Here is a 144,179-nt window from a genome sequence, read left to right as displayed (position 1 = left end):
AGTTACTATAGCTTTGAAACATGTTTTGAAATTGGATATTGTGATACTTCCATGTTTACTCTTTAGTCAAGATTTCTTTGACTATCAGGAACCTATTAGGATCCTTCCATATGAGTTTAGGAGTTTTTTTTTCTAGTTCTGTGCAGGACATCATTGACATATTAGTAGAGATTGTATTGAATATACAAATCATGTAGAATGGACATTTTACAGTATTAATTCCTTATGGTATTAATTCCTACATATTAAATTAATACGAGAAGTCTTTCTTTTTTTGTCTTCTTTTCTTTAATTTTGTTTTGTTATTCAGGCTGACCTTAAACTTGTGGTCTTCCTGCCCCAATAACTGAAGTTTCGGGCATGTACCACCATGTCTGGCTCATTGTGTTTTCTTTGAGTACAACTGATAATTATGTCATTATAATCAAGTTTTCTACCTATATTTTGTTCTGTTGATCTAAAGGAGGAGAGGCAATCTGAACCAACCTAGCTCACTATCTGTTTTTATACTGAAACACGGTCATGCTCATTTATTTATGTATCTGGCTGCCTTTGGACAATCACTGCACAACTGAATAACTGCAAGAGATCATCTATCACAAAAAGCCAAAAATGTTTTAGCTGAAAGTTTGTCAACTACTTACTCAAATTTTTTAAAATAAAATGGAGTCCCACTTCCACACTGCATGTGAGGCAGCTTCATGGATCAATTAAACACCTATAACTGCTCAACATTATTTTTAAAACAAACGTTTAAAGTCTCTGGAAATTTTATTAAGTATGATAGCAAGAAAAAAATATGTATTCAAGAAAATCCTTTAAATATTGCTTAAAAGGCATCTGTAATGTTTGAAATATAACTCTTCCCTCCTCGCTGCCTCTACTGAAGGGTAAAGAAATCTCCACTCTGGATGGATGTGACCAGGAAAATGAAGCTTTCTCTGGCCTCATTCAGTTCCCAGTTTAGAGATACAGTATCTCATCGTGATGAGCAGGAAACTCTCTTTCCCTTGGTTTTGAGTTGCAGAGGCTAAATTCTTCACAAATGTGGCCAAAAGATAGGCTTCCTTCTTCCACCTAGCTCCCATTCATAGTGCAGAGACTTTTCCCCAAGCATGGCAGGCCAAGAATACTGGGGTTCTGATTGTCTTTTCCAATCTTACTGATAGGGTGGAAGTTGCATTTGGGAGAATACAAACTGAGATCTAGACTCCACTTCCACCCTGTACTCTCATCCATATAACATGGATGCTACTCTAGCCAGCCTGGTATTTCCATCCCTGTATCTAGTTCATAGGCTCAGAGAGTTTGCCTAGGAGGAGAACAAAAACACATTGCTGTCGCAATACCTAGCTCTTTCCCTGCCTGATTGTGACTCCAGAGGCATTGCCATCAGATGTAAGACCCAACAAGGGAAGGTCTTTACCAGCCTAAACTACTGTGTAAAGACTGATAGAAGCATTTATTCCTTCAAATTCACAGACATTATCACACAGCTATACAAATCACTAAAAATCAGGCAAACATGATACCATCAGAGGGAATTGATAAAACTAATACCTGACACTTTAAAAAGAGACCTGTGAACCTCCTGAAAAATAAATTAAAAATCTCCAAATACCAAGGAACAGAGGGAAAAGGAACTATAAAGAGTCAGAAAGAATAACAAAATAACAAAGAGTTAGCTTTTATCTATCAATAGCTACCTAAAGTACAAATGGATTAAATTAATCAATCAAAAGACACAAAAAAGATGAATGGCTTTTTAAAAAAGTTTAAGTAATATCTGCCTTATGATAACCATGACATACATGACTGAAACTAAAGGAATGAAAAGATATTTTGTCTAAGTGATAATCAAGAGAGCAGGAGTGCCTCTGTATAGATTAGACAATATGCTTTCAGTCAAAATCTGTCATCAGAGATATAGACAGCCACTGTATAATGACAAATGGATCAGTTTATCAAAACATAACAATTATAAATCTACATGGAACTAACGTGAAGGGCCTAAATTTATGAAGTGAATAATAATACAACTAAAGGAGAAATAGCAATATAATAGTGGCAATTCTGTTCCCATATTTAACAATGGATAGCTCATTTAGACAAACATCAGAAGGAAACAATTGACCTGTATAACATAATAGACCAAATATACTAAATAGGTGTTGATCAAACATTTCATACAACATCAGCAGAACACATAGTCTTCTTAACTCCTAAGGAACATTTTCCTGAATAAACAATATGTGTTTTTATTAGTATTTTCACCTCCCTTTTCTCTCTTTCCTTCCTCATCTCCAAAAACTCTACCTCCCTGTTTTCTACCAAAGAACAGATCGTATGTTAAGCCATAAAACAAATACCAACAACATCATCTTTTCTGACCACAATAATGTAAAACAAGAAAATCAGTAACAAAAAGAAATCTGGAAAATTCAAATATGTACAGTTCAAACAACATATTCCTGAGCATCCAATGAATTGAAGAAATCAGAAGGAAAAGTTTTAAAAATCATGAGACAAATAAAAATGGAGATGTAACATACCAAAAATTATGAATTAACAATATGGTGGTAACAATATAGTACCACGCTGTTAAGCTAACGGTGTTGTGAACCATCAACCACTGAATCTCTTGAAAGTATAGGAATAACAACTGCCTGCTTATTGTTAGTAATAGCACCATTCACTATATAGACAGCTTTACGATGGGACAAGTATTCCAACAAACCCTGGTCCTAGTTCTACTGTATATAATCTTTATCTTTAAACAGGGCTAAGGGCATAATCTAGCTACTCAGCATTCTGTAGATGCATGAAAATAGAAAGAACCTCATACCAAAGCTGTCAGTGATGCTGAAGGAAGTATTAAAAACCAGGATTAAAATGATGAATCGATATTAAGTTTAAAAAATTTGTAGTCATCAAATCCAAAAGAGAGATTAGAAATAGATTTCCAAAAGATGAATATACAGAACGAGAGATCACCAAAATATGGTGATTTAGAAGCAGGACCTCAAATTCTCTGACATGCCAGGTGTAGTGGCATATGCCTGTAAGCACTCAAGAGGCTGAAGCAGGAGGATCATTGCAAGACCAGCCTGGGCTACAAAGTGAGCTCAAGGCCAGCCTGAACTGCATAGTGAGATTCAGTCTCAAAAGAAATATTCTTTGACATTCTTCTTACTAAATGGTGGTGTCTTTGTCCTCCTCTTTTGACTGTAATTATAATTTTGACTCTAATTATTGCTTCCACCAATAGAGGATAGTAGGAATGATATTATGGGATATCCAAGCCCAGGTCAGAGCAGTTTCTGTCATTCAATACTCAACAGTTTTAACACATTAAAAACCAGTTACTTTCACTCACTAAAAAACTAAATTTTACATATAACCTCAAGGAATTTTTTCAAGATCCAATGTATTTTCTCTGGGAAAAATACAGTGTAAAGTGTCAGGAAAGTCTTGTTCTGATGCAATGATGTGTGCCAGAATTGTTGTTCATCCAGTTTTAAAAACAGACTGTATAGTAAACATAGGTTTATCATAAATTTTTTGTCCCTCAAAGATGAGGGACTGCACTAATTTTTAGTATTTGTAAGGGTTACTTCTTTCTACTCATTAAGTAAAAATATCCAGTAACTTTTAAATAACAATTTGTGCTATATTTTTCATATTTGTATGATTTCTCTCCAGCAATTCTCTTACATACATTAAAAGTTACATATGAATAAAGGCTTTGCTGCTCTATATTATATTTTTCCAATGTAACTATTACACTGTTCCAAGGTTTATATTTTTTATAAAGTTCTTTTCAATCACTACAGAATATTTCCTATTGATATGAATTCTCTGATTTTGAATGAGGACTAAATATTGATTAAATACCTTGCCACATTATTGGCAATTATATGGTCTTACTCCAGTATGAATTCTCTAATACTGAGTAAAATATAGAAACTGGTTAAAGTCTTTGCCACATGCTTTACATCAATGGGATTTCTACATCATATGAATTTTGTGATGTTGCCTAAAACTTAAATACTGGATAAGCTTTGCCACGTTGTTTATATTTTTAGGATTTCTCTCTGGCATGAATTATCTTCTGTTTCCTATGATGTGAACTCTTGCTAAAGGTTTTGCATTCTTTACATTTTTAGGGTTTCTCCCTGTTTGAATTCTCTGGTGTTCAGTATATTTCAGATGAGATAGCTAAATGTATGGCTGCAGTCTCTTATGTCTTCAAATTCTGGGTATCTTTGCTGTGCTTCAAACATGTGATCAGGTAATGCTTAGAGACAGCTAGACCTGGGAGAAAAGTGTTTGTGCAGTTCTGTAACATGCTAGCCTTATACAACCTTCACTGAGTAGGATCTCATATACAAATTTCACTGAGTAGGAGTGGGCATTTCCACTCCTAATATTCACATCTCTGAATATTAACAGATCCTAATATGTACAAGCCCCTGAGTTCGATCCATAGCACATTTCCAGGGTCCAGGGTATCTGATGTCCTTCTTATGGGTTTCCTAGTACCAAGTGACAAGAAGACAGGCTGTGGTGCAGCCCTTTGGAACTCAAGACAAGACCAGGTTGGGAGACAGATCCTAGGATTGTGATCTCAGGAGACAGAAGTTCCAGTGAACTGTTGATATCTGCATTTTAAAACAGTTATATTTTAAATGGTTATACAAATATACAATATTCTTGAGTTTGTATATATTCTATGGTATATGGTTCTTCACAGAAAAAGTTTACTGATCTCTGATGTAGTTCTCTAATAGAACACAGATGGATAGAAGACAAGATTATAGCAGATGCCTGTCTTAATAACATTGCTTTTAGTTCTCCAGAAACAGAAATAAGAAACGGATAAGTATTGTTGAGACAGTTTTTAAACCAAGATGGTAGAGTGGTAAGCAACAGTGAAAGAGTCTCTCTGAGAGTCACTGCACAGATGCTGGAATATAGCAATGTGAGGAAGACAAGAAAGAAGGAGGTGGGTCCCCTGGACCCAGGGAGAATCTGAAATGTGAACTGAAGCCCAACTCAGTGTGTGAGAGGAGTGGGTCAAAACTGGGGGCACACAGTGATGGCTGGCAACCTCAGAGGCATCAATGAAGAGTTGCCACAGTGGAGGGCAGCAGCAATGTGAAGGACTGCACTAGCTGGTTGTGAATGCTGAGGACTCAGTACTCCTGTGCAAGAGAGTAATTGACCCAGAACCGTCTTGGAGTTCTGAACTCAGAACTCAGAGTTGCTGCTGGTTCCATCTAGTAGCCACCAGCTGGGCTCAGGCCCAGGAAGGTGTTTGAATGGCTGCAGGTCAAATGAGTCTGGTCTTGGCCAGAAAGTACAGGCTCACTGAGATTATCTGCTGCCCAAAAGCTACTGCTGGCTTTCTAGGACAGATCAACATGGACTGGAACTCTGTCTCCATACATTGTCCACCAGTGACAGCAGAGACAAATGTGAAAGTAGACTTTTTTCTTTTCCCCCCGCTCTCCCCATTTTGTTTTTGTTTTTTGTTGTTGTTGCTGTGGTAGTGGTGATGGTAGTTTTGTTTTCTTTCTTTTTTTTTCCCCTTCATTGTTTGAGCTTGTTTTTATATATGAGTGTGAACACTGTTTTTAGCCTTTTTGTGGTCATGGTTCTTTTTGTTCTTCTTTTTATCTCTTCCTTCTCTCTTTTCCTCCAGTCGTCTGCACCAGTTTCCTAAAGTTAGCATGACTCCTCCTTTGTCCTCCAACTTTCATTCTAATCTCTTCTTCTTCTCCCACTTCTCTAGTTTCTCCTTAACTCACTTTAAATTTTAACCCCTGAGGGTGAAATTGTCATATTAAGGACTTGTATGTTGCAAATAATTTTTTAGTTTATTTTAGACTTTGTTATATAACCAAAATCCATTTCATATGGTTAAAAGTGGCAAATTAATAGCTAAATTTGTCATTTTCTAGGCTGTGTTTGATGCTAATGGTACCACTACAACCAAAAGTAACATAATTGTTCTAAACAGCTGTTCTCCCTGCTATTCCATGACTGAGACTGACTAAGTGTCATAGAAAATACTGCAGGACTGTGCCAAAGAACCAGGGACTGGGTCAATCAGCCACCTCTCAGTTACAACAAATTGAGGAGATGGGGTCTTCCAACAGACTCAAAACCCAAAAACAATTTACAGCTGGAAGGGACTGAGAGAAGTAGTCATTGTCTAAGGGTTCTAAATACTAGCAATAAAGCAACTCAAGACAGACAAGTTTCACCTAGGAATTAAACTAAAAAAGGAAAAAAATGAGAAAACACTTAAACAAGATGCAACCCCTGATATCCAGTTCACCAAAGGCAAACCCAAGGTGCAGTGAAGTGGGGCAATCTGAAAGCCTTCTACCAGGCCTCTCTGAAGTGGTAATAACAAAGTAATTGAATAAGGCTCTGGGAAAAATCAAATCAGAAATACTTTCTCAACTGCAAAGATGGCATCCATAGTGAAGAACATGCTTAACGACTCTAGAGCAGATACAGACAAGAAAATAGACGAGTTTAAGAAAATTATGGAAGCTATGAATTCTCAGCATAGGAAGGAAGTGGAATTCATTAGGCAGATTCAAGCAGATATCCAGGAGAATAAAAATTTCATTGAAACTATTCATAGCAGATTAAGCCAATGTGAGAAGAGGATCTCAGATATAGAAGACAGGTTTGCAGTTAGCGATCACAAAAGAACGATTTTTTAAAAATAGCAAGGAACCATGAGTAATAAATCCATCAGCTGTTAGAAGAGGCAAAGAGGAATAATTTAGGATTGATTTGAGTCCATGACAAAGCAGGAGACAGCACAAATGATATTTAAAAACTTTGCAGAGATGCCATGGCAGAAAACTTCTCTGGTAGAGAAAAAGAATTTGACATACAGATAAACAAGGCATATAAACTCCAATTAGCAATGATCCAAAAAAACTACAAGCAGGCATGTTATAGTCAACATTCCAGAAGTTCAACACAAGAATAGAATCTTAAAAGCTGTTAGTGAAAAGAAGCAAATCACCTATAATGGAAAGCCAGTCAGAATCACAGCTCATTTCTCAGCACAACCTCTCAAGCCAAGGAGAGCTTGGAGTAAAGTATTTCAAGTTCTAAAGGAAAACACTCTTCTACCCAGACTGATGTATCCTACAAAACTATCTTTCAAAACTGATGGAGAAATAAGACACTTCCATGACAAAGAACATCTGAGGAAATTTATGACCACCAAACCAATTCCAAAATGTTTTGAAGGGCATTCTAGAAGGAGAAAACATGGACTACAACTCCATGAACCCCAATAGAAGGATTCTAGGCAAAGCCAACAAACAGAGAGAAGGGGGAAAAAAAGAGGGGGAGCCAACAACAGGAAAATAACATGACAAGAATAAGTCAATACATATCAGTTATAACCATCAATGTTAATGTTCTCAATTCACCAATCAAAAGACACAGACTGGCAGAATGGATCAAAAAGTAAGATCCAACAATATGCTGAATCCATATAAATTCATAGGCTGAAAATCAAAGGATGGAAAACAATAGTGCATGTAACAGGAGCCCAGAAAAAAGTAAGGGTAGGTATTTGCAGACCAAGTGAATTTCAAGCCAAGAGTGATTGAGAAAGATTAAGTTTACTACACCTTCATAAAGGGAACAATCCAAGAGGAAGAGATAGCAATCATAAATATATATACAACAAATACCAGTGCACCCAACTGTGTAAAATAAGTATTAATGGGCATGAAAGATAAAAAAGCACTAATACAATTGTATTGGGGGAATCTCAATACCGAGTGTCACACAAGAAGTCATGACTTACAGATGACTTTATTTGACAACAGTTTCATGGTGTAGGGTAGTAAGGCTGTTCATGAGCATTAAATCACTACATAGTTTGTAGTTTGCCTTTATAATTGTCCCTTCTAAAATAATCAGGTGTCCTTTAGAGCAACTTTCTTAAATTCTCAAATCTAATCAAGGACAAGATCTTAGTTCCCATGTTTTCCTCCTTATATTTTTCCCCCTGTGTCTTCTCTTACTTTTCTTTAAATTTTTCTTTCTACTTCTATTCCTTATCTTCCGACTTTTGATTCATCTACTTCATATTTATACATTTCTCCTTTTCTAATTTGTTTGATACAAATTAGAGGTTGCTTCAGACTGGAGCAGCAGTATATATATAGGGTCAAAGTCAGCCTCATGGAAATTAATTTTAATAGGATGCAAAGTTGATGAAAATCAAGGGAGAGTCTTGAACAATATAGTGGGGGGAAAATCCATTGATTTACCAATATATATGATACCTGAGGTGAAAGAAAGTTAAAAAGACCTATACCAAATATTCCTGGAAAACCACATCCCCCAGATACAGAACATTTACATTTGAATAACTTCTAAGTTATTCAAGCATTGTCAAAACCCACAATTAGACCAGGCACAGTAGTCTAATCCCTGCTACTAGGAAAGGTGAGGCAGAAGAATCACAAATTTGAGGTTAGCCTAGGCAACTTAGAAAGACTATCTGAAAATGAAATAGTAAAAAGGCCTGGGGATGTAACTTAGTGCTTCCTGGGGTCAATCCCCACTATTGAATAAAACTAAAGCAAACAAATCTGGTAAAGAAGAACAAGAAAACAATGCTTTCACAGCTTTAGGTTCCCTGCTGCTAACTTCCTATGATTGCGGAGATTTATACTAACTTTGGGACTGAAGGAATTTAAGAGACATTGTAATATAATCACACTATGTGATTATAACATGTCCCACATTTCCTTGCAGCTCAATGTAATTTGAGCTCTATTTGCGAAACAGTTGGCTGTGAATGCTGAAAGATTTGCACATCCAAATAGATGCATCTATTTTACAAAATACAACTATTCACTGCTCTTACATTATCCTACTTCAAGCAATCAGGTGAGAAGGTCTGACCAAAGAAGAAAAGTCCTAAATAGCCCTCCACATAATTAAATTTTGGATTTCACATCACAACTGAATAAAACAGCATTTTGCATGACAAAACAGTACGTGATCTTAAAAATTCTACTGTATCTGTTTAATGTTTCTAATGTAACTTTAGAATGCTTTTGAAACCTTCTTAGTGTGGTGTTAAGACTCCTACATGTGAGGAAGTTTAGATGTAAATGAAAAATTTGGCTTGCTAAACTGTAATTTTTTAAAAATACTATTATTTATATGAAGCCAGAATTTTGAGAATTAGGTTATAAATAAAGTAACTTCTTGTCCAAAGCTAAACATTTTTGATAATGAAACAAGCAAATCAATACTCTCACTATAGCAACAGAACAAATCTGTCTCAGTTCAACCAGAAAGAATAGTCTAATTATAAATTACTTTGTTTTTTGGCACCTGGAATCAAGCTCAGGATGTCATGCTTGCCAAGCAGGCGCTGTGCCACTGAGCCATATCCAGAGCCCTAAATCACATAATTTTGTGTGATCATAGTTGGGATTTCCCAAGTGGTAAAGAAGGGATGCCGGAAAATTTCTCTCTGTGTGTCTTCTTTCTCACATTTATCCCTCATTTCCCTGTGATTTTCTAATGTTTCTTCCAACATCCTCTTCCACTTATTTTTATCCACTAGAGTGTAAATTGAATTTAACATAAAAATAAGGCACTAAAAGAACTTTCACATACATTTGAACTTCAACTACTATCTATACTTGGCAATAAAACAAGTGTAGTTAGGCAGGAACTTCATAGTGCTAACAGTATAGCTGCTGGAGACACAGCGTTTATGTAGATGATGTTTGTGTATTTGCTATTTTCCTTGAGAAAGTCCAGCACTATTAAGAGGTTAGTTAGAAAGTGAATGGGATTTTATTCATAGTAGCTCATAAGCCAGTGTATTTCTTTTGAAGATATAAGGAACCGCAGTCACATGGTTTTTCATATCTCCCCCAACAAATGCAGAATAACCATGTTTTATTCACAACTTTGTGCCCATGCTGAATGTATGAGATGCACACACCATCCAGTCACAAGATATAATCATGACCTCATGAGGCTAAGGAAAGAAATAAGCCTACAATGGCTGGCCCAGTGCCCTGCGGTGTCTTCAAGCAAATGTCAGCAACAGAAAGGTCAGAGGAAGTGGAAATGGTAGGAGAAGACACACTTTCAATAGCTTTTCAAACTTCTTTTTAAAGTGGAAAAGAATACTATTTATCTACAATCTAAATACTACCTGTCCTCAAATTCCTGTGAAATGGAAATTTCAGAGTAACGCTGTCTTCAAGTAGTGTTTCCACATTTATTCCATTTGTATGGGAGTCACTGAAGGAAGAAAGAAGCACTGTTTTTAGAAATATTATAATATATAGTGATTGTATGCTGGTGGCCTGCTTATACTCCTAGTACTCTGGAAAGCTAAGGATGGCAAGTTTGAAAACAGCCTGGGAAACTCAACAATGTAGCAAGACCCTGTCTCAAACTACAAATGTAAAGAGATCTAGTGATATAATACAGTGCAAAGGCCTTGATTTTAATCCCCAGTACAAAAAAAAATCAACACTTACCTAGAACTTACTATAAATCAATTTTGGGAACAAAACCTCATTGTGAATACATGAAATCATGGGGAGTTCTTTCTCTGTGAATGTGGTTGCTGGGCATCTACCATCTGGATAGAGCTCTGACTTCTTTTATGGTTCAAACCTATGGGCCTTCTTGTAAATTTTTGCCATGATGGACAACAATTAATCATAATAATATGAGATTATATTAGGCTATCTAGGGCTTTTTGATATCTCAAAACTGATTTATTTGTATGAAAAATTGGCACAAAGATGACAAAGCTAAACATAATTGAAAAGGACACCTTACTTGGTACTATGAGGCCATTAACAGTAAAAATAACTCCACTGTTGCTTTATTTATTTATTTTGGTACCAGGAATCAAACTCACAACCTCGTGTTTGCCAAGAAGGCGCTTATGGCACTAAACTAAATCCCCAGCCCCTAACCCCCATTCTTTTAAAATTAGGTCTAATGAAGATAAAATACTATAACCATTGCATGTGTCTCTCAGACAAAGACTAAACTGCGTGCTCTTGCTAAAGATTTTCTAAATGTTAAGAAAAAATTTATTAAATTCATTCAAACTTTTGATCCCTTAACCATAGCTCATCAACTTCATTTCTCAGATTTATATCAATTAATCCACATAATTGTGGGAGATGTCATAACTGTGAATTAATCACAGAAGTGAATTTTTGTTCACTTAATTGAAGTGAATTTTTCTAAAGTGGGCATGAGAGATGAGATGGAGACTCAAAACAGACCCAGGTTTCAATAAACAAATTCTAATGCTATTTCCAAATGTCTTTGGCTAGTACAATATCCAACAGTGGATTCAGCAAACAGAAGAATCCATTAATGATTATTATTCCTTCTTTCAAAATTCTTGGATGAAACTACTAGCCTATTAATCAATCTGGGCTTCTTAGCCTGTCTTTAAGATCATTTAAGCTCTTTTAGTTAAATAATTTTCCTGGACTTGAACTAAAAGAAGCCTCATGAATTAATTAGTTGAACCACTGTCTCAACTGCTTGATCAAATATCTAAAGAAAAAGTTACTAAAATTACGGATTCTTAAATCTAGTGTGTTCAACTCACAAGGCTTTAAATAAAAAAGTGCACTTTTAAATCAAACTGCTCAAAAATGTGTTAATTGTCCTAACAGCCACCACAACAACAAAAAGACCTTGTCATTTTAAGAGGGACTTAAAATCTTATAGCAAATACCTCGGCAATAACAGAAGAACTTTAATAGTCTCACTGTTATGGTTTGAATGTCCCCCCAAAGCCTCTTGCATCCATAAGTAGGGCACTAATGTAGGGGCATGATAACCATCAGTGGATTTTGTAGCTGACTGGCTGTTAGGAGGTAGGATCTGCTCAGAAGAAGTAGGTCTGCTGGGCATGGTCTGGAAGGGTTTATTGCCCATCCCCTCCTCCCTTCACTCTCTTCCCGCTTCTCCTTCTTCACAACATGAGCAGCTTCTCCTCTACCAGGTCGCGGTGCTGTGCCATCCTGCTTTGGAGTCAGCCATCCATGAACTGTAAATGTGAGCCAAAATAAACACATCCTCCTTTAGGTTGTGGGAATCTGGTGTTTTGTCTAAGTGACGAGAAAGTAACTAAGAGACTCACCTTGCATCCTTCAATTAGGACCTTTAGTAGAGCTGCTCCAAGAAATTACAGGTGATTTTCCCAATGCTTACACAAGCTTTCTACAGAGAAAGGGTTAATAATTAGAAATGGAGCCAGGTGTGGTGACAAAGGACTGTAATCCCAGTTACTCAAGAAGCCGAGGCAGATGGATAGCAAGTTTGAATTCAGCATGGGTAACTTAGGCCCTGTCTCAAAATTTAAAAAATTTAAAAAGCAGGGTTGTAGCTTGGCACTCCCTGAATTTAATCCCCAGAGGCAAGGTTGGGGTGGTGGGTCCTGACTGACATAGGAGCAGTCTTGTCTGTTGTTAAATCTACTAGAACAAAAAGATATGAAGAAAAACCCAGGGATGATTTTGCCTACCTCTTAGGAAAAACTATTGCTGAAATAAGGATAGATTTCTGTGGTTTACTCCTAGATGTAGACATTTAAATTCTAAGGTTCCCTTATACTGGGAACAATGAATCATACTAAAATGATTTAATGAAGTGACCCTTACCACCTTTGGTGTTGCCTCCCTTCCGAGACCCTGTACCTCTAATGACTTTCAAAACCTCTGGTTTAAAACTAATTGGGAAAAATGACTGGGGGGATTTATTGGGCAACAGCTAATGGAATTTGATGATTCTGTGAACCTTGGCTGCCCCCAAATTGGATAGGCTACTATACTTTGAGTTTCTCTGGGAATAGAGGCACGTTTGACCTACCCTTGATATGGCTGCCACAAGCTTTGGCTTTAAATGATACAAGCATTAGATCAGCATTTCAGTGGTGTGACCATTTATTTTCTGTGTTCACCCCTCCTAAGGATCAAAAATGTGATTTTCCATGTAGAAGCACTAACTAAATCAATCCAATAAGTCTTGAATGACAGCCGGCCAAGCATTAACTTCGGTAAATGCTGAAATGTCCTTGACTAAAGGGAAAAAATCAGCTTACAAAACTGCATGGCATTGGAGCTGCAAATCATCACTAATATCATCTCTGCTATGGTTCAGTCAAACAGAATGTTGTGCCTCTATTACTGATCAATTGTCAAATATCATCCACCTAGTTAATCATACAAACAAACAAATGTCATAAGTGATCCTATACCTAGCAAAGAGACTAATTTATATATTTTTATTTTTTTATTTTAAAGAGGGTAGAATTAAACAGAACAAAATAGATCATAAGGGAACAATTTTAAGAAACACAGATTTCAAAGCAACACCATTGGAGATCTATCTTCACTGTCTATCATATTGTCGCTTGTTTTCTTCCAAATAGTTGTCCACATCTTCACACACAGTGAATACATACTGAACAATATAGTACTAAACTAATCAGAACAGGATGATGCAGACATTTTAGATCTTCAAGACCAGACAATAGGGAAGTCAACAATGGATGCTATAATGTCTCTCGTTCTCTTCAAAATAGCTGTCCATATCTTTACGTATGTTGAAATTAAACATAAGAGACTAGACTAATATCACTCTAAAAAGTGATTAATAGTATTGCTAGATTTTATATCATATGCTACAGAATTAGTACTGGGTATCTTAGTGTCTCTTCTTCTTCAAAGTATCTGTTCATTACATCCTGCATTATATAATCTGTTTCTGTATACTGTTTAGAAATTCTACACATGTGTGAATCTCTGTACGTATATCTGTCCTTTCTGTATTATACAGAAAAACAGATCAAAACAGGACAACCAAACAAATTCCTAGGAAAACATAAAATGAAAAAGACATATAAAACCACAATACGAGGTGATCTACAGTAGTTACTATGCTGTCTCTTGTTATTTTCAATAGAATTATCTACATCGTCAGGCATAATATAATTGAACATAGCATTATATAACAATTTTGATAAAAACACAACATTGGAGACATTGTAGGACTTCACAAGCAGTTAATAATCAAACTGGAATGGGTATCTTATTGCATCTTGTCACCTTCAGAGTAGTTGCCTCTACTCTTAAACTTGATACTTTCAAACATACCAAATCTGAATAAAATCAGTCAAGACAAAACAGCGTCTAACAAACCAGATTCAAAAAAGATCAGTCGGGGTTCCAAAAAATGGCGGCTTGATAGGGGGCTGAATGGAGAGCCTCTACGGGGTAAGCAGCTCAGATGCTAGAATTTGACAGCATGGAGAGGGCCAGATAATTGGAGAATGATTTTTATTAAATCCTGGAGGAAACCGAAGGGAAAAATAAAATTAGGAAGAGGAAGGAAGAGCGCAGGTGGAGGGCTGTAGCCTGACACGCTGACTGAGACCCGTCCTGCACTGTGCTGGGCGCACCCTGGAGTCAGAAGATCCAAAGTCATGCTGAAGCTGCAGCTGCCAATAACGGGAGTTGATGAGTACCAGGCCCTTGACGGGAAGACATGGCACAGTCTAGAGTGGAGCCAAGGGGGAGAGCTTTATTGGCTCTTGGTGAGTACTGGAATTTGGGTCCTGGGGCCCCCATGCAGCAGGAGGCCACGGAGAGGACCATGTGCCTGGGCACCAAAGCCAGGTGCTGTGCAGTTTTCTGAAGAGGCAGGATGCTGATCTAGATGCAGAAAAACCACATCAAGCTAGAATCTACCTTTGTGGAGGAAGGAAAAACGTGAGTGGAGGGCTGGAGCCCTATATGCACTCACTGAGACTGGTCCGTGCTGTATTGGGAATGCCGTGGAGTGAGGGGATTCAAGGTCAAGCTGAAGCCATGGCCTCCGATAATGGGAATTGTTGAGTCCTGAGACCTTGGCAGGAGGATGCGGCACAGTGTAGAGTGGAGTCAAGAGGAAAAACTGCATTGATTCCCAGTGAGTGCTGGGGATTGGGTCCCACAGCTGCTGTCACTGGCTGGAAGACATCTTGGAGTTGGGCAGAGCCCGGTGCTGTGGCGATGTCAGTCTGCTGCCCCTGGCATAGAGGGAACTGGTGGAATCTGGTGGGGTTGAGCTATGCCTCTGGTTGGGACCCAATAGTGAAGGACAAAAAGGGCACAACTCTGTCATGTCCACAAGGCATGACCTAAGTCGCTGAAGGAAATTGCGGGTTGATGGCTCAGAGGCTCAAGGCTAACCTATACCATCCCTGTGTCCCTGCATGTACCCCAGAAAACAGCAAATTGGGGAGGGCAGCAAAACTCCAGTCAGCACGGTTCAGAAAGACCCTAAACAATATGGAGAAGGCCAGAGACCCCCAGGACACACCTGTTTGAAAGAAACCAGAAACATGACAAGAGATAGAAATAAAAAAAAATGTCCAGCCACTGACCTGGGAAAATAAGCCCAGGAGAGGTAAATACAGAAGAGAACTAGGGCAGCAATCATGCAATATTAGACACAGCATCAACAGACATAAAGAAATACCTTCGTGATCTCATAGATGAATTTAAAAGTGTACTTCTGGTCCAAATGAGGCAAGATATAAAAAGATTAATTAAAGAAATGATAAGCCCCTCCCAAGAGAACACAGATGGAAGAACAGAGGAACTCAGAAAAAGAAGAGAAATCTTTGATGAAGAGTATAAACAAAATCTAGAATACATGAAACAGATCCAAAGAGATTACCAGGAAACTAAAAACTCCATTGAAAGCTGGCAAAATGCCTTGACAGAAACTAAAGTTAGCCTTTCAAAACTTGAAGAGAGATTTATGATATGTGGTCGTGAAAGAAAAGATCTCTTAAAAATAAAAAGGAACCAGGAAGAAACAATTCAAAGGCTAGAAGATGACAAGAGGATTTATAACTTAAGAATAAAAAATGTGAACAAAGAAGCAGGAGTAACTACAAATGAACTACAAAGCCTATTCACAGATATAATTAAGGAAAAATTCCTAAGCATAGGAAAAAGAAATGATATCCAGATAAATGAGGCATACAGAACTCCAGCCACCTACAACCAAAATAGATCTACACCCAGACATATAATTATCAAGATTCCAGAAATCCACCACAAGAACAGAGTATTAAAAGTGACCAGAAAAAAGAAGCAGATCACCTGCAAAGGACAAATCATCAAAATAACAACAGACTTATGAAAAACTCTCAAATCGAGAAGAGCCTGGGGGAAAGTCCAAGCCCTGAAAGAAAATAACTTCCAACCAAGACTGATGTACCCAGAAAAACTCTCTCTCAAAATTAATGGAGAAACAAGATATTTCCAAGATAAGGAGGAACTGTGGGAGTTCATGGCCACCAACCCAACCTTACAAAAAATACTGAAGGACATTTCAAAGAGAGAGAGGAAAAAATACTGAGATTCCAGTAACAGTGGCAGAGAGGCCTCAATGAACAGGGAAGACAGTGGAATGAAGGACTAAAGTGGACAAATAATAGCAGAAGAATAGAATAGCAGAGATGAGGCAGAGACGGTAAGCTATAATCTTTAATATAGATAGCCTTGATACACTAACAAAATAGAAACATAGGCAGAGTAGATTAGGAGGCAGGATCCAACGAGATGCTCTGAATAGGAAATACACTCAACCTGAAAGACGGTTAATAAACTGAGAGTGAAAGATGAGAAAACAATGCTATATGTGACAGGAAACCAAAGAGAAATAGGGACAACTCGTCCAGTAGCCACAGATAGGTTGGAAAGTTATGACATTTTTGTGCAGTGTAGAACTACACAGTTGGAAGGAAGGAAAACCGTTGTGGCTTTAGTAAGTAAAGGAGTACAGCTCAAGATTATTCTCAGGGGTAAAAAAGTTCAGCAACACTCAGATACATAACAGGATGACCCCCTAGTCTAAAAACTAAAGGAGCTAGGGGGACCCAAAATATACGAAGCATCCTGAGAAGGGGAAAGGTGAGGAATTGCCTAAAAAAGGAAGGCAGAGGACATTGTTAAAAGTGTATCAGGATTTAAAAGCCACATTAGTCTTATTGCTCTGTTTAGTTTGATTATATTTTGTTCTGGTCTGTCTACTCACATGAGATTTGAGGGCACAGACAGCTAACCCAAAAATAACAGGTTATGCCACGGTAACTATCCTTAATTTCCTATTAACTTACACTGAAACCCTGTATTACTTACATTGTCTTACTATGACTGATCTTATTTGAAGCTGGTTTGTTAGACCACTGTTTAGCCTTGACTGATTTTATTTGAATTTGGTATGCTTGATAGTATCAAGTCTAAGAGTAGTGGCAACTACTCTGAAGATGACAAGATGTAAAAGATATCCATTCCAGTTTTGATATTAACTGCTTTCAAGTTCTACAATGTCTTCAAAGTTGTGTTTTTATTAAAATAGCTGTGTAATGTTATGTTCAATTATTTTATGCCTGATGATGTGGACAATTCTATTGAAAATAACAAGAGAAAGCACAGTAACTACTGTAGATCACCTAGTATTGTGGTCCTATATGTCTTTTTCTTTTCATGTTTTTCTAGGAATTTATTTCGTTGTCTTGTTTTGATCTGTTTTTCCCTCTAAAATGTGAACAAATTCTAGCCTCTAATACAGAAAGAATAGATATACATGTAGAGATTCACACATGGGAAAAATTTCTAAACTATTTATGGGACAGATTATATAATACATGATGTAATGAACAGATACTCTGAAGAAGAAGAGACACTAAGAAACCCAGGTCTTCTGTAGCATTATGATATAAAATCTAGCAATATTATCATTCACTGTTCAGAGTAATATTAGTCTAGTCTCTTATGTTCAATTTCAGCATATTTAAAGATAAAGACAGCTACTTTGAAGAGAATGAGAGACATTATGGTACTCATTATTGACTTCCCCAGAATTAGGTCTTGAAGACCTAAATAGCCTTCATCATCCTGTAATGATTTGATTAGTTCTATAATGTTCAGAATATATTCAATGTGTGTGAAGATGGGGGCAAGTATTTGGAAGAAAACAAAAGACAAAAAGATAGACAGTGAAGATCTCCAGTGGACTTGCTTTGAAATCTGTGTTTCTTTAAATTGTTTCCTTATAACTGTTTTGTTCTGCTTTGACATGTTTAATCTTACCCTTTTTAAGATAAAAAACAAGTGTGTAGGACTGATAACCATATTACTAAGCTTTTGTTGGATCATTGAGCAGAACTGTTTATAGTGTCATTACTTAAATATCATTTTGTATGCTTTAATTTTGTAACTTGAACAACTGTTTCTAAGATGACAATATGTAACTTATCAACTAGTGATTTCTTACTGTTTATTTTTCTGAAATTCTGTATTATTTCTACCCTTTTTCTTTAAATAAAAAAAAGATCAGTCATAGTAAGACAATGTAAGTAATATTGGCCTTCAGTTTAAGTTAATAGGATATTACGGATAGTTACCGTAGTATAACCTGCTACTTTTGGAATAGCTGTCTGTGCCCTAAAATCTAGTATGAGTAGACAGACTGGAACAGAATAAAATCAAACTACACAGAATGATAAGACTAATGTGGTTTTTAAATCCTGATACACTATGTCTTCTGCCTTCCTTTTTTTAGACAATTCCTCCCCTTTCCCTTTCTCAGGGTGCTTTGTATATTTTGTTCTCACTAACTCCGTTATCTTTTAGATTAGAGGGGCAACCCATTATCTGTCTAACTGGTGTTGAACCTTTGCACCCCTGAGCTTGATCTTGAGCTGTATTCCTTTACCTACTGAAGCCTCAAGGTTTTCCTTCCTTATAGCTGAGTAGTTCTCCACTGCACAAAAGTGTCATGACTTAGTTGTCCCTATTTCTCTCTGATTCCCTGTCACATAGAGCATTGTTTTTTCATCTTTGACTTTCAGTTTATTAACCCTCTTTCAGGTTGAGTATATTTCCTATTCAGAGCATCTTGGTGGATCCTGCCTCCTAATCTATTCTGCCGTGTTTCTTTTTGTTAGTATATCAAGGCCATCTATATTAGAGATTATAGCCAGCCTTCTCTGCCTCATCTCTGCTATTCTATTTTTCTGTTATTATTTGTCCACTTTTATCCTTCATTCTACTGTCTGTCCTGTTCACTGAGGCCTTTCTGTCACTGTTGCTGGAATCCTAGTATTATTTCTATCTCTCTAGGATGTCCTTCAGCATTTTTTGTAGGGTTGGATTGGTGATCACGAACTCCCACAGTTCCTCTTTGTCATGGAAACATCTTTTTCTCCATTAATTTTGATAGAGAGTTTTTCAGGGTATATCAATCTGGGTTGGAGGTTATTTTCTTTCAGGGCTTGGACTACTTCACTCCAAGCTCTTCTTGATTTGATTGTGTTGAGAAGTCTGTCGTGATTTTGATAGATTTTCCTTTATAGGTAATCTGTTTCTTTCCCTTACCACTTTTAATATTCTGTTCTTGTGGTGAATTTCTGGGATCTTGATTATTGTATGTCTGAGTGTAGATCTGTTTTGGTTGTAGTTGGCTGGAGTTCTGTATACCTCATTTATCTGAATATCATTTCCTTTTCCTATGCTGGGAAGTTTTCCTTAATTATTTCTGTGAATAGCATTTGTAATTCATTTGTGTTTACTCTTGTTTCTTCATTCACATTTTTTATTATTAAGTTATAGATTCTCTTGTCATGTTCTAGCCTTTGTATTGTTACTTCCTGGTTCCTTGTTATCTTTAAGAGGTTTTTCCTTTTATGATCACACATTGCAAATCTCTCTTCAAATTTTGAAAGGCTAACTTTAGTTTTTGTCAAGGCATTTTTCCAACTTGCAATGAAATTTTTAATTTCCTGATAATCTTTTTGGATCTGTTTCATGTATTCTAGATTTTGTTTATATTCTTCACCAAAGGTTTCTCTTCTTTTTCTGTGTTCCTCCAATCTTTCCTTTGTGTCTTCTCGAGAGGGACTTAGCATTTGTTTTATTAATCTTTTTATATCTTGCCTCACTTGGCTTAGAAGTTCAGTTTTAAATTCATTTATGAGGTCACAAAAGTATTTCTTTATGTTCACTGATGCTGTGGCTGATATTGCATGTTTGCTGCCCTGGGTCTCTTCTGTATTTACCTCTCATTTGCTTATTTTCCCAGGGTCAGTGGCTGGAGGCTTTTTCTTATTTCTGTTGTCATGTTTCTGGTTTCTTTCAGACAGGTGTATGGTGGAGGTCTCAGGCTCTTTCCATATTGTTTATGGTTTTTCTGAAGCACACTGGCTAGAGGGTTGTTGCCTTCTCCAGTTTACTGTTATCTGAGGTGCACACAGGGATGATGTGGGCTGGCCTGTCTTCTCTGAGCCAGTCAACCGGCGAGTGCCTTCAGCACATCAGTCTGTGCTGTGTGGATGTCACAGGTTCAGGACAGTTTCATCCCTGGCTATTGGGTCCTGATCAGGGACGTGACCCAGGCCAAGCAGATCCCATGAGTCCTCTTTGGGCCAGGGGCTGCTGACTGACACCACTGCAAATCTGTGTTCAGGCCTGTCCTGCCCAACTCCAATATGTCCTCCAGCTGGCCACACCCACCACAGGACCCAATTTCCAGCACTCACCATGAATTAATGCAGCTCTCCACCTTGGCTCCACTCTATGCTGCGCCACATCCTCCCACCAAAGGCCCTGGACTCAGCAACTCCTGATTTTGGCGGCTGCGGCTTCAGTGCGACCATGAATCATCCGACTCCAAGGTGCACCCAGCACAGCGTGGGACTGGTTCCAGTGAGCGCATCTTGGTCTAGCCTTTCATCCATGTTTTTCCTTCCTTCCCTTCTTTTTCTTTTTCCTCAGCTTCTTCCTGGGTCGTGAGAATTCTTCTCCTTTTGTCTCGTCTTCTCCATGTTGTTAAATTCTAATGTCTGAGTTGTTTTTCTCAGAGAGGCTCTCTACCATGCTACCTATCAAGCCACCATCTTCAGAACTCCATAAAGGGACTTATTTAAAAGACTGATTTGGATCAGATGCTAGCTAGTTAAACTCCTTACTGATGCTACTGTTAATACTTGCAATTCTTTGTATTGTCTGTATTTTTCATAAGATCATGACAATATACACAGTGGTATCTCTGTTTGCAAACACATTTGTTTGTGCATGATTTGGTTTGCAAACAGAAGTGTTTGGAAAAATTTTGTTTTGTTTATGAACTCCACATGAGGTGATAAACCTGACTCTAAGCCATCTTCCCTGAGCAAACATAAATGTGGTCATCTTTTCCAGAATCATGGAATGAATTAAGTTTGTGAACTGAGATACCACTACAACTCATTGTTTAAATGTGTTTCATGACAAATAATGAGTGCACAATGACTACAAGAAAGAAATCATCTTTACTGGGAACCCTATAATGATAAGTGTCAAGTTACTGCCTAACCCCTGCTCTCTGATCACCTCCTTCTTGTTCAAATGTGGTCTTAACCTCTCCATATGTGGTTATCATTTTCTTTTTCCTATGGAACATGCTTTCCCGGGAATGAGCCTACCCAGCTTCAAGGAACTATTCCTACAAAAATCAACACACAGTCCAAAGACTGATCATTGATGCTTTTCATCAAAAATATCATAATCCAGGGTTAGTGACATACCTCAATAGGATAGCACGTGCCTAGCTTGCGCAAGGTCTTGATTCAATGCCCAGAACCTTGGGGGGAAAATCATGATCAAAAAGGGGATAATGAAAGTAAAACTTGATAAAATAACATTGAAAGAACTTCTCAAAAGAGAGTGATGAGGCTATTAGGGAAGCAGAACTTACACAGAATTCTAGGTGCTGCCTAGGAATGTGACCCTTGATAACCTCCACCTTCCAAACTCAGGCATCTAGAATGACTGGAACAACTAGACAATTACATTATGCCTGAGATGTAAGCATAGCAAGAGAGGTTATCCTATTTGGGGGTTGTTTGGACATTTCTGTTTTTATATACTCTTTCCCTTCTTTTCTATCAGTCATGTAACCCTTGTGCTTTCTTAGTATTTTTGTCCATGTAAGTTTCCACTTTTCCTGATTGTCTTGGAACACTGGTTCAGAACTAATCTGAGATCATGATTCCTGAACTGCAATTCCTAAGACCTAAAATAAAATAAATTTTAAGTATTTGTTTAAGTTTTGACAGGCTGATACTACTAATCAGTTCTTTAAATAATCAAAGTATGATAACTTCACAGTACACGGGCCTGCAGAGTCCTTTTGGAGAAATCTGCAGGCTAAGATGCTGTACAAAAGGACACTTTAAAATGTGAGGTGCTTCAACTCCATGGCTTGAGGCTCTAATCAGACCTGACTCTTCCAGCCCCAACCTCCTTGCCAGCAGAGGCACTACAGTCAGGGAGCTCAACTCAGCACCAAAGCTGTCATGGGCAAGCACAGGATGTCATAAAGGAGATAGGACAGGACAAGGAATTTCTCAGGTCCCAGGACATCTGGAAATGAGGAGACACCCAAAAATTTACACCAGACCTTCAAGGACTTTGCAAGACAGCCAGAGAACTTTGACCGCAAATGTTTATTAAAATCTTTCTACCTAGTGCCCCTGACTTCTTTCCATTCCTATAATAGAGGCACCCTTCTCTTTATGTCCCACAGAATGTCTTTTCACTTTTTACCTGCCTTCCCCCACATCAGCTCTCAGGGCTAGTATTTGCCTGGGCTCTTGACATTTGCTTATGAGCCCCTTTCCCATTTGGCATGATGATCTTGTTATTTTGTTTTCTCAGCTTTCTGAGCTCTCTGATGTCTTCATAGTATATTATAGTTTTGAAACTCTTTCAGTCCCTCCTCTGGCTGACTGGTTGCCTATAGCAAGTAACATACTCTGCATCCATCATGCATTACAGTCAAGCTAACTGATACATAATACTGACATACTGAAGATGATTTTCTTTTTGACTTGAACAAACTACCCTCTTCAGATTAGTGATGTGGCAGAGAAAGTTTCCAAAGTTACTACCTATATAATCAAGAAGTAAAAGTCAAAATCTCACCTTGAATTCTAAAATAGGGTCCTGAAATTCATAGCAGAGACAGTACTTTTGAAAGCAGAGAGATTTAAAAGCCAATAGTTGGGTAGTCTTTAAAAATATTTTTACATTCAGAAGCTTGGCTTTAAAAAGTAAGAGTCACATTCCAAATACAAAATTCAAACCATAATTATCTGCCCCTGGAAGAATATAGAATGATGTGAAGGCAATTTTTCTAACCAAAAGGAAGTAAAGTTTCTACCCCTTGGCCAAAGAAAGAATTGAATTCAGAATTCAATTGAAAAGAATTCAGAATTGAAAAAGACATGAAGAAACGTGGCCTCGGAGTTACAGCTTCTATTATTTACACTCTTTAAGGTAAGTGACCAGAAGGATATGGAAGAAAACAGTCATCCATTCTTCTGGGGCTGAGGGGGCCTTATCAACCCAGAGGAACCATCATCAAACTCCCAATAGTGTTGCCTGGAGAGATGGCAGAGTTTGTGGTGAGTTTTCATCTCCAGTAGGGCCTAAGGGTAGTTTCTCAGAGTCTAGCACACAACCATACAAATTTTCTATACTAAAGTATGGTAGTTTATAAAAAAAAATAAGGTTGTCATATCGATCATCAATTTCATTTCTAGGTGTTATTGAGGCTTGGAAAGCAGTACTTCTAAGTGAAAGTCCCTCTGAAACTCAACTGTTCCCTTTTTCCTCTTCTAAGGCAAGCCATAGACCAGAATTTCTCTTCCATAAGAAAATACACAGTAACTAGACTTTTTTTTTTCTCCAAAGCAATCCACAAACCATTAAAATATTATTCTAATCTTCCCTATTTTTCTATCTTGGAGCTGACCATAAATATTCTGATCTACTTTGTCTAATAGCAGATAAAAAGGCCATTTCAGGAGTACTGTTTCATAACCACAAGAAAAGTATATTAAACAGACAACCAGGAAGAATCTTGTTTATTTACTCAGTCTGTTAGCCTCTATCGTTCTATCTAATCATTTCTACCTGATTGTCTATCAAAGGTAAGCATAAAATTCATGCTTCCCTGGGTTTTTGGGCTCTCAATTCAAAGGCTTCTGTGTCCTACAAAACTATGATCAAATGAATTCATTATGCTTTTCTCTTGTTAACTTGTCTTTTGGTATATGACCCTAAAGTTTATAACCCCCAAAATTGAAAGTATGGTGATTTGTACACCTAAAATTATGGTAGGATTAGTCACAAAAACCAAAGATGGAAGCAACCACAATGTCCATCAGCAAAGAAATGGATAAACAAAAAGTTTTAATACCATATCAATGTATATTATTTAGTAATAAAGAAGAATAAAATCCTGATATATACTTTAACAGACAAGTCTAAAATACTATAAAATACGTGAAATAAGCCAGATGCAAAAGGACAAATTCTGTATAACTCCACTCCTATGAAATAATATCAGGGACCTGGCCAAGAGCCCTACTTGCCTGTATGAGGAGTATGGCAGAAGGATGAAATAAAAAGCAGAGACAAGTTTAGTAATGCATGACAGTGGAGCTGGAAGGTCATTGTCTCAGGATGGGAAAAGACAAACCACTCCAAGCTGGCCACTATTTATTGGGTGTATGCAATACTAAGAGGGGTTATAGATTGATTCAGAGGGCTTGGATGACTCAGAGGGCAGCAGTGACCTTATGCTGACAAGTTCTTATGCTGATCAGGACTGTGTCAGATGACTTAGAGGGTGGCAGTGACCTTATGCTGATGAGGGGCTTTATGTTGAAGAGGATGGTGGGGAGAGATTTCAGGTTAAGAAGGACTTTGTCTTTTCCCCAACAGGTAATTTTATTTTTTATTACTATTGGGTTCTCAAGGAACTAGTATGTCTTCAGCTGGTAAAATCTTGCCCTGGGTATCACTGGACAACTGAGACCTTAACTGTGACCTATGATTCATGGAATTACGTTCCCACATACCGTAGCCCCACATGGCAAGATTCTAGGCCCTGGACAAGGTCTAATTACAATTTAATTGTGAAAGGATTTTCCCCCAACAATTAATTATATCGAATGGTCCTCACCAGTTAGAGTAGTCAAATTCATTGAGATAGAAAGTAGATTAATGGTTACCAGAGGCTGCAGTCAAGGGAGAATGAGGAGTTAGTACTTAATAAGTATTTAGTTTGGGTTTCAGTTTGGGATGATAAGAAAAATGTTGTGAAGATGGATGCTGATGATGAATTTACAATGAATTGTACAATTAAAATGATTAAATGTAAAATTATGTAACATATTTAACCATAGCTTTAAAAATCCTTTGTTCCCCCTAAAAAGACAAAGGTAGCTGAAAACTGGATCAATAGACTGGGATGTCAAGACAAGAGAAGATAAAGAAGGACTTGTGAAGTTCTGGTGACTGATGAACCAAGCAAGGCAATACAACCCTCTCAGCATGGTTATAGTAGGGATAGGCAAACAATACAAAGGAAAAGTGAATTGTTACAGCAGGAGCCAATTAGCTGTTTTACTAACAACTGTGCATCACAGTCCTTTTTATCAAAGTCAGGATAGTAAATCACCCAGGTCCTTTGTTGGGCCTTGACATTTGAGAACACCTAGCAGGAATCTCCAATAACTGGCATCATAAGAAGGGGCTCTAATAACTGGTGCACAGTGTGGCATGAATTCAGAATGTTTTCACCTGTCTGGAGAATTTACTAGGAGTTTATAATGGTGCCAGGTCTTGCAGAACAAGTTTGGAGACATCTGATGTGAAACCATAAGCGATTCAACTAGGACAACAATGGTTGGTAAGAAATAACAGTCCTCCAGACTCATCAAGCCCCTGGAAGTGGGGGCACATGACTAGCCCAGGTGGCAGCCCCCAGGAACCTACCAAGGCTGCAACACGGGCACACACCACGGGCAGGTGAGACCAGTAGCGTGGAAAAGTGTGAAGCAGCAGTCAAAATACTGCTAGCAGCTGGTGAGTTAGGCATTGTGCTTCCGCACACAGACATGCAGAATAGAAGCAAGTGGGTGGGACCACCTTTTTTTTTTTTTTTTTTTTAAATCAAAGGGCTCAGGGAGAACTCCAACAACAGTAGACCAGTTCAGGCTCCACATCCAGAGGCCAAACTCAGCCCTTTTTCCAGCACAAATCCCACTGCAGACGTGGCTGGAGTACACAGCACATTTCTGGAATCTGACTTGGCCCTTCCATGTTATTAGAGGAATTTTTGGCCATGGATATTAGAGGAATTTTTTTAAGAGAATAAAGCCAAACAAAATAAAACAGACTAAAGCCAATCAAAACAAAATATGAAAATAATATAGGATTTCAAAACAAGATAATAGGAAATCAAAAATTACTACCATAATATATCTTGTTATCTTCAAAATAGCTGCCCATGCCATCAGATACAATCAAACCAAATAAAACAAAACAAAATAAGACCAATCAAAACAAACAATAAAATGATATACGGCTTTTAAAAAATAGAGAATTAACAATGGCTGCCACCTTCTCTTTTTTAGACATTTCCTCTCCTTTCATTTTTGACCCCCAAAATTGAGTGATCATCCTTTGTTCTCTGGACTTAATCCTACTATATTAGATCTCATTTATCTTGCTATGTTGCTCCCTATCTCTTTTAAACCCTGCCTCCTCCTGCAACAGGGTAAAATCACTCCACCAAGAAGAAAACCATTGCATACAAGATCCTGGTGTATGTTGGATTCTTTTATTTAACTGAAGAATTTGCCCCTATAGTTAAAGAGAATAGGTTAATAGTTACTGCAGTTTGTGAGTAGCCAGGTGAGCTCAAGACTATTATTATTGCTAACTGTACTACTTTAGACAAGGATGTCATACCTTATAATCAGTTTGGGGTTTTTTTTTGTTTTTTGTTTGTTTGTTTGTTTGTTTTGCCCTGTATGACAACACTGTGATTGTATGAGATAATAACCATTACCATAGTCCAGTACCAAAGGACTGGGTGCTGAGCCAAATAGATGGCAACTTCTCTTAATACATTGGGAAGATAGTTTCTTGGGATAGATACAAAGACCAACAACCACTTACATTTAGGAGATATTTCTGAAGAAGAGACATTTCCTAGAGAAGACGTGATACTAGTGATAAAGCTATCTACCATAAGAAATCTACAAGCATCAACACAGAAAACAAAATGCAATTTAAAAAATGGAAAACACAGAAGCAAAATACTACCCCAGATCCACAGCCCACCAAGAATGAGTCTAGAGGACAGTGAGACAGAGGAAATCAGAAGCCAATCACTGAAACTTTTTGAAATAATAACAACAAATGTAAAAAAAAAAAAAAACAGAAGGGGGTATAAAAATTTAAAAAAGAAAATAGTGGAGACTGTGAATGTCCAATATAAGAAAGAAATTAAATCCATGAAATAGATCCAAATATAAATCCAGGAGATTACAAACTATTGAAAGTATACACAACAGATAGAAAGAAGGTGTGCCATTTGATCATGATGTTGGCAAAATTTTCTTTTATGAAGCCTAAGGATACTGGGGAAGAAATATAATTTTTAGAAATTTTTATTAGTACATATTTGCCATGCATAATACTCACATTCATCATGGGGAATTTGTGCCTGTACATAATATACCTTTACTCTTTTTTTCCCCATTCTCCTCCCCTCCTTTCAACTCTTCTTCCTCTCCCCATTTATATAGCCTTGTTTCCATTTTTTCCTTCCATTCTTTGTTTTGTTACTTCCTTTTCTTTCTTTTTTCTTCTCCTTCACCCTCCCTTGATCCCCTTTCCATTCAAATATGTCTTCCTATGGAGGAGAAATGTAATTGAATACACTACCTGGCCCAACATTGGACAATATTTATATGGCTATACTAACAAAAATGTTATTAGCTTGCAACTTTTAGAATCAGGTTAAGGAAAAACCAGCAAAATTTTGGTTAAGTTGCAAGCACAATACTTATGTTAACAATTTGACAAAGTAAAACTAAAATATACATAGTGGAAGGGAATAAAAAGTACAAGAATTAATACAAATGGGAGTCAATAGGTACTGTCTCAAACTGATCAATCAAGAAAGAAGGTGTGAGGATATATATACACATGATGAAGATAGCCAATAGAAACTTTAAACTCTCAGGCTGTCTCTGGAGAACAGAACTTCAGATGAAGTAGGGGAGTAGTGCTTTTCATTGGAAGTGTGAGCATCTTATTAGCATAGCCATTAAGTTACTTTAACAAACTTAAAATTAAATGTAAATACATAGCAGCTGTACCACAAAATAATACTTACTCTTTAGGTCTGAGCTGCTCTTCTTTACAGGAAGAGCTCAAGCAGTCTGAATAAATTGTTCAGGGTATAAACCAGATCCATAAAATGTGTGCAGCTTGAGAGTTGCTATGTCTCTGAAGGGTTTCTGTAACCTTTTTTTTTTGGCATGAGCTTTGACACTGGAATGTTATTGGCTTTACTATTGTCAGTGACAATCACAGATTCTCATGCCGTGGTATTTAGATCCTTTCTATCTGAATTTCTGCTTGCCTGCTAGCCTGGCAGCAGCCACCAATCTTTAGGACTTACACTTAAATATAAAGAAGCCTAGTCAGAAAATGTGTCAGTGATGTGTAAAGATCTTGGCAAGGGTTACATTGTTCAGCTAGAACCCTTCTCTAACTTCTAAATAAAATTCCCCATAAAGAGTAAATGTATTTTGGAAGAAAACAGGAAGGGTAGGTGACTGAGGAAAGAGGGAGACCTGTTTATCTCTCTATAAACTTTGGTACCTTTCAAATCTGGGAAGGATTTTCTTTTTTATCCAAAAGCTCCATAGAAAACCACCTAATTTTAATTTCTAGATCTTAAGTTGATATGTTATTAATTTTAAAAGTCTTTCTCTGTAATGATTTCTAAGAACAGAAAGAGCACAAGTCCAAAGATCTTACTAAAAATTTTATAGAGGGGATATCCAATAAATATTTGCTAAGGTTGGTGTCATTGCTGTTGATAATTATTATGAGAGTGCCAATAATAAGATGAGCAAGAGTTATTTCATCATTCCACAAGCCAAAGCACTGAGTTTTGTGAAGAGTCAACACCCTGATTTTCCCAGGCTGGTATGTCAAAAAATACCACTGCCAACTGGCTTGGCACTATCTTTGACATGACTTCCACTTCATACAAAGAATCTCTTTCTACACCCACAATACATAATTCAGTCTCCCAAAATGGGTTTTCCAGGTACCCCATGATCAGATTTGGTAGCCCTGACTTAGTGATGGGTGCTGTGGTTGAGAATGACCCATGAAAGGAACTTAAATTTCAGAGAGTTATAAATATTCACTAGACAAGCAAAGCATCATATGTAGAAGATGTAACACTAAATGATGTTTTTATCTCTCCCATGCCAAACTCATCCACTGAAGCATTGTCTGACAATTGCAGATCTACATTTGGGGGTTTTAGGTTGTAGTTGCCACCTAGAATACCACTGAGACCATTGAATCACGCATCAGCTGTCTGAATGCAGCCCAGCCCAAGGCTGATTGTAGAATTCTACTGTACTTTGTAATATGACCTTTGACACAGGAAGTCTCCTTCTGCCCCTCTTCCCTCTGTCTTTCCTTCTCCCATCTCCCTTCACTCACCAGACCCCCTTTTTAGACTATGTGTGCTAGCTACTACTACAGTAAGATAACAAAGATCCTATGCTAACTTTTAATTAGGATACTATGAAAGATGTCAACATGAGGAGATAAGGTGAGTTTCTGTCAGTCCACCCATAGCAAGTAGAATGACAAAACTGAGCATAATTCCCATCAAATTTATACCTGTTTGAGTAATTCCATCTCCTAAATGATAGGCTTTGTAGGCAATAATAAAAATGGCAGGTGAGAAGGGTTCCCTTTTTCATCTGTGCTCTTTGAGGGAGGAGTGATAAGGCCACTTCTTAGTGTGGCTGTGTGAGTTGGGTCATGAAAGGGGTGCATCAGGGCAGACATCTAGCATGTACTTTGCATTGCTCTTTGAAGTTAGAGACTCTGAGAACAGGGCACCTTTTCTTCATCCCTAAAAGGTACTGTATGCTCTAAGAAGAAGGTCCGAGTTCTCAGACACTTCTCTGATGGGAAGGTTAGGAACCGGAGTGGGAACACACCATGGAGAATCATAGACTTTATAAGGCAAGTTAGAGGGTGGATGTGACCATCAGTGTCAGGTCCCCTGCTTTTAGAAAGAGGGTGCCAGGAATTTTCTGGGATATGCATTTGAAGATTCTGAAACATTTTCAACTTGAGATTCAGACTGCACAATGGATCTTCTGTTTTCTTCCCATTCTTCACATTAGTTCAATCAATTTTTATCTCCCAACTAAATATATACCCTAATTGTAAATATATGTTGTTCATCTTCATTGACATCACATACGAGAAACTTCTAGAGAACCTACAGAAAGATGCAACATTAGCAGTCTAAGGAAGTGAGGCACGGGAATGTTAATTTCCAAAAGCCACTCTTATCTCCTGAAAAACCATTACGGAAATAGTTCCAGGGTCCTGGCTTCAATCCTAATGCTATGCTTGATCTTAAAAAAAAAATCTTTATGTCTTTCTGGGCTTCATTCTCTTCATCTGTATAAGAGGATTTGGCCTGTCATATATTTGGCTTCCATGCATTGGAAGTGTATCAACTTGACAGCAAGCCCTGTTTTGCAACCCCACACAGTTTGCATCTTGGAGGAGAAGAAAGGTATGTTTGAGAGATCATGACTGAGCCACGAGGGCAAAGAACCTTGTGCTCCGCTCCCTATTATAATTGGCCTCGGCATGCCAAGCATTGCTGTACTTCACACATAGCTTCTCCTTTTGTTCATTAAGCCCTTGTGAAAGTGCCCTCCCTTCCTCCCACCTGTGCATGATTGTGCAGGATGCTACAGTAAAAACCAGGAGCTTTGAAGTCTCAGTTCCACTCCTTAGTCATGTGACTGATTCTCAGTTTCTTAATAATGCTTATGTCATACAGTTGCTGTGAGAATTGAATGTGATTCTGTATAAAAAGCATGAAGTACTTACTGGGCCTAGTTAATATGTTAATGTCCCTTGTCCTTTTTTCTCCTCCTAATCCCTCTCTTACCTATCCCATTTTTTGTTCTTTCTTATAGGCTCCCCCATCTCACTGTAGGCCAGTGTGTGTACATGTCAGTAAAAATTACTATGATTTCTCATCGTGGTAGAATAGATTGGCTGGCTAATGACATAGGTCATGTATGAGACATGTATACACTTGACTGGCTGTCACCTAAATAATATGATCCCTGACATTTTTTTATTATGAGTTTCTTCTATAACGATATCTCATTGGAATGATAAAAATACATATTTTCCTCTCTGAAGTGACAAATACCTCCAGTTACCTTGAACATGACAGTCCTGCATGTGTATGCATGTAACAGATTAACATCCAATGAGTCCACCGAAATGTCATTGAGAAGTCCCCTCAAGTCTCATGCTCAGTGTTCTCTGATAAGTTAATTGTCTCCAATATCCCCACTATGCTGTCTCCTCTCTAAAGAGTTCTCTTTTAGTAACTATATGCCGTTCACATCTTTATAAGACAAGCTAGTATCCTGTATTGTTAAGAGCAAGGTCTCCAAATTCAAGTAGCTCTGCTACTTACTAGCTTTATGTCCTCTGTTTCCTCCTCTCAAAAATTACCAGGTATCAAATGGTAATAAGTGTGTCGTTAAGATTAAGTGAGCTTATATATATATATATATATATATATGATACATAATTTCTCATAAGTGTCTAATACTATTCATAATAGTGATAGCTCCTCTTCATATGATAAGCAACATCCTAGAGCAAACTTTTGAGTGGCCCAGTTAATGATAGTAGAACAGGTGAGGTGGAAAGGAGTCAGTAATCTAAAATTTACACAACTCATTTCAGAGACTTAACAAGTCACTGGTCTCAGAAACTTTACCTTTCATTTTGATTAGAAGGAAATCATAGATAGCTGATGAAAGATTCAATTGTTCAGTGTGAAAGACAGTATTCTGCCTATTTATCTCCAGGCCCCTCTTCTTGCCAATTGGGACACTTGGTCAGAAAGCCTGTGAATTCCCCATAATCGGCCGTCTTTGCTTGTTGACTTGATGACCATGAACCAACCATTCCCTAGAACTTGTAGACCATGATCTTTAAATCTGTATGCTGTTAGAATGAGAATATGCAGCTTCCATCAGTGATCATCTCTTTTAGAACTTACAGTTTTCTTGAAGAAAAAGTTAAATCCTGGCCCTTGTGATTTGATGCTTAAACCGAAGCATAAAATTCAGAATAAAGTGGCTTTCACTTTAGAATAGCTTTAGATCACAGAGAGAAAAGGTTTCAACAGATTGAGATAATTTTGTATACTGGAGATAAAGGACAGAAACTTAAAGTCACTACTCCTTAATGCTTTTTATTTTCTTGGTGTCATAATAACAGGGTACATTTAGTGAGAAGAGCTAGGGTAAGACACAGAGGAATAAGAAGTCTCAAAAGTTTGAAATAACTGCGATAGGGAAATAGGAAGGAGAAATTACTAGAGATACACCTCATAAAAGACCAAGGTTTTTAAGCAAGGTCTAAAAAGTATACTTGTGTTTGGTGCTAAATATCTGAGTCCTTCGACAAGATTAAGAGAATCTGTTTGCAAGGATTCCTCTGCTTTTGGTTTGCTCTACCATGCCAAAAGACAAAAAGCAGGAATCAGGAGTTAGGATGCCTAAGGCTTTTTGGCAGTCAGAATGCGCAGTCACTGCTCGCTCCAGATCCATTTTAATTTGCAAGACCAGCTGAGGAAAGCTGTGGGTTTTACAAAGTCTGAAGTTATAAAGTTGTGTAACCTTATCAGAATCTAGGAGGGTTCCTGGCAGGCAGCATTCTATTAATGGCTGAAGTCATCTAAATTCTGAGGGATGCCCTTCAGTTTCTGAATTTAAGAACAGTAATTTTTAGAGGTGCAGAGAATGAAGAACAATGCATAAGAACTGGGAATAGAGACCTGGAGGAAATGACCCACGTATTTTATTCCACTTTTAAGGCTAACTTCCTTATTTCCCCTCACTATCGCCCCTGAGCCATCAAGTCATGAAAACTAACATCCTGTATATCTTCAGCCTCTTTCTTTCCTGACGTAACTGATACAGGCTTGCCTGAGAACATTGCCTCTCTCACTGCCTTTTCTGTATTCCATTTACCTCAAGACCGAGAAGTAAGGTTACTGTTCTTACATCCCAGTGCGTCCTGCAGACCACTGCTCCTATGCCCTAGACCACTGGGTTATGCTACAAATCCTTCCCTGTTGCTGACTCCCCTCTTACTGGTTCTTCCCCCACATTTCTCTCCAGCCTGATTCACTTTCATTTCTACAGTAACCAGAAGTAATCACAATGTCCACTTGGATGGTCTGACAACTCCTTGATCTTCTCAACTCTATCTTCTCTGGAACCTTGGTTACGTCCATCCTCAGACAAATTTTAGATCTTGTCAATTGCCTGAAATTACTCCACCTCCAGAGACTGAACTGTGTTTGCTTATTCTCTGGCTTCAGTCTTCTACTTTATTCCTTCGGGACTGGATATTTGTTCCTAACAAGATATTTCAGCCTTTTGGTTTTCAACTTTCTTCCAGTCTATTTAGCTCTCCCTTATTCAGATTAAATTCCTAGCTCTTAAAATCAATGCTATGTTCTTTTGCTCCCTTAACCTTTTATCTAAAGCGCTTGGAAAACCATTTGAGCCTTCCATACGGCATATCCTTGGTCATTCTCTCTCCTACTACCTCATGGCATTTATTTTAAATATTTCTATTCTCTTCAAATTCCTTCCTATGTCCCACTCCTCCTCCTCCTCCTCCTCCTCCTCCTCTCTTACTCCTCCTTGTCTTCTCTCTCCTTCTTCTTTTCTCTTCCTCCTCCTCATCTACCTTCTTCTAATTTCAATACTGGGGACTGAACCCAAGGAGCACTGAGCTACACACTCATCTCTTTTAAATTTTGAGATAGGTTCTTACTAAGTTGTCCAATCTGGCCTGAAACTGAGCAGCTTAGTAAGAACCTCCCAATAGCTAGGATTTCAAACATGTACCACCACACTAGGCCCCATCTTATCTTTTCTTATAAGATGGCCTCATTTGATACTTTACAGGAAAATAAAATTATTAGGGGTAATTTCCTTTAAGTGTCTGCCTCTCATCTGCATTATACAAACTAACTTGATCTGTTCAAATCCTTTCCCCCTTCCTCTGACCTAAAGTTAATCTAAAGCTAAAGTTAGTAGTACCCTGAATTTTATCCCTGGATATCTACTCATGACTCTAATTCCATTAGCTAAATTGCTGGTATTATTAATGTCTCCCTGTCTCCTTACATCTCAGAAGCTTTTGCCCAGCAAATCCCTATTTCCTACCTTCCCCATGCCCTGAAAATATCTCCTTGGGGCTCTCCTTCAGTAGGACTACTAGCAAAAAATTAATTAATTAATTAAAAAGTCAGAAAAGGAATGACTTTAAAGAATACAAATTAGAAATTAGGACTTTACTTTTACAAAAGCAATATTTGATAGACCATTTTGGTAGAAATATCAGCCAGGAGGTTTGACAATGCACATGTGTGTCTTTAAAAGAGAAATTAATCCTAGAGATTCAACATATTCAGAGTTCCAGTTTTTTTTTTTACTGTATTACATCACAGGTAGGTAATTAGACATTAACTATGATGTAGGTACCCCTGAGAATTTCTTTTCCTTGAGTAAGTTTGGGTAAAATAATACTTTTCTTCCAAAGGGATGTGATGTTGAAAATCAGATGTAACTTTGAGTTTCATCCCAACACCCAGATACAGAATACAACAACAACAAAAAAAACCTCTAGTTCTGTGACTATAGAGGGAAGAACCGTCACTCTGGATCTTTCTTAGGAATTTCTGTATTTTTATATAATTGAGGAAACCCTGGAGACAAGGTGTAGCTATATTTATTAAAAGAAAGGTTCTCCAAACTCATGTTAGAGAATGACTTTACTGTTTCCCTGGAATCAAAACAACTTCTACAGATTCTTCAACCTTCCCATTTGAGAATCACCTCCTAACAGAGTATATGCTACATTTTCAGTAGGAGCACACAGAAGCTGAGAAATGCTGGCGAACTCTTGGGTAGCTCTCTATTGCTCTTTGACTGAAATTACTTCAGAAAAGTTTATCGTATTCCAAATTTCTCCTACTAAAGTTGAACTTTATTTTGCTATTGGATATTTTCGAAGTATCTTATTTTTTAAATTACTATGGTCAATAAAAATTTTTAAAACACCTTGGCTATAAATATTAGCATAAAGCACACTTAACCATGCACCAAAAACTTGAAGATTTCCTTGAAGTTAACAAGATGACATTTTTCAGTGTTCTTGAATCTGCAGTGTAGTTTTGCCAATGACCATATGTCTTTTCTCTGAATTATGGGTCAGACAAAACTTCGAATAGATAAAAATTTATAAATAAAAAGTCAGACTAAAATTATAAACCTGAAAGAGGAAGCTATGTTAAAATCCATTCCTGTCACTTTCCCTTCCTCTTGTCTCTCCTCTCTTCTTTCTTTTCTTTACATAAACCTTTTCTGAGCCCCTCGATAAGTCAGGTCCAATGCTAAGTGTTAAGGAGATAGTGATGAACAAGGATTAATTTCTGCCTTTAATTCTATCTTGTACGGAAATGAGAGAATGTTTCTGCATCCAGGAATCCAACGAGACGTTTACATTCCTTAGCTCAACTGAGTTATAGGGAGATCTTTCTAGGGAGGTGGTGCTTAGGCTCATTCTTTGAAGGATGAGTTAGCCAAGTAGACAAGGAGGGGAACAGTGTACAAAGATAAGAAATCATCACTATCATAGGAGATGGAAAGCACGCAGTGAGACTGTGAGTGGGTGGCACAGCCAGAGAATAATGTGTGAATGTAGTTATAAGAGAATGTTGGTTACTTATTCTGATGATGCCATTTCAGTAAAATGAAATCAATTCTTACTTCTAGTGCTCTTCTGCAATAGAAACTTTAAAAAGCTGATGAGAATAAATTGCATCAACACCAAATTCAGGGTGAAAAGACTCAAAGGAAATTTCTCATCAGTTCAACTTTCCTACTAGTAGTTACTCTTGCCATTTGCTAAGTCAAGGGATACTAATTGGAATTTTCAAGGGAATTATTTCTCATATTATTCTCAGCTGATTCTCCTGGCAGTATTTCATTCTCATCAGAAGGAAATTAATATCATTTTTCATAAGATAGGAAAGCATGAAAAGTTCTATCATGTGGGTTCCAAACCTCAAACCACATCTTAACGGAATTCTAATTTGTATCTGATGTGGTCCATAAGCCCAGTTATTATGTTCCCAAGAAAGGTTCTCTAAAGAATTATTGTTAGCTCCGTTTTGTACTCAGGGTTAGCGAGTGATCAATCTTAAAATAAGGTCGCATGTCTTTTAGAAATGATATCACAGAAAGTCTCTCTGCATTGGTCTCTTTTGATCTCTCTTCCTCTCTCCTTTCTTTTGATCTTATTCTTTCCTCTTTGCCCATTTTTTGGTCCCCTCTATTTTTTTTTTTTTTGAACTTTATATCTTATGAGCACCAGTATCTCGGGCATTTTAAAATTTCTGCCAGTGGTTTCCTAACATATTTATTCCTTTAAAACAATGTTAAATAGTTCTCCAGGTTGTTCACTTTACAAGGAATGTTGTAACTTCCTTTTATGATTTCTCACATATTCCTAGAATTGAGAGTCGTGCCAAGAATGAGGAGATTATTGTTTCTGTGTCATTCAGCTGCAAGTGTCCTGTTGTGGATCTAGTCTGTCCCTGTCTGCTCTGTGTAGCAATTTTAATAGTAAGGGATACAAAACCATAGAAGAATTACCAAATCTGTAGGTTTCTCTAAGCAGAAAGAATAGTGAAGGTGACAGAGTCAGTTTTTAAATGATTTCAATAGGATGGAATGTTTTATGAAATAAAAAGATTAAATTTATATCAAGCAGATATACAATCTATTATGCTGGATTTAAAGAAAATTTGTAGAAATTCAAGTACTGAGTGAAATACGGTTGGTTTTTTGTTTCTTTTTGTTTTGCAGTACTAGGGACTGAAGTCAGAGAGTGTTGAGCTACATACATATGAGAGGTCCATTTAAAAATTTTTTTTTAACTTTTGAGACAGTTTTGCTAAAATGGTTAAATTTCCCAAGCTGATTTTGAACTTGTGATAGTCTTGCGTCAGCCTCTCAAGTAACTGGGTTTACAGGTGTGTGCTACAGTGTCCAGAAGATTGATGAGTTTTAATGGAGTACTAGCTTAATATAAACCTACAGCATTAAACAAATATGGAAAAGATTAGTGAGTTATTAGAACATGCATTAAATGTGGAATCTAAGCAGATGTGTCCAATCTATGGTCCGTAGGCTACTTGTTCTCTTTTTCCTTAATGCTATAATAACAAATGTAAAAAGATGAGTTCTGTTATTTGGATATATTAACCCTCTAATACATATTTATATGGTCCAAGACAATTCCTCTCCCCCCAGTGTGACCTAGATAAGCTGAAGGACTGGGCATATTTGTGTCAAAGAAGGAACTGCTATACTGTATATTCTGATGCCATGAATCTTCCCTGTGTAGCAGGACATGCCATTTCCACTGTGGCTGAACAGGTAAGGTAGATGAAGAGGAAATACCAACAGGAGGTAACAACTAGGAGAGGATCTGTAAGTCGTTTTGAATGAATGGAAAGAAAGCAGTAGGATGAGCCTAATAAATATCTTCATCCCATGGTCAGTGTGAGCCAGAGAAGAAATAAACAAGAATATAAAAGCAGTTTCAGATGACTTCCGTGTTAACCTTATCTGTGTTTTCTAACTTTCTTTTCCTACTGTGAGTTCTAAAATGAGACCAAATGTCTCCTTTTATTATCTTATCTCTAAATATACAGATTTGTCTCTTCATCTTGATTAGGATATAGACAAGACCAGCTTCACAGGTGCATGCTCTATGCTATTGAACAGGTCTCTGTGCTTTGCAGGATCCCCATGCTCAGTTTAATGTCTCCAAATTCTTTCTTTTAAAACTAATTTTCTTTAACTGACAAGGAGTATATACGTTTATGGTATAGAGCATGATAAGCCTATGTTTTGATAGACAGACATTGTGAAGAGGCTAAATCAAGTTAATTAACATATCAATTACCTCACATCCAGGGCTGCGGATGTAGCTCAGCAGAGCTGCATCTGCCTGGCAAGCACACAGCCCTGAGTTTGATTCCTGGTACCAAAAAAGAAAATAGAAAAGAAAAATCTCTCATCTATTTACAAGTATACAATAAATAAGCTCTATTTAACTATGGTCACCAAATTGTACAAGAGATATCTTGAACTTTCTTGAAATTCTTGACAATTTTTCAATAAAAGAACCTGGCATTTTCATTTTGCACTGGATCCTTCAAATTAGATACCCAGTGTTTGGTGTTAAAAATATCCTTTTTTTTTTTTTCTTGCACTATTTTGAGTTTTACACAAGAAGTTTTACTATGAAAATGAAGTAGCAAATAATGTTGGCTGCAGTATACCTGGCAAGATCACAGATGGATCCCAAAGTGAACTAGAGCCTGCCCCAAAATGCAGTTGGTCAACACAGTTAAGAAGGCTCATAGCTACTGGCTTCTTTCTACTTCCTTTTGAGCCGACCACAATGTGAAATTAAAATGTACACATGATTTAAGGTAGATTACAGTATGGCACTGAAACTAAACCGTAATATCTGTAACATAGGCTCCAAGCCAGGACTGTGCCCTCCGCCACTGTCTCTACCTCCATCGTCTCTTACCAGTTCGCTGTCTTTGACCTTCTCCTTCTATCTCCTTCCACACTGGCAGTCTCTGGGGCTCTGGTTCCTTTGATGTGACTCTATTTATATCTATTTTCTAGGCAACTGAAAAGGCCAGTTATACAAATTGATGAATGCTGGCTGTCTTACCTATTATCGGCCTCATGTAAGCTTGTCACAGTTAGCTAATTAGAGCATAAGACACACATGAATTTTCAATAAACAATAGACAAACTTTCATTATATTCCCTGTACTCTATTACACATAATTATACTTAAAAAGTGCTTATATACCTAAAATTCAAATGTAATTGAGTATTTAAAAAGTCTTCTTGGAAACCTAGCATTACTGGGACCCCACACGTCCAAAAAATGCCAGTCATTTTCTTGGCATCCATTGGCATCTTGTCTGTTTTCTCTGAGACTGGAATTGTCTCTTGGCTTCATCTGATGTTAAATCCCAGATTTCAGAGGTTTCTGCCACCTCCCTAGTTCCTTTTCCAAGAGAACAGAATTGACTAATAGATCTCAAGTTTATTGAACAATCATGTACCTTCCTCAAGTCACATTACCAATTCCTCCCATTTACTCAAATTGCTTTTCATAATTCTGCTTCCAAGCACATGCAGAGAAGTCAGTTACCAGAGTTTTGCAATAGAGCTACTGCCTGACTTTTTCACCTTATATTCATTGTAACCACCATGATGAATATAGTACCTAATGGAGTTTAATAAATATTTGTTGAATGATTGAACAGGTTAAAGAATAAATTCCCTACTGGCTATTTGCTGGGATCATTGGAATAGAGATTTGTGTTTTATTCCAGAAGAAGGGACTAGTGCCAATCACATTAACACTTAGGAAAGTCATTTTCAGCTCTCAGCTTGGGAGGTCAGTGGAGCTTTCTGCTTCTGGCAATCATCAGAAGGAGACTCAATTTCCACTTGGCAGGGAGCTGCTGCCATCGACTGAATTCTTGGACTAGAGACAGTGCGAATTAATTGTTAGTCTACTTCTGAGCTTAAGAGTCAGGAAAGTCAACACACTGTACACACACACACATGTGTACACACACACACGTGCTTTTTTTTTCCAGATTACACATTGTATATGTACCTGAATCCTGCCCTTAGGAGGCACAGGATACATAACATGAACATATTAATGATGTGTCAACTACTTTGTTCTCAGACTTTAGAGAGCACAGTCATCAAAGTAGTTCCTTTCAATAGAAGGTAAAAAACTTTTGATTTTTCAGTTTATCTTTTCTTTATGTGTTTGTGTGAGTGAGGTTTTTCTTGACCTTTACCAAAAGGAACATGGTGTAACAACTGAAACTGTGAGGTGGCTGACTAGGGTATTATGGGGGGAGGAAATGTAATAAGTGTTATTCCAAACCTCAGTTACTTATGGAAACCCCAAGGAAGTCCTTCAGTGTGAAAGACAATTATAGACATGATAAGCATGATAGGTCCTTTCGGTAATGCTGCAGTTCTTATATGGCTCACAATTCTTTAATGTTGAAAAATACATGAGGGAAAGGGCAATATATTTGTAGTGAGGTTATTGTGCCTATTTGAGCAAGAATGTGGTGTGCGGAGGAGTGTGGAGATGTATGGGGTGGAAGCAAAAGGCATGGTGTCCCTGGGGGTAGGATGGGGAATTCATGTGGCTCAGCATATAATATGTCAGCTATGAAGTCTGAGTAGAGCAGTGTTTTTGTGTGTCCACATGCATGAGCACATGCACATGTGAGTGTGCAGGAATGTGAGTATATACACACACAAATAAAGAGCAAATAGAAGAGAGATAAATAGAAAGCAGGCAGTTCATACACTTCCTCAAATTATATATGTTATTGTTTTATTTTAAAAGTATCTCAATATACATGCAAGTTTGTTTCATTTATACTAACAGTTTACCTTAGTTCATTGAAAAAAGCTTGTGTTATTATTGGTTTCTTTTTTTGTAAGACTCTTTAATTTATGGTTTGTACTGAGCAACTGCTTTGAAGATAATGGTAAACAATATAATAATTATCACTATGTTCTTATTTGGTTATGAAATTTGTTTTATATCTTCATAAAATAAAATAAACTGAAAATAAAATATCCAAGGCTACAAAAAGAAAAACATAAATATAAAAAGTGACTGGTGGAAGCCAAGTGAGTGATGTGAATAGGATGAAGGGGCCAAGTGTGTGCATGTGGTCAGCACTTATTACAATGGTGGAGTAGGTGTGGTGTGGGAACCTCGGTGTGCAATACAGAAAAGAAACAAGTACATGAATGTTCAGAGTGTAAGCATTTGTTTCTGTACATATGAATATGTGGGAGAAAAATTTGGTGGCAGCTAAGTGTAAGGTATAGATAAAGTGGTCAGGACAAAGTCTGTAAATGTATATCACAGGGTGTTTAGCAGGGTACAGTTTGGAGGTAATGTACAGGAGTTTGTACAGATGTATGAACAAGGAAGGTGTGCGTGTGTGTGCCTGTGTGTGTATGTGCGTGTCTGATAGGAAGGAGAGAAAAAGCAAGGGAAAGAGACAGCTTCGGGACATCTGTGCCTATTCACTGATAGAACACATTTTTGAAAAGCTATTTGCATATGAACAGATTATATGTTTATATTTAGAGGTATGAGAGAAAATGTGTGTGTGTGAGAATTTACAGGTACATTAGGGCAGTAAAAGTGTGGCAGAAGGAACTCTATTTTATTGGTGAGTGATGGGACAGTGTGTTTGTTTGGTAAATGTGTGTAGGTGATATGAGCCCCATGGTGACCCTACAAAAAGAACAGGCAAATTACCATTGTGTGCTTTTTCTGTCTGACCTGCTTATCCTGTTTCCATTGTCTTCAGGGTCCAGGAAGATGGACTGATTGTTAGTGAAGGAGAATTTTAGCACCCTCCCTGTGGATTAGTCATGTCTAGAAGACAAATGAGCAGTGAGGTTACAACACTATGCTCCTTCAGCTCTACCCTGGGCAGAAGAGCCCAGGGAAAAAGAAACCCCAAGGTGTTCCCATCCCTAGAACTTTGTGCCATTGTCCTCCCAGCTAGCTACACGACACACAGGCCTCACAGTTTGTGTTAATATTTCATTCATCTCTGTCATGGAAATGTGTGACCTATTGAATGTTGAATCGGGAAAGATCCTCAGAAATGCTCTAGTGAGTGGTTCTCATTCAGAATAACGGGGAAATGAGAGTAAACACTATAAAACCTAACAGCAGGGATTAAAGGGTGGTTTAGTTATCAGGGAGTTTTTTAAAATCCTCCTTAAATAACTTGGATGTCATTCTTTCTTCTGGTAATTGAGAAATACTGACCTGGCCCAGCTTCCTCTTATCTTAGTAAAGCAGAGCCTAAGACTAAAAAGATTAGGTATCCTAATCAGTGTAAAAGGGCATCATGGTCACCATGAATTTTGTCAATTTGAGATTTTATGAGTCATCCATTTAAGACAATAACCTTTTGTTGACACTTATTGTGACTTTGTTCAACCCAGATAGCATCTGAATTACATAGGTATTCTTATAAAGTTAATTAGATAATCATCTACTGCAATGTAATATGGGACACAGGAGAAATTATAATTATGCTGCTTGAGTGTCCAAAAACAATGAAAGACAAGCAATCATGGGTTTTGCAAGATACCTTGAAATACACATTCCAAATGGATAAAAACATCAGGTTGTATAGAAAATATCAAATGGTATAGAGAAAACATGTTTATGTGTCACGTGTGTTTGAAGAAGAGACTCTGGTCTTCCTAAATTACAAAGCTGAGTGTCTAAAGAGATATAGAGTAGGAAAGAAGATTTGTCACTGCCCTTCCCACACACTGACCGCTACCCAAGCAAGCAGAGGCCTGGCTGCCTGTGTGGTGTGACCATTTACCAACTTCAGACTGGCTCTACATTTATCTTCCTGTTGGCAAAGGGCCACAGAGGTGCAGAATAACCAGCTGACATGAAACCACTTGTTCAGAAACACAGAGGAATTTTTTCTTTGACTCAGTATTTTAAAATGTTTCCACTTAATTACCTTTCTCTTTCTTTCATCAGTTTTTTGGGGGAGGTAGTATTTTAAAATTCCTTTTTGTCTTTTTTTTTCTTTTTAGTTTCTTTTCTCTCTTTTCTCCCTTCAAGAGCATGTTTTTCTATGCTCTTTGTTTTTGCCCTGTTTGAGACAGTGTCTTGCTATGTAGTTCAGGCTGTCCTTGAACTTACAGCAACTCTTCTACCTCAGCCTCTTGAGTGCTGGGATTACCACACCCACCTTTTCTCTGCCTACTGTTATCTTTTATTTCCTATATGTTACCATCTGGTTTTTTTCTTTGTTTTTTCTTCCTTTCCTGTAATTGTTTCCTAATACTTTTGATTTTCTTTTACTCTTGAAGAGGAACCTCTATCTTTTCCCCCTCCCTATTCCTTCTCATATTCCACTGATTAAGTTTTCAAGGTTTATTCTCTTCATTCTCTGGTTCCCCACCTCTTCTCCTACTACTAGTGTAAGTATTAAGCTCTATGAGTCTCTAAATAACTAGTTAACATTATTCTATTATTGTCAAATATTACCCCTGGCTATATTACTGTTACTAATTTTATTCTTATGGTCAGAGTGACATAGTTGTTTCTATTAATTCATTTTCTTGGGATTCCAATGTCTGGATTACCTTGGGGTGACTAATACCGTGTCCCATAACTGGAGAACTGGTTACTGGTCCAAACATACTGTAACATTCCCTCCCAAGTGAACAGTGTTTGGATACTGGGACAGTGGCAAAGGGCAACACTTAGTCATGCCTAGAAGACCCCACTGAAAAGTAGACATTGACTAAAGAGGTCTCCACACCAGCAACAAAGTGTACCACTATAATCAGCCCACATGTCTCAGCACAAAAAACAAATAAACAAATATAAACATGAGAAGCAATGAAACAAAAGGCTTCCAAAAACTCCCAACTGTTCCAAAGCTGATGCCTGGGTCATTAAAGAGTGGGAAACTAAAGCTATATAGCCAAATGATTCAAAAATATAGCAGAGGAGATAATAAAACAGATCAATAAGGTCCTTGGAAAGCTCACAGAAAATTTAACAGATAATGGGCAAACAAACAAAATGATCAGTGAGTCTTCAGAAGATGCTACTAAAAATCTCAAAGAGCTACATAAAGTGATGAAAATATGAATAAGCAGCACAGAAAAGAATAGAGAGTCCATTAAAAAGTTCCAAATAGAAATTCAGAAGATTAAAATTCTATTGAATATATGGACAGCAAAAATGACCAATATGAAGATGGAATCTAAGAACCAGATGGCGGGCTTGTTATCAGTGACCAGTTGTGGTAAAGCCTTAAAAACAGTAAGAAAACATGACAAATGGATCCAAGAATCTCTAGATGATATAAAGAATAAGATTAATTGGAATTAGTAAAATATCAAAAGATAGTACAAATAACCTAAAAAGCTCTTTATCAAAATAATAACAGAAAACTTTCCAAATAAGGAAAAATAATTTAACATTTAGATAATTGAGGCATAGAACCCCAAACAGCCTAAGACACATCATAATCAAAATCCTAGAAATCCAATATAAAGACAGAATTTTAAATGTAGTTAGAGAAAAGCAACAAATTACTTATGAAGATAAGTCCATTAGACTCACAGCAGACTTCTAAACAAACTTTAAAGGTAAGGAGAGCTTGGAGAAAAGTTTCAGCCCTTAAGAGAAAACAATTTCCAACCCAGGCTCATATACTGCAAAACTATCTTTCAAAGTTAATTGAGAAATAAGACATTTCCATGAAAACAATCTAATGAAAAAATTTATAAGTACCAAATCAGGACTCAAAATGTCCCATGTGTATCCAGAAGGAGACAATGAAGCTAATAGTGATAAAATGTCTAATAGAATGAAGATAGCAAATAGGATGTGCAGTTAAGAGAATGGAAAAGCTAGAGAATCAGCAACAAAATATTGTGATGACAAGAGTAAGTGTGTTTCAGTAATAACAATGTGAATGTCTCAAGCTCCTAATGAAAAGACAAAGATTAGAAGAATTGATCAAGAAACAAAATCCACAATCAGGTATCGGGGTACATGCTTGAAATCCCAGCACTCAGGAGGCTGAGGCAGGAGGACCACTTCAAGTTTGAGGCCAACCTGGGTTACAAAATAAGTTAAAAGCCAGTCTGAACTGCATAGTGAAACCATGACAAAAAGAAAGAAAACTTAATGATATGCTGTATGCAAGACACATATTTAACCACCCCCAAAAAATCATAGATTGGAAATCAAAGGATAGAAAGCAATATTCCACACAACAGAACCCCTCCCCAAAAGTATTTTTACCTATCCTCTATTCAGACAAAGTGAATTTTGAGCTTAAATTGATCAAAAGAGGAAAGAAGGCCCCTACAGATGAGATAAAGGAACAATCTAACAGGAAGAGAAACAATTGTTAACATACAGGCACCAAACAACAGGACACTCAACTTAAACAAGTAATACTGGATATGAAAGGTCAGATAAACATCAACACAATTGTTGTGGGGACCTCAATAGAACACTAACACAGATATGTCAACAACAAAAAATCAGCCAAAAAAAAAAAAATCAGAGTTGAGCAAAACCTTTGACCAAATAGACTTAATAGATATCTACAGGGTGTTCCACCCCAACATGAACAGAACATATATTCTTCTCAGCAGAACAGGAAACTTTCTCCAAAATAGACCCCATATTGGTCAATAAAGCAAGTTTACATAAATACAAAAGAATTGAAATTATCCCATGCAAATTATCAAATCATAACACAATGAATCTAGAAATCAATGGCAAAAGATAATAAAGAAATTATGCAAATGCATGGAAATTAAGAAATACACTCTTAATGAGCTACAGAAGAAATCAAGAAATAAGATAGTTTCTAAAAATAAATGATAATACCAGAAATCATGAGACACAACGAAAGTAATCCTAAAACAGAAATTTATAGTTGTGAAAGCCCACATCACAAAAACAGAGTGAGCCCAAATAAATGATCTAAAAACACACCGCAAGGTTTTAGAAAAACAAGAATAATCCAACCCAATGCTAGTAGAAGGAAGGAAATTATAAAAATTGGAGCAGCAATCAATGAAATTTAAACCAAAAAATAAACAAAGGGTAAATGAATCAAAGAATTGGTTCTTGGAGAGAAGAAATAAAAAAGTCAAACATAACCAAGAAAAGCAGAGAAAAGACTCAAATCAATGCAATCACAAGTACAATGATTGCCAAAATAAAGAAGATTATTAACAACTACTTCACTAATCTGTATGGCAATAAATTGGAGAATTCAGAAGAAATGGATAGATTCCTAGACATATAAAAATTGCCAAAGCTGAGCAAAGAAAATTTTAAAACCCTGAATAGTCCAATAATAGGTAGTGAAACTGAAGCAATTAAAAAACACTACCAACTTAGAAAAACACAGATCTGGATACATTCAGTACTGAATTCTATAAAAACTTTAGAGAAGATCTAGCACCAGTAATTCTCAGGTTCTTTAATGAAATTGAGAGAGAAGAAGTTCTCATAAAGTCTTTCCCATAAGCTAACATTACCCTGATTCCAAAAGCAGTCAAAACTTCACCCAGCAAAGAGAACTATAGACTAATTGGTTTAAAGAATGTAGATGCAAAAATCATCAACACCATACTGACAAACAGAATGCAACAAACCAAAAAGATCATATATCATGACCAAGAAGGCTTCATCCCAGGGACTCAAGAATGATTCAACACACAAAAAAATCAATGGATGTACTATATCACATAAATGTAAGTAAAGGCAAAATCAAAAGGCCACTTCAGTTGCTACAGAAACATCCTTTAATGATAAAAACACTGAAAAAAATAGGTGTAGAAGGCCCTCATCTTAGTCTGTTCAGTCATTATGACAAATCTACTGCCAACATTATATTAAAAAGGGAAAAACAAAAAGCTTTCTCTAAAATCAGTAACAATAAGGATGTCCATTATCGCTACTCCTGTTCAACATAGTATTTTAAACATTAGCAAAAGCAAATAGGCAAAAAAAAGAAATAAGAGAAAATGGATAGGGAGGAAAAAGTTAAATATTTTCAGAAAATGTGATTCTTTACTCAGAGAACCCAAAAATGCCCCCAAAATTATGATTAAAAACCAAATTCAGCAATGTAGCTAGATACAAAGTCAATACACAAAAATCAACATTGTTCCTATACACAAATAATGAGCCCACTGAGAAAGAAACTAGGAAAAATACCATTCCAAATAGCACTAAGAAAAATTAAATAATTAGTTTAATCTAACCAAGAAAGTAAATGAAATTCACAATGAAAGCTACAGCAATCTGAAAAAAGAAATCAAAGAGAGTGTCAGAAAATATAAAGATATTTCCTATTCCTAGAAAAGCAGAATTAATGCAACTCCAATCAAAATACCAATAGCATTCCTCACAGAAATAAAGAAAACAACCCTGAAATTCATTTGAAACAAAAAAGATATAAACAGCAAAAGCAAATCTGGATAATAAGAACAAAGCAGGCAAAATCACAATACTGAGTTTGGAGCTATATTACAAAGCTACAGTGATGAAAACAACATGGTACTGGCACAGAAACAGACATGTGGATCAATGGAACAGAATGGAGGTTGCAGAAACAACCTTAAACACAACTATCAGATCTTTGACAAAGGAGCCAAAAACTTACCGTGAAGGAAAGCTACCTGCTTTAATATTTGGTGCTGGGAAAACTAGCTAGCTACATGAGGAAGACTAAATCTATAAGAGTATCTCTTACCATGTATTAAACTAAAATCAAAATGAATCAAAGAACTAAATGTTAAAATACAAATACTTAGCCTCCTGGAAGATACAGGGGATAAAACTCTAGAAGGCATAAGGGTAGGCAAGGTTTTCTGAACAGAATCCCAGTTGCAGAGGAAGCATTACTAAGAAGCATCAAATGGAACTTACTTAAATTCAAAAGTTCCTGCACAACAAAGGAAATAACAGAATGAGAAGAAAAAAATTTTGCCAGTTATTCTCTGACAGAAGACTAATATTTAGAGTATATAAAGAACTAAAAAAAATCATACCCCTCAACATAAGATCCAATAAAAATTGGGCAAATGAAATAAACAGACAATTCACAGAAATTACAAATGGCCAAATGATGAAGAAATGCTCAACATCACTGGCTATTAAGGAAATGGAAATTAAAACAACACTGAAATTTCATGTTATGCTAGAGAAAATGGCCATCAACAAGAAATTAAAAACAAAGGCTGGTAAATCTATGGGGCAAAGGAATCCTTTTACATTGTTAGAGGGAATGTAAACTAGTACAACCACTATGGAAATCAGTATGGAAATTCCTCAAAAGCAAAAACTAAAAATTCTGTTGGACCCCGCTATTCCCTTTCTAGGAATGTTCCTGAAAGGCTTAAGGACTTCGTATTAGTGATATGCATACTCATGTTTCTAGTAGCACAACTCAGCTAAATATTGGAAGTGACCTACATGGTCATCGACCAAGGAATGTGTGAAGAAAACGTGGTATTTACACGCAATGGAGAACTACTCTAAGGAAAAAGAAACGAGTCACTTGAGTCACTTGTAGGAAAAGGGATGCAACTTGAAACCTTAAAGTTAGTGGAAATAATCCAAAAATTAGAAGCCTAAATAGCACATGGTTTCTCTCATCCAAGAAACCCAAATTATAAATAAAGAGCAAAATGAAAGATAGGTAATAGGAATTAGAGAGGTAAATATTTCTCAAATGAGAAAAGGATCAAAAATGGAGCAAGGGGAAGGAAAATGGATGAGAAACGGAATTAAGAAATGTTATATACTAGTATCAATTGCACAGAAGGGATGCAAACATTGTGTACTATAAGTGTGTACTAACACAAATAAATAAATTTAAGAACACAGATAGATATCAGACAGTACGATAGAAAAGTAAACAGGATTTCTCCCACTGTCTTTGCCTCCCCAATTCAGTTTTCCCCTTTTCATTGGCTTATAGATCTAGCTAGAGGGTCAGAGAGAAGAATTTTTCTGAACCTTTTAAATTTATGTCATTTTCTCACTGATTTCTTTTATCCCAAGGTTTTCTTACAACTCAAAAAGTAAAATAGTGGGAATGAACTCATAATTTAGAAGTAAATCTTTCTTTAATTGTTGATTGCACCACTTGTGTGACTACTGGTGAGTGAAATAATTATTGATTCTCAGTTTATCCATTCGCAAACAGTGCAATACTGACTGCTACATAAAGTTATAAAAATTAAATGGCACCCATATGCGTAGTGTGGAGTCAGCAATAAGAAATACAGTGACACTTCCTCGTTCACCTGATTTTTTTTTTACTGTTACCTACTATGCTAAATATCATTTGTCTAGTAGAGTCATGAAAGGCAGAAAAAAAAAAACCCAAATTTGATTTTCTTCTAGAGCCCATGCCAAAGTGGCATACTTTCCTTAGGCATGGAACTTAAGGAGGTATCCAAAAATTTAGTAAGCAAGGTATATAATACTTTAAAATGAAAACTAATGCTGAAGGGTGGTGAACATGCTCCAAGATTAGTGGCAGTGTTGGCACAACTCTAACTAAAGCTAACTATAAGCTAAAAAGCCACTTAATTGTATACTTTGAGAGGAAGAATTTGTAGTATATGAATTATGTCCCACTAAAGCTGTTATTAAAAATTAAGTACAAAGAGCACGATCAACAAAATAGCAAAATGTTAATGAAAGTAAGGATCGGGTCAGAACCTACCCATATCTAAAGACACCAGACCACAGGCCTCGGGATCCCATACACCACTTAAGGAAAGGGTGAGAGGAAAGAAAAGCAGTCCCCACACAGCAAAGAGGAACAGCACATTTCCTCTGTCCTTTTTGTTGCTTTCATTTTTCTTTTCCAGACCACAAACACCAATTTTCCCCGAGTGCCTCTCTTAACATTCGCTCTGGGTCTCTTCCTTCCCCTTCCAGTTCACAGCAGAAGAGGAGAGAGGAGAGAGAAGCGGTTTACTAGCTAAGCTTGATCAGGATGAAAAAAACAAGACCATCACGTTTGCTTCAGGTCTATCTGTCATCAAGCAAAAGTTTGTAATAAGGTGATGAGAATGTTAAATTAACATCTGGCACCTACATCCCTAAAGGAGGAAACTTAGAATATAGCACCTAAGAACATATATTAATGTATCTGCTTGTGGCCAGGTTTTGGGGACTGTCTCAATGACCCTTCTCCTTGCTGAAACAAAATACCTGACACCCAGAGTAAAAGGAGGAAAGGTTTATTTAACTCACAGTTTGTGGAGGTTTCAATCCATCACCTGCCATCTCTAAGGCAGGGCAGAATGGTAGAGGGGCATCACAGAGGAGAATCAGTCCATGGCAGGCAGAAGACAGCAAGAAGAAGAAAGTGACCAGCAAGAGGCAACAAGTCTCTTTCTGTCCTTTATATCTTATCCAGGCTACACAGGGTGGGTAGCACTCACTCTCCTAATCCTGGTGCCTGGTACCCTTGACCCTAGCACTACATCATAAATCAATCTCAGTATCACACACTCTAGATCCCACCACCTCCAAAAAAAGCCCCACCTATGACTGCATGAGGCTTCGGGGGGACATCTAGATGCAAGCCATAACAGGGACCAACTTTGCTACCTTAGTTTAAAGTTTTTTATTTGGAGAAGACAGTAAAATGAAAAAACAATTGATTGTGAGGGGAAAGGAAAAAGATGGACCCCACAGAAGATATGAGACTGGGGTCTGCAGAAGGGAGAAGAGTCAGAAAATGGGGCAGGGGATTTTAGAATAGGAATTCCTGTATCTAATCATGGCCTACATATGTTGTTTAGTATGTTGTAGGTGATGTAATCTCCCTCATGTACCCCTGCCTTTAAATAAAGTCTATGTAGAGATGGAGGAACAAAATCACAGTTATAGATCATCCTGCTCAGAATGGAAAACCGAACAGAGGATACTGAAGAGACTGTGAGAAGTCAACACACACACACACACACACACACACACACACACACACCACCCAACACCTCTGGGCTCCTGCTGGCCGTGCACTGAGGAGAGTTGTCAGTTTTATCCAACTTGCAAGCAACAGAGAAATCACTTCTGAGATCCAGGTTAAAATTAGCTATGAATCCTGTTTTGAAGGTCCCTGTGGGCCCATAAAAGAAAAGGAGAGAAAATTCTGCCACTATATCCTGCTTTATATTTAAAAGAGCAATTAGGAGGGAAAGAATACATTGGATGATGCCAACTGTTGCTTTAACAGACTCAGTGCAAATACTCAGAGGCCTAATTCTCTGAGTTTCCTAACTGTTTATTCTTTGGCACATTTCAAATATGTCACACTCAAAAGGTTAGAATCTGTATCAAGTTCAGAATCTCAGCTAGATAGCCAAGTTTCTTATTTTTGATAACAGATATTCTGGTTTAAGAGCAGGTATTACAATGCTGCCTTACGTAAGCAATGCTTTTATTTCCATCAAATCTCATGTCAAAGGAAGTTTCCCATGAGAAATGTTCTACATGAACTAAGACATATTCTCTACCTTACAGAATACCACATAACTGTTTTCTGGATTATTTATCCTTGTTTGTGAACAATGAACCATTTTTCTCCCCAGAACTTTCTGACCGAGCCCTATATGGCTTTATTTTCAGCGAGTCTCAAAAAGGCTCACTCCAGCCCAAATCTGAAACTCCTAAAGTGAGTCTCCTAGTATAAGAATGATTTTTAAGCTCCCAAATTACTTTCATGTTCTGTCTCAGTTGAGAATTTCAGGAAATGAGTTATTAGGTGCATGTGTATTTTGAAAAAAAAAATTCTATCCCTTCCTATCAATTACCTATTTATTGAAATAAGATTTAGAGACTGTCTAATCTTATGGATTGGGTAATTTATTATGTAACACCCTTTTATGTCTTCCTTATCACTCATTAGAAATTAGCAGATAGGTCAATAAGAAAAGTGGTGCCCTGAAGCAGGATCACTATAGGAAAGATAAGGAAATAGGGACCTGCTACTTCCTGCATGATGTGGATGGGGAGGGATTGTTGGGAAAATTCTGGCTTAGGCATCAGGAATGGTGGCATGACACACACTGAAACAGGGAGCACAGGATGGAGCAAATTTGAAGTCATATTTAATAAAGGAGACAATATCCAGGAAGAATAAAAACTGGATATAGTCAAAGCAGACTGTGTACTCTCCCCAGCTCGTCTGATGAGATGCTCCTAATCTTAATCTGAGTCACCTGAATTTTACTGGCACTGGAAGAACAGGCCAGAGCCTGCCAGAGTGGTTCAGGGAAGCATCAAGGAGTCACAGTCATCTCGTGAGTAAGAATCTGTGGTTTGAAATCAAGGTCTGTGGGTGAAGAGATGGATTTAAAGCGATGGACTTTAAGTTTCCTAAATGTAGCTCAGCAGCTGGGCTTGTAACTCACCAGCACAGCGCCTGCCTGGCAAGTGAGTTTGATTCCCAGTACCCAAAAAATAAATACATAAATAAATAAACCATTCATCAACCGATGAATGGATTACAAAAGTGGGGTGCCTCCTCACAGTGGACGATCATGGGTGGGATGTGGTGGCACATATCTGTAATCCCAGAATTTGGGAGGCTGAGGCAGGAGGATCATTATGAGTTCAAGACCAGCCTAGGCTACAAAGTGAGCTCAAGGCCAGCCTGAATTGCATAGTAAGACCCTGACTCAAAAAGATTGAGAAAAAAAAAAGCCTCAAGCATGAGGCTTATGGCTGTCCACTGTTCTAGCACCTGGTTTTCGTTCTCCATGTACCTTGTAGTTCAAGATGGCAGCACAGCTTCAGGCATCTTGTCTTAATGGTGGGATAAAGAGAAGTTAAGGCATGAGAACCATAAATGGCACTTCGCTTTCTTTATAATGACCTTAATGAAGGTTGCACCAAATATTTCAGCTGACATTTCACTGTAAAGGAAACTGGAAAACATAATTCCAAATAGTAAGATTCCCCAGATAAAAACTGGATTCTATTTCTAAGGACAGAGGAAAGAATCTCTGTTGAAGGAGGTATTTAGTACTTTTCATTCATTCAACAAATTTTTATTAAGTACTATTCCTGACCCTAAGGGAAAGAGTGGGATCAAATCTTACCTTCATAGTGCTTGTATTCTAGTGAAGTAATAACATATAACATTTATCAAGTGATTACTATAAGGTACACATGTTTTAAGAATTTCACTTGGGTTAATTTATTTGAGATTTACAACAATCCTTTGGGATAGGTTAATCGTTATCTATATTATGTGGATAAAGGAAACTAAGGCAAAGAGACACTAATAACTTGCCCACACTGACATAAATCACAACTAGCAGAGCCAGGATTCAGATTCAGACAGACTGATCTAGAGTTCATGATTCTAACCTCTGTGCTATGTTGTTTCTCCTCAGTATCCCCATATGTTTCATTTACTGTTTTCTGAGCATAAACAATTGCTTGAATGTTCTAAAGGCTTAAATAATTGAGTGGTTCCTCCTCTTTTCTTTTAGTGGGGGCAGTAGAAAGAGGAAGACTTGATTTAGCTTAACAGGAGCTACAGTGAGTCAGAGAAAATTATTTGCGGGACCTGGCAAATTATTGGGCTCAGATGCCATAACTAAAGGAAGTCTCCTCTTCTATTTCAACAGCTGTGACTTGGCGTCAGTGGTGGTATCATAGTTGTGCAATCAGAAACCTGGACATCACCTCTCACTCCACTCACTCTGTCACCCCCACATGCAATCAGTCATTTGGGTTGACCCTTAGAATTCATGAGCTTATTTCCATCTTTATTGCTACTCCTCCAAATTCATGCCATTATTATTATCTCTTGTCTGTGTGATTCAGTAGCCACTCATATGAAAGTCCTGCCGCCAAGAAAACTCTTTAGGTCCATTCTTCACACTGTAGCCAGGTGATCTAAAATCCTCATCTGCTCTCATCACCTTAATGAAAATCCTTCAATGAGTCCATGCTGTCCTCAGAATAAAGTCCAAGCTCTTCATCTGGTGTACAGCCTTCCTTCCCAATGCAGGCTGAAAGACTGTAGCAAGTTCCCCCGGAAGCAGATTCAGGGATAGATTAACTTGTAAGAGATTTCATAGGGAGTCCTGTTGGGTGTTAGAACTGTGATGGGGAAGGGGAGGAAGAAATTAAACTGTGTTATATTATTAATAAAGGCCTCAGCTCCTTTTTGTCCCCATCTGAAACTGGGATAACTCATCAGAACTACCCAAAATAGGGTGAAAAGACTGGGTCTTTATACCCCTGTTTTGATCACCCTTTGGATATGGCTTGTCCTGATGACGGATGAGGACATTTATTTGTTCATAGCCTCTTAAGCTAACTCCTAGCCCTTTAGAGAACAGTAACCTAACCCAGCACTTTCGTGAACTGCACCCTGAGTATTCAGAATTTGTGCCTCATTTCCCCAGTCAGGGTTAAGGTGAGATTGACTGTAGTCAGGCTCATCCTCCCAATTCAACTGCCTTTCAAGTCCCATAATGGACTCCTGTCTTCCTTTCTAGGTTTGCATCTTCCAGGTTTTCGGATTTCCTCAGCCCTGTTGGGGTTTCCTTCCCCTCTCTTACCTCACCTCAGCAGTTACTACTTTAGGGAACCCCCCAGGGACTCAGGTATCTAAGGTCTGGTCACATTCCTTTCCTTCCCAACTGGTCAACCTCTTACACTGGAAAAATGGCTCTTACATTAACCCTTACTGGTGCCACACTGACAGAGAAGTTGTGTAGTAAAATTCTATGCCCTGAGTCCCCAAACTTTTCCCTTGTTTTTTAAAGCTAACTTTTAATTTTTTTCCTCTTTTTTTTTTCCTTTTGTACCAGGGATTGAACTCATGACCTTGCACTTGCCAAGTGACACTTGTGCAACTGAGCTACATCCCTGCCTTTTTTCCCCTTCTCAAGCCTCAATCTTTTTTCTATTCAGTTGGCACGTTTTAGATAGACATAGTGATGACATTCATCATAGGGAATCTGTTCCTATCTTATACATAGCTTGTTTTTTCTTCTTTCCCACTTCCCTCTCCTTCCTTCAACCCCCCTTCCCCTACTTATTTACAAAACCTTTGTTTCTATTTTTTCCTTCTATTCTTTTATCTTTTGTTCCTTCTTTCCTTTCCTCTTATCCTTTCCTTGTTCTCTTTCCCATTTGAACATTTTATTCTCATTTCTCAAAATCAAGTCTATATTTTGGCTCTTTTTATGCTTTCAGTTTCTCACACCAGAGAATTTGTAAATCATGACTTTCAAGATTACTGTCTCTGCTCAAAAAATTCAAATACTCCACCTCTGTCTCTGATGTGTATGTGTGCATTGTGTGTGTGTGTGTGTGTGTGTGTGTGTGTGTGTGTGTGTGTGTGTAAAAGTCTCTTCCTGTTCTTGGATAGTGGGGAGAATTGTCTGAGCTTAGGGAAAATAAAAATGCACATTGTTTAACTTCAAAATTTACCCTGCAACTGAATCCTGGTCTTAAATTCTGCTTTCAGGGACACTCAACAGAGGAAAGTATATTCTTCATTAAGCCCTGAGCTTTTCTCTGTGGTGTTGCCTTTATATGCTCAACAACAGGCCCATTGTGGTCTTCCACATAGTGGTCTCTACTGTCTATGCATCTCTTTAGATAGCTGAGATTCTGGACATGGGATTTTTTCTTGGAAATCACACTTGATATCAGCACTAGACACTCAAGGTAAGGGACATTTCTCTAAAGTACAGAAAACACTTTGAAAATTGGGTAATTTACTACAGTTCAGAGATTAGCCTATAACTGTTGACAAAATATGACTAATGGTTCAGGGATCTTGCAAGAGTCGTGCAATAATAAAAATGATTTATAACCAGCACACAAGCCTAAATCTGTTCTGAAGCTGCTTCTTTGTCTTCTGTTGTGCTAACTCCTTGCCTTGCTTATGAACTGCCTACATGGCTGGATAGTTCCTAAGCTACTTTTTCAGTCCTTTTTTTGTTGAATATTCAAAAATATTAAGAGTTCAGACTCACCAAGAATCACCTTTTTAGAAATACATAGCTAAATGATGGAAAGTTGGGGAATCTTTGGTTAAAAGTGATGTAAATCTGACCCATGCTAATTCAAAACAAAGAATTTATAAATTCACATAATAAAATGAAAAAGAGGAAAGTCATTTGTTTTAAGAGTCATTGGCTCTGTGGTAAGTGCCCAGCACACTCTGCCCAAATCTCAGACTGTTCCAGACCCCCCAGGCTTCCGGGTGCAGTGAAGTGGAGCAGCGGGTTAGAGACCACTACATCCGCCTCCCCATCCCGGCTGCACTTGGAGGTCTGCTGAGCTCCCGATGGGTGGGCGGGCCTACACTATCCCCTCCCCCCCCCCCCCCCCCCGAGCCCAGACACGCCTAGCCATCGGTGTGCGGAGGAGGAGCTGGGCGGATCTGGAGTGCCTGCAGAAGCCCCTTCCTTTGTCTGGAGGACTGTGGATATCTCTGCAAGCAGGGAGGGATCACAGGCTCCTGAGGCACTGCGGCCTGTGGTGAGTACCCTAACCCAGCTGCGATTGAAGAGCTGTGGAGCTTCCAAGGGGCAGGTGGGCGCACAGTGTCCCTGAGGCCAAGCTTGTCTGGAACTGCAGAGTTCTGAACAAGCAGAGGAGGGCCATTGGTTCTGCAGGCCCAATGGCTTGGGGTAGCATGGTGCCAGAGTCTCAGTAGCTGCAAACATAGAAGGGGATTTTCAACAGATCCTGAGGAAGCTTTCAAATAACACTTGAAACACAGAAATATAGGAAAACGACAAAACGAAAGACCAAATTACAACCTCAAACCTCCAGCCCATCTCAGGAAACCCTAGGAGGAATGTATTTAGAAGAAAATATATCCCATCCACCTCATATATCAGACACAATAGCTACTGAAGTTGACAAGCAACTCCAGGAAGCTTTAAAGAAATTCAAACTCGAAATAATTTCCCAGATAAAAGAAGAAATGATAAAAGAAATGAAAGTGATTCTAAATATATCTAAAGAAAACACAGATAAAAAATTGGAGGAACTAAACAAAAAGATAGAATCCCTAGACGAGCAATATAAGAAACAAACAGAATACATAATGCAGATGCACAGAGATATACAGGAAATAAAAAACTCCACTGAAAGTTGTAAAAACCACCTTAATGAAAGTGAAGATAGAATTTCAGACCTTGAAGACAGGATTGCAGCTAGTGAACAGGAAAGGAAAGATCTTTTAAAAATAACAAAGAATCAGGAAACAACAATTCAACAACTGCAAGACGATGCAAAGAATAACATAAGAATGATAGGGATTAATGAAAAAGAAGGAGACAACATAAAGGATATCAAGAGGATATTTAGAGAAGTAATAGCTGAAAATTTCCCAAGCATGAGATCAGAAACTGACATCAGGATCAGTGAAGCATATAGAACTCCAAATAGTCATAACCAAAATAAAACTACACCCAGGCATATAATAATCACCATCCCAGAAATCCAACACAAGAATAGATTATTAAAAGCTGTCAGAGAGAAAAGACAGATCACTTATAAAGGAAAACCTATCAGAATCACAGCAGACTTCTCATCACAAACAATAAAGTCAAGAAGAGCATGGAGTGAAGTATTCCAGATCCTAAAGCAAAATGATTTCCAACCTAGACTGATATATCCTGCAAAACTATCATTCAAAATTGATGGTGAAATTCGATACTTCCATGACAAAGAACAGCTGAAGAACTTCATGAACACCAAACCAACCCTGCAAAAAATATTGAAAGTCAGTTTAGATACACAAAGGAAAAAACCACTAAGCAAAGCAAATAATTAAACAGAACAGAAAGATAAAGATGCAACAGCAGAGAGATAAGATTCCTACAATTAACCAGCATTTAACAGTAATAACCATTAATGTAAATGGTCTCAATGCACCAATCAAAAGAAACAGACTAGCAGAATGGATCAAGAAACAAAATCCAACCATATGCTGTTTACAGGAAACCCATCTAACCCAGAAGGATACTCACAGACTGAAAGTCAAAGGATGGAAAACAATTCTTCATGCAGCAGGAATCCAAAAAAAGGCAGGAGTAGCCATTCTGTTTGCAGACAACGTGAACTTTAAACCAACAATGACCATAAAGGACAAAGAAGGTCACTACATACTCGTAAGGGGAAAACTCCAAGAGGAAGAGATAACTATCTTAAATATATATGCACCAAACTCCAGAGCACCCAGTTATATAAAACAATTATTAACAGAAATGAAAACTCAAATTATCAGTAACACAATTGTAACAGGAGACCTTAATACACCATTGACACCAAGGGACAGATCAACCAGACAGAAAATGAGCAAAGAAATAACAGATTTGAATCATACCTGTGAACAAATGGGTTTGATAGACATATACAGAATGTTCCACCCAACAACATCAGAATACACATTCTTCTCAGCAGTACATGGATCATTTTCTAAAATAGACCATATATTAGCTCACAGAACATATTTAAACAAGTGCAAAAGAGCTGAAATCATCCCTTGCATGTTATCGGATCATAGCGCTCTGAAATTAGAAATTAATGATAAAAGATACTGCAAAAATCCCACAAACACATGGAAACTGAATAACACACTCTTGAGTAATCAGTGGGTCACAGAAGAAATTAAAGAAGAAATTAAACAATACCTAAAATAAAATGAAAATGCAGATACAACTTACCGGAATCTGTGGGATGCAATGAAAGCCATCCTGAGAGGAAAATTTATTGCACTGAATTCCCACATCAGGAAAACAGAACGAATACAAATAAATAACTTGATGCTACACCTCAAACAGCTAGAAAAAGAAGAGCAAGTCAAGCCCAAAGCCAAAAGAAGAGAGGAAATTATAAAAATCAGAGCAGAAATTAATGCAATAGAGACTAAGAAAACAATTGAAAGAATCAACAAATCAAAGAGTTGGTTCTTTGAAAGAATAAATAAAATCGATAAGCCCCTAGCCAACCTTATTTAAAAAAGGGAAGAAAAAGCTCAAATTCATGCAATAAGAAATGAAAAAGGAGAAATCACTACAGACCCAATAGAAATACAGAAGATCATCAACACTTATTTCGAAAACCTCTACTCTCAAAAGTTTGATAACACAGAAGAAGTAGACAGATTCTTAGAAGCATATGAAGTACCAAAGCTAGATCAAGAGGATGTAAAACTGTTGAATAACCCAATCTCTGCTAATGAAATTGAAAATGTAATTAAGTCCTTACCCACCAAGAAGAGCCCAGGCCCAGATGGATTCACTGCAGAATTCTACAAGAAATACAAAGAAGACCTAATGCTGACACTCCTCAAACTATTCAATGAAATTGAAAGGGAAGCAATCCTTCCTAAGTCATTCCTGGAAGCAAATATTACTCTAGTACCAAAACCTGAGAAAGACCCAACTAAAAAAGAGAACTATAGACCGATCTCCCTAATGAACACAGATGCAAAAATCCTCAATAAAATATTGGCAAATAGGATCCAGCAAATCATCAAGAAGATTATACACCATGACCAAGTGGGATTCATCCCAGGAATGCAAGGATGGTTCAACATACGCAAATCAATAAATGTAATCCACCATATCAATAAAGCCAAAAATAAGAATCACATGATCATTTCTATAGATGCAGAAAAAGCCTTCGATAAGGTCCAACATTTATTCATGATAAAAACTTTACAGAAAATTGGAATAGATGGTCTTTACCTCAATATAATAAAGGCCATTTATGACAAACCAACAGCCAGCATCATACTAAATGGCCAAAAATTGAAAGCCTTTACTTTAAAATCAGGCACAAGACAAGGATGTCCTCTATCACCACTCCTATTTAATATAGTACTGGAAGTACTAGCCAGAGCAATTAGGCAAGAAAGAGAAATAAAAGGGGTAAAGATAGGAAAAGAAGAAGTTAAGTTGTCATTGTTTGCAGATGACATGATACTCTACATAAAAGACCCCCTAAACTCCATTGAAAGACTCTTAGATACAATAAATAAATTCAGTAATGTGGCTGGATACAAAATCAATACTCAGAAATCAATAGCATTCCTATACACGAACAACAAAATTACAGAGAGGGAAATAAGAGAAACTGGACTATTCACATTAGCAAGCAAAAAAATGAAATATTTAGGAATTACTCTTACGAAAGAAGTGAAAGACTTATACAGTGAAAACTATAATACACTGAAAAAGGAAATTGAAGATGATCTCAGAAAATGGAAAGACATCCCTTGCTCATGGATAGGAAGAACAAACATTGTGAAGATGGCCATTCTCCCAAAACTGTTATACAGATTCAATGCAATCCCAATAGAAATACCATCAACATACCTTATAGATCTAGAGAAATCACTCCTAAATTTCATCTGGAACCAGAAGAGACCTAGAATTGCAAAGGCAATTCTAAGCAGCAAAGACAAAGCAGGAGGCATCACAATCCCTGACTTGAAATTATACTACAAAGCAACAGTAGTAAAATCAACATGGCATTGGAATCAAAACAGAGCTGAAGATCAATGGAATAGATTAGAAGATACAACCACAACTACAAACACACTCAACCACCTTATCTTTGATAAAGGAGCCAAGCAGGTTCACTGGAAGAACGACAGTCTCTTTAATAAATGGTGCTGGAAAAACTGGCTCTCCATTTGCCTAAAACTAAAGCTAGACCCATGTCTATCACCATGTACTAAATTAAAATCTAAATGGGTCAAAGATGTGAATATTAAAACAGAAACACTAAATCTATTGGAAGACAAATTGGGGAGAAACCTTGGAGACATAGGAGTAGGTAAAGAATTCATGAACAGGACTCAAACCACACAGGAAATACTTCCCAGAATCAATAACAGGGACCACTTCTTATTAAAAAATTTCTGCATGTCAAAAGAAATCTCCAGCATAGTGAAAAGAAAACCCACAAACTGGGAAAAGATTTTAGTGAACTCTCTCTCAGACAAGGGACTCTTGTCTAAAACACATAAAGAATTAAAAAAACTCAGACCTCCAAAATTCAAAGATCCAATCCAAAAATGGGCATCTGAGATGAATACGCAATTCTCCGATGAAGAAATGCAAATGGCAAATAAATACAGAAAAGATGCTCATCATCATTGGTCATTAGAGAAATGCAAATTAAAACCACACTGAGATACCATCTCACTCCTGAAAGAATGGCCAGGATCAAGAAAACCAACAACGCAAATGCTGGAGAGGCTGTGGGGAAAAAGGAACTCTCCTGCACTGTTGGTGGGAGTGTAGACTGGTACAGCCTTTGTGGAGGTCTGTCTGGAGATTTCTCAAAAAGTTGGGATTGGAAATACCATTTATTCCAGCCATTCCACTTCTAGGCATATTCCCAGAAGAACTGAAAGCATCATACCACAGTGATATATGTGTACCTATGTTTATAGCAGCACAATTTGTAATCGCCAGATCTTGGAAACAACCCAAGTGTCCATCAACTGAGGAATGGATAAAAAAGTTGTGGTATTTCTATACAATGGAGTATTATTCAGCTATAAAGAAGGATCACATTGAGATATTTATCAATAAATGGGCGCAGCTTGAGACCATACTCATAAATGAAATAAATCAATCTCTCATGTATGAATACCGAATAGTTTCCCTAATGTAAGTAATTATTCAAATATATAAAAATATGTGGTAATCATGATTCCTCATTATGTGGCCTTGAAGCCTTCTAAAATTTTCACTTATTAATTAGAAAGGCTTTATTCTGGGCTTCTTGATATGGAAATATTTGAAGCTATAGTATATGAAGTTTTACCCAAATATTTCAAGGAAAAAGACAGACACTATGGTAACTACTATTCTTTAAAAAAAATTAGTTATTTCTTATGTTTATTTTAATTAAGGGAAAAATTTAAAAAATTAGGATATATAATAGTAACTCTTTTTGATTTCCTATTAACTTGTTTTGAAGTCCTGTAATACTCCCACGATCTTGTTTTGACTGATTAGACTCTGTTCCATTCTGTGCGATAGTATCAAGTTTGAGGGTATAGGCAACTACTTTGAAGGCAATAAGATTCACTAAGATGCCCATTCTGGTTTGACTATTGTCTCCTTTGGAAGTCCTGTAATGTTTACAATGCCTAAGTTTTATTGGTCTTGTTCTCTACTGTTTTGTCCAATTTTATAATATCTAATGAGATAGACAATTCTTTTTAAGGAAACAAGAGACAACGTTGATAACCATTGTTAATAACCTTGTACTCTGTTCTACATCATGTACTATGTTTATCCTTGGTTTTGACTGACAGCTTTGTTTTGCCATATTTGACTTTATTCTCTCCCCGCCCCCCAAAAAAAGTAATAAGCACTAAGGAGTAATAAAATCCAAAATGTGTAAATTTTGTTGTAAAAAAGAGAGGGAGGAAAAAAAAAAGAGCTCTAACGGATATAACAGCAAGTGTGTTTAGGGGTGTTAAATAGCTGACTATATTAATGTTTTTGGATCATTGAACACAGCTGTTTGCAGTCTCTCTGTTTGAATGTCTACTTTGTATTCTTTGATACTGTGATGTGAGCAACTATTTCCAAGATGATAATATGTAATCTATTAATAGGTGATTTCTTACTGTCATGTTTTTTTTTGTAGTTCTGTATTATGTGTAACCTTACACCACTTTGTTTTGTTTTGTGTTTTTCTCTTTTTCCTCTTAAATAAAATAAAATAAAATAAAAGAATCTATCAATACAAAAAAAAAGAGTCATTGGCTCAAAGCAATGAACTGTTACCAATACATTAGTCCTCATTCCTCAATGAGACTTCTTTACTCTTGTTACTATTCTTTCAACCTTCCCCAGTGAAGGTTAATGGCAGTTGTAGTCTTATAGTTTTTATAAATTGACTAAAAAAAGCATATTTACCATAGTTCTTGTTCCAATAGTTATTTCTTTGTGCAGCTCCAAATTTTCAATCTAAATTTTCCAACTAGGGCCAGAGATATATCTCAGCTGCACAGTGCCTACCTGGCAAGCATAAAATCATAAGTTTGTTTACCAGTACCAAAAAAAGTTTCCAACTAAATTTTATCATACTCTTGCCTGGTAAATTTCCTTCCACATTTGTTGATGTGTAGAACCTCTGGCATATCTTTCAGCTTTTGTTTATCTGGTACAAAAAGATTTTAATTTGCCTTTGCATTTCAAAAATATTTTGACTGAATGAGGAATCCTGAGCTTATGGTTTTATTTGTTTGTTTTGTCTGTTTTTTTTTGTAAGTTTATTCTTTAAATGTGTGGCTTCATTGTCTTCTGAAATATGTAGTTTCCAATGCTAGATATAATGTAATTCTTTTTTAATTACTTAGGATTTGTATCTTTGACACTAATCATTTTCTTGACTACTCTCAAGATTTTTTCAACCTTTTACTCTTAGAAGTTTGAAAGTGAGGTCTTTAGCTTTGTTTTTTACCTTTCTGGGCGTTGTGAACTTGTATCTTATTACCCTTCATTAATTTTAGAAAACTTTTGGCCACTACATCATCAAATATTTCTGTCTTCTTTTAGTGCTCCAGTTGCACATATATTAGACTTTCAACATCACAGCTCTTAGATAGTCCCTCCCTGCACCCAACTCAGTGTTCCAGTTTGAACAGTTTCTATTGACATGTCTTCAGTTACCTGACTTTTTTTTTATTTGTATCCAGTCTTCTGCTAAGATCATTGAAGAAATTCTCTTTTTTCTTAATATTTCTGACTCTTTCTTATAGCTTCCATCTCTCTAATTAACCATCTGTTCATGTTGTCTACTTTTTTAATCACTAAATCCTTAACATATTAATCACAGTTATTTTGAGGCTCTTAATTGATCATTTCAACTGAAGTGGAGCATCTTGTGTCTGTTTTTCTTTTCTTTTTTTATTTTTTGGAGGGGCTTTGTCTGTGGGCAATGGAATATTTGTTGGTGTTTCATAATTTCTGTATGAATTATAATTTTGTATTGATTGCTAGATACAGAAAAAGAGACGAAATCAGGTGGGGTGATGCACACCTGTGATCCTAGCACTGGGGAGGAAGGGGCAGGAGGATCTCAGCAAGTTCAAGGCCAGCGTAGGCTACATAGTGAGTTCAAAGCCCGCCTGAACTACAAAATGAGATCCTATATCAAAAGAAAAAAATAAAAAGAGAGAATAATGAGATAATAGTATTTATGCCTTGGGGTGGTTTTTTTTCCTGTCAGGCTAATATTATGAAGAACTAAGTCATGAGTTGAGCTGAGCTTGGATTTTGTTACTGTTTGTACACTCTTTACAGTCTTCACTTTCCTCCAGCAATTGGTTGCTATTACCTTATTCACAGAGGGACTAAAGGGTGGTTTCTCGCTGCACTCTCAGCTGACATACAGTTCTTGTGTCCCTGGACCGCAGACCACCTCTGTGCTCCTGCACCTTCCTAAGTAGTAGGTTGCCGTTGCTTGTCACTTGGTGCTAGACTTACCAGAGCAGGGAAGGTTTTGTGTTGTCCTGATTCAACCTAAGTTTTAGACTTTTGTGTTCCTGTGCTCAGTTCATGGCTCAGTCTTAGGCTTTTATGCTCCTGTTCTCAGCATTCTTGCCCTTTTCTCCTTATTTTTGGCTTGACTTCTCATGTTAGTTAAACTTTGCCTTGTACTCTATCATTGTTTCTCTTGAGCATGAAAGAGCTTCTTTAGCTGTCGTATCAGACTTTTGCTTTATTTTGGTCAGGATCCTGGGTCCACAGGAGGCTTCCTGTTTCTTTCCTCCAGCAGCAGTGGTTTCACTTTGGTTTTTGCTAAGGTTTCCTTTTGCCGCTCCACATAGACTAGTTTTGCTTCTAGTCTTTGCCCAAAGAAAATGATGATCGCTAGTGGCTGGGGGAGACAGACTAATAAGGAAAGCAATGCTGATCAAACGGCACAAAATTTACTTAGGAAGAACAAGCTGTAGTGAACTGTTGCATAGAATAATAACTGTAATAAATCATTCTATATTCAAAAGTCACTAAAGAAATGGATTTTAAAGAATTTTTCCAAACACACAAGAAACAGAAAGATTCTTAGACACAAATTGCCAAAACTGAATCGAGAAGATGTAAAATCCCAAATAACCTAATATCAGTCAATGAAATGGAAATGCAATAAAAACTGCCCAAGTCCTGATGGATTTACTGTTGAATTCTACAAGAAATTTAGACAATAATGCCACTAATGCTGAAACTCTTTAATGAGATTTAAAGGAAAGCAATGTTTCCAAAATCATCCCTGGAAGCCAGCATTACCCTTATACCAAAACCAAAGAAGAACTCAACCTGAAAAGAAAACCACAGGTCAATCTCCCTAGTGAACATAGATGACAAAATCCTCAATAAGGTACTAGCAAACAGAATGCAGCATATCACGGAGAAGATTAAATATCGTGACCACATAGGATTCATCCCAGGGATGCAGGGATGGCTCAACATACACAAATCAATAACTGTAATACACCATATTAACAGAGCCAAAGACAAAAATTATATGACCATCTCAATAGATGCAGAAAAAAGATTTTACAAAGTCCAATACCTACTCATGATAAAAGTCCTACAGAAAATTGGAATAGATGGTCTTTATCTCAATATGAAAAAAGACATCTATGACAAACCAAAAGGCAACATTATACTGAATAGTCAAAAACCAAAAACTTGCACTCTAAGATCAAGAGCAAGTCAAGGATGTTCACTGTCTATTTTGTATATTTCTGGAAGCATTAGCCAGAACAATTAGACAAGAAAAGAAATAAAAGGAATATGGATAAGAATAAAAGAAGTTAAACTACCATTATTTATAGGTGATATGATACTCTACATGGAAGACCTCAAAAACTCCACCAAAAAATTCTAGATTTAATAATCAAATTCAGTAGTGTAATTGGATACAAAGTCAACACTCAAAAATCAATAACAATCCTAAACACAAACAACAACTCACTGAGGGAAACTAGGGAAACCAAACCCTTCACAATAGCATCTTAAAAAAGGAAATATTTAGGAGTCACTCTAACAAAGGAAGTAAAAGATCTATACATTACAAATTATAGTATCCTGAAAAAGGAGATCAAAGAGGATATAAGAAAATGGAAAGATATCTCTTGTTCTTGGGCAAGAAGAACCAATATAGTGAAAATGGCTGCTCTCCCAAAATTGTTATACAGATTCAACTCAATCCCAAGTAAAATACTTACAGAACTAGATAAAACAGAATTCATTTGGAAACAGAAACCTAGGATAGCAAAATCAATTCTGGGCAACAAGGCAAGGTAGGGAGCATCACAATCACTGAGTAGAAATCATACTACAAATCTACTGTGGAAACGTCAGCATGGTACTGGCACAAAAACAGACCTAAGGATCAGTGGAACAGAAGATGCAGACACAACTCCAAACACACTCAGCAACCTTGTCTTTGAAAAAGGGACCAAACATGTTCACTGGAAGAAAGATAGCCTCTTTAAGAAATGGTGCTGAAAAACCTGGCTTTCCATTTGTCAAAGACAAAAACTAGACAAGTCTGTCACCATGCTCTAAACTAAAATCAAAATGGATCAGAAATCTAAATATTAAAATGGAAACACTAAATATACTGAAAAACTAGATAGAAATCTTAAAGACATAAATACAGGCAGAGACTTTATGAACACAACCCATATCACGCAGGCAATACTACAAAAATTAGCGACTGGGGTTTCATCTCATTAAAAAGCTTTTACACAAGAAACAAAATCACCAATAGATTGAAAAGACAACTCACAGAGTGGGAAAAAATTATAGTGAACTGTCCCTCACACAAAGGACTTGTACTTAGAACATACAAAGAATCAAAAAAAAACCCCATCAGACCCCTCTCCCAAATTCAAAGGCCCAATCAAAAATTGAGTATCAGAGATGATTACACACTTCTCAGAGGATGAAATACAACTGACAAATAAATGTATGAAAAATGTTCAACATCACTGGTCATCTGAGAGATGCAAATTAAAACAACACTGAGATTCCATCTTACTCCAAAAAGAATGGCTACCATCAAGAAATCAACCAATAACAAATGTTGGGGCTGTGGGGAAAGAGGAATCCTTCTCCACTGTTGGAGGGATTATAGGCTGGTGCAACCACTATGGAAATTACTTTAAAAATTAGAATTAGTTACCCAGCTATTCTCCATGTAGGTATTTTCCTGGAAAAATTAAAAACAAAATATCATAGTAATAGAGGAGCACCTATGTTTATAGAAGCACAATTTGTAATACCTAAATCTTGGAAACAACTCAAATGCCCATCAGCCAAGGAGCAGATAAAAAAACATGTAGTATTTTTATTTATTTAGTATTACTTAACATAAAGATAAATGAGGCTTTTATAGGTAAATGGATGCAATTTGAGATCATAGTCATAAGTGAAATAAATCAAACATCATATTGTCTCTTTTGTGTGAGAAACTGAAAGAGTAAATAAGGACCAAAATGTGCAACAGATATTGTGAAATGAGAAGAAAGTGTTCAAAAGGAAAGAGGAATTGGGTTCGGAGAAAGGGGAAAAGAAAAGCAAACAGGAAAAATACACAAGATAGTTATAGTACTATTTTTTTCTTTGTTCATTGAAAAAGGTTTGTGCTAATATCATTTGGATAATTTTTCACACCTATATCTTGTGCTCTAAGTAACTATTTTGAAGATAACAATATGCAACATTTTTCATACATTTATTTGCCATTTGTATTTCGTCCTCTGAGAAGTGTGTAATCATCTCTGATGCTCAATTTTCGATTGGGTCTTTGAATTTGGGAGAGGGATCTGATGGGTTTTTTTTTTTTTGATTCTTTATATCTTCTAAGTATAAGTCCTTTGTGTGAGGGACAGTTCACTATAATTTTTTCCCACTCTGTGAGTTGTCTTTTCATTCTATTGGTGATTTTGTTTGTTGTGCAAAAGCTTTTTAATGAGATGAGACCCCACTATTGTTACTCTCTTATTATTTTGTTTTGAAATTTTTTTCCATAGAAGTTTTAGACTTCCAAATAATAAGTATTCAAGGTGTCATTATTTTAATTAGCTTTATGTAATCATTCCACAATGTTGACATATATCAAAACAGCATTGGACCCAGTAAACATATACAATTACTATTTGTCAATTAAAAATAAAATTAAAGAAAAAAGCCTATTGCTTCTTTGTGATGGCTTAAGGCTTTTGCTTCCCTGGAGAGAAAGAATTCAGAAATTGAGCAGGGTTTTGTGCCTGTGCCCTAACCAAAGCTATCATCTTCTTGGACCTGAATCTCCTTGGGGGCTCTCCTGTACACCCTGTTAGCCTCTCACACTTTCTTTGAACAAACAGTGAAGATCACAGAACAGAGTTTGCTGGTGAGTGCCAATTCCCCTTTTATCTTTGGCTTTCAGCCACTCTAAAATGACACATAGGCCATATCTGCTCTAGGAACCATTAACATTCTAACCAATTTGTTCTCACCTATTTTTAGGATAATAACTTCTTTTTCTGATGATCTGCCTAGAGTGAGGATGCTTGTATGTCCACTATGAGGAATAGCTCTGGGAGTTTAATTTACTTGGTTGCCTTCTGGGCTTATGTGATAGGCTCAAGCAAACATATTTTGTAGATCATCTGGCTTTCATTGCATTATTATAGCTGGAGTCATGTCATTTTAAGGCTTTCTACATTCTAAAATAGCTTCTTTACCACAAAAGTGCTTTAATTAGAAAAAAGTCAGGAAAAAGTGATTGGTGTATCCATAGTTCATCATATGCTCTTTCTGCCAATCACTCTCCACCGGCAATGAAATTGGCCTCACCTGAGACAAGAACAAGAGATCTAGGAAATCTTAGCAGAGGAAGGGTTGAATGACTGACTAAACCACACTTTGCAATATGGTTGCAGCTGCAACCATACCAGTTTCCTGAATACCCAAGCAGAATGTTTCTGTATACACAGAAACGTGCACCTCCACTCAAAATAGATGCTTTCTTACACAAACCTCTACTTAGCTGACTCATAAGGCTAACCAACACTCTTCACTTTCTCTGGAGAACACACAGTGGATGCCTGTGGCACCCACATGTCTGCCTCCACCAGGCGAATTTTATGCTTACCAGAGTCAGAAGTGTTTATTTGAAACCTGTTTGTGCTATTATTATATTCAAGTGTTCAGTTATTTGTAATATAAACTGATGAAAATGAATGCAAAAGAAGCCATCATGTATATAAAATGCTTTAGAAACACTTTGTAAAGATGAGTTTGGTTTTTGGTTTTTAAAAAAATCTATTGTGTTAGCTGTGGAAGAAATGACTAAAAATTACAGTGGGAAACTTTAAAGTTAAAAATAAAAAGTTTGTGCTGAGATTGCTACCAAGACAAATAAGTTTTCAGTATACTCAGAAGAGCTTAATAATGTTTTAAAAATTAAAATCTTGGTTTAAATGGAGGACATGGAAGATGCATTTTACACTGAGCTGATGCATGAAAGAGAATATAAAACTAATGGATAAACTAAAGCCCAAATAAAAGGTTTTAAGTTAAAATTAAATTGTTAAAATACATTTTAAAATATATAATTCTTAAGAGTGTTTTTCAATTTATTATACTAACATTTTTGATTAAACAACCAAATAATAGTCTTTATTTCACTGTATAGAAAGTCTCTATTCTGGGTATATGTGTGTTTTTTTGTGCAAAAGAAAAATAAAAATGAAGAGTGCTAGTGTGTGAATATGTGTGTGTCAGCACATGTGTATACTTGCACATTAGTTTAGTGATCCGTGGATAGAAAGATAGTTCATGAAATTTGCATCTTTTATAATCTTCTGTATTTTATCTCTTACATATAAAACCTTTTGGTGGGAGGAGCCTCTAGAAAGCCCTAGATTACAAAGAGATTCCATGGCATAAAAAATGTTAAAATTGAACAGAGGGCTAGTGTCTAAAATATATAAATCACTTAACAAATTAAAACACTATAAAATCTAAAATCCAAAAAAAAAAATTGGGCAACTTAAATGAATAAACACTTCTTGGAAGAAATACAAACAACCAATAAATATATGGAAATATGTTCAACATCACTGGATACTAGAGAAATTCAAGTTAAAACAACAATGAGATTCCAACAATGATTATCACAAAGACATCAAACATAAATGTTGGCCAAGTTGCAAGGAGGGAAAGGGAACCCTTTTACATTGTTTACATTCTAAACTAGTACAACTACTTTAGAAATCTGTATGGAAATTCCTCAAAAAACTGAAACAAAGAATTCCATTTGACCCAGCTATCTCCCGTGTAGATACCTTCCCCAAAGAGTAACAGACACTATGTTACAATGATGCATACCTATTTCATGTTTATAGCAGCATAACTCATGATAGCTAAATCTTAGAGGTGGCCTATATGTCCATCAGCATACTAATGGATATAGAAAATGTGACACACACAATGGAGTACTATTTTGCTATAAAGATGGATAAATTTGAGTTAAAGGGGTTCTTTATAGGAATGCACAGTTGGTTTAACATTTGAGAAATCAGTGTAGGTCAGGGATATAGCTCAGCAGCACAGTGCCTGACTGGCAAGTGTGAGGTTCTAAATTTGATTCACAAGGGGGGGAAAAAAAGGAAAAATCAATAAAATACTGTTAATAGAATAAAAGACAAAAACATTTTTAAAAGCATGTGAAAAAATGTAACATCCTTTTAGGATAAAAAACATTCAGCAATCTGGATATATCAATATCTCAACCTAATTAAAAATGTCTATAAAAGTACATATTAGTATCATAAATAATGGTAAAAGACTAAATCTTTCTCCCTGAACAAGAACAAGACAATGATATCTGCTTTATGTTATACTGGAGTTTCTAGTTGGGACAATTAGGCAAGAAATAAAAGGAAAAGAAATAAAATGTACCTAAACTGGAAAGAAAAAAATAAAGCTATGTTTAAAAACGACATGATTCTACATATAGACCATCTTGCCAGATATGGCGGCACATGCCTGTAATCCTAGCTCTCGGGAGGTTAAGGCAGAAGGATCACTGCAAGTTTGAAGTTAGTGTGGGCTATATGCCAAGAACCTGTCTCAAACAAATGGACATTTAAAGAAAAAGAAATAAAGAAAAGAAAATCTTAATAAATCCACAAAAAACTACTAGAATTAATAAATTCAGCAAGACTGCAAGATACAAAGTTGACATAAAAAATTCAGCTCTAGTTCTATGCAATAGTAGTAAATGATCCATACATAAAAGGACAAAAATAATTCCATTTATAATAGCAGTTAAAAATAATAAAATATTTAAGGGCAAATTTAAGAAAAGAAGTCCAAGATGTATACACTGAAAACTAGGAAGTATTGCCAAATGATATTAAAGAAGACCTAAGTAAATGGATCTAAATAATGTTTATGAGTCAAAGACTTAATATTTTAAGATGCAATACTACCCACAAGTCCACTGCAACCTCCATTAAAAAATTCAACTGACTGGGAGTAGCGATGCACACCTGTAATCCCAGCACCTGAGAGACTGAGGCAAGAGGCCAGTCTGGACTACATAGTGAGACCCTATGTCAAAAAATCAAACAAAAAAATTCAGCTGTATTTCTTGCAGAAATTGAAAAGCTAACCTAAATTTTATATTGAAACCAAAAAGACACAGAAAAATCAGAACAACCATGATAAAGAAGAACAAAGTTGGGCTGAGGATTTAGTTCAGTGGCTTGCCTGCCCAGCATACACAAGGTTGTGAGTTTGATCCCTGGTACCACAAAAACAGAAGGAGAAGGAGAAGAAAGAGAAGAAGAAAGTTGGAGAACTCACACTTCTCAATTTCATATTTACTACAAGTTGAAGACTGTCAAGATTACACAAGACTGACATAAAGATAGACACATTAAAAATAAGATAAAATTGTGAGTCCAGAACTGTATCACTGTAGTTAATTGGTTCTGGACCAGGGTACCAAGGTCATTCAATTGTTTTCAAATGGTGTTAAAGGCAACTAGATATCAGTAGGCAAAATAATGAAGTTAAACTCTTATTACACTGTGGATAAAAACTAACTGAAACTGGGTCAAAATCCCAAATACGGAGCTAAAAATATAAAATTCTTAGACAAAAAGCTAGTGGTTTACTTACCATGACACTACAGCACAAGTAACAGAAAAGAAAATAGGTAAGTTGGACTATCTTCCAATGACACCACTTTGTACTTACAAAAAAACTGTGGTGAGGATGTAGAGAATTGGGAACCTACACATGTTCCTGGTGGAACTGTAAAATAGTACAGCTACTTCAGAAATGTCTGCTAGTTTTCCAAAATTTTATACCATCACCATATCTCCTACGTATATACCTCAAAACAATTAAGATACGTGTTTATATAGGTTTATTTTGTGTAGACATACAATTTTTCCATTGCTCTGGAAAACACCAACTGCTGTGGGTACTGTAGTTCTCTCTTAATTCTGTTTTCCTCTTTCTGCTATTCATGTACAGCCGTGAAGTTTAGGAAGAATTATTTTCACTGGCAGCTTCAGTAGGTCGCAATGTGATAATTCTAGGCTTAATTGTCATCGCCTAAGCCAATGAGTAAATGGTATTCAAGGGCACCCTGTTAGGAAGAAAGAAAGCTTAAGATTTTCATTAAGTAGTTGTGAATAACTAATACATTCTCTCTTTCTGGTCATGAAATAAAAATCGCGAAGGGAATATCTTTGTTGGTAGCCATCTTACAACCACTAGAGAAGTCAGTTTAAAGACAAAACTAATGTATAGAGAAGGCACAAGGTGAGACCATCTAAGAAGATACAGCAGTAGCTCTCTGATCGACCATGCCTGAGTCTTTAGAGTGTGACAGTTGTGCCTAATTTGCCTGGAACAGCCTCAGTTTACGACAGTTCTGCTAGCTTGATTGTTAATAGTAGCCCCTTTCTTTCTCAAGTGTCCAGTTTAAAGAAATCATGTTCACACTCACTGTAAGTGAATTTTCAGCGACATGGCAATGAACTTGCTAGTTAACCAAGGGCAACTGTTTTTCAAATTGTCTATTCAGGCTGCTTCTGGCAAGCTCCTAGAGTGCTGGCTCAGATTTCTCAGTTGTCTAGAGTACTTAGATTCAAAAAGTAACCACAGAAGTTACCCCACTTTGCATGCTCTTTTTCTGGCAAACTTTTAGCCTTTCTTTAGGACTCAGATGATCATCTCTATAAAGTTTTCTAGACTTCTCAAAGTAAAACCAGTTACTCCCGACTCCCAAACAATTTTCCTCATACTTCTACGTCAGCACTTTCTGAATTACACTAAGTTTTTGTGTTTTATCATCCACAACTGACCATGAACTTCTGGGGGGGGGGGAAGACTATCATTTACTTTATTTTGTATCCAAAGCATGGGAACACTGCCTAGAATGGAATATGTATTAATGTTCATTTGAGGACTGAAGGAATAACTGGCTAGGAAAACCATTGGTTTGTTTGCTTTATCATCTTAATAGCATGTTTAAATAATTTTGCTTAGTATTTTCCACTGTGTAGCAATTGATCTGTTCTTTTTCACTATTTCTTGTCTTTTGCAATACAATGGATGCATTTTGTAATACTGGGGACCCAACCCAGGGATGCATTACAACAGAGCTAACCTTTTAGCCTCTCATTAATGTTTTGAGGCAGGGTCTCACTAACTTGTCCAGGCTGGCCTTGAAGTTGTGATCCTCCTGCATTCACCTCCTGAGTGGTGGGGATTCCAGTGTACGTCACCCTTCTTAGTGCAACCATTAAAGACAACCCCCAAGCTCAAGTACTTAAGGTCAGCAATTGACTGTAATAAGATTACAAAACTGGAAAGGTTCCCACATTGTTTTTATTTTCTTGAATTGCACAATGAGTTGTTTTGCTTTTTCACATTGTAGACAATACTTTTAAGTGTGTATCTACAAGACCAAGGCTTAAAAATAATCAGATAGGATTTTTGCACCATAACATTAGTAGACTGGGAGATGGCCCTATCTTCAGAAATACATTTTTTGCTTGGTATACATTTTTGTAAGCATTATAAATTTTTTTTGTTAATTTTGAGCTACAAATAATATTTCCAGGTATGCTTGCAAAAAAACTTATATATGTGCACCTATGTTTATAGCAGCACAATTTGTAATCGCCAGATCTTGGAAACAACCCAAGTGTCCATCAACTGAGGAATGGATAAAAAAGTTGTGGTATTTCTATACAATGGAGTATTATTCAGCTATAAAGAAGGATCACATTGAGATATTTATCAATAAATGGGCGCAGCTTGAGACCATACTCATAAGTGAAATAAATCAATCTCGCATGTGTGAATACCGAATAGTTTCCCTAATGTAAGTAATGATTCAAATATATAAAAATAAGTGGTAATCATGATTCCCCATTAGGTGGCCTTGAAGCCTTATAAAGTTTCCACTCATTAATTAGAAAGGCTTTATTCTGGGCTTCTTGATATGAAAATATTTGAAGCTAGAGTATATGAAGTTTTATCCAAATATTTCAAGGAAAAAGACAGACACTATGGTAACTACTATTAAGTCGGGTTATATGGTGGTGAAGTACTAGGTTGCTGAAACAGTCATGCTTTGACCTCTATTGTTATATTGTTATGTCCTGTTTTATCTCAATCTCCCCCTTATTGTTTTAAAAAAAATTATTTAGTCATTTCTTATGTTTGTCTTAATTAAAGAAAAAATTTAAAAAATTAGGATATATAAATAGTAACTCTTTTTGATTTCCTATTAACTTGTTTTGAAGTCCTGTATTACTCCCACGATCTTGTTTTGACTGATTAGACTCTGTTCCATTCTATATGATAGTATCAAGTTTGAAGACATAGGCAACTACTTTGAAGACAATAAGATTCACTGAGATACCCATTCTGGTTTGACTATTGTCTTCTTTGGAAGTCCTGTAATGTTTACAATGCCTAAGTTTTATTGGTCTTGTTCTCTACTGTTTTGTCCAACTTTATAATATCTAATGAGATAGACAATTCTTTTTAAGGAAACAAGGGACAACGTTGATAACCATTGTTGATAACCTTGTACTCTGTTCTACACCATGTGCTATGTCTATCCTTGGTATTGACTGACAGCTTTGTTTTGCCATATTTGACTGTATTCTCTCCCCCCCCCAAAAAAGTGTGTTTAGGGGTGTTAAATAGCTGACTATATCAATGTTTATGGATCATTGAACACAGCTGTTTGCAGTCTCCCTGAAAAAAAAACAAAAACAAAAAACTTGGCCTTGGATTGACCCTGATATATTTATTCTGACCATATCAGAAGACATTTATTACCAAAAATAATTTTTAAAAATATATTATTAATGCCTATTAATTTTATTAAACACTGAATTCTGTGGATATGTTTTGGTCACATTCATCCTCCCTCTTTTACTCCCCCTGTGCTACTCCTTTCCTTATCTTTCATATTGTCTGACTTACTTAGATTAACATGATAATCTCCAATTCCATTCATTTTCCTTAAAATGACACTTTTTTTTTCCTTTTGAGACAGGGTCTCACTGGGTAATTCAGATTGGTCGTGGACTCACTATATAGCCCAGGCTGGCCTCAAAACTGCAGCCATCTTCCTGCCTCTGCCTGCCAAGTGCTGGGATTACAGGTGTGCACCTCCACACTTGGCTCATTCTTTTTTATAGCTGAATAATACTGTAGTGTGTGTGTGTGTGTGTGTGTGTGTGTGTGTGTGTGTGATTTTCTTTAACCATTCATCTGTGTTTTGTTTTGTTTGTTTTGTTCTGAGACAGTTTCACTATGTGGTTCAGGCAGACCAGAATGGCCTGAGACTTGTAGCAGTCCTCCTGCCTGAGCCTTCCAAGCGCTGGGATTACAGACATGCACCACCAGGTCCCCTTGGATTCATCCGTTGATGGACACCCAAGCTGGTTCGGTTTCTTAGCTACTGTGAACTGCCACAGTGGCAGGTATCCATACAGTATGCTGACTTTAATTCTTTAAGATACACACCAAGGAATGAGCTAGCTGATTCAAATGGTAGGTAGCTCTAGTTAGTTTTTCATGAAACCTCCATACTGACCTCTATAGTGACTGTACTAATTTATATGCCTCCAGCAGAGTAGAATGCTGCCTCGTGCTCTGCTTCCTTGCTGTCTGATGAGAGCCGCTTTGCCTGGACTCTCAGTGTACTTTTGATTTGCATTTCCCTAATGGTTAAAAATAAGGAACTTTTTTTCATTATATTTCTTGGCCATTTGTTCTTCTTTTGAGAAGTATCTGTTCAATTCATTTGCCCACTTATTGATTGGGCACTTGATTTTTGGTGTTAAACTTCTGAGTTATAATAGATTTATCCTCTGTTGGAAGAGTGGCTGGCAAAGACTTTCTCTTATTTGGTAGGCTTTCTTCAGTCTGTTATTTCTCTTCCTGCGCAGAAGCTTTTAAATTTCATGTGGCCCCATTGTTGATTCTTACAATTATTTCTGGTGCTATTGGGTACTGTTCAAGAAGTTTTTGCCTGCACCCATGACTTCAAATGTCTTGTTATGTTTTAATCTAACAGTTACAAAGCTTCAGGTCTCTGGTCCATTTTGAATTTATGTTTGTACAGGGTAAAAGACACATCTAGTTTCAACCTGCTACATATGGATATCCAGTTTTCCCAGAACTATTTGTGAAAGAGGTTGTCTTTTCTCCAATATATGTATTTGACTCCTTTGTCAAGTATCAACTGACTGGAGTTGCATGGGCTTGTTTCTGTGTTCTCTATTCTACTTTATTGGTCTAAATGTCTATTTTGTGCCTGTACCATGCTTGTTTTATTATTATGGCTTTGTAGTATAATTTTAAATTGGACATTATAATGCCTCCAGCCTTGCCCTTGTTGGTTAGGATTGCTTTGGATATTCTGGGTCTTTCTTGTTTTCCATATGAACTTTAGGATAGTTTTTTCTATTTCTATGAAGAACGACACTGGAGTTTTGATGGGAATTGCATTGAACCTGTAGGTCACTCTTGATAATATGGCCATTTAAACCATATTAATTCCACTGATCCATGAACATAAGAGGTCTTCCCATCTTCCAGTGTTTTCTTCAGTCTCTTTGGACTTGTTTCATTATTATTTTCAGTGTAGAGGTCATTCACCTCCTGGATAGATTGATTCCTCAGTATTTCTTTTGAGCTATTGTGAATGGAATTGTTTTCCTGATTGATTTCTTAGTAGTTCATTGTATGTAGAAAGCCTGTTGACTAAGCTATTGCCTTTTTAAAGTTGATTTTGTATATTGTATCATTTTTAATGTTGATTTTATGCACTGTACCAATTATTTAAAATAATTTTAACATCTGTTTGACATGACTGTTTCTTATATGTCATAAAGCTCCATGTATACCTTTCTAATATTAACATTTTGCTTCTGTGGAATATTTTAAAAGTCTGAAATTTACTTTTCTCATGGAAAATAAGGTTGTTCCTTGCTGTTTAACTATACTTTCCCTGTTCATAGAATTGTCATTCAATTTCTTTTCTTTCTGACTAAGTAGTTATATCAACATGAAGGTAAGATCTACAGGATATTCTGCCAATGTAATATGTCAGAATTATAAAGTAATGTATGTTTCCACACAGTAATATTGATTGCCACAAAATCATTATGGCTACATGTAATTTTTTTATAAATAGAAATTATGAAGGGAAAACTGGGAGAAACAAAGTCTAGTGATCTGGATGAAAAGAGACTCAGTAAATGAATCTTCTCTATCCAGGAATAATGATAAAACTTTCATAGAACAGGTACATGCCTGACACTATTATCTTTTACCTACCTAGTTAACTTGCTGAGTGCAGCACCTCATTTGTAGACAAGAAAATGGGCAAGGAAGGTTAAACAATTAATTCAGTTCATATAATATAAGTAAATGGTGGAACTAGGCTTCACTCTTTTTGATTATTAGTTTGGCTGGAGACAGGGTTTCTCTGTGCTGCTTAGGCTGACTTTGAGCTTCTGGGCTCAAGGGAACTTCCTTGCCTTAGCCTCTGCAGCATGTGGGACTGCTATAGTATGTGCCACTGTATCTGGCTTTAGGGCTGAGATTTGAACCCAGCCAGTGTGACTTAATGAATAGTCTACCTGGTATCCTAAAGCAGCATTTTGAGATAGAAGGAACTTGGTAGAGATACTAAATTTAGGAGATCCAATTCTTCTCAACTGCTTTTGTTCTTTAGTAGATGTTAAATTCACATTTAACCATATTGTTGGCAATTCTTTGAAATAATATGATAAGATACAGATTTTATTGGCATTTTACTGTTATTTTATTAGAAAAAAAACATTTAAGAAAAATGCCACTCTTAAGTTTTACTTGTTTACTCTCTGAAATGAGTTAATTCTAAAATGACATTATATTTCACAGAATTCCTCTTAACTGAAACAAATGATACGATAAAAGGAAAGAGCAAGATGTTCACATTATCAGTACATCTTAATCTTTTAAAATATAGTTTCCTAAACCTCAGATGATGAAATGTTATACATAACATTGCTTACTAAAATAACAGTGCTTCATAGAAATCTATCTTGCAAATGGAACTTTGAAGATACAACATCTACTATATGTTGTTTAAATTAACTCACACTATACTTTATAAAAATAGTATTGGCTTAGAGTATGACAAACCTGCATTCAAAACCCATTTCCCTTACTTAGCAGTTATTCCAGGTAGGTGCTTAACTTAATCTGTGCGGCTTGCAATTACATATTTCATGACAATTATGAAAATGAATTTAACATTTCAAAACTTTTGGTTGGCATATGACTGACTTTCACTGTATGCAACTCTCCACACAAATAAACTTACCAAGTTTGTTTACACATATGCACACATGTATGAGCATGCACACATAGTCTAAGTGATGGTTTTAACACTGCAAACTTTACTAAATAAACAGGATTGAGGGATAATTATCTAAAAAGAAAGAAATTTAGCAAACAATTAAAAAGAAGAGATTTGTTATTTGCATGGAGCATATTTGGAAATTTTTAAACTACACTTATCTTCTTTTGAAAATGAACATTAGTGCAGGGTGTGGTGGCACATGCCTATAATCCCACCACTCAGGAAATTGAGGAAGGAGGATCAACATGAGTTTGAGACCAGCCTGGGCTACATAAGTGAGCTCAAGGTTGGGTGCACTATGTAGTACAAGCCCTTGTCTCAAAAAAAAAAAAAAAAAAAAAAAAAAAAAGTAAAGAAAAGAAAAAAAAAAAAAAGATTAGTGTTTCAACCCAGCCCACTATGGATTACAATAAAAGCAAATATGAAATTTTAAAAGAAAAGGAATGTGAGACAAAACACATTGCAATCAGGCACTTGGAAACAGCAAACTCACTGAGAGGACATGAACTCTTAAGGAATTGCAGGCTTTCTTCTGAACCACACCTACTTTTATAAACACACTACACCAGCAGTTTATCAACAAGCCCAGGCTCTAAAGTGACAGTTTGCCCAATCTTTGTTTCACTTGAAGGTTATTTAGTGTAACAGAGTATCTTGAGATCTGAAGGTAGTTACAAAGTTACTATTTCATTGCCAACAATGCAAGTTAATCACCTGAACTTGTAAGTAAACAAAGTAGTTTTCTACCAATTCTAAACATACTTGGAAAAGAATAAAAAGCAAGAATCATTGTTTCTGTTGACATTAGCACCACAAATTTCAGGTCAATTTATTCTAACTTTGTTTCTAAAACTGCAGATTTACTCAAGTAGTGGCAGATCACCTTTTCACTTTATTTTCTAAAGTTCATACAGGGCTAAAAATTTATAATATACTGCCCATTTTGAAATAATACATGGACTATACAGAATTGAATGGTGGTTTCCAAAAATACTTACATGAAAGATTGTTAAACAATAATGACAAAGTTAGAAAACATGTTCAATACTGAAATCAAAATTATGAAGTTGACTGTCAGAGCATGGGGTTTGCTGTAGTTCTTTAGGTTGTGATTAGGTGATCTAATACACAGTCACTACTTTTGGCTGTTTTTGTTTGTTTTCTGTTTTTGGAGGGAAGGAGTTCCTTGGGTTTTACCCCAAGGCCTTTCACATGCTACTCATACACTCTACTGTTGCAAAGCAATGGTCCAGTAATAGTCCAGTGTTTAATGTATACCCAGGAGTAAGTAGCAAGCAGGTAATTTTTTAATGTCCTTTTGATGGTTTTTTAAGTTTTATCTGAGATAGGCTCTTGCTATATAGTTTGCACAGGAGGTAGTGCTCAGGGCAAGTCCCTACCAACAAAAGATAAGACAGATAGAAATAGGTGTCAGAGTAACAAAAAAGCACTGCATTCAGGCCAAAACACATAAAGCTTCAGCAACAGAGAAACAAACAAATATAAAAATCAGGCTTTTAGAATTTAATATGTGCTTTGGTTTTAGGTGGCATCTACAGAATTTCTAGGTTTGATCAACAGAGCGTTGAGAGTCATCTTAGGGGCTCTCAACACACAGATTTGTCTCAGAATTCATGCTGATTTTATAGGATATATTTGTGAACTTGTGTGGAGGTGGGAAGTCACAGGTGGCCAAATCTCAGACAAGGTGATCCAACAAGCTTGTGCTAGATCATCGGTCATCTCCTGGGCTTTCGCTGATTTCCTTTTTACTTCCCTTAGTACAATGGGAGCAGGAAAAACCTTATGTACTGTTTAGAATTAAACACTCCCATTGTTTCTACTACCACTAAGCTACACCTAGTGATTTTTGTCCTCACTCTGTGAATTAATTTTGTAAACTGAAGATGTGATTAATGTAATTTTTGATGAAGAAAAATCATTTCAACTAGTGTCAAACATAATGTAGCTAATCTTTTGTTAAACGATAACCCTTAAGAATTTCAACTTTCTCTGACTGCAACTTTCTGTGTTATTGACCCTATAATATACAATTGATTGTTGTAAGGTTCCAGAAAATATTTTGGGGAAAGGCAGAATATAATAAAATGCTTAAATTGAGCAACTGATGTAAGATCACCAATTTAAAAAGGGCATTAGTCATAAGATGCAACATTATTTTACATACCATTAAGACTCATTACTGGGAGGGGAGGGAAACGTTGCTAATTTGTAAGATGCCTTTGACTGTGAGGCATCACAGGCATCTCTGAATGTGACTGCACATTTTCATTTGAGAAATGTTAAAAGCATTAAAACATTTTTCTTAAGTGTTTTAGAGTCAATTAACCACAATTGCGTTATTTAAAATTTGTTTGTAATGTTATTTCAATGTTAGGATTGTATCCTGCTATAATTTTATCAACCACTAACTGCCAACAATGAGAATTTAGTTCTGAAGCACTGTTCTTTCCTATTGATTTTACACCAGTAAAACCAAGGGCATTGCAAGTTCAAGATTGGTTCTCAGTACAGACCTTAAATTCTTTTCTAATTGAAGTTTATCATTTAACCAGATTGAAGTAGTTCAGTCTCTATTAACTACAGTTATATAACCCAACATAACCAGAACTTATCATTTTTACAAGTAGTCAATGTAAAATTTATTCATGAGTTGGTGTTCGACATCCTCGGTGTAGTCAACAGTAGCAACACATCTTCTTAGCTACATGTAGCCACTGTATCAAATGCAGTGTTCTGGGATTCGCGCATCAAGCGATTCTTTACATTGTTGAGAGTTTCGGTGACACTGTAACACACAGTCTCCACCGTGCTTAGAGATCCGCCAGGCATGTGGAGATGCACGCTGACGCTCGGCTTCGGCCGAGGCTCCACCACCCCGGGAGCCGGGGAGGGCCGGCAGCGGGCGAGCGCTGCGCGGGCCGGGAACGCGGCGTGGAGGAGGCCGGGCCGGTCGGGCTCCGCGCGGGCGGGCGACGGGAACGCGGCTCCGGCGGCGCGGCAGGGAGAGCCCAGGAAGCCAGCGGGGGCTTTTGCTGGGAGCAGCGAAGTCAGGCGGGCAAGAGAGGCCAGCGAGCCGGACGCCGCGCCTCGGGCGCGAGGTGGGCGAAGGCGGCGGCGGCGCCGCGGGCCGGAGGAGGCGGCAGCACCCGCGCGCGTCCGGCACCCGCCGCCCGGGGGCGCGCTCGCGCCGCTGCGCAGGGCGCCCCGCCCCCCGGAGGGCGGCCCCGCGGGCCCGGAGGCGGGAGGGCGGGGGCGGGGCGGGCTGAGGCGTCCGGGCGCCCGCCGCCCGTTTCGATTAGTGCGCGGAGCTGCGGCGGCGAGGCCGGACGGCAGAGCTGCACTGCCCGGATCCCGGCGGCGAGGAAGCGGGCGGCGGGGAGGCCGGGCGGCGGCGCCAGGGCCCGGCGAAGCACTTGCAGACGCGAGCGGAGCGCGGGGCCGGGGCCGCCCGGAGCGCGGAGCCACCGCAGCACCCGCATCCGCGAGCGCGCCCGGGACGGCGAGAGCGCGCAGGCCCTGCCCGCCCCTTCCGTCCCCACCCCTCCGCCCCTTCCTCTCCCACCTTCCCCCCGCTGCCCGCACCCCCGCACCGGGCGCCCACCCCGCGCTCCTCCGGCGGGAACGCTGTCCGCGGCGGCGGCCGGAGTGGGCCGGGCCGGGGGATGGCGCTGCAGGACCTGGCCCTGCAGGGAATGGCCGTGTTCGGGTTCGTCCTCTTCGTGGTGCTGTGGCTGATGCACTTCATGGCCATCATCTACACGTGAGTGAGGGACGGCAGGAAGGGGCGAGGATCGAGGGGCGAGACCTCGGGGACCGGCCGGGCAGGGAGGCTCTTGCGCTTGGCGGGGCACCGGGCTCGGCCGGGTGGAGCGAGGTCGGGCTCAGACTGTGTCCCTCATCCCTGGTCCCCTCGGGCTGGCTCGGGCGGGGGTGCGAGGTCCTGAGGAGCGGAGAGTGATCAGGGAAGAGGTTGCTGGGTTGCAGGCGACTGCAAAGCCCGGGGGAAGGCGGCTGCTCCTACGTGTCAGGCGGAAGGCTGCTTGCATGGTGGATTGTATTGGGGATTCGTGTGGTTTTTCAGCTGGGCCAAGACGTAGGGTGTATAATTTTTCCTATTGGCAAGGGCCACATTTCTGATAAAAGGATGACGGTTTCCACTCTTCTGGAGGCTGCTTAACAGCTATCTGGAGAGTGCTCTCCGTAGATTTTCTTCCGGAAGAGCTGTGTGTGTACATAGGTGTAAAGCACCTGTCAGTCTCGAAAAATGTCCATCAAAATCCGGAGCCGGCATCATGGGTTTGAGACCTGTCAGTGTATACATTTCGGTGTGGGTTTCTTTGATTTTTCAGTCTCTCATTTATTGTCTGGCTCTGATATTTTTCTTCTTCCTCTCCACATCTTTGCGTGGTTTAACAAATACTTCTTCAGGCCTACTAGATGCCATTCATTGTTCTTGAGCTGGTGACACCGAGGTGAACAGGACAGAATTCCTGTCCTCAAGAAGCTTCCGTTCTAAAAGGAAGAGTGATGGAAAAAAAAGTCCAGATAACTTTATTCTAGCTAATGATGAACAGAGAGGTGTAGGGTATGTGGCTACTTTTAATCCTTCAATTAAGTGTCTTTAAAATGAAGTCTGCCCGTGTCCTTAAGTGGAAGGGTTTTGGTAGAACACTTTGCTGATTTGATTCAGTAGGTTTCTTATGTTGAAAATAGAAATGTAACAGTTTTTAGTAACTGGAGTCAGGCAGACTGTGTTAAAGAGGGGATGATTTTTAAGAAAAGAGTTATTTTTAAGTTTTTTTTACGACACTAAAACACACTAAGAATACTCTTTTATGAAATATTGAGAATACTCTTATGAGTACTCTATTACTAAAGTAATTAGTAATAGTGTGTGGCACTTCTTAATACTGAAGAAAGATGCTCATCGTAAAGATAGTGATGTTTCTTTGGAAGTGAAAGAACATGTCGCTTTTCAATATCGTGGATCTTAGTGTTTTGGAGTTTTTGAGCTGCAGCTGCTGAACATACTCTGGAGTTCATTTTAAATGTGTGGGTTTTTTAAATTTTTTTTGATATTTTTTCCAGTCCCCCCCCCAAAAAAAAAGAGTTTACTATGTGAGGAAATTAGGAAAATCCAAAGAGGAATAAAAAAGAAAGGTAAAATATACACCCCAAAACAATGTCACCCTGATATCCTTTTTGTGACTCTCCTCCCAATTATACTTTTCTCAATGTGGGGAGTGTGGGGAGGGAGAGAAGAGAAAGAAGGAGGGACAGAGTTGAAGGATCGTGTTATGATTGTTGTTTTGTATCTGGTTTTTAAAATCATTTATTTGATAAATGGTTGCTGAAAAAGTGTATTGCAAGGCACTGTTCCAGGTGCTAGAAACAAGATGTCCAAGGCAGCTGTTCCTGGGACCATTTGTTTTTCATGTCAAAAACAAATGTATCATCTTTGTCACTTTTAATAGATGTACACTGTCGTAGTTCATGACATACTAATATTTGTTGTTGATGGGCATTACAGTTTTTTTCGTGTTTATCACACACCTCTGCCCTGAACTACCTTCCTTGCTCCCTGGCTTCCTCCCCGCCTCCTCGTCCCCCTTTCGGGGCCCCCCCCCCCACTACTGGAGAGCAAAACCTTGGGCCTCTGGAATTCTAGGCAAGGGCTCTACCACTGACATCCTTAAGCCCTTGTGATAAATTGTTATGCATATATCTTTGAGAAGTATCTCAAAGTTTCATTCTGTGAAGGAGAAATTATCAGACCAAAAGTGGTGTACCTTTTAAACTCTGATATATACTGCCCTATAAAAATGTTACATTTATTGTAGTCCTAGGAACATTGCATGATGGTCCCCATTTCCCTTACTATCAGACTTTTTCTTGTTATTCTTTGAGTACTTGTACTGTTGAACACTTGTTTTTATTTTATGTGCTACTTACATTTGGCTTTAAACTATGTACCCATTATCTTTTGCTTGTGATGCAATCTATTGCTAAATTGTGTTTTTAATGCAAAGCTAATTCTTCTGTTATCTGTCATATGTTGCAGGGTGTGTGTGTGTGTGTGTGTGTTTCCTCCAGTTTGTTTTATTGTCTTTCAACTTTGCCCATATATTTAACATGGAGAAAAATGTGTCTAAGGTATACACATCTTTTTTTTTTCTTCATATTTTTCCACTTTGTTGTAATAATTTTTATCCTCATTCCTAATTATTATATATGCTTAGTCTGTTTCCTTTTAATATTGAGGTATTCTTTAACTCACCCCTCCCCCACTTTTTTGGTAAATAAAGAGATCGAGCCCTCACTTTAGTTTGTTAAACTGCCACTTGTCCCAAAATTATGAATCAAGTAATAACTTGATTATCCTACTATTTTGAAAATACTCTATTGTAAAATTCTTATTTGTCCTTGAGTATATTCCAAGCCTTCCAGTACCATTTTTTTTTTTTTAAATCGGTACTGGAATCGAACTCATGACTGCCTGCTTACAAGGCAGGTGCTTATGTCGCTGAGCTAAATCCGCAGCCCCGCAGTACCATTTTATAAATCTATTTCTACACTAGTATCTTCTGTTTTAATTAGTAAAATTTTATTAGATGGTGAGGTAAACCTCTCCTTAGTCTTTTGTAGAAACATTTTTACTTTTTGTGCATTTTTATTTAAAGCTAACTTTAGAATCTTTGTTTCAGAGTCTTAAGTAATCTTACCTTTTGTTTTTGAAATTATTAAACTTATAGCTGACCCTAGAGAAAACAGACTTCTTTCCACCTGAGACTATGATATGCTACTCTCTTTCTACCCTTTCTATTACATATGCACAATGATAAATGATAAATGTTATACTTCTTTAATCAAAATTAACATTACTGACACATCCTAATATTTCATAATCATCTAGAAATGTTTGCACTCAGACTAGAGACAACTCTGGAGTTCTGAGTTTTTTTTAAGTGTGTGTGTGCTTAATGACAAAGACCAAACATATTCTTAAAATACTTTAGGATTTTAAGAATAATGCAGACATTTAGCTTGGCTGAGGCACTGTAGAGAGGTACTATAATTATTTCTAATATTATGGTTTCTAACATTATGTTAATTATTTCACATTATGTTTTTTACTGATAGTAACAGGTTCCCAAAAAGTTATATGAAAACAAAACACTATTTATACCATGTTAGAGAGGATTGCTAACTACAAGAATCATGTGCATACCTTTTCGCAATGGATAACTAATATAAAGCAATCTATAGATTAATTTGTGTATAAATCAACTTTGTTAAGTACCTTCTGGTCTGATCCTGACTTTGTAGGTTTTCTATATGTCTGAATTGTTACCTTTTTGAAAAAATTGAAATAAAGATTCCTTTTAGTTATTTTCAAGTGGAGAACTAAGCATATTTCTTTTTTACATTACTGTATTTAGTAAAATTTCAGTCAAACTCATCATTTAACAAGCAAGGTTAAAAAACTTTGGCAACAATGTTTTGATTAAAATGCAGTGCTAAATAGTCTGTTTCAGTAAAGGGTATGTTTTCTGATAAGTGTTTTATGGAAACCATTTTCTGAAATAAAGCAACAGAAAGTAAGCAGATAGTGATATTCATATGAAAATTTGTGCATGTGCTTCCAGCTGGTAAAAATGGAACCAGTATCTGGGTGTCTGTTTAAGGAGTACAATCTGCAAGTTTTTCATTATTAAAATTGTTAAGTGTACAAATATTCTAATAAAATTATAGAAGAGAACTGTAAAGCACTTAAAAACTGAGGTTATTTTTAAAATATTTAATATAGTGTAATGGAATCTCCTTAATTTAGACTTGTTTTATTGTGTCTTATGAGATAAAGAGCTCAATTTTGGCCTGTATTAAGCAAAAAATGAATTCAGTTACTAGAATGAGCAGTTCTTGCTTGATGAAGTAACGTTTTTCTGATTTGACCGATGTCTTACAACTCCTATAAGCCTGCAAGTTTAAAAATTGATAACTTATTAACTAGATAACCTGTACGTCCAATGTTTTGAAATCATCTCTGCTTATTGATATATGTCAGCTGTTTTGCTCCTTGCTGAGGCTTAGTCATTTCATATTTTAGATGGCAGATATGTACCTGTCAGAAGAATCTGGATTCTCCAGATTTTTAATTTTCTAAACCAACTAGAATTTTTGTTTGTTTGTTGGTTTTGTTTTGAGACAGAGTCTCAGTGTGCAGTTCAGGTTGATCTTGAACTTACTATGTAGCCCAGTTTGGCCTTGAACTCTCAGTTTCTGCCTCAGCTTCCAGAGTGCTGGGTTTACAGGCATGTATCAGTGCCACACTTGGCTGGCTGAAGTGATCTTTATGAGTTTTTTGCTTTCTAGAAATAGGATATGTGTAATGTTTCTAGTGTAGCAACTTTTACACGTGCCACATAGCTTTTGGGTGGAAGTTACATACTCACTGAATCAGTACAATTGAGATAAATGACCTGGCAGAAATGAGTGTTTTTTAACCTAAATTTTAGCATTTGGAATACTCAGGTGGTACACCTTAACTCATGGTGGTATTGCCTTAAACTCATAAATGCATCAATGTTCTAAGCTGTAGTGCAGTGTAAACTGAGAACTTCTGTTCTGGTTCTGGCCCTGAGGGTACTGTACGTGGGGACTTTAGTCAAGTGCCAATTCAGTCAGGGTCATCACTGCTGGAACACTTTCTGACAAATGAATGAGGCATTTGAGTGATTGAACCCCTTGGAAATGTGCCTGGAAGATACAGAATATGACTATCATATAGTAATTTTAAAGAGCAAAGTGAAAATTACAAGTCATTGATATTTGGTGATGGTTTCACTGATGCATTACCCTTCTCTTTCCCCACCTCGAGGGTTGTTATCTACCTACCACAGATTATCAGGACTGTCTTAGCTCACCATTGTGGCTACCTACAATCTTGCTCCCCTTCCGGTTTATTTTTCTTACTGTAGGCTTCTCTTTGTGTAAACTGTGACTCCCCACTGCCTTCAGGTTAAAATTCAAGACTTGTACAGCTCCTTGGGCGGCCAGCCGAACCGTGTACATGTCTTCAGCAGCATTCAAGTACTGGCAGTCGGCTGACTACGCAGTGTACTTCCCTTAGAATTTTCTCTCCTTGCCTTTATTTCTTTTTTCTTTTCATTTTTCTTTCTCTTGTTTTGTGCATTCAAGTCAGTTTAGACTTGGTTCCCTATTAGGTAAGGTGTGCCCTTCTAGTCTTTCCGTAGTACTTTGGATTTACCACATTGTAAACTTCAGTTTGAAGGTTGAGATGTTGCCGCATTTTACATTCGAATCTCTAGGGTCTACTTCCTAAACATTCGATTAATGCTTGTTGAATGATTGATTTTAGAGATTTAGTAAAGTTTCTGTTAATTCACTCTGATTGATGGCCATTGTAGTTTTGAGATGCATGGTCAGAATTTGGGATACTTTCGATGACCATAGATTTTAAAGAAACTATTAAGGCCAACTGGATTATGTATTTCTGTCACTGTTACCAACCAGTTGTAAGTTAACATAGAAACTGGACAATAACAATAACTTGTTCACCCTCAAATTTTTTGTTAAATCTGAATTTTCTCTCAAAAGTTTTCCAAAGGGATTATCACTCTTACCATAAAATATTCCTTGCCCTCAGATCTGTCCTTTGAGAAGGCAGAGCCCAGGGCTGTTGTGAATAAGTTCACAATGCAAATCTTGAAGAGCTGTCCACACTTTTCCTACAGCTGTGGAATATTATTTTATGCACAGAACAGTTTTTAACATTAAGTTCAGCTTTAACAGCTAGATTTATAGGGTTAAGAAAAGAGGACAGGGTTACCTTCTTTAGGGTTGCCTTTTATTTCATGTCTCTATGTTCTGTGTTTTTAAACACTATCTCGTGCATCTACATCATCTGCTAGGTTTCTGTCTTAGTTGCTATCAGCAAAGCAATGTGTTCTACTCATTTAGTATACAGTGGGGGTAATTAATAGCTTACAGTGTGTGTGTGTGTGCGTGTGTGTAGTTTGTTTTGGTGGGGTTTGCAATGTTGTTGAGAATTTAAAGATCTCCAGGTTGGTTTCTGTGGTGGTGAACTCTTTTATGTTCTGTAATCTGAATCCATTGTCCAGTAGAAATGGTTTTCCTAGGTAGGTGCTCTACCACTAAGCCACATCACCAGCATTAGTTTATTTTCTTGTATAGCTAATTATTTTTCACTCTTAGGGGAATCTCGGATCAACAAAGTTAGGGTTGTACTAAAATGAATGTTTTGTACTGTTGCCGAGTCCTGCTTTAAAGCAGTACCACTTCGTAACGCTAAGTGTTTTCTGGCAGTAATGTTAGACATGACACACGCTGATTATAAACCTAGCAGTGTCCTTCCAGAGCACAGTCTCGTGAAGTAGGGACCTGCTGACATGGCAATCAACCTAATTTTATGTGAAATATTAACAAGCTTGATGATGTGGAGCAGAGGAGATAAATTCCTGGAGTTAGATAAATTGGTTCAAATGAAGCACACAGCATAACTATAAAAACTGCACAGTTGGGGCTGTTAAGCAACGTGACCTTTGGTCTTGTAAAATCCATATTCCATTGTTGGAATCCTTAAGTGACATTCTTGGGCTCACTTATGGCTGGAGGAACTACATAAGGAAGGGTGCTTCTGGGGCTGCTGCCCCACACCGACACCTGCAGGGGAAAGAGCACCACCCACTACCTGACACAGGTGTCCCTTCTCACCATGCTTCCCCGTTCACTAAAGGTAAATTAGAATACAGACCTGTAAAGGAAATTAGTTGGAAATGGTACCAACCATGGAATCACTGATTTGGAGAGAGGAGTCTAAAACGTCAGCTAAGATGATGAAATTGACTGTAGTAGCTGTAGAGATTGGGATGGTAGGAAATAAAAATAAATGAGCTGGGGTCAGGGATTTAGCTCAGTGGTATAAGTGCCTTCCTGGTACCAAAAAATAAAAAAATAAATAAATGAGCTAACATCAGGCCATCCCGTTATTTCAAAGGCAGTTAGGGTTTATTAGGACCAAGCAGCTGTAAAGTCCCACAGAAACCCTGAATATGTATTACTGTCACCTGGAGTCTTTTTTGAAGTGTTCCGTAAACAGATATCTTTCTAGTTGACAACAGAAAAATCTGGACCCTGAAGGCCTCTTCCTTTTATCTATGATTCATCCCTCAACATTTGGACTTCAGAAGATACTCTGAGAAAGCACCCCCGGGTGTCTCCAGTTCTCTGTTCTGCTGCTGGCCCGGGGTAGGTCCAGCCCTGCAGTCAAGCACTGTGAGGTTCTCACCCTGTCTTCCTGCAGGCCTTGGAGGTGGTGATGTCTTAATAAGCTGACTGCTTTTATTTTTAATGGAGTGACTAGATTTAATTAGTTGATGTATTCAAAATTTACTGTGCTTTCTAACTTCCCCAAATTGCTCACTGAAGTTTTAGTATCATTTTACTCTTGAAAAATGAAATCAAAACCATCAACAAGCTATGTAGGTAAAGCCCATTCTCTCTATTCTCACTGAGAAGTTAATAAAATCAAATTTCTGAAAATTAAATGAAGAGGGCATTTTATCTTAGGGGAACTAAGAATGTTGTTAAAATCCCAACATTGCAGGCTCCCCTCCCCTGAACAGGGGCATTAAGAGAAGCAGGAGCTATGAAGCCTTGTTGCCCAACTGAGAACCCATGAACTAGTCTAAAGGAAAACACAGCTAAAATCCCAAATCCGAAAAATAGTAACCAACTTTTTTAATGAATAATAATTTGTAGTAGTTTGTGTTCCCTCATACCTGCTTTGTTGTTACACTTTTGGATCACTATAAAACTTTACAGTATCTTAAATATTTGGTGTCATTTTAAATTTGTGAACCTAAATACTGGATACAATTTAAACTGTGTATTAGACTTTATACCATGTTTTGCTTTATTCTGTTCTGACCACAGAGGCTTTTAATCATTGTTTCCTCCTCTTAATGTTTCTTAGAGTTGATTTTATGTTTTAAAAAATCAGCATAATGACTGAATATCAATAAGTGACTTTTAAAATATGTGAATTTTCAGCCCTTCCATCTTGGAGTATGTCATCAGTATGTCTGGCATCTTCTGTTATCAAACAAAGTTCAAAGAGGTCCCCAAAGCAGAAATGGGGAACCTAGACCTACCCTCCATGCAGAATAAGTTCACTGACTTATTTACTACAGAAAAAGAAGCTTCAGGACTAGACAGAAAGAGTCATGGAAAAGATTTATGTAGGAAAGAAAAGTGTACATTCAAGCATGGAGTGTGGACACTGAGAGAATGGGGGGCATTATTTTCTGACACTGGGAATATTTATGCTCCCCTCCATCCAGATTTAATTCATTTTATTTTTCTTGTATAAAAACCTTTATGTTGTAGCTACTGCTGGAGCTTGAGTCCTCCAGACAGAGACTCTGGTGTAAGTTTCCTCAAGATGCTCAGGGAATTCCTGGCAGGAAGACTTGGTGAACACAGTCTCTTTCCAGGGGTCAGGTGGCTCTGGGGCAAGGGTCAGATGTACAGAGCCACCGTGGCACATCACCTTGCAAAGGACCGTGTGCTGCTTGCCAGTCTTGTTCCCTAAGTAGCCTTTTGGCACGGGGGTGTGCAGAGCTTGGCCAGGACAATGGCCTCCTGAATGACGGTGGCTCCTTACTTGGAACACTTCACACCCAGACCCACGTGACCATTGTGGTCCCCAAAGGCAACAGGTGCCTTGAACCTGGTCCACTGGTCAGCAGGAGTTTGCTTCTGCACAGGCCTAATCCTTAGAACTTCATCCTTGAGGGATGCACCCGGGGAAAGTCAGTCATCTCAGGCTCCTTGATGGGTAAGGAAAAGATACAGATTTCCTCCCGGGACTTCATCTTTATGTCCTTGACCAGCCCACCCAGTTAGGTAACAGGAATTTACTCCTGTCATTGGCCTCCCTGCTGCGATCCCAATGGCCCCTGCCAAAGACTCCAGGCCAGGGCCTCTGGTGCTTTAGTCCCTCCCACTGCACAGGTGTGATCCATTTGTTGTTCCCCAAGGAAGAAGCTATTTAAGTTTTTTGAAATTATAAGTGTATAGGAAGTTTGCTCTTTGTTTCTGGAAGAGAGGACTAACCCACCCACAGCTAAAAAGAAAATGACTCATGTTATAAGTGAAAGTATTATAAATATACCTAAGTTACTTAGACACACTGTAGGTGGACAGGGATGAGCTTCCCAGGGGTGAGTACAGAAGACAACTATGGCTGGAAGCACATTCACTCAAGGCCAGACTTGTAGAAAAGGAGGGACTGCTCACCTGGTTACTTCCCCAGGGATGAACAACAGGGATTGGTATTCTAAATAGGCATCAGTGGGTTTGGAGTGGAGGACAAACCTCCTTTTCCTGTGCCTTCTGGGAGAGCCCCGATCCTGTCCATCTTGTTTCTTGACTTGCTTCTCAGTTTGATCTCCGTGTAATCAGTGTTACCTAACCTGTTGTAATCTTATTGGTACCCCATATAGTTTTATCCTACCTCACACCCATCCTGAGATTCCCCACCTCCTCCCATTGCATCAGTGTTACCTAAGCAGCACTCCTTGTAATCTTACAGATTTTGGTTCTGTCCCACTTTGAAGCTGCCTCACCTAGAGGCCTTTGCTCAGTAAACGCCCTGGAGAAGTGAGCTGGTGGGCAGCACACTTCTGGGCCCCCTTCTGTGCCTCTTGACAGAAGCTTTTCTTCCTTTCAATAAATTCTTCCTGCTCTTAACTTCTGTTGTTCCGTACAATTCATTCCTCTTTAGGCGGGGTTTCCCCGCTATTTCAAAGAGATGGTCCATTTTGGTCAGGTCAGGCATTGTATTTTTTTAATGAGTGATTCAGTTGTTTTGCTTAAAAATATTCTTTGAACACTAAATCTCTTTCTTTTTTCTTTTGAGTTTTTTGAAAGGAGGTTTCCCTACGTAATGCAGCTCTGTAATTCAGGCTGGTCTTGAATTCACTGGGTAGCCCAGGATGCCTGAGACTTCTGCTCCCAGTGCTGGGACTCCAGGCTTTCACCACCTTGCCCCTCTCTGAATCATTAAAGTCAGGCTTCTGCTCTCTATAAACTATTGTACTGTCTTTAAGGAATTTCGGATGTGATGGCCTAAAAGAAAACAAACCTAAGTAAACCTAGGTATTACAAATAAGGATGACCTTGGGTAGCTTTCACTGTGTCCTGAAGCCGCAGTCTTCTTGTGGTTTTTTTCCCCTCATCTTCTCTCTACCTATCTTCATTTCTTCTATCTTACCTCATTTTTAAAACTATGATAGTCTGCAGAAGTTTCTTTTTGTGGAAAATGTTCTTGGAATTATAGCAGAATGGGACTTGTATTTATTGGTACAAACAGTAGTTATCATTGATTATTTATTTTATGGCTTACTCTCATGTATTTCTTAGAGCTACCCTGAGGTAGGAACTGTTATGCACACTGTTTATAACTTGCTCAAGGACACAGGTAGCAGACTGGAAAAGACAGCCATGCAGCTCCACAGCCCATGCCCTTAAATCACCATGCTGTAGACTGCCAGAGGTCACCTAAAAATAACCCCAGGGATAGGGCACCTGTGTGGGAATTCCTCTGTTTTCTGTGAGTCTTAGTGTTGGCAACTGGAAACATTTGGATTGAGATGGAGAAGGCCTGTCTGTTTTCCTCTTACTCTTCCCATTCTCAAACCACTGAGCTAGTCCTTCACAGGCTGCAGCCTCATGACTGATGGTGGCTCCAAAAGTCTCCATCTTGCCTTCTTCTGGTCCTGCATCAGCGTAGTCTTCCTAGGCCACTTTGAGTTTGGAGTCCCGTGGAAGGCTAAAAACAATACTGACACCTGAGTCTGACTAAATTGGCTGTGGTATCAGGAATTCCTCAAAACTTCCTGGATGCTTTTGGTGTGAGCCTAGGTTGAGGAGGACTGCTTAGCTGTTTATCCACCCTTGGACCCAGCACTTAGCCCCTTAATGTACTTCTCTGGTTAGCCCAGAAGCTGCCATTCCTCGCTTGATTATCCTGCCTCTCACCTTGCCTCACCTCGCTGGGACCTCCATTAGTCTGCCCTGTTACCCTGAATCCATCCCGTACTTTATAGCTTCTCCACTTGCAGAGTCCCATGGAGGGTGATCACACCCCATGGGGATTAGTACTACTACACATTCATGGTCTCAGATCTCAGCCAAGCCTACAGTGCGCTCTGCTAGTGTTTTGTTTCTATATTTAGTTGTGTCCTCCATTACCTCTACTAAATCTTGGCCAGTCTACCATATTCTTGGCAGGTTACCTTAACTTCCTACTTCACACTGCAAAGCCTATCTTGCTATTATCTTTTTTTCCCTGGCTTTTGCCTGGCTCTTTCTCCTTAGCTTATGTATTCAAGTTTTCTTACAAAATTAAACTAAAAACCCTTTACCTAATCATTCTGCAGGCTTTTCCCTCACCAGTGAAAGTGTCTATCGTTATCATTTCTCACCTCCAATTCATTTTTTTTTAATTTTAAAGAGAAATGAAAATGATAGAGAATTTCATAAGGTAATAGTCATTTTCTTTTTAACCTGTTTTTAGTCAGTCTACCCCTATATTCCATCAACTGCGCTGTCCCTGACAACAGTGCTCAGAAGTCACTAAACAGTGGATTTTTTTCTTGCCACCTTTTCTAGATTTAATGTTCTTTCTTGACCTCTTGAAAAATAGAACAGCCATCCTCATGAGTCGACGGAATTGTTACCCCAGCTGTCTTTCTACAGTTGATCATTGCTCAGTCTTTGTCTCCTTTGTCACCAGTGAACCATGTATCACTGGTTCTATAATATTTTTTTTCTTGACTACCTCTCAGTGGCATATGAATGGCTCCCATTTTTATCTCTAAGCTAACCTTACCCCTGAGCTCTGCATCTATTTGTTTATTTCCTTTTCATTTATTCAAGAATTTTTAAAACTGGGAATATAGTTCTGCATCACTGCTTTGCTGGGCCATTGCTGGTTTAGTCTACTGTGGTGTTTCTTTAAGTGGAGTTCATCTCCAGTATCAAGCTCCAGTATCATAATCATCTGAGATGCTTAAGAAACTGCGGAAGTCTAGATTGCAGCTGGATCACTAAGAGTTGACCTATTGCTATACTGTGTGTAATGACTTACAGACCACTAGCTCCACTAGGTGTCTTAAGAACAAATTTGTAAAAGTTTAGTGCAGTGTTCAATGCTCATTATACTTCGGTCTCCTGTTTGTGCCAGATTTTATAATTGGTACCGCTAGTTACTTAAATCCAAACCTGGAAGTTTTACTGCTTGTTTGTTTGTTTGTAGTGGAATTTGAACTCAGGGCCTTGTGCTTCCCAGTAGGTACTGTAACCACTGAGTTACATCCCTGCAAATCCAAACCTGGGAGTCCATGTGTACCATCTTTAACCACCCCCGCCCCCAGCCCTCTCACCAATAATCAGGCAAGCCCCATCAATTCTGAATTCTCCCTTTCTCCTTATTCTTCATTTCCATTGCATCCTTCTGCTACGTTTTTGGCTTGTGTATCTTTTTTCTTTTGTACTTTTTGACTATTTTCTTCTGCCTTCCAGGTGTGCTACTTGTATTTTATTCTCTTTTAAAATTACAAAAATAATCCCGGTTGTTTCTTTTTGGTCTTTTCACAGTATTTCTTGCAGAAAGTGTGCTGCTACCTTTTCAGTCTTGTGCTTAAAGCTGAGGTTGAGTTTATAGCAGAATGTTAGGCAGTGCTTCCCAAGCTTGAATGTGCTTGTGAGTCACCTGGTGGTCTTGTTAAATGTCGGTTTTGTTTCAGCTATAGAGGGGAAGACTTAGAATTTCTCTCAGGCACCCGAGTGCACAGTCTTAAAGGAACACCTTTAAACAAAAGTTAGATGGCTTCTTTCTCTCTCCTGCAGAAGTGTTGTAAACATGCTTGGATGACAGTCTGTGTCACACTGCGTTTGCAGAGGCTAGGACCTGAGTTATTTCAAGTGGAAAGTAGCCTGTGCACAGGTGGGTACCACCTGCCCCATTCTAAATACATGGAGTTACTGTGGTGACAATACAGAGTTTGAAAACAAGGTAAAAAAAATCTCCATGGTCCAGAGATGAAGAGTGAATGCAGAGCAGTGAGTCAGTCTGGGCTGCTTATTCTAATCCCGTTTCTTTTTCTAGTGGCACACCTTTGTGGTACATAAGGATCATGTTCATTGTGTAATGTATGCGCATGTATATAATACATCTTAATTCTTTTTAAAACACCCCCCCAGCAACATTTCTAAGTTCATTTCAACTAACTGTATTCTGTCATTGTTTTTATTTTCCCAGTTCTTTGCGTGCCTGACAGTGTGTCATACAAACATTTTTGTGTACTTAACTCCATCCCCTCTGCCTGGTTGCCCCAACACCTGGAAGTGGTCTCAAAGCTACAAACTGGGGTGACTGTAACACCCACCTCCTTTGTTTTCCATGTCTCAGGAATCACTGTCCTCCTTAATGTTTCATGTTCCCAAGCTTTTGTTTATTGTTGTTTTGTCTGATCTTCTTTTCCAGGTAGAGTAATTTCATTTTTTTGTTTGTTCATCTTTCCGAAAGTTAAAGGTTTAAGGGGTGGGAGACCACTGTTTTTAATACTTGTGTAAGGACAGTTATTTGTAATAGCATCAAACTGAAACAACCCAACTCTCAACAGAAAGTAAAATGTGATATATTGACAAGAAACATTGTACTTTATTGGGAAGAATAAAACTATAAAAGAATAAAACTAACCAAATGTAGCAGCATGGATGACTCACTAACATAATTTAAAAGAAGCCAACTGCAAAAGGGTGTATCCAGTGGGATTACATTTTCATAGAATTTGAAACTAGCAAAACTAGTCTGTGGCGTTAGCAGGTAGGGTAGTGATTAGCCAAGAGGAAAGTAGTAAATAGGAGTAAATACAAGGGGACATGCTAGGCATTTGGAATTCCAGTAATAGTTTTGTTTCATATGTGGCTTTACAGTATATATGTTACACATCAACAAAAAGGTCAAGGCAGCTGCTAGCAAAATGCATGATAGAAGAGTAGAACTGTGTTCTCAGTGCAGAACCAAGAACTGAGAAACGGATAGAACCAGGATCCTGGCAAAACACAAGTTAGCTGTCTGCTCTAGTGTTGGAGTAGATGATTTCCTGAGAAATCTTGTGGAAATCCATGAGAAATCCTTTGCGTGCAACATGTAGAGACTTAACTTCATACTGTCTACTTAATTAATGTAAAAAACACTTAACTGACGAACACTAAGAACTGGATTGAAACCATAAACTTTGTAGGACCCAGAGGACTCCACCACCATTGAGACCACTTGAGACATCATGCAGATGGGCTGCAAATGGGCCGTCAGTCACATTTGGAAGATCTCACATCGGAGGACAGTGGTGGTGAACCTGTGTTGTGCATGGGTATTGTTTTTCTTTTAAGACTAAAGATGTTAATATATGAGTTGTTTTTTCTACACTGAAACCTCAGTGTTCAGGTTTAATAGCAGTGTTGGCATTTTGCAATAAATAAGTGGGTTTTGGGTTGAAGTTTGGGTTTGCTGTCACTATCCTAGAGAGTATACCTCCAAGCATACATACCTCTTAAAGTATGCAAGGAAAATGAGAAAATTGAGACAGAGACAGAGGAGAGTTACAAATGAGACTTAGAAGGCCTTTGAGTATAATCTGGCTTCTAATTTTGAGTAGAAATTTCAGATGTAATGCCAGTTCTCTTCATCCTGAAGCTTCATTGTTTGAGGAATCAGAATGAATCTATGATAACATATTGCATTCTTGAGATGAAGAGTTTTAGGAGGATAGAAGGTACATCTAAATTATTTAAAGTAAAACATCTTAATAAAGGAGAAAGGAAATAGAATGCACTCCAAACCCTACCAAATTTAAAGCTGTGAAACTAGTGCAGTTTAGATGATTGATACTCTTCATTGTTTTTAATCTAAAGCTTGCCTAATTCTATGGAATTACTAGTGGGCTGGGTTTCTCTGTAAGTTGGTCCACACTTTGTGTGTTTTGAGACAATTTCTCAGCATTAATGATCACATAATAGTGCCAAATAGATGAAAATTCTTGAAATTGTAGACTCTTTTTCCTATCATTCATACCTTAAATTGTTCCATGACTTCCGTCTTTACCTTTCACTCTCTCTGGAAATCTGGCTTGCATTTCTATTTCTAGACATTGTGTGGTTCTTGTCATGTATTCATGATGATAAGTGATGGCTTCTCCTGTCCTCTTGAGTTTTGTTCAGGCAACGCAATTACTGTGCACTCTGGTCCCTACACCCACATGGAGGAAGTGTTTTCCAGGGAGGCTTTCTCTTACTGTACAACCCTCAGGACTGAGTGTAAGATCAGCAGCAACCCTACGCTCCTGAGTGCAAGGATTGTCCTGCTTTGCATTCAGGGATTTGGTTTATATAAAGCCCTTAGAACATATTTCCTATTTTCTTGTGCATGGTTTGTCTGCATCTCTAGGCCTGGGGTCAACAGATGGCCCTGAGGCAAGCGTCAGCTCCAGCATTCACTCTCAGTGGAGTTTCTTATTTCTGATGCTGCGGGCTTCACAAATTGTTTTCCTAACACCTCAGCCATGTATTTAAAACATGCTCTAACATATTTGAATTATAAGAGAGAAGATAGTGCTGTATAGATATATGTATATCTATTCACTGTCTTGTATATGTGTTTGTGTGTATGTTTGGACTTGTATCTATTTAAAAATATCTCTGGAAAGATAGGTAAGGAAATTAATGTGTTCCCACAGACTGGAACACATGCTGTGGTACATGCATAACTGTCCCATTGTGCAGCTTGTGTCACTGGTGGTACAAATAGATCTGGTCACTTTTATTGATCTTGTACCATTTCAGTGTTTTCCTTAAGGAACTGTCACGTGATGACATTTGATCTGCTAAAATCACGTCTTTCTTTGCATTATACTCATAAACCTCCTGAGAAGTGGTATAAACCACCCAATGGACAGTCATACATGTATCACTGATGGTTCTAGCCAACTGGAAATTTCAAATTCAAATCATAGCTGCCAGGCAGTGAGACATACAAATTATGGCCCCTTCATGAACATGTTAATAATCCTGTCATTAGAATTAGGTGGATGGGAGGTAGGTAGAGGTGAGTGGCAGCTTTTATGAGAACTTCTTTATATTTTTAGTGATTTTTAACCATGTGAACCTAGTGCTAGTTCAGTCAGTTAACTGTGTCCCACATGTTTTCCCACCAGCAACCTAGATGTCCTACAGGTTTCTCCAGATACCTGGCCTGCTGTTTTGATAGAAATTGGAGAGTGATCATTTTTGTGGCCATTTAAGTTTTAGACAATCATTTTGTCTCTGTGTAGCCCTCTAGGTGAACTCTGTAGATTCAATATTTTCCAAACTACTTGTGGCCAAGAATTAGTTGCTTAAAATTTTCTAATCTGCCATAGACTGATAACTGTGGAAAAAATATACTGATGGTCATGTGTTTGGGTATCACGATATTGTCAGATTATTGTAAAACTTCCCTCTTTTTATGGGTCTTCTCACCGCAGACCAGCGAGGAGCTGTTCTTGGGTAGCACTGCTATGCCAAATTTGTCAATTTAAAATTTTTCCATTGTAGATAATGTTGCTGTAAAAATGTTTCTGTGGGAACACTGGAAACAGTGTTGACTGCTGCACACCCGTAATTAACTGGGTGTGAACCTGCAGCTGGTTGAGCGAGGTGATGGCACTGGTGTGCTTTGAGAAGTGCTTCATAAATTCATAGAGCGGTTCCTTGAATCCATAATGCATGGATACTAGTGGGGTGGGTTAGGTTGGATGGTTGGTTTTTTGGGTTTTGGTTTTTTATTTTGTAAAAAAAGGGCTTTTTGATTAGTTTTCCTGGTACTGTCAGGATTGCCATCTGGCTGGCAGTGATTATAAGATGCCATTGATTTCAAGATATTAAAATGTAGGAAAACGTGTGTTTTAAAACATCTTGCAGATGGATCCATGATTGTTCTGCCATCTAATTCCTGTTGAATACTTGGAGCTTTGATTATGATGAGTACTTACAATGTGGTTATGAGAACCAGAGAGGAAGTCTTTAGTGACCTTCTTCAGAAATCTTGCCATTCGGCTGAATGGCGTCTCTTGTTTTGACAGCCTGATGTTAATTGGGGCACTGTCTCTTTCTCTGATTGGCAGGGTTTTCTTCGTGGAACTCCGTGCCGTAGCAACATGAAATGTTTCAGCACTGAGAACCGTGGCCAACTTCTCTGAACTGCTGACACTGATATCTTCATGTTGTTAATAGACATTTTCCTTGTGGGTTTTTTTTTTTCCTTGCTTGAAACTTCCCTCTGTTCTTACTCTTGCCTGTTTTTGCTTTTGAATATGGGGAGTTTTTAGTAATCCCATTTTCTTGCTTTTGTGCAGGTTGCTTTGCATTTTTAATTGTATATTATCTGGACTGTTTATTATAGGATTTGCTCAAACATTCTCATCCTTCTCTATTTTTCTGGTATAAATAAGGATTTTATTTTACCTATTTTTATAGTTATTTGATCATCGGATGGCAGTTCGACAGGAAGGGCAGTAATAATGTGGGCTAATGCTGTCATTTATTTCTTCACTGTGAGATGAGATCCCTTCTCTGTGTCTGGCTTTGTTTTGAAGCATCAACCACAGCAATAGATGATAAACAGAGAGCACATCTAAGTTCTGATATTTGTTGGAACATTCATTCTGCTTAGTTGTGGTTTTCCTAAAGTGAAAGCTTTACTTGGTGTTGCTTCTTTTCATTTTCAGGTCATCTGCTTTGGAAAGATGTCAGCTTAAAAAAAAATCTCAATTTACAGTGCAGCATAGCAATTTATTGATAGATTGTATGTGCTTTCTTTTGATAGAGCATTAAGATATTCTTTAGCAATAATTTATGTTATTTGCTTTGCAGCCGATTACACCTCAACAAGAAGGCAACAGACAAACAGCCATATAGCAAGCTCCCTGGTGTGTCACTTCTGAAGCCCCTGAAAGGGGTGGACCCTAATCTAATCAACAACTTGGAGACATTCTTTGAATTGGATTATCCCAAAGTAAGTACAGTGTTTTACTAATTAGGAATGGGCTTGCTCATGGGTTCGTTTTTTTGTTTTTTTTTTTTTTTTTGTTTTGTTTTGTTTTTTTCTCATTGTAAATGCTTTAGAAATTTCAGCACTTTATATGGGGATGGTTTTGAAACTTCACCATGATCTTGGCCGCATACAATTTAGCAGCTTTAGTAGTAATAATCACAGGACAGTGATGGGTATGAAGGCTCTTTCTGACTACCCACGTGTCTGTCTGAAGTAGAAAAACCTAAGCAGGTGGACACTGTCAGGTGCCGGTAGTCTGTACATAAGAATCTTTCCCCTTGAGAAGTATATCAGACAGCAGGGAGAGGAGGCAGGAACAGTAAGAAAACAGTGTTTATTGGTCTGCAGTGGGACACAAGACAGCCAGATCTAACATGAGTCTCCTTTAAGACTGACTTAAATCGAGAATAGTTACAATGAGTGGCAAAGTAGGACTTCGTCTCACTTAATGTTTAATTTCTTTACTGTTCTGATTTTTAATCCCTAATTGTATTGCTCATGACCCCTGATACAATTTCTGTTATCTTTAAGGTCAGGGTACTCAAGAGCTTTGAGTTTTCTTGAGATAAGGTATTCTTTTTATAGTTTTACTTTAATATTTCACCTCTCATTTCTTAGGAGAATTTAGTACTCTTTGATTTCTGTATTTAGCTTTCCTGAAGTTTTATAAATTGCCTCATTGAGACTGCATTTTAAAGGAAATAGATTACTTGAAAGAAGAAAATGCCTTTAAATTTCCACCTGCTTGGTTTTCAGTACCCTTAAGTTTTCCTTTTGTAGTCTCCTTTGCCTCGAATTTTTAACCTATTGCCTTGAATTTTTAACCATTGCTTCTGTATTTTTCATAGCTAGTTTTACTACTTAACATTCTGCCCTCCCATTTCCGCAGGACAATGTAGTATTCAGAAGGAAGATAATACACCTATCTTCCAGCGATTGGCTTTTATACTCTTCTTTCTTTCCTTTTAGTCCTTATTTTTCTCAGTAGCATCACTGAAAAGAGTAGCAAAGACACTTGTGTGGTAGCCTGATTCAGTGATGGTGAACATTTCAGAGATAAAAACCAGCGTGCGGTGGCAATTGTGCCCGTGTGCCAATGCCTTGATGCATCTCTTTTAAAGTATGTAGACACAAGTATTATTCAGTGTTTTTGGTTTTATATTTTTAGTGTCATTTGTGTATTGTCACTATGAGTTTTAGAGTTTAGGTATTGGTGGTAATTTAAAGCAAAAAATTCTAATTTCTCTTGGTTTATGTATGTTTATATTTAATAGTTTTAGAGATCTCACTATGCATGTATTACCCATTTAATTGAATGTCATTTTTTAAAAGAAGATGTAATTTTATATATTTGACTTTTTAAAACTAAAAATATAAAACATGGTTTTTATAATTCAGAATTAGAAATAAAAATATAAAATAAGCTTTATAATAAGAAAAATGGAAGTTTTTCAAGCCACATATTGTGTAAGCAAATGTAAAAGAGAATTATTTTTATTAATGGGAGAATAGTTTCATTCCTTATAAGTAAGTCTTAGAATATAGCTTAGAATGATATGCATGTATCAGTGTCTTACATTTCAGTGTGTACCGTCATCCTGTCCTTCTTCCCCATTTAATCACTCTTAATCCTTGACCATTCAGTTTTTATGTTGTAGCCCCTGTGAGTTCCTAAGTAATAGGGAGCTAGTGCAGACTTTAATTATAGAGACCAGAGGTTTTAAAAATAACCCTGGGAGCATATATGTCCATTAACTACGAATATTTAGGAAGAATTGACAATTTCTTTTTCGGAGTAAAGATTTTTAAAATCACAATTCAAAATTATCTCAAGAGCTCTAGTTTCACTTAGGTCTTTTGCCATTTACATTTTACGCTGAAGGAATTTAAGTTGGTTGAGGAGAAAGCTATTTTGGTACTCATTACAAAATGAGTAATGGCATATGCAGGAGATTGGAGGTTTTTATACTAATTTTATTTTCTAATTAAAAAGAATGCCAAAAAACAGAAAATTTGGAAAGTAAAGGAAGAGTGCAGAGTACCTATAATTTAAGAAAGAATTTTGATGTCATGCCAGTTGCTGTTTTCAAAACCAAACATGGTAGGAAATGTTCCACCGGATGCTAAAGGTTAAACCTCTGAAATCATACACATCTGAGTGTAAACAGATGAGGTATTTTTGTAACCAAAGAACGAAGTTGTCAGAAAATATTCACATGACTGCCAGGCCAGCATTCAATATTTGGATTGAGTGAACATCATTATAGATATAGCTTTGTCCTCTTTTAGATTTGGAACATCATAGGCCATTTTGGACAACAAAATATTTTGAACATATATTGAAGTTTTAAATTTTAATTAATTTTATAGATTTGGGGGGGGGGGGCTGGGGATTGAACTCAGGACCTCACACTTGCCAGGCAGGTGCTTATGCCACTGAGCTAAATCCCCAGCCTGATTTTAATTAATTTTAGATCAGTTAAGGAATATTACTAGTAATACTTTTTCTGGATTTCTGGCTATTAGTTTGGGTGAGATTATAATAATTACCCTGAAAGATTTCTGTGCTTTCAGTATCTTATATAAATCTGTTATACTGCTACATATTTTGGAAGGCGAAATTGTGAGCATGAAAAAATTGCAGGATTCATTTTCTGTGGAATTCAATATTCATTTGACATCAGCATAGACGATAAAAGAGGCAAGAAGATTCAGTATCAGCATCTAAAATGGCTTGCTGGTTTCATCTCAGGAAATTCTGGTTGTGTAAAGAATGTTTAAGTTAATTGTCAGAGTTAAAAGAATGAGGCTGTGGTAATTGTGATGGGAGGGGGGTCTATTTTGCAAATGCAGAATTGGTTTAAAATGTCACAAGACCAGAGCCATAGTTTAGATTCCTCATTATCAGTGGTGTAGTGGTCTATATAGAAAGTTTTTTTTATAACCCAGTAGTCTTCTAACAAAGATTTAAAAATAGAAATTATGAAAAGATCATGCACAATTGTTGTTGACACATGTAATAAAATAAAGTTCTGTAAGATTAGGAATTTATCAAATTTGAAATACTATAACACGAACCATTCTTGAGAAGTCAAAAGTTTGAATTTAGAGTAGTGATTCTTGTATAGAACACTCCCTTCTTTGACATGATTTTTTCATTCAGGAGTTAACTAGATTAGCTGGTCATGAAGGTGCTTGTTTGTAATTCCTTTACTTGAGAGGCTGTAGCAGGAGGTTCACCACAGGTTCAAGGCTAGCCTGAAATATATGGCAAGACCCTCTGTCAAAAAAATAAAACAAAGAATTAGCAAACATTTGTCACCAGCTCTGTACCAGCAAATGTTGTAGGCATTTGGGGTCTAACTAAATCCATCTTGTCATGAAATGTATTTGTGTATTTATCTTTTTGAGACAGGATTTCACTATGCAGTTCAGACTGACCTTGAACTCATTTTGTAGCCCAGGCCGGTCTTGATCTTGCAGTGATTCTCCTGCCTCAGCCTCCTGAGTGCTAGGGTTACACACATGTGCCACCATGCCTGGCTGGAATTTATATTTTAATCCAAATATTTTCATAAAGTTCTGCAAGTATGATGTTTAAGGTAGTTATAAATAATAGCACAAGATGTTTCAAGACATTCCTACTTGATACAAATTAGAATTGATTCAGATATTAAAATGCTTTGGCACTTATGTGGCTCAGGGATAAACTGTGTGCTTAATGTGCCCTAAGTTCAATACCTAGCACATGCATACACATGAACAATTTTAAAAGGTTAATTTACTGTTTACTATAGTTTAAAACTTTAAAATCCTAAGGTAAAACAGAACATTTATACCTTATTATGAGCCTGAATTTACTCATAAATGGAAAAAGGTTCAGTAGTATTGAACTTTCAGTATTCAATACTTAGATGTCAAAGGTCTGAGTGTTCTTAATTTTTTAAAGCTTTTTACACTGATCGTGTTGTCAAACTTTTAGTCTTTTCATTGTTGAAAAAGGGAAAATTGTTCTGTTCCGCTGTGTCAGGAGCCTTTCTAAAGATATGAGGGAGGGGCCAGGGATTTAGCTCAGTGGCACAGCATCTACCTGGCAAGAGCTCACATGGTGCTGAGTTCAATTCCCGGTACCAAAAAACCACAAAGGTATGAAGGAATACAACCGTCCCCTGAGTTTGGAATTGATTTCGAGGGTCCATATATTCAAATTATACCTGTTTAGAGTAGAACTGACTATAATTTATATCCGTTCTAGATTTATAAAGTAACTGTTTTAAGTATCTTGAAGGTATATTTATTATATACTGTGTTTTTAATTTAATGCATAAGCCTTTAAAATACCTAAAAAGTTATTTTTATGTTAGCTAAAAAAAGCCTTTTACCAATTTAATGTCTTGTGTTTTACCTATTGTATTGTAGTTGGAATGATTAAGCTATCATAGTACAGAGATTCTAGCACATAAATATTGCTCAAACTGAAGACAAAGAGTGATTGTCATAGCTAAGAAATGGAGATTCCTCATTAAAATCTGGCACCTAGGAAACACTTGGATTGCTTCCTCCAATTTGGTATAATTTTAGTATTAGAATCCATTCTTTTTGTCTTTTTGAGACAGGGTCTCACTATGCATTTCAGGCTGGCTTTGAACTCACTTTGTAGCCCAGGCTGGTCTCAAATTTATAATGATTCTCCTGCCTCAGCCTCCTGATTACTGATATAGGTATGAGCCACTGTGCCCAATTCTTAGAATCAGTGTAAGAATCACATGATTAATAAGAGTCTGCATATGTTTTAGACAACATGAATTAAATTTAATCTGCACTCTAATTAGAAGGCATGTATTTTGAAATTAAGTTTGAGGTACAATCAATAAAAATTTAAACTTTACACCTAAAAATAAACTGCACCTCTCTTATAACTGCCCTTACTTAACACTTGTATACTCTCAAAATACTTGTGCCATAACCCAGTTTACTAGTTTAGCTTTTTCCTTCCTGTTGAGTGCATGTGTAGTATTAATATTTTACAAAGTTTTCTTTTGGTGAGGGCGAAGGTGCTGAGTAGTTTTTGTTTGTTTGTTTGTTTCAGGAAATTATATTGCCACATCTATGAAATAATAGCATGAATTAGGAAATCACTAGGGAAACAGTGTTGGGGGGTTCTTTATTGAAGTGGAGAAATGCTAGTCAGAATGCGAACTGTTACAATGGCCTACTTTTAATCTTCATCCGTAAGTCACTACTTTTTGTTGATTTCAGTAACTGAGTGTCAGGACAGGTGGATGGCTGACGGTTTAAACTCAGCTCTCAGGGAGATTTTTAGGGGTGGTAGGAATCGTGTACTTCTTGTTCTTAGATTTCTACCTGATGTCTAGAGACCAGGTATCTGAGGTTGGTTTTAATCCTTGCGCGGCACTTTTGGTGAATCATCAGTAAAGGCAGGTACTCAATAGGATATAAAATAAACATTAATAGTAGAAAGTACACATTGTTTTACTCTGAACACAGTAAATCTTTAATGATAAAGGCAATAGACAATCAGTTAATTGAGAAACCCTTGTTTGGCAAGCAGTCATTAATTTTTACATTCAAAGGCACTGTAAACATTTCATTTTTACGTGTATCTTCATCAATAGAAGTAAATAAAACTTGCCTGCCTTTTACTTGAGTTAGACCCCATACATTAGATGATTAAATACTTTGTCCCTGATTTTTTTTATTTTTTTAAGCACATAGCTTTGTTACATTTTCGTTGACATAATTAACTTCCTTCCTGTACTAAAAAATATTAAGCCAGTTTTAGAGAAAGGATTTAGTAGGAAATTTGTTCTTGAATCAGTATAAATTGATCACTACTTTTGCAAAAATTACTACTTAGAATACATATTCCACAAAATAATAGATTAATATCTTTGTATGTGAAACCTAACACTTTAAACATTTAATATTTTACTAAATAGTAAAGTTAGAATTTTAGCTCAGAATTGTATAAACCTGGCTATGTGTCAGAGTTACCCCAAAGATTCTGATTCAGAAGTCTAATAGGGCCTGATTCTCTTTCTAAAATAACTGTTATAAAGAGTGCTTTTGACACAGCCATACAAGTATTAAGACATTACTTTCTGACTAAACATATCACTGAGCAAAATAAAATTATGGGTATCTTCATAGTTACAAGGCTAACAAAATATACTTTTGGGGATAGTAAATGTTTGTCAGATTTGATCCTATTTTTTAAAGTTTTATAACAAAAAATATCTATTTCATTTCGTCCTTAAAGTTTAGTGGGATGGGATTTTATTTGTAATTTCTCATACCTTAATGAAATAATATTAAGTTCTGGGACAGAACTTCTAGAGGATGGAGGGTATATTTAGTTTCTTCCTGTCAGTAGTACTGCTCACTCTGCTGGACACCCCAAGAGCGTTTAGTAAGTCTTCAGTGGTAAAGACAATAGGTAAGCTCTACCCAGTTTGCTGAATAAGCTGTACTGTCTGTGGGTGATAGGACTTCAGTCCCTGGCACTGCCAGTCTCTTTCCTGTTCCTTCTGCTTGCTCTGTCCTGGTAAAACCTCCCTTCATTTAGGCAACACTTGTTATCATAAATGTTTGCATCTGTTAAATTAGCGTTAAACTGTATGTATAAAATTGCTTGTTTCTCTTATCCTTTTAAAGAAGTTAATTTAAATAAAACATCTTCTTTGACTAGTATGAAGTACTCCTTTGTGTACAAGATCATGACGATCCAGCCATTGATGTGTGTAAAAAGCTTCTTGGAAAATATCCAAATGTTGATGCTAGATTATTTATAGGTAAGTAACAAATTCTACACTAACCATTTTGCTTTGGTAGTATTAAATGTTGTAATATTTTCTGTGTTAAACTGTAGATTAAGGTGTTAGTCCCCCATTGAGGTTCTTAGCATGTTTTAGTTCTAAGCTGCTTTTTTTTATTTTTTAGAATAGTGAAAGCTGTTTAGGCTCCTTCAAGATTAAAAAAATGACTTTTTTTATGTCTGTGATTAACAAAATGACCAAAAAAATCATGTTTTCCTCAACAATCAAGACATAAAAGGATGGTCTTTTCTATTTGTGATTGGCTATAATTAGGAGTAATAGAATTTACTTTTATTGCATTATAAAAATAGTATTTTCCAAAAGCCTATAAGATTTGTGTAAGTATATTTGCTTTTTTTGTTTTGTTTTGTTTTGGTACCAGGGATTGAACTCACAACCTCATGCTTGCCAGACAGGTGCTTATGCAGTTGAGCTAAATCCCCAGCCCATATTTGCTATTTTTAAAAAAAAAAATTTTAAACATAGGTCTGAACAATTTTGCATTGGTCTTTTAATTACCACAGTTTTGAAATGAGCCATACAGTTTTTTCTTTCACTTTTTAAAGTTGACAAAATGTGTGTGTTTATAGCATATATATTTTTTAATGGAAATATTGTAGAATAGCTAAATCAGAGCTTATTATCATGCATTACCTACATGTTTATTTGAGGTAAGAAATCTACATTCAGCAATTTTTAGGTATTCAACACATTGGTATTGTAACAATAGTCATTATGTCATATAATTACCATTAAATAATTGATTCATGCTTACTAATGCAAGAATTTAAGAATTTAAAAAATGAAACTTACCAATTTTCAAAAACAGGAATGTGAAAATGTTTAAATTATTAAATAGAAAAATTCCTTTTACTTCTCCTTATCTTTGAAATATAATTCTCAATATCCATAAATCTTTTACTGCTATACTTTTAGGTGGCAAAAAGGTTGGCATTAATCCTAAAATTAACAATTTAATGCCAGGATATGAAGTTGCAAAGTATGATCTTATATGGATCTGTGACAGTGGAATAAGAGGTGAGATTTTTTTCATGTTTATTTTATAAAACTTCATTTGATGTCAGATGCCCAAAATATCCAATATAAATTCTTCAACCCTTTTTGTTTGCCTAATAATTTATTTCATCATTATTTCATGGTAATATGTCCAGTTAGACTTACTTAGATTTTAATTTCTTTATCCTACCCATAATGTCTTATATGTTAAAATATTTTCATTTTGAAGAGAAAATTCCACCCATTAAAACAAATAGTCACAGTCTGTTACACAGTCTACAAGCTTTCTGATGTGTGTAATTTTTCCCTTCGTGTGGCACTTTTCTTTTGCTTGATCTTTTGTGGCTTACTTAATATACTACTTCACACAAGGGGACAGAAATCAGTAAGTGCAGGTTTTAAACTACTGCATTTGTCAAAATGCATAACAAGTCTTCCACTTAGATGATTTTAGCAAGTCTTTGAAGTATTTATCTTTCTGTAATATTTTATTCCAGTTATCTTAAATTTCTCTGCCTCAACACTGGTGACGCTCTGGGTCTGGTAATTTTTGTCCTGGGGGCTGTCCTACCGCACACTTTGTCGCATCCCTGTCTTCAACCCACTAAATGCTACCAGCGGCCCCTTTCAGAGTTGGAACAAACAAAAATGTCCAGACATTAGCAAGTGTCCCTGTGAGGAGGAATTGCTCCTCTTCAGAACCACTGACCTAGAATATGAATTTGTTCTGTATAGTAGGTTTAGTTCTTAATGACTAGATGGAATTTTTTTTTAAAAATCTTGATATAGGGGCTGGGGATTTAGCTCACCGGCATAAATGCCTGCCGTGCAAGCATGTGGTTGTGAGTTCGATCCCCGGTACCGATTAAAAAAAAAAATTCCTGATGTAAGATGTTTGCTATTAGAAGACAGGGCAATGACTTACTTTTTTTATTAACTTAAAATGCAAATTTGAAAGTTAACAAATGTACTACAGATCAGAGCCATTGCAAATCTAACAGCTTATGTACAGAAACTGTTCATTTTTCACATTTGCTATCTTAATTAACTGTGATTTTGTTATGCATTTCAGTATAAAAATCTGTTAGTTATAATTTTATTCCCTTCCTATTGGCAGTTCTGTGATATGAGCAGCATATTGTTCCACTGATAGAGACTCAGGCTTCCTGTAGTTAGAGAGAAGAGAACTGAGGTCTTTAGACCTCTGCTTCCCAATCCTTTTCCATAGAACACATTGTCCTTGTTCTATTTTGGAGGTTCTGACACAGGGTAGGGCAGGGGTTCATGTTTTCAGGGTACCTTATGCCCTGTCTCTAATGCATAAGGGATACATATCGGGCTGAAAATAGAGAGAGCAATTAGCCTATTATTAAGTATGCCTTTTTGAAATTTTGTATTCTAGTCAAGGATTCATCTTATTCAATCCATATATTTAAAGAAGTTTATTTTTATTATAATTTAGTAATAATTCACAATTAATATTTTACATTAGTGGGCATTTTACTAAAAAATAATTTTTTTTCTCTCCCCTTTCCCTATCTTTTTGTTTCGTTTTGTTTTAATTTTAGTAATTCCAGACACACTAACTGACATGGTTAATCAAATGACAGAAAAAGTAGGCTTGGTTCATGGGCTGCCTTATGTAGCAGACAGACAGGGCTTTGCCGCTACGTTAGAACAGGTAAGTGTGGTGGTTATAAATAATATTGGTGTTTTTAGATCGTTAATGTTCTAGAAGCTTGAGATTATGGATTGGCTACCTGAAGTTAATTGTATCAAGTGCATTTGGGAGTTTTCTGTGAACTGTAATCCTGCAGGTGAGAGAAGCTGTTTTGGTTACAAGAAAATCGTTAGGCCCTGGGGTGACATAATCAGCTGTGTGGTGTGGGAACAGCTATGCTCAGGAAACATCTTGTGCTGTTGCCAAATGTGATCCTTCTTCTAGAAGTTTGTTCTAGACTGTTGGCTTACATAAAAAACATGTTCTTTCAAAGACTCAAACTGAAAACAGCTTTTTTTTTTTAACATCAGAAAGTATTTCAGATATCGCAAAATTTGTTTCTACTTCTAAAATCCATCTGATTTCCTTTTAAAATAAAATTCTAATAACTTTCTGAGAAACTTTAATCTCTCTCTCCATCTCTCTCAGCAGTGCTAAGTGCTGCTCCACATCTTCAGCCTTTTCCTACAAATTATGTAAAAGTGTAAGAATTGAAAACAAACTATACAACTCATTCCCTTACTAACTTGAGCTTTTTTTTTAAAAAGTAAGATTTTTGTTTAAACATTTTGACACTTTGTATTTTTTAAAAGAAACATAATTGAGATAGTATTCTAAAAACAATTTGTATATTTATTTTTGTCACTTCAGAACCTTCTCCCTCATTAACTTTTCATAAAAATAATTTTACTGGCTATATCATAATACATATGTTTTATGTGTATTTCTGTACTGTTAAACAGGAAGAACTCATGTTAATGGTATAAGGAAGGATACTTAGTTTCAGTCTGTAAATATATCAACTTCCTGTTAAGCCTGTCTGCATTTATTCTGTATTGTTTTGAATTGCCATGTTATAGTTGCCACAGAGCTGCAGGAGTACATTGTTAAAACTTGGTTTTGACCTTTGGCATTTTGAGCTATGATCTCTTGCTTAAATATTTCCTATCAGTGCCTTTCTTTTAGTGCAAGAAATTTTTAATCTTAAATTTCTGAGTTTTCTGTTAGTAAAAAAAATTCTAGGGAGCTGTTTGGTTTTTTTTTTTTTACATTTTTTTTTTCTTTTTCCCTTTTTATCGGTACCAGGGATCGAACTCACGACCGCCTGCTTGCAAGGCAGGTGCTTATGCCGCTGAGCTAAATCCCCAGCCCCCTGGGGAGCTGTTTTAAAATAAAAACTATATATTCGTTCATACCATACTGTATTTTTTAGAAATAACCAAATTGCTAATATACATTTCCCAGACTATATCCATTCTGTTATGGAACTTTAATTCCTCAAAATCACTTTGCCATATTCACAACAAAGGTTAGCCAAAGGAAGTCTCCTAGATGGTGAAGAAACTGTCTGCTCAGTCCCTAGTCCCAGCTAGCCCTAAAACCTATCATAACTGCTTAAGGGATTAAGATATATGATTCTGGTCTTAGAAGCTATTTGATTCAACCTCGCACTACGACTTCAGTGTAACCTATGCTTAGGTAACAAGAATCGTATTCTTAGCCTTTGGAATTCTCGTTTTGCAATGGTGTGTGTGTGAGTGCACGCCTGCAATTGGGAACAATCACTGCTCTTTATTTCAAGCTAATCAGAAAGGCAATATATCTGAGGTATGACTAATACATAGGGCCTTATGTTTAATAAGCAGGATGATGACTATCTTTTTTCAAAAATGTATCATCTTTCATGATATCATGAATTCAGAGTATTTCTACAGAAGGACAGTAAGAGATGAGAGACAGAATTTCAGTAGCCACCTTATTAATGAAAAATACAATGGAAAACAAAATTAGGGAAATTGGGAAGAGTTTCACAGACTCAGGATCGGAAAGCAACTGGTGGTGAAACCTTGCAAGGGAAGAAATTAAGACATAAAATCATCCTGAAGGGATTACATATGCATGCGTATGTAACACATACACATAGAACTCTGTGTGTGTGTGTGTGTGTGTGTGTGTGTGTGTGTATGTGTGTGTGTTTGTCTGTGTGTGTGTAGGTTTGTTGTTCAAGTAAAATAAGTAAATCCTGTGTTTTGTACATGTTTTTACACAAGTACACTAAAAATAGTATACATTAAGAACATGTTAATATTTGCATGTCTATTTTTACTTGTCTTATTTTGTATTCTGATTAAATCTTTCAGTCTTCAGAGTTTTAGAGAAGATAGTCTGTCAGAGTAGAATAAGGTTTTAATACACTTTTAAGAAAATTCTAAATATATGTCTTTGTTTTTTTGTTTCGGGCAGGTGTATTTTGGAACTTCACATCCAAGGTCCTATATCTCTGCCAATGTAACTGGTTTCAAGTGTGTGACAGGAATGTCTTGTTTAATGAGGAAGGATGTGTTAGATCAAGCAGGAGGGCTTATAGCTTTTGCTCAGTACATTGCTGAAGATTACTTTATGGCCAAAGCAATAGCCGACCGGTAAGAAAGCTTAAATTAGTGAAAAAACTGAATTGAGCCATAGTATTTTTAGTACTTCTGTGGATTTATTCTTTCCGTTCAAATGATGGATTATTATTATTATTATTATTATTTCATTTTATGTTTTTGCTAGTGAGTACAGAATAGGTTATTAATTTTGGTAAAGCAGTTCATTTTAATGATATATATATATTTATGAAGCTAATAAATGCACTGATTCCTCAATATTCCAATTAGTGTAGTTTGAAGGAATTAAAAAGAAGCTTCTCTGCCTTTTCATTAATACAGGTATGAGTTTCTGTGTGTTCTAGATGAATTAAAGCTATCAGTATAGTCAGATGTCTCAACAAGTAAAATTTTAACAGATGTATCACTTCAGAATTTGAAATTTATCAACAGATTATTCGATGGCTTTGTTAAGACGTTACCTTGTGACTCATAGAACATTTTATCACAAAAGACTTAATTTTAAAAATCATTGCCTTGTATGACAACTTACTAAAAATATCATTTTAAAATTTTAAGTATATTTTCTAAATTCTCTTGTAATAGTGTTTATGTCATTCATGATCTCCAGCTGTCTTCTATAGGATACATACTGCCACTTGTATTTTTTTTCTTCTGTATTTCTTATCAAATACACACACACATCCACACATCTTTGGGGAGAAGAAAGCATAGTGACCAGAGACTGAACTAGTAAATGTAGAACTCTGTTCATTGAGTACTTTCACAGTGACTACTTGCTTCCTGCAGCTTGTAGATGGCCCTGTCTTGGGCCAGCTGATTGCTCAAACATTCCTAAGGAGTGTGCTAATTTGGACTGAGGATTAGGTTCACCCTGAGTACCAACATCGCTTCGTCTTAGTATGATTCATGAATATGTAACCAGTCAGGCTTGGGTGTTTTCATCATCATAGATAATTCTCTAATTATCTTCATTTTCAGAGGTTGGAGGTTTGCAATGTCCACTCAAGTTGCAATGCAAAACTCTGGTTCATACTCAATTTCTCAGTTTCAATCCAGAATGATCAGGTAAATCAACTGTCATGTTTTTATTCTTTTTAAGAGAATAAGAGGGGAAGTAATTTTTACATGCTCTGACATGATTTTAAAAATATCGCCAAGGGTTTAGCTTAGTGGTGTAAATGCCTGCCTGGCAAGCATAGGGTCATGAGTTCAGTCCCTGGTACCAAAATAAATATATATATCTGTCTGTCAGATTTTTGTTAAGTTTAGTTTCAGGAACCGGAGTTTAAGTTCCTGTATTAAAATAAACTGAATGTCTAAATGTATTTTCTTTACAATATAACTCTGAAATATTAAAAAAAAAAATATTGTGATGTTAGTTCGGCACTCATCAGAATAGAAGGCATGCAAATGAACTTATAGACTTTTTAAATATGCCAAATAAAAATAGAGAAAAGATTCATCAAAACAAAAAAACACAAAACTCTTTAAAGAGGAAAGTCTTTATCAAATAATATGGTAGACAGTTGATCTTTTGGAGAAAAAACGATTAGTCTTGTCACCAGGCTGTTGCCTTAAAATCTTTCTTTCTTTTGTAGGTGGACCAAATTGCGAATTAACATGCTTCCCGCTACAATCATTTGTGAGCCAATTTCAGAATGTTTTGTTGCCAGTCTGATTATTGGATGGGCAGCCCACCACGTATTCAGATGGGATATCATGGTATTTTTCATGTGTCATTGCCTGGCGTGGTTTATATTTGACTACATTCAACTCAGGGGTGTCCAGGTATGTGGATAGGTCTGAAAAAGTTGGCAGTCACTTGATGGAACTGAAACTACTTTAATTTTGAAAAGATTAAAGAAAATCTGCCTGAGCCATTCTTCAACTTCCCAATGAAAGTTAGTATCCTGTTCAGCTCCCCATTGACAGTCTCTAGTAGAATCCTGATGTGACTAACTTGATCTGCCACTTTCCATTCGTTGTACAGTCACTTTTACTGAGGCTTCCAAAAAATATTAAACTAATCAACAACTGTTCAAAGCAAGAATGTGTTAAGATAGCAGTTATTTTAACTGGTTTTACTAATAATTTACATTTGCTTGAATGGTATTGTGTAGCAATTAAATTACCTAAGAGAACTGACTTGATTTTATTTATTGTGCCTAAAAGAATGAAATCCAAAACTTTCGCTTTTTAAGTGTGTCTTTAGCCTGACAACAAGCAATTTAGTTCTTGTTTATTTTCTTTCCCAGGGTGGCACACTGTGTTTTTCAAAACTTGATTATGCAGTTGCTTGGTTCATCCGTGAATCCATGACAATATACATTTTTTTGTCGGCATTATGGGACCCTACTATTAGCTGGAGAACTGGTCGCTATAGATTGCGCTGTGGAGGTACAGCAGAAGAAATCCTAGACGTATAACCACGGCTTCATGACTGTACATACAGGAAAAAAAAGTATTATAAATTATGTTTATATTAATGCTTTTAAAGATCTACCTTCAGTAGTTTTTATCACATGTATGTTTTGGTATCTGTCCTTTAATTTATTTTGCATGGCACGTGCATCTGTGAAAAAAAAAAAAAAAAAAACACATCTGTAGTCTTGGCCAAAATGAAACACTTTATTTTGTGGAAGTAGAGAATCAAGAGGATTGGTTCTAGGAACCCAGGATTTTTTTTTTATTGTTTATTTTTTTAAACAAATAAATATATACATTGATGCTCTGCAGCAAATACTATGACAGTATCCTTCAGTAGAGAAAGTTTCTTATTTGTGGGTACACTCTATTAGGATAGGTTTGGGTGGGGGGACTGCAGCAGTACCTTATCTGAGGTAGAAAAAGGACTCGGAGGTCAGGATCATTCCTGCTACAGAGAATGGTATCATGAATTGAACAGCCCACCATGAGGTACTGAGAAACTTTCTCATGCTTTAATAAGCCTACCTCTTGTAGTTGTTGCAGAACAAATATAAATTGTAATAAGGTAGCTAGGCCTTGCAAAAACAAAGGGGAAGACTTTTAAAAAATAATAATAATAGAGCTGGAATCTAGTATTTATATGAATCTGTGAGAGATATTTTTTTTGGTCTCACTGCAATGAACCAAAAGCGGCCGAGTTTGGTTTTTAATTGTAGCCATGTATTGAAGGCATCTTTTTGACCAACTCTTGTTGGTTCTGTCTTGAACCATTGTTAATCACTGTGCTGTAATTAGTGTAACTAAATCTTTCCTTCCCTGCTCTTTGCCCAGCTCCCACCCCATCTTTCCTTCAGTTTTTTTCAGGGGGGTACTGGGGATGACTTTGTTTTAGTGTGAGTGGATGTTTTGATAGTTGTAAGGAAAAATGCATTTCAGACACATTTCACACATGAGCTATTTTCTTACACAGTATGTCTTATTGTTAATAAGAATGTAATTTCATGATACAGGTATTTAATATCTTTTTAAAGTAAATATTGTAGCCATCAGTAAATAACTTGTAGAGTATTATGAGGGGACAGGATGAGTTTTACTCTTCAAACCAATCAGTATCAGACTAAGTCTACTGTGTGTGTTTTTTTCTATGATAGTCTAGTCTTATTTAAATTGGATTTTTGTATCCCGGTTTGTATGACAATAGACTAGGTCGCAGTAGCTGTGAATGCATGCTGTACTTCGCTCCTCTCCCTGTCACGTGGCTAAACTTGCTTGTCAGGTTGTGCTTATCTTGTGGTGAACTGGACTCGTTTTTTTTGTTTTTGTTTTTGTTTTAAATAAGCAAAAATGTAAGGGACAGTGCAAAAGCCTTTTTCTTTCTTTGTTTTTTGTTTGTTTTCAGTAGTGGTATTTTGCTTTTCTTCAGGATTTGGCGGCACGTTGTCCATATGAAGTCTCCTATGGAGCTAACACTGGCAGTGTGGCCGCTTCACTTTCTAAGTCATTTCCCATGTCAACGCATAATGCGTAGCATATTAGCAATAACTTCCTGTCAATAGAAGACACTTTAACTTTACTGAGCCAATTCATTTAACTGTCTAATGACTATGTACGTGATTTAAATTGCAATATATCTAGACATGTGTATATACTGAGTATACACATTTTAAGTTTTTCTCTGGGCCAAACTGCTTTTTTCCCCCCTTTTCCTCTTTTTTTGCCTTATGATGAATTTGTTTGAAGGGCATTTTTTTTCCGTAAATAAAGGCTTGGTTGCAAATTCCTTTCTTTATGTGAAATGGGTTGTGTTGTTTCCTGAGGAAAGTTGCACAGTGAAAACCAGTCTAGTTGTGACCCACTATGTCCTTATTCTTTTGAAATAGTCTTACATGAGTTGAATTTTGCTGATCATGTGTGAATGTGTTGTTTTGTTTAATGAAGTTTGGTTGATGCCATCCTTTGCACTGCTGAAGCAAAATTTTATTTTATTACCTAGATTTTTTGCTAAACTCAGTATGGGCAAAGTAACAACAAAAACAAAATGGCTGGACAGACTTCTTGTGTTTTGTAAATATATATATATACATATATATATTTAAAATAAAAGACTGTTCTGTATGTGTGTTTTATGTGGTAGTGGATTATTTCCTTAAAGTGAAGCTTCACATAAGCAGACAGAGTGATCCTTTGTGTATCAAGTTTGGAGTGAACATAAAATGGTGACAAATATTTAAATGTTGAAGGAAGCATCACAACAGAACTGTAGGAATCCAAATTAAATAAACTGTCTTTAAAAAACTGTCTAGAATATACCATGTTTTATTATTTAAAATCATTGTCCTTAGTTTTTGTTCAAAAAATAAAAATTTGAATACAATCAGATATTAAGCATATTATTGTTTACTGTCTTTTATTTTATATTTTTATAAGTAATATAACATTTAATCATTCGCATCAGAATTACTGCAGGAGTCTGACAAATGGTGCCTTTGAAATCTCCCCTTACTGTGCTGTGGGCAATCCTAATTACTTGAAGTAGGGCTTTTGTACGTTGTCAAATATTAGAAACACCTGTTAGAACATTTTTAAAAGTATGAATGCCTAAGACCTATACCCTGCTCCTGGTTCTACTGTGAGAATCACTGGCCCTTACTTACAAGTGGGAAAGACCCAGTGGTCCCTCCGCGTATTGCCTGAACTCAGCCTTTTGAGACCTTGCCACTCCCATGGCTGGGAAGTTTACCCAGGGCAAAGCGTGGGACCTTGTTGCCATTTAAGACCTAAATGGGAAGTGGACTAAGCTGTACCCAGCCCCCTGTCCAGGGCCAGTTCCTCCTATGCTGCAGGCATTCCCAAGCCTGTTTATCACAAGCCCTGGGGAACAAACTAGAGAACAAATCCCACATGGGAGAAACAATGTGCTACAGGCTGAACATCTGTATTCCCCATCCAGAATTCATGTTGAGACCTATCTCCAGTGCAAAAGTATTTCAGTGGGGCCTTCAGGAAGGAGGCCATTAAGTCACCCCAAAAAACTCCCTGGCCCCTTCCATGTGAGGACACGGAAGAAGTCACCATCCAATTATCAGGATGTCGGCCCTTGCTAGTACCTTGACTGGCAAAAAAAACGACTCAGTCTGAGGTGGTCTGCAGTAGAAGGCCCAACAGACCAAGAATCTAAAAGGGATCTGACTGTGGACTGCAGGGGCTCAACTAGCCCCCCTTGACCCAGTTAAACAGGCTAGATCCTGCTACCCTTAAGGTTTAAGAAATCTTCGACAAAAGCTAAGGCTAGGCAAGGTACACAGTGAGTTATGATCACCAAAATTAGGTAGCCATGGCCTTGGTGGCAGAGCTGGGGCAGCCTTTGTGTGGAACAGGTCCCCCTGTCTTATACTTGTCTATAGGATCACACTGAAATTCTGCCTTGAATAGGTTTACAATTTATACCTTTTTTTAAAAAGGCTTAATAATCATCTTTATTTTAACTCATAAAAATCGTAGAGAACCAGATCCAAACCAGAAGAACAAGAATATAAATTACTACAAAATTTAAGGTAAAATGCTTTACATAATCATCAATAAGAGAATTAGCACATACCATGAAACTGTTTATGTGAGTAAAAGTTTAGACCTGAAGTTTTGTCAGTCTAATGATTCATGAACATTTCAGCTTCATTTTATTGGAAAGAGCAAATACTACAAAATGATGAGCAACTATCCCTGCAGTTACACATTTAATCGAATAATTTGCTTGATAAATATTGGTGACTACAAGTTTTAATGTCACTATCAGTTTTTCCTAAAACCAAATAGAAATACGTGTCTTTAGTTGATCCATAAGCAGCAAGATTCCCAAGAACTACAATGTGCTAAATGTTCATCTAAGCCTCTTCCTAGTTTGGAAAAATTGGCTGAGACTTGTGTATCTGCAGGGTGGTTTCATACTGTTACGCTGTGTAGACCCTTGGTCATCAAGAAATCCAGGCTAATAGCATGAACTTGTAATTACCTAATTTAAACAACCGGGATCACTTCCTTCCCCCAAGAGTGAGAGTCTCCGCACCAGCCTCCCCTGCTGCCTGAACAAAACACTACTTCTACTTTTGGCTTTTGTCACCAGCCCTAGTATTTCTGTCACTTCCCTCATAATATCAGACAGAGGAGCAGAAGTAAGACATTGAGACATCCATAGCCTGTGGTGTAACGGAGGCATGCAAACGGAGTAAAATTGGAAAGGAGGAGTTCACAAGTGAGGGCTCGTTTCCACAGAGCTTATGGCTGAAGACAGAGTGTGACAGCCAAAGACTGATGTCAGCTGATGAGTGCTGAGGACACAAGCTCAGAGACCTATTTAGAGACACAGTGGGAGAAAACCTAAAAAGACCAATGACTAAGCCTCGCATAGACCGGACTTGGTAGCTGTGGGCCTTCTGAGCAGCTTCCTCAACCCTTCTGAGCCTGAGTTTCTGACCACCTAGAGTGGCAGCTCTTAAAACACTTTCTAAGATTATACAGATAATTAAATGGAGTGTATAAAGCATGTTTACAATTCCTTTCTACTTCCAAAGAAGACTGCTGAGGGGCACATTGGAAAATACTAAGGAGGAAATGCTCATGGGGTCACAGACAACAAGGTAAAGCGAGTGAATTCTGGAGAAGACCTAATGCCTGTGGCACCACTGGGTGGGTGGACTATGCTACACTGTGAATCAGATACTGGCAGGTGAATTATCTGCTTAGAGGGAACAACTTCTTTGTCAATGACTTTTTTTCTTACGTGACATGATAACATTTTATCTCCTAAGAAAGAAAATGGTGGGACTTCCAGAGCCAGAAATCGCTTCTGGACTTAAGGGTGCTCATTTACCTTCTGTGGCCGAGAATCACGTGGGGAATGGCTGCTCCTCGCAAGCCACCATATACAGTAGGTAAGCAGGAATCAGGTTTTTCTTAACAGACTAAGATAGAGATATGAAAGCTTTAATATTCATGTATTATATACTTTGAATTCCTCATATAAAAGAAATAGTACAATATTTAAACTTGTATCTGCTTTATTTCTCTGTCTTAAAGTGCATTACATTTTCCTACAAATGACTCCATTTGGCAGAGTAGTACTTCGTTGTGTATAAATACCACATTTTCTTTATCCATTCATCTCTTGATGGACACATAGGACACTTCTAAGATTTAGCTATTATGTGTTGTGCTACTATAAACATGACAATGCATGGATCGCTATAATATGATGCCTTTAACTCTTGGGAACATAGCCGGAAGGCAAATAACTGGGTCCAATGTAATTTCTAGTTTTAGTATTTTGAGGAATCTACACGTCGTTTTCCATAGTGAATGTAGTAGTTTACATTCACACCAACAATATAGAAGTTTTCCTTTTTCATCTATGACTATTTGATTCCTTGATGATGGCCATTCACTGGGGTAAGATGAAAGCTCCGTGGTGTTTTAATTTGCATTTCTCTAATAGCCAGCAATAGTGAACATCTTTCATGTATGTACTGGCCATTTGTACTTCATCTTCCGAGAAGTGTCTATTAATTGCAGTTGCTCACTTTTTGATTCAATCTTTCGTTCTGGGGTGTCTACTTTTTTTTTTTTTTTTTTTTTTTTTTAGGTCTTTATGTATTCTAGCTATGAGTCCTCTGTAAAGGAGTAGCTGGGAAAAATTCATTCTGTAGGTTGTCTCTTCATTCTGTTGATCATTTCCTTTGCTGTGTTGAAGCTTGTTAGTTTGATACAATCTCATTTGTTGATTCGTGGTGTGAAAATAAGATAGCCACTCATGGTTGCTTTGTTTGGGGATTCCCATTGCATAGGATACTGTTTTAATCATCTTTTAGTCTATGAAATTTTTGGATTAAATTTTTTTGCGTGCAGTATACCAGTAGGTTTTGTTTTTTCATCCAATTTGCGAATCTACATCTTTTAATTATGGAGTTGAGACCGTTGACATTGAGAGTTATTACTGAACACTATTGACTAATTCTTGTCATTGTATTGTTTTGCTGTTGCTGATTTCTTTCTCTCCCCTCCACCTTCTGCTTACTTGCTCCCCTTAGCTAGTGTTTTCTGTCCAGTAGCACTTTTTTTTCCAGTAGATTGGTTGGCATTGTATTATCTCTTACTAGGATATCTTTGGGACTATTTCGAAGTACTGATTTGCTGATTATAAATTTCTTAGGGGACTCTTTATCATTGAAAGACCCTATTTGCTTCTCAGTTTTGATAGCTTTGTAATATATATTAGTCTTGATTGGAGTTTATTTTATTTTAAAGGTTGAAGCACTTCACTCTAAGATCCCTGGGCCTTTAAGGTTCCTATTGAGAGGTCTGTTACAACCCTAATGTGTCTACCTTTATAAAGGATTGGTTGCTTTTCTCTAACAGCTTTTAAGATTGTGTGCTGGAGTTGTATTTCTCAGGTTTTGACTACAATCAATGTGTCATGGAGAGGTTCTTTTCTGATCCTATTTGGAGTTCTAAATGCTTCATTTATGTTTAAGTTCTATCCCCCTACTTGAAAAGTTCCGCTAATTTCTGTTTTTTTATGCCATTCATGCTGTCTTCTGATTTTTTTAATAGTTCCAATCAATGTTAGATTCTTTGTTTAGGATCTGTTTTCCATGTTCTCTTGTTTTAAAGATATCTCTCATTGTACGGTCGCCTTCATCAATTCTGTCTTCTAATTCTGGCACTCTGTTGGTAACTTATGCTGCTCATAATTTTCATAGCATATATTATCTCCTGGATTTATGTTTGGAAACTTTTTATGGAATAATTCTTTTTATACAGTCATTCATATTTTGTATTTTTTTCTTTAGCTCATCTAGCTTTTATTAGTGTCTTCTGGAACTTACTGACCATTCTATTAAATCTATTATCTGTTTAGCTCCATTAACTCTGAGCTTGCTGAAAACCTTATTGATCTGGGGTTTTTGTCTGTATCCTCTTTTGTCACTTTGTATAATGTAGCTCTCTGGCTTTTAATTTGCTCCCTATCCATGCCACATGAATTAGCTTTGGGGAAATTGGGAATTTTGGGAGGCATTTTCTTCCTTTTAATGTTTCTATTGGGTGGTTTTGTTTTGTTATTTGTTCTTTTGTGCTGAGGGTTGCAGGTTAATTATAATGGAATGACTTTGTTGCTAATATGTGGATTTCTTTAGTTAGTCTCTGCTTTCAGTGATCCACTGTGGGTCTGACCAACTATAGGCTTTTGCCTTTGTCTCAAGATCCAACCACCTCCATTGATTTGGGGAGGGGAGGATCCAATGTAATTGGCCATTGCCCAATTCTCCAGTAATAAACTGTAGTATTGTTGATGACACAAAGACAAATCCAATATTGGCATACCATAAAAAAAGAAATTAATAACAACTATCCACCCTGGTAATAGCAATGAAATCAGGAACAATAATTGAATCAATGACAAACTGAATATTGACATACTGTGAAAGTCAGTAAAAACTGTCACTGTGCCACCCTAAGTAACAGAAAAGAGATCTATAATTACAGACATAAAGACAAATCATATATTTACATATAATAAATATCTACTAAATGCATCAACAATATCACCATTAACAATAGAAATGAATTAAAAAATAATAGCATGGAATCAATTAGGTAAAGATTAATAAGGTTTAGTAGTAATATTAGTAAATACAGAAGTGAGTAGAAAAGAGGAAAGTGAAACAAATGAAATTTGAAAAGATGACAGATGAGAGAAGAGTGATGTCACATACTTTATTAAGGAGTAAAATTAATAGAATTGGATAAAAGAGAAAAAATTAAAAAGCAACAAAATAAGACAAAAGCTTACTATCCCCCAAAAAATGACCAAAAAGAGAAATGAGTCCACAAAATTCCTCCATATTTTTGAATAAATGGTTTATTTCCACAGTCTGCAATATTGAAATCCACCAGCTATGGGGGAGGATAGTACTCACTGCAGTACTAAGATCTATTTCATTTCCAAACTCACATTTTCATTTATGAATGCTGAATCCGGCCCTGCCCTTCCTGCTGGTCATGATTGGTCAATAGTGTGTGTCCTACTGATGTATTTATTCTAGCCACTCACAGTTTGCATGTCCCTCTATGTGCCCCACGTCACCAGTTTTGCAGCCTAAGGATTTGTGAGTCTTCCCAATCCACTACACCCCTAGGTGTGGCAACTGGCCAAGCCAAAGTGTGTCTCTGATCACACTGGCAAATCAGGAAAGCAAACAGACCACCGAGCTCTGTGTGGATGTAGGCAGTAAGAAAGAGGACTCTCGGAGTCTGCTGGACAATGCCAGTATGTTCAGACTCTGTCCCTTCTGAAAGCAGCCCACACCCACCTGGCTTCTCACCAAGCATGGTAGGACAACAGTGGCACTTCCAGCCTGTCCTCAAACTTCACATGAAGTCTACATCTCATCTATGTCCTCTTCATGACTGTTTCTTATGGCCATCTCTCACCCAGTCACTGTGTTCAGGTGACCCCAGAACCCTCAAGTGAAGTTGTTCTATAGCTCAGTCTTAAGCAATTAAGATGGTACTTAATTAAACACTCAAATATGGCAGGTGGCTTACTTCTCCAAATCTATCCTGCCATTCAGATGGAGTTACTTTCAGAGTAAAACCCCCTGCTGTTTTACTTGGGACTAGCTCTCCTGGCTTAGTCCTTGTTTCTCCCTGGAGTTGCCAACTCTACAGGCTCTCCCTGTGTTAAGAGAACAGTCCTCCTCTCCAGAGTCCAGTTAGCTTTACAGACTGCCTCATGTTTTTCTGTGTTCTCTATTTCTCCAGCCTCTCTGTAGTTTCTAGTTTTCCTATCAGCTCTCTCCTGATTCCTGAAGCTTGCTTGCTTGCTTTTTGTCTTTTTTTCTTCTTCTTTTTAAAAAAATTACATTGCTATTTTCCAGGCGTCTTGATTTCAGGTCCTGAACAGGCTCTCTTTGCTCCTACTCATTTTTAATCTCCTCAGGAAATTCTTACCAGGCCTAAGATGCACAGAGTAGATGGAGAAATGTGAGCATCCAGGAAAGTTCTCAAGGTAAGATGACCTGTTTTGCAAACAGCTTGAGATCAGGCCTTCCTGACATCCTTCAGTCTCCTCTGCTCTTTGCTTGGGGGGTTCATGGCTGGATATCTAGAGATTCTGCACAACAACAAAACCCAACCCACATGGACGGCATGCCTAAAACTCAACACAAAGGCTTGCAGAAAAAAAGAAAAAGGCCTGACCCCGTTGTGTAAATATATGGATTTTTTGGAAATGATTATATTTTCATGTGTATAATTCTCAGCCATTGAAATTTCTTCCAATTCTGAATCTCATTTAAATGAGAACTAGATGATTTATCACGCTTATTCCACATCTCTTTTCATTTTTATCATATGAAGCAATACTTATATGACCAAACAGAACCCTTCACTTTTCAAAATCCTTTGTATTTAGGGTAATGTGTCTCCAAGACAAGATGGGATAAGCATGGAAATGATCATTTGTTAAGTAAATGCCCAAAGAAAGTAGTTCAGATCAAAGATCAGTCTTCCTGAATGTGATTTCTCTATTTTCCAAAGAAGCCATTTTCAGCTTTCAGATAAATGGTTTTCATATTCTGTACATTGTTGGTACTTTTAAAAATACATTTCTAACATTGCTAATATTTTATGATCTGCTTCCTTGGCTTGAGAGTTAGGTTATGCAAACCACAGAATCAATTGAACTATTTTTCCTATGTTCTTAAAAACAAATTATTTGGCTGAAGGCAGAACCCTCCAGTCCTTAAAATTTCTACAGAATTTTTTTTGTAAAACTCTATGGGCACTTCCATAACATTTTAAATTTATTTGATTGATAATCAATCATTTTCTACATTCTTAAAAGTCAACTTCAGTCATTAGTACCCTAGAGATACACATAGCATTTTCAAAATTCCTTTCAAACACTTTCTGGTCACATCTGCTCACCAGCAGGTTTGCAGCCTTAGGGCCAATTGATAGTGGGGACTCTGATCTGAAAGCAGAGTTGCAGTCAAGGCCATTGGTATCTTTGGACTGTCCAGAGAGCCTGGCCCTGTCATCCCTCTGCTTAAAACACCTTCATGTGTCTCAAGGTAAAGAGGTCATTTTAGATTAAATGTCCACCAATTTCACCAACCTTGTATCTCAGGCCACTTTCCCTAACTCACTCAGCTAGATACTCCCCATAGTAACCTTCTGTGGTTACCTGATGGCTAGCCTTTTGGACTCTGGCCCTTCCTGCATGTGGCTTCCTCCTTTGTACCCCCCAATTCCTCTAACTACCCCTCTCTGCCCTTGGGACCCATCTCATGCCAGCTCCTCCTGACTGGTCCTCACATGGGCACCCCATTTTTGCCTCCACAACCTCACCCTTCCCTTCTGCCCTAGCACTTAATGCATTAACCTTTTTAATTGCCCCTTTGTGTTCATTTTAGGTTACAAATGTCAAGGGCAGGAACGATCAATAATTTACCTGACTTTGCATCCCGTGCTCTTCACTGAGGACTGATACAAAGTCCTCTTAATTGAAGGAATTAATGAGCAAATAAAGATATGTATGTGCACATCCATAATATTATACATACAGTCCATCCCATAGTGGAGAGGAGTGCAGACTGCAGCTGGACTGGCGTGCACTTTCCAACATCATCCTGTAAAAACTGTCTCTCGATGCCAGTTTACCTCCATGTGGCTGATGTGAAGACTAGAGACAACGTAGATGAAAGATGACATTCCCTATAAAAGTTTTGTGTCACTATGATACAAATCTGAGGTTCAAAGTTCTGGTGACTGAATAAAAATGAAAGCTTGGTTATCCAGTGAGCAGAGTAATTCTCCTTTCTTTAAGGCTAGAGAAAAACCAGTGTTCACAATCCAATGCTAAGGGTTGTATGAGCTTTTCTAGGGGTACTGACCCTCAGGTCTGGCTGGTTCATAATAAACATTTTACTGTTCAAGGAGACAAGCCAATCTGAAATATTACCATCATATTTCCCAGAATGTTAGAGCCAATGGATTGACCACAAAGTCTGGCATTGCTGAGGGCAGTATTTTCACAAGAATAGCCTGCAAAAACTCAAAGGCTAAGGTGTTGCGAGCAGAGCTGTGCATTCTACCTGGAATAGGATGCATAGGCAACATTTAAGGGATTTATTTACCTGACTAGAATGTTTTGAGCAGTTACTCTTTTAATGGACAACTGGTTCTGTATAATTCAAAGTCAATTTCCAGGTGTTCTTGGACTCTGATCTTTGAGAACAGTGAGTGTGGGGTGTGTAGATCATTCTTGAACTGGTCACCTGGAAAGGGTTTTTTCTATATGGTGTTGCAGCTCCGATGGTTGTGAAACTGTAGCATGAAAGGAATCACTTTAAATGCCAACTGCAGTGTGCTACTTCATGTGGTGAAGTCAAAGGCTCTGCCCGCTGAGAAGCTTTCCTGAGGCTCAGATGCAGACACTGCCAGTCACTCTGAGGAGCATCTCAGGATTACTGTGATAACCAGGAAGAAGCATTTTATACAATTCAACAATAGCAGAGTGGGTAGGGGTGGAACTGGACACTTGAGGCGTAGGCCCCAGACATCATTTTATTGCTCTCTAGATAAAGTGGCCCAGTAGAAGTGTAATCACCAGAGGTTCCCACAAAACACCGGAATCTGTAAGTCAGCTGTTATGGAACAGTAGACACTGATTAGCCAAGGAGAGGCCTGGAAGGGGCAGGGAAAAACCTCACTGAAAAGGCAACAGGTTTTCTTTTCTTTCTTTCTTTCTTTCTTTCTTTCTTTTTTTAGTAATAACAGACTTTTTAATAAGATTCCTCTACTTTTTTCAAGAACAAGTATATAGAAATCCATATTAATAAAATTGGGAAATTTGCTCTAATTGACCTTTACAAATGCTATAAAGCTAAACAATTACTTCATGTTCACTGCTTCAAAAGAGAACAACAGTGGTGTGGAATTGGCTGCATAAAAGCAGACTGAGAAACGTATTTACTGTATTTCAGGAAAGTGCTACGCCTTTAAAATGATAGAAGGGAGAAGCTTATTTCTAAGAAGCCTTCCTGTGACAGGTTACACTGCCCTCTGCTCCATGCATGACAGGCCCAGCCACTGTTCTGGGTTGTCCGGATTGTGGAGGAAAGGACAATTCCAGGGGTGGGGCAGCAGCATAGGAGAGGCAGGAGACCCAGGCTTATGCTTGGTCACTGAGGTGCTCTCCAGGGGAACTGTAGTGACGAAACTGGTGGGGGAGGATGTTCTGGAGTCGAATTTTCGGAGGAAGTAGATATTTTTAAAGAATTTCAAATCATTTTTCTTGGCATTTGAAACACTCCAATTTAATATTTCTGAGGATATTGCTAAAGATTGCAGTCATTTTAAATCATTATGTACTGTTCACTTTATTCTTGTATTTTTTAAATTTTTTTTTATTTTAAAGAGATTAAGACAAAAGAGGGCACAACAAAGCAGATCAGAACAGAACAATTTAAGCAACACAGTATTTCACCACAGGACAACTCGATATAACAGTAGCTACCACAGTATCTCTTTCTTTGAAATAGTTGAGCATACCTTCACATACAATAGTATCAAACATAACAAAATAGTATAAAACCATTCAAGAGAATGAAAGTATTACAGGGCATTCAGAACCAAATAATCAAAAATGAACAATGGCTACTATAATATCTTATTTTCCATAAAAAAACTTGTTTATACTATCACACATAATAAAAATCCAATAAGACACAACATGATAGAACCAATGGAAACAGAAGAACAAAAGCATGGTAGGACTTCAAAGCAAGATGACATTAAATCAGCAATGGCTATTAAAATGTCTTGTTTTCTTCAAAATAGCTGTTCATACCATCACAGATAATAAAATCAAACAAAACAATAAAACCATTCCAACGAATGAATGAAAACATTATAAGTCTTCAGAGCAATGTAGTGAGGAATCATAATTACCATAAAATCTTATGTACTCTTATCATTTCTTACACTAGGGAGACTATACAGTATTTATATATGTGAGTTTGACTTCAAATAATTTCATTACTGACTGAGATTTGTAACTTGTTATCAGTGTGACCAGAATTTACATTCTGGATTATTTCTCCTGGATTAGCCCGAGGTGGGTGGTGTATGGAAGAACAGTAGTGCTTTATATAATGATAATAACCAAAGTTGCCAAATGAAATAGGAAAATTTTTCTGTCTTTCAGTGTCCCACTGATTCAAGCCAGCAATGCTGCACTTGCCCAGCCTTGGAGAATTTTGGGAACAAGACAATCCATATGGTCATTTGGGCCACCTAGTCACAGGATTACATCCGGTGACACAACCGCCAAATGAGTTCGAACACAGCTAAAACCAGTTTTCTTGCATCTGATGATACAGACCCTACTCCAAAAAAGTCTCTACAAAAACAAAAAAGTCCTGGCTTCCGTTCCAGTTACTGCTGTCCCATGTGCTGGTGGCAGTCAGTGCACTACTGCTTGAAGGATTCCAACAGCTGGCTTGACAAATTATCATGCAGAAAAGCTGACAAAGGGAGCATGTAATTTTTAGGAAAGAGACTAAATTGCATGGACAAAGGATGTGGCTAAATTAGAGGCAGAATTAATGGGAGAAACAGAAGTGAACTTCAGTTCAAACGTAATGAAGGGGGGAAACATAATGAGGATTTTAAAGGCGCTACAATTAGAGCATAAAAATGAGATTACAGAATGAAAAATATGCTCTCCAAATTTAGAATTCAATGCAGAAATTAAAGAGAAAGATCAGCATTTCTGAGAGCCAAATCGGTGTTTGGCGGGATCCCAATAACTCATGGCAAACAAAACATATTACATACTGAGAAACACATACATACAAGAAACAGAGAACCTAATAAGTGGGGATTTAATATCTAATAACAGGATTTTGAAGATGAGAAAGTAAAAGATGGAAGAAAGCCACTTTAAATCTAAATGACTCCCCTAGTTCGAGGTCGGTTAAATGGAAAGAAGCACTCTCACACAAAGAAGTGAAAGTCCTTTGAAAGTTTTAGCTACCAGGATTAATTTATCATTTATCCACAGAAAGAACAAGCTATAGGATACAGGGCAGGGAGTAACCATCAGTGGACTGTTGGCAAAACTGGAGGCTCTTGGGGAACATAAGTAGGATGTTTATAAGCTATTGAGGAAAAAATGGGCTGTGATGAATGTGTAAAAATCTTATATCCATTCAAAGTGTTATCAGATGAGTGGAGAAAGAAGGCACTTGGGACCTGCAGGACCTCTAAGGTTCACCACCCATTGTTGTATCAATCTGAATAGGAAATGCCCGGTTCTGGGCATTTCTGAATGATTGACCACTTCTATCGTGGAAGGGGCAGAACTTTCTTCTTACTGGTAGACACTTATTCCAGGTATGGATTTCCCTTCCCTGTGTGTAAGGCTTCTGCCCAAACTACCATCCATGGACTTACAAAATGCCTTATCCACCATGATAGAATACCATGATAGTATACCACATAGCATTATTTCTGACCGAGGAACCCACTTCACAGCCAAAGAAGTCAAGCAACAGATGTGCTCATGGCCTTCACTCACTGATCCGTGGTCTTATCATGTCCCTCACCGTCCAGAAGCAGCTGGATTGGTAGAAAAGTGTAATGACCTTTCAAAGATACATTTAGAACACCAGCTAGGTGGCAATACCTTGCAGGCCTAGGACCAGACTCTTTAAAAAGCTAAATGCGGGACTTCCGGGAGAACATGGGGGACTTCCGGGAGAACATGGCGGACAGATAACAGCAACTACCGGAGGCTCTCTGAAAACTAGGCTCAGAAGCCAGGTATGGTGCGGACTAAAGAGACATAAGCAGGTGGAGTTATGCTCTGCTGACTCAGGAACGAACTCGGCTGAGAGAAACCAACTCGGAATGCAGTCCTGGTGCTAAAACAGGAACAGAAAAGCCTCGCTGCTGAGGCTGGACCCCACGCCATTTGGGTTTCCCGCCGCGCGGTGGCTGGCTGCCTCTACATCGGCTCGGCAAGGAGAGAGACGCGCGGAAACTCTGAGAACGGGAGTCTGTGAACGGAGTCGAAAACAGGACGGGCAGGGAGGCATGTTCTGACTTGTGGCGAGGTGAGTGAGAGAAACTGACACTCCACCACAGTTTGACTCCAGCGGACTTTCTGGGCCCGGGCAGTCCTGCGGGAGCAGGGCGCGCTGGCGACTCCAGCCACACATTCCCCTGTCGGGCGGGATTGGTGAAAAGTGCCTGGCCTGCGTGACGCTGCCGGCGGACCCCGTAGGCTGGCCCAACCCAGATCCCAGAGCCTGACGGAGGCCGGGAGGGGCGGGCCCCCGCGTAGGCTGCCTGGTGTGCAGCAGTGAGTGGAAACACCTAACCGGCGCAATTCGATCAGGCTGTGGCTGACAGAGAGAGAAGCTAGGCCTCTCATATAAGCTTGCATACATAAGGAACAGAGAATATGGGAAGAGGCAGCAACAAGAAAGGCTCCTCGGCCCCCAATTCTGAGAAACAGGCAATAACAGACACCGCACCATTACACATAAGGCGCCATATAGAGAGCCTCATAGACCAATTCAGGAATGAAGTTATCAACGACCTGAAGCTAGAAGTATGCAAAATAGTTAGAGAAATACTAAGCACCACCCAAGAAAAAACAGATGGTGGAATGGAAGAACAGAAAAAGAGGGGAGAAGTGTTTGATGGAGAAAACAGGGAAAGCATAGAATACGTGAAGCAGGTTCAAAGGGACTACCAAGAAACTAAGAAGTCTATCGAAGACTGGCATAACAGCTTGAAAGAAACTAAGGACAGACTATCTGAACTGGAGGGCAGAATTGTAATATGGGAGAATGAAATGAAAAACTTCTTAAAAATAACAAAGAAACAAACAGCAATAATACAAAGACAAGAAGATGATAAGAGGAGCCATAACTTAAGGATTAAGAACATAAAAGAAGAAGTAGGGACACAAACAAATGAACTACAAAAGCTACTCACAGAAATAATCCAGGAGAATTTTCCTAATTTAGCAAAAGGTAAAGATACTCAGATGTATGAGGCATACAGGACCCCAGCTACCTACAACCCAAACAGAGCAACACCCAGGCATATAATAATAAAAATTCCAGAAATTCAATACAAGAACAGAATATTAAAAGCTGTCAGAGACAAGAAGCAGACCACTTACAAGGGAGCACCCATCAGAATTACAGCAGATTTCTCTGCACAAACCATCAAATCACGAAGAGCTTGGGGGGAAATAATTCAAGCTTTGAAAGATAATAATCTCCAGCCAAGATTGAGATATCCTGCACAACTGTCCCTCGAAATTGATGGAAAAACAAGGTGCTTCCAGGATAAAGAGGAACTGGGGGAATTTGCAACCACCAATTCAACTCTACAGAGAGTATTGCAGGATATTCTAAAAAAAGAAAAATACAAAGAATCCAGAAATAATGGAGGCCACAACGAATGGAGCAGAGAACAAAGTGAAGAAGACAAACTGACAGCTACTGACAGAATAAGAGCTCAACAGAAATGAGGCAGAGAAGATTGGATGATAGGAACAGCTATTTTGGAGAAAATGACATCTTAATAGGTAATACTGATTTAGTATCATCTTGTTTTGAAGTCTCATCTAGCTTTTGTCCTTCTGTCTCCAATGGTCCAAATAGGTTGTATCTTACTGGATTTTATTATGTATGATAGTATAAGCAAAAACCTTTTAAAGACAAGGAGATTATACAGAAACCATTGTTCATTTTCTGTTAGTCGATTCTAAATACTCTGTAATGCTGTCATTCTCTTGAATGGTTTTACATTGTTTTGATATACTTAATGCTACAGTATACGAAGTTGTACTCAAGGATTTCAAGGAAAGAGATAATATGGTAACTACTTTTAGGTCAGGATTATCTGGTGGTGAAACACTATTCTGCTTAAATGGTTATGTTTTGATCTGTGCTGTTTCGTTGTTATGCCCTCTTTTATCTCAATCTCCACTCCATTATTTACTTTTTTATTTTTATCCTTTTAATTAAAGGAAAAAAGTAGCAGGATATATTATAGTAAACCACTTTGACTTTCCATTACCTCGATTTAAAGCCCTGTATTACTCTCACCATCTGGTTTTTAACTGATGTTCCCCCATTCTGTTTTGCTGGATAGTATCAGGTTCGAAAATTTAGGCATCAGCTGTGAAGATAATGAGATTCATTATGACGCCCATTCTCATTGACTTTTATCTATTTTTGAAGACCTACAATGTCTCCAATGTTTTGGTTTTGTCGGTTTTATTCTTTACAGTTTTGTTCAATTGTATTGTAACTAACAATATAGGCAATTCTATTAGAGATAGCGGGAGGCATTATGGTAACCATTGTTGATCACCTTGTATTATGTTTTCACATTATCTATTATGTCCACCCTTTTGACTTGACCGATTCTGTTCTGTTATGTCACATTTGGTTTTACTCTCTTCCAAAAAAGTAATAAGAACCATGGGAGCAATGAAACCCAAAATGTGTAATAGTCATTGTACAAAAGAGAGGAAAAGAAAGTGCTCTGTACTATATAACTGCATGTATATTTAAGTGTATAAGATAGAAAATGATATCACAGAGTTTTATTGGATCATTGAACAGAACTGTTTGCAGTATCATTGATGGAATGTCCACTTTACAAGCTTTAATTTTGTGACTTGAACAATTATTTCTAAGATGACAATATGTAATCCATTAACTAGTAATTTCCTACTGTTCATTTTTTTTTCTGCAAATCTGTATAACTTGTACCCTTTCTCTGCTTTTTTTCTTTTCTCCTTAAATAAAATTAAAAAAAAAAAAATTTAAAAAAAAAAAAAAAGCTAAATGCGTCCACCACATAGTACTGTCTCCCAAAGCCACAGGTCCAGGAATCAAGTGGTGGAAGTGGGAATAGCACTACTCACCATGACCATTTCAGATCCACTAGCAAAACTTCCGCTTCCTGTCCCCAGGACTTTATGCTCCATTGGCCCAGATATCTAAGTTTCAGATGGGGGAAGGTTTGTACCGGGAAGCACAATACTGATTCCACTGACCTAGAAGCTGAGACTTTCCCCTGGCCATTTCAGGCTCCTCATGTCCCTGAGTAACATGCTTAAAAGGGAATTATGGGGTTGGCAGGAGCAACTGACCCAGCCTATCGAAGGGAAACTGAACTATTGCTATACAATGGAGGAAAGGAAGAATATATTTGGAGTGTAAAAGAGCCCTTGGGGTGACTCTTAGCATTACCAAACTCTGTTTTAAAACCAATGAGAAACCACAACAACCCACTCCTGGCAGCATGACAAATGACCTTGAATCTTCAGGAGTAAAAGTGTAGGTTGCCCCACTAGGAAAAGAACCAAGACCTGCTGAGATGCTTGCTGAAGGTCAAGGGAAGGCTGCGTGAGGTGGCGTATAGCTCTAATCCTAGCACTCAGAAGGCTGAGGCAGGAGGATGGCCACAAATTCAAGGCCAGCCTGATCTAAATAGTGAGACCTGTCTCAAAAATAAATAAATTTGAAGGCCAAGGAAATACAAAATGGGTAGAAGAAAGTCATTATAAAAGCCAGCTATGATCACACAACCAGTTACAGAAATGGGGATTACAATTGTTCTTTCCTATTTTATTAACATGCTTGTGATACATACACATCTATAAGGCAGTTATCTTTATTTTCTTCCATTTTAATGTATTACTGATGGATTTAATATTGGTTCCTAAGTATTATGTGTCTAGGTGACTGACTCACTGGAGAGGGACTTGCAAACTTTTCTTTTTCCTTTTGTACAAGTCAGATGCAAATATATCGCTTTAAAACTGCCTACTTTCAATCGCTTCTCAGCCTTTTGGCTAAGATTAAGTGCAAAACTGCCCACTTTCTACCGTGAGAGTTCTTGGTTTCATAACAGTGCTACACCTTCTTCATGACGATCTGAGCTCACAAAGTCTCAAGACTCTTAGAAATCAGCAGTAAGAAAGATCATGTCAGGAAGACACCCCACTTCATCTGACTTTCTGGCTCCCAGGAAGTCACTCTGCAATCTCCTTCTGCATATGACTGGCTCTCAGTGCTAGAGATTTGATCTTTCCGTTCTAGTCTCCTACTTTTTCTTGAACTTGATGACTAGCTCAGTTTTCTCTGCTGCTCTCTAATACTGTTTGATGCAGTAAAGTGTTGAACTAAAACTTTAGTTGAATTCATAGACTGATCAGGTCTTTTGCAAAAGTTGTAACATTGATCACAAAGAAACAGAGCTCAAAGAACTAATCTGGGTCTTTCTGTGCTTGAGAATATCCCAAATCCCCTGAGCCTCTCACTTAAGTGTACAGCTCCTCTTCCTTCTCCTCCTCTCTCAAGAAGCCTACAGTGAGAGAGGGGTAGTAACCTTCGCAGGAGGAAGCCAGTTCTTTTCACGGTCCACATTCTTACCACCTCTGATCCCTCCCAGACTGATCATCAGATAATATCTCAATGAGGTTCTCCAAGATCAAGAATTTAGGAAGAAGCCTAAACCAGGGAAAAAGAATTTTAGGTTTTTGTTCATTCTTACCAGCAAAACCCTGGAGAATCTGTGTGTGAATGAGGGCTTATCCAAGAACAAGGGACATAAATCAAGATTAGGCTGAATTGTTCAACACAGTGTTCTGTTCAGAGATTTTGAATGAAAAATGCCACTTTCCTCATCTGGGAGTGATTCTAATTGTTTTTTTCTCAGTTTGCTGAGTAGAAATTGTGACTCAAAGGTGGGTCACACTAAATGAGCAAACAGGCCAGAAATTTATAGTTATAGCATAAAGGAAGAAATCTATAGACTCGGGAAGGAGTTTTGGAGTGAATTTATCTTACATGATTCACTCATCTCAAAACTATGCCCCACCCCCCATAAAGACTAACAATGTACTCACCATGAAACCACTGAAACGTACACAGTAGTTCCGGGAGTGCCCGTATCTGTGTAAATGCCCTGGTGCAAATGGGGGTGGGGTGGAGGAGGTTGTGCTGAAACAGTTTCCCCAGTTCCAGGGAACAGGGTAGGGACACAAGGCCACACATCAACCCTGAGCCCTCAGAGGCCTGGCATCTACAATTGGCAAAATTGACAGAGGTGCTAAAGAGATCATTGCAATACCGGTCCTTTCTAATCAGAAGGTCCAGGACTTAAACTGGAGCAGCCACCCTCCCTCAAGCTCCTACTTGACTGGGAAACCCAAAACTTTAAGTCTAGTGAAAAGAGGTCTCATCTGCGCCACTCCAGTGAAATCCTGCCTCTTCTCCACTGCTAGTCGCCTTCATTTCAGAGACGCCGAGGCCCTCAGATGCAAGGAAAGATGCGCCTTAAGAAAACACTCTACTGTACCTTGTCAAGTATGTTTTCAACCTTCTTCTCTTCCTCTTTCTCCAAAGAGATAGCTATTGACTAAGATAAATGTATATTTAGGAAAAGAAAATATCCAAACCTTTGCTGTTGAAATAATGGTAGACTCAAAAACTGTTGTGGAATACCAGTCAGCAGTGACCTTACTTTTGTGAGCGTAGTTTCATCTTTTGTTGGTTTTTTTGTCTTATTTTGTTTTGTTTTTGGAGACAGGGTCTCAATATGTACTCTGGGCTGGCCTTAAACTCGCTATATAGCTGAGTGTGGCCTCAAACTCATGGTGATCCTCCTGCCTCAGCCTCCCAAATGCTGGAATTACAGGTGTGCACTGCCACATCTAGCTCAGTGGCAGCCTTATAATAATAACCAGATTGTAAGTCACTTGACTCTAATGGTCTCACCCTGGGCCCAGTGACACTCCAACCCATCTTGTGATTAAGCACTAGGCAAATTCAGCAAGGCGTGTAGTTTTCACATTGTCTTCCTAACCCATGTCACGAGGGCTATTTAGAAAGTAGATTGGGCCTGCAGAGCTACTTACTATTCAATAGTAGAATAATATGGGCCACATATTTAAATTTCTACAGTATTTTTTAAAGTTTAAAGTTTAAAGTTAAAAAAATTAAACTAGTAGTAGTAGTAGTATATCAAAAGTGGCATGATTTCAACATATAACCAATACCAAACGTATTTTGGAAAATAAAGCAAAATTTAATAACAAAATAAGAGGTCAAAAACAGTTGATACATTGTAGCCAGGTGTCATGGTGCACAACTACAATTTCGGCACTCAGGAGGCTGAGGCAGGAGAATTGCTGAGGCTTCAAGGCCAGCCTGGGCTACATACTCAGTTCAAAAGAAGCTTGAACGACATAGAGAGACCTGTCTCAAAGTCAAAAACAAAAAATATGCAGTGTATCATTGTTTTCAAAGTAATTACTCAGAGTACAAGGCACAGACACAAAAGATTCTTACAAAAAAAAGAAACAGATAATAGCACAAAACTTTCAGAACTAGGAGGAAAAATAAAAACTTTCATCTTAATGTACTTATTTTTGTATTGTCTTAAAAATATGATGTATATTTTGCACTCACAAAGCATCCCAAAAAGAACTACATGAATTTTACGTGTGAGACAACTGCACATGACCAGTGGTCATGGTAGAGGCGAACACACCTCTTAACACCTAACCCCTGCCGTGACAGCCAGAGTGATGCCACCACACTCCTGGAACAGTCTCAGAAATGCATAAGCAATCCAAAGACTACTGAAAATTGCAGAGCTCATGACTCCTCTTACATCACCTTTTAACATACCTGTTGCCTGTGCTCCTGTGAGATCTCAGAGAAACAAGGAGGTCTACCACATGCTTCACCAGATAGTGGCCCAAATATGTGTACGGTTCTCTATGTATCCTTTTTACTGGGAGAAACCAGTGGGACTTCTAACACTGGGCATGCAACCATGTTGCAGTAGCTTGTCTGTCTATTCCAGTAACAAGAAGACATTAGTTATGATTTGGCAGAAAGATCTGTACACCTCCCTATCTTGCCTGGAATTACTTCTGCCTCTATGTCCTATATGAGGCCACGCTTGTCTCTTTTCCTATTCTGCTGGACATGATGATGTTGGTCCATTATATTACTGATACCCAGCTAACTGGTTTTGTAGGCCCTGGTCTAGATAGTATTTTTGATGCCTTAGGCAAGTCTTGTATCTTAGCTGAAATAAGATACATGAAACTATACAGAGCTACCATCTCATTAAACCCCCTGTAAGGTCCAGGGATCCAGTCTTCAGCTCCAAAGGAAGAAATAGGTGTGTGTTTCAACTTCTATCATTTAGAAAGAAGCCTATATTTGGTAGACTTTTTCAGACTTTGGAAGCAGTGTATACTGTTGAAGCATGGTGTTTTCACCATTTTACTGATCACCTCAAAAGCTTCTAGATTGATGAAGACTCAAGGGACAAAAATTTCCCCAGCTAATTTGAAAATTTAGGACTCCTCCATTTCCAGGGGTGATAGATATTGTGTGTAGATACACATGTATAGTTGCTATAACAGAGTCTCACTATATAGTTCAGACTGGTCTCACTGTACAGCACAGGCTAGTGTCAAACTTTTGGTGATCCTCCTGCCTCAGACTCCTTGGGCTTGGGCTTACGGGGAAGTGCTACTACATCTAGCTCTGTTTTCCCCTTGAGAACGAGTCTTGGCTTGCTATTGATGGATAGAAGCTGGAATCCTATTCAAAAACACCAAGAGTCCAGGCAATACGACCTATAGTGAACTGGGTGTTATCTGTCCTCCCTGCCAGGAGTGAAGCACTCTTGGCAGCTCTCCATCAAAAGGTTCTGGAGTTACAGATTACATAAGCAGGTGACTCAGAGTCTCAGTGTGCCTACCCTGTCACATGCCACTCCTTCATTGACACACGTCTATGGTTCCACAGAATTTCTTACAAGCAGTCAGCCTAACATAAATGCCTGCATGACGTGTAGCACCAGATGGAAAAGGAAGGCTAAAAATTTCAGGCTACTATAAAAATTGCCTTACAAGACAGTAGGAAAGGGAAACACTCCTCCTCCATCAGCAGAAAAAGGGAACCTATACAATCTGCTTTGCTTATAAAGGCAGACACTTCCTGTGAGGCTCTGCAGTATAGATTCATGAAAAACACACAGCATAGATGCATGGGAAATGGCTAGTGGTTTGGTCAGATGTTTCAGTTGGAATGAACAAAATAACTACTGACAGAAAGGTTTGGAGAAGTGTGTTGAAGAACTTATCTAAATAAATGAACCTGTGAGATTATCTGTCCCCAGTGCTAATGCCCATGGCAAAGAAGAGAGGGATTGTAACAACGCAGACTTGCCCTTCTTGAGGCTGTTTGACTTTTCCATGCTCACTTCCCTGGCAATAAAACCAAACCATAGCCTCTGATATGGTGTCAAAGGGCAGCTGGCTAGCTGGTGGCACAATCCTCTACTTTGGACTCCTTCCTTTCCAGTGGACAGCTCTTCCCAGAAGAGACACTTTTTTTCTGGGATTTAATTTGACTTAGCTGCTTTCTATGCTTTTCTAAATTTTACAAAACAGGCTGATGGGCTCCAACTACCTTATCATGTATTGTGGCCAGCTAGGGGCAGCCATCCTTAAAGATGGGTGAAATTATTGATTCTTCCAGCTATGGCAAGGACTGTGAGAAAAAATCTTGAAAGTCTGAGCTGAAGTGTGTGTTCTGAACCAGCAATACCATGCTTAGCTCAAATTTATGGGTCCAGTAACCAAGGGTTAAAAATATGCTAGCAAGGCCAGGAATATAACTCAGTAGCATAGTGCCTGCCTGGCAAACACATCTTGAGTTCGATTTCCTGTACAAAAAACTAAATAGGTTAGCATTTTTCACTTTCACATAGCATGACCCATTAGATCATTTTTTAAAATCTTATTTCCATGATATGAGCTCTGGTGGTTTAGCAATCTTAGTAACCAATCAAAACACATTTCCATCAAGGGACAAAAAATTGATGACACTGATATATAGACAGATTTGAATCTGTCCATTTCTTTTAGTGAAACCACAAGAAAATTATTGGTCTCAAAAATGATTGGTAACTACAGAAAAATAAGGAAGGAGGCATCTTTCTGGGTTGTTTCATAGTTCCCAGACTCCTTTGTAGAAGGCCAATATCCCTGCAGGGTATTTTGCATCCTCAAATGGCTTTAGGACCTTAAAACAAATCACTCTATTCTGTACTTGGTGTCCAGGAAATGGAGAGTTCTGGGAAATGAAATGGTGTCAGTTATCTGTATTCCTTCTTCCCAACCCAACTTCTAAAATAACAGAGATATAATCATAAGAGTTACCCAGCTCCACGCCAAAATCCTTAGCTTTCTGACTAGTAAAGGAGCCCATGATTCACTTTTCCAGACTTCTTCCTTGAATCAGAACAGATTCCAGTAAGCTCACTTCCTGGAGGAGCACAGTTTGCCAAGAGTAGGCTGCTCCAAAAGAGGATATTCTCCTCCTCCTCTGGATTCTAGCTAGTCACACTTCCTTCTTTGAGAATTCTGTGAGGGATAAAGTGGTTGAACATGGCTGCCCACCTGTTCGCCACTTCTCCATGACATCAGGGCTGGGTTTTCTTCTCTCCCAACACTGGACCACTTTGCAACGTCTCTTGAATCTAGGGACCATTAGCCAATCCAATAAAACACTCCATGATGATAAGGCAAGTAAATAAACTTTATTCTCCTGTAAATATCTTGAGAGACAACAGTCTTTGCTGTGTTCCAAAGGAGAAAATATTAGTAGCTTGGAAAATGGAGGTCTTCAAGTATTTAAGAACTGGCAGAAACCCCAGATCAGACTGTTAGCTGAGTTATACAGGCCCTTCAAGATCATTTGGGGAGTTTTGAATGGGCATTAGGCATTGAACAATTTCTAGGAGGGGAAAAAGCTGAAAGATACAGACCCAAAGCTAGTGTTGATGGTGTAAGATAAGACACAGTAAATAGCATTTCATAGACAAAGATGTGGCCAGGAAAAGAAAAGATGTAGGAGCTGGATCAAAATAACGCAGCCCTAGAGAAGCAGTCAGAAAAGTCTTTACCAAGAGAAGGACAGAGCTCATCTATACTGCACTAGAATCCGGCACTACCTTCCAGTCACCAAACTATATTCTAATGCTGGGGGAGGTGCACTGTTGAACTGTATATAAATCTCCAAAGACCCAGCTGTGTGGCCAACATATTACTCGTCCTTAAAAGTGTAGTTTTGTTCATCACCAACTGGCTTAAATCAGGATAATCTGGGGAATCTCCTTTCCAACTACAACCAAAGAAGCTAACAAACTAACTTTTCCAACAGTATTGTAACTGTACTCTGCACAAATGATTGAAATTAACAATCAATTTTTTGATGCAGTACATTTTTTCCCTCCTAGTGTAAGACCTGAGGTTTTGCGGACTTGTTGTTGTTATTAACTTAGGCCAGAAATTATCACTATGGTAATTTCCTGAATCCCAAATAATCAGTGAAGCAAATTTCGACACCCCACCATTGAGCCTAAACAACGCCTTCTCCCCTGGCATTGCTAGCAGGAGCTTCGTGGGCAGTAGTGCATCCTTATCTAGTGTCTGTCCTAAGGTCTGAGAATGGTATGAGAATTACGTGGCTACAGCACAACTCCACTGGAAATGAAGCATCTGTAGAAAGGTATGGTTGGTTGGGCAGAGAAAAGCCAAGTGGGGAGAAGACAGGGTATGGTGGAGTAGCAGGAACTTCAGGCTCTACTATGCTCTCCTCTGCCTCCATCCACAGCTCTTCACCCTTTGCTCACCATCTCTTACTCCTCTCTTCTCTCCTTTATTCCTGTCCTCCATCCTCTCTTCTAACCCCTTCCCTCTGCAGGGTCCTGAGTGGTATGTGTAAACTCCAAGAGAACATTTATAGCATCTAAGTCTTCTCCTACAGAGAGTCTCCAGTGATATAAGAACAGGTTTTTTTTTTTCAAAGTTAGGTCTAAACTGTATTTTTCCCCCCATAAAACTGGCAAAGTTTAAAAGCCCATTTTGTTAAGAAAGCTATGGGAGAACAAGTATTTTCGTAAATTGCTGGTGGTCACATGAATTAGTACAAACCCTGAAAATTCCAAGTACCTAACATTTTCCATTCTAAATGTTTACTCTATAGGTATACATGTAGAAAACTTTGTTTTTATCTCTTCTTTCAGAGAGTATTCATTAAGGACGTCACTAATGATGAAGTCACATTCTTTGAAATCCTCCAGTCTGTAGTATGAGAAGACTTACATCATAGCCAACAACCTGTTTCAGTTGAGCATGAGTAGCCAGTGACTTCCCATCAAACCTGCCCCTGATTTGCCTACCACAATGCCTCAGAGAGTGACTCATGACACTCCTACACCTTGCAGCTGAAGACCTCAAACCATTCACCAACTGTTCTGACAAACTTTCTGACAAATGACAGAGTCTGAAAGGATCGTGGCTGTGTAATGCGAGCTATCGGGCAAGAAGTGATTAAAAAACAACACCTCAAGTTACTCTCGCCACAGAGCTACTTAACATTGTTGCACTCAAAATACCAAGGTGGTGCAAATGGAGACTTCAACTTCAGGTAGAGAAGATTCCTCTAGCCGGAGGGGTTTTAAAACTTTACCACCACAACCTGTGTCCCCCATGGCACAGCCACTGGAGGACAAGGCACACATCCACAGGCACTGGGTTACAGACTCAGGGCCAGCCTCCCATGGCCACTTCCACCAGGCATCTAGACACCGTACCTTGTGATATGCAAAAAGATGACATTTAGCCAAGGGATCCTGTAGAACAAGGCAGGCATCCCACACAGGACACACAGGTTGAGGCAGAAAGACAAAGGGTGCCTACAGAGACTGAGAGCCAACCTGCTCCTCTGCTCCAGAGTCAGCCCCGGCATTGTCTGAAGAGACACAGGAGCAGGAGATCAGAATGCACCACTGTGTACTATAGCTCCCCTTCACTCACTCTCCGCACTTCGTTCTCACATCTTTATTTAGTTTTGAGATTGTTGAGCTGCAAGACAATATTAGGAACTGCTAGGAAAAGAAAACTATGTACCAATTCCTTTCCCAGTGTTCCAGGTACACATCACCACAGCGCATTTATTAGTGGAGAGAGGGAGTGAAAGACCACAGCACTTGGTGTTTACCTTGGCTAAACCTTCCTGTAGTTTATTTCTCATCTGCAGTGCCAATTATTTTGGTTCTGTGATAACTTTACTGACCTAGCATAAATGGTGGTGTTAGGGTGGAGCAGTAAATAATGTTGGGGACTAGCATGACTTGGTGCAGGGAGATAATTCACACAGAGAAATAGCAAGGCCAAAAATAAATGAGCCCCTGAGAGCACAGAAGAGAAGGAGATACGAGTCCCTGCCCTTAATTGCACTGTGTCCATTGTGAGCACAGGTGTTTTCTTCCGATAATAAGTAGATTGTAATTGTAAGTGTGAGAATGAGCCATTGTCAACAAGGGTGGCTCCAGAGAAATTTACAGTAATTGCCCAAGACACAGCAACAACCCACTACAAATTCTCACACTGAAGAATGACATTACTGACAATCAGGAAACGGCAGTTTTAGTACAGCTCGTTAGGTAATAGAGAAGGCACCAGTCCTTCCCAGTCAGCGAATATCTCCTGATACATCAGAAGCTAACCAGAGAAGCTATTCCAGTGATGGAGGGGTGCGGCTGTGCCATGTGGTGACACAGGGTGAACACCCAAGCTATGCACCCGAGTCAGTTGTGTAATGGTGGGTGAGTCAAACAGTGTGCTTCTCAATATGTCAGCGACTTGTTTCCTCCCCGGAACTGGCACCAGGTATGTCACTGGCTCCGTGTACGCAATCCAGAGGCTGACGGTGAGCCCATAATGTTGCCATCAAGGCTCAAGTGCGAGGGGGTGGGGCAAGATAAAGACACTCCTGACTCATATCCTTTAATCTGGAGAGAGACACAGTCAGGGACTGCGTTTCTGTGACTATTTCCATTCTTCAGGGCATTGTGAGTTTATGAAGACACAGGGAAGGAACAAAGTAAGGTTCTGGGTGTACAGATTACTCAACCTAAATCTACAAGAGGCGGGATCTCTAGCCTCACGGTCAGCGACTCTGACACAGTATGACATCTTGCCTATAAGACAGGGCCACCACTAGTCAGTCAGTAGCAATTAAAGCCATGGTTCTATTTTCTTTCCAGTCTGCATCCTCCCACAAGTCTACATGACTCTGGCACTGGCACTGAAACCAGTCACACTGCTTTCATCTTAGCCCCAGTGCTCCAGGAAGAATCAAGGAATCATAAACTCCCAGCTCAAAATCTTGGCTAAACATCTTAACCGTTTGATGACTAAAAACAAAGAATTAATCTCTGAGTTCCCATTTCTCCACAGGCAAATTAAGGTCAACAATAGCCACTTTGTTTTTTGTTTGCTTTGAGACAGCATCTCACTGTGTATGCCACGCTGGTTTTAAG

The 144,179-nt window shown here is 37.7% G+C and overlaps 1 protein-coding gene across 1 annotated transcript; it reads left to right on the top strand.

Annotated features, from left to right (window-relative positions):
- Positions 1-82,651: 82,651 nt before the first annotated feature.
- Positions 82,652-118,052, top strand: Ugcg (UDP-glucose ceramide glucosyltransferase). The gene is made up of 9 exons (XM_003463788.4): positions 82,652-82,830; positions 101,091-101,232; positions 107,981-108,083; positions 109,044-109,145; positions 110,693-110,805; positions 113,089-113,267; positions 114,216-114,302; positions 114,836-115,025; positions 115,493-118,052. Exons 1-9 carry the CDS (start codon positions 82,733-82,735, stop codon positions 115,661-115,663), a joined length of 1,185 nt encoding a protein of 394 aa, XP_003463836.2. The 5' UTR covers positions 82,652-82,732; the 3' UTR covers positions 115,664-118,052.
- The last annotated feature ends 26,127 nt before the right edge of the window (positions 118,053-144,179 follow it).

The sequence above is a fragment of the Cavia porcellus genome, unplaced genomic scaffold, assembly GCF_034190915.1.
Source record: "Cavia porcellus strain 051 isolate PalLab524CR breed Dunkin Hartley unplaced genomic scaffold, mCavPor4.1 scaffold_1, whole genome shotgun sequence".
Lineage (NCBI taxonomy): Eukaryota > Metazoa > Chordata > Mammalia > Rodentia > Caviidae > Cavia > Cavia porcellus.
This window is presented reverse-complemented; position numbering and strand designations above follow the sequence as displayed.

Bases quoted from the DNA above. Each gene is read 5' to 3' on its own strand.
- Ugcg (XM_003463788.4), top strand. From the start codon at position 82,733: ATGGCGCTGCAGGACCTGGCCCTGCAGGGAATGGCCGTGTTCGGGTTC. The intron at 113,268-114,215 runs GTAAGAAAGCTT...CTTCATTTTCAG, and splicing joins GCCAAAGCAATAGCCGACCG to AGGTTGGAGGTTTGCAATGT. The intron at 115,026-115,492 runs GTATGTGGATAG...TTTCTTTCCCAG, and splicing joins TTCAACTCAGGGGTGTCCAG to GGTGGCACACTGTGTTTTTC.